The following is a 137976-nucleotide window of genomic DNA, read 5'->3' on the forward strand; positions in this document are numbered from 1 at the left end:
CATTACATCTGTTAAATAAAAAAGGATGGGTGGTGCTGTGTGAGAGAGTTATCATTAGTGCAAGATGGGTATTATCTTCTGATTCTTATACCATTTCACACACAGAATTGCACAGTACCTGGCAACCAGCTTACTCCAGGAATATTATGCTGGGGCTTCAGCTGAATAAAGAGGCCCCCAAGCTTCAGAGAGGTTACGATGAGAACCGAAAAAGAGGGGCCATAAGAGAATACAACAGTTAGAAAATACATCACCTAGTAAAGATATATGCAGGCATTGCAGGTTCACCTTATCTGTAAAATCACTGCAGACAGCTTTTTAAAAAATATAGTTTGGCCCACAAAAAAGCTTTGTTTCTTTCATAGGATCAACCAAAGACAGGTCACAGCAAATATATTCATCCTTCTCTCCAGAAAGTTAGATGCAATCAAAAATAATAATATATATTAAAAAAAACCATAGTGTAGGTTGTAAAGAAAATTTCTAAGAACTGCCATGTTTTAACCTAATTTATTTATGTGGTTGTTAGTCATAAGTTAGACTATCTACCATCCCACCAGTGATCTTTATTCAGCCCGAAACACTCCAAAGCCTCCAGGAATACACAGTTGGGTTTTTATATTTAGTTTTTAATCTATTATTTAAGCTGTGAGGTGGTTGTGAAAACAGAGAAGTTACATTTCTACTTACAGGTACAAATTGCTTAAACATGTTGCAACACTTTCAGTACATTCATAACTGCTCCCAGGTATACATGATTTAGAAGTGATGTGAAGTTCATTCTCTCACTTCCCTTCAAAAAAATTGAGGAAAAAATGTGAGAAAAAATACTGTACCTCAATGGATGATTGGTGAGTGGTTCACTAAGGGTCGTTGTAGTTAAATTGCAAAAGATCAGACTTAACTCAAATTCAAACACTATAATTGAGAAAGTAAACAATATTGATTTTAGCTCAGTATCTTCTTTCCATCAAGGACAGAGAAAAGTGAGACTTGAAACGTTCTGACCAAATCAATTTTATGTAATTAGCCTTGAAACATTTCTTTGCCATCGTGATTGTATCATGACAGTGGGAAAATAAGACTGCAAACACAAAAGCATATCATAGAAAAAGATGGGCATGCAATACAGGTATTTCCACCACAAATAGATACAGCACTCGTGCACACACTTTTTAACAGCCTCATGGGTATCTTATCAACCTGTCAGGCTTCTCCGGAAGTGTTTTACAAATACCTTTGGAAATAGTACAAAAATATCTACAGAAAACGCTTCCAAAAATTGATGCCTCACCTGTCAAATTTGCCGAGTCTCAGAAATAAATACCTTTATATATATATACATAAATATATGTTATTTATATATATATATGTATATATTTATATACATATATATATATACACATATATATATATATAAAAAAGACAATATTTTGTCATTAAATATATTTAAGACAATAATGTATGTTCCCTCATTCTGACCTTGGGGGAAAGCTGCTAGTGTGACAGAGCATTATTTGTATGGCAATTAAGCCTTAAATAAATGTGTGTAAGCAACTTTCTTGGTGAGCAAGTTTTTTTCTTTTTTTTTAAAAAGGAAAAAACCAGAACACTAAAGTTGAACTTCTCAGAGAAAGTCGAAACAAAATCTCCCCTGATCATGCCAAAATTTTTGTCTAAATAAAATACTTCGCTAATCCACATAAAGTGTGAAGAAAATGAATAAACAACTTCTGAGTTCTCCACCATGTAACAAAATATACAAGAGTGATGTTTCTGAAGGTGACATGGAGAAGAATTTATTTGGAGTTTCTGAAAGCTTTTGATAATGATCATCACAGAAGCTTTACTTGGAAAAGTCAGTCAGTCAAGCCTCCTCTCATTAGCTCACAATATGGAACAAAAGTAGGAGAGTAACAGAAACCAAACAGATAAACAGCCAACTTTTTAAACTTGAGCAAAGTCAACAGCAAGGCACGCCAGGATGGCTGCAGGAACAAGAGGTAATTTATATACTTACTAGTCAATCACAAAGAACATCAAATTAAGTTTTTGGATGACATCAATGTTTTCTAGTTGTTAAACACTGTAAGAAGCTTTGGAAAAAAACATATTGCATAACAGAACTGAGCAGAAGAGTGGCAGAAAAAATTGCTTTTTTTATACATGTATAGTAATTAGAGCACTAGCAAAGAACAAGCACTCTTCTCAGACATATTAACACACTTGGAATTTTCTGACAATCTTCAAGACATGACTGTGATGGCAGTGGTAGGTAATAAGAACTTTTCAGTGAGAAATGTGTACAACTTTGCAGCAGCAGATGAACACAAAGCAATTGGGACACTTAAGTTGGATAAGTGCACAATCAATGCAGTATCAGAAACAGTGACATGAGCAAGGAAAGAAATATCACAAAACATGTTCCTAGGGTTTGTAAGAGCCAACCCTCACTAGAATAGCGAGATAAAACATGTGAGTAAATAGCAAAGGTGATCAAGTACCATTTTTATTAACACTTCTAAATTTACTGGATTAGAACTTGTTCATACCTAGATGATACACACAGCGGAGGGGCAATGAATAAACAAAGGAAAGAAGTCTTATGAAGTCTGTCTGCAGAAAAAGAAGCCTCTGACTGAGCACAGTACAGGTCTGAACAGCAGGAACAGTGCTTGCATTGGGAACTGCTGTTCAACAGGAAATAAGAACATCTGTGTGGTGAGAAACATATTAGGGCTCTCCAAACATTCAAGACAAAAGAGATAGGCGAGAGAAAAGCAAGTCACTATAATTTGGAGTCCCATGAGCTGCCACCAACTCAAGTAAGTAATACTGAGCACAACTTGCAGAGGAAACAGCAGTTATAAAAATAAGCCAGATAACTAGGGTACCCTGTAAAGGTGTCATCAAAAAGGGACATACCTGGAGAATCAGGTGACAACCCAAATGAAAGATAAAGGGCTCTAAGACTCAAAAAGTTCTCAAACAAGCAACAGCCAGACCTTGTGAACTTGTAAACAAAGAGAAGCATTGTTGTTGCAGGAAAGCCTAACTGATCCATGGAAAAGCATATGAGCCATATACAGATTGAAATATGCTGATTAATTTAAGGACTCCTCATTATAATTCCTGTATTTTATTAATTGCGATGTTGCTTGTAAATTCTCATTATTATCACTGTTTGCCTGGGAAAGGAAGACGCGCAGAACTGTGCTTGAAGATGCTCTATGTAGTCAACTGGAAGCAGCCATTATGTTACGCATATTCCCCCTAGATACAGATCAAACATGAAGGCAAGGGTAGACTGCATGGCATATTTACAAATATACAGAGAGGAAGCTCATCACCTAACACTGGTGCCTAAATTATCCAGGTCCCTTTATTCACTGTTATACATGTACAGGGCATTTCCACAGTGTTCTACCAAAAACAGAGGGAGTTTTCGACACCACGAGGGATAGAAGTCTGGCTACTTCTACACTTGTGAAAAAATTACAACCAATACTCATTCCATTTTCCTACTCACTCCTGTATTCCTTTTAATCTGTAGGCCATTAAGCACTCCACAGCAATAAATTTGCTGATGGAAAAAAAACAAACAACAAAAACCCAAACCTTGCACATGAAATTGTTATACCAGCATCACCACCTAGCAAAGCAACGGCAGAAATGGAAATTAAATTCAAGTTGAAGGAATCTTAGTGAACCAACACAGTAGACACAAAGATGTATGCCACCCTGCCAACTTTAAGTTCTTCAAAACATCATTAAGTTAATATAGGATGGTTTTACATTCCTTATGCCACAAAGCTGGATTCAGTTAATAACTGCCATTATCTAGGTTCTCTAGGTCACTTTCAAGCATACTTTCAAACCTTATCTTTTTTGTTTTCAGCTGCTGATGTTTTAAAAAGCAAAGCAAAGCAAAGCAAAGCAAACCAATCAACCAAACAAAAAAAACAAACCAAACCAAAACCAACAACCACTGTGACACAACAATCACAATAATGGGTAACAATGCCTGCCTTAGGAATGGAAGAAATGCAATTGCTTGAGCTGGGTCTTTCCTTATTGACCGTTTTTTTCTTTTTTTTTTTTACCTTAGATCTGTTACATTCTACTTCCACGACTATCTCTATTTCTGTCAACTCTATTACAGAGATATTGTACATACCAGATTTTTTTTACTATAAGGTCACAAACTCAATCTGCTTCTGAGACCTCAAAAGAGCAGTTCCACAAACCCTCAAAGGCCTCGCCCATTCCAAGCTACTGTTGCCTTTGAAAAGGTGTATCAAATGTCAGCTGGTAGCATTTCCCGAGGCACACAAGTCTACCTGTTGTGCAGAAGTGGAAAAATGAGGCACTGATCACTCTGTTGCGGATACAATCCTGCAGGCAAGGACTAACCCAAACTCATACCTCCTCCCCTTCTCCCTCCCCCATCAGCACCTCTTATATATTCTGATTCATGGGATACAGTAGTTATTACGTGGTTCTACACCACTTTCCCTCCCCTTCTGTTTCCAGCAGTGGCATAGCTGCATCCAGCCCTCTATACTTATTAAAATGCACTTGAATATTGTATTTGGTACTACAACACAAAGAGATATCACAATTTATGACAATTTTTTGCTTGGGGCTCAATATTGGTTCCAGAAAACTTCACAGCGCCAAGCATTCTTGATGGTCCTAACTCCTCCAGCCTGTAACAGAAAAAAAATATTCCTCTACCATATAAAACAGAGAATTGCAAAAGGTGGATTCTTTTATTCTTTTCAGCAAGGTACTGGTCAGTTTATGCTGTTGCCAGAGATATGAGGCAGCTGCTCCCCTAATAAGACTGGCATATACAACTACCCTAGGCACATCCTGTAAACTATTCATGATTAGCACTTATTTGAAGTTTGTTGATATTTATTCTTTCTCTCCCTCTTTAAAACATGCGAAGTATTTAACATGTCAATCTTCCCCTTTTCTCCTCCCTCCCCCCTGGAAAATTCAGGAACCTGGAAGTTTAGAGGTTCACCACACTGAAACTTGCTGTACACAAAACCTGGATTTCACTTTACTCAAAGAACATCTGTATGTCACATATGTCTTTAAAAAAAAAAAAGAACTTTTTATGCTGAAGGATATAAATATCCTACAAACTTTGCCTCTGTTCTTCAGCTCTAAGGATAACTAAAAAATGGTCTGGTATTATGAAATACATCCCTTTTCCGTTTTCCACCCCTAAATCCTTTATTTGTCTCTTGCTCTGTATCTACCTCCTCCTTACCAATCTCCACACCTGTTTCACTCCTCCTATCTGTCTAACTTGCTGAAAATAATCACGTACAGTGATTATCTCCCCTGCCACTGCTGCTACATCACTTCACTCCTTGAACTCCCTTATCAAAGTGCTTTTGCAACTTTCCCGGCCTTAATTACTCATACAAGGCTCTCCAGTTACACCATAAGTATACGAAAACTCATCTTCCAGAAAGCATTCACATTTTACTCACCCCCTTCAGTCTCCCCTGATGCACCCTCGGGTAGCGCTCTCAAGGCTTCAGTTCACCTACCCTCAAATCCTACGTACTCAGACTCTTTTAAATCATCTTGATCTGAACAGGGGCCATCACAACACCTGGCGGACCAATAGGTTTGGAGTGCAAAGCAAAGGGGGGAGGAAAAAAAAATGCAAACAGAAAAGCCCACGTTCAGCCCACTGAGTAACAGCCAAGGAACAACACTTGAAAGGAGGTGAACTAAAGAAATGCTTCCTCCTGAGTTTACTTCTGTCTCTGCTTTCAGTGACACTGTCCTCACCCTCCACAAATACATCATTGCCTTGTTCCAGCTGCACAAAACAGACTGAAGAGGCCTCAGGGATGGTGCTCATCTTGCATCTGAAAAATGTCAAGCAGATCTAGACTGCAGTAGAAGGTGAGAGGTGACAGAAAAGGTTGCATTTTTATTTAGCTCTAATTTAAGTATCTGAAGACCAAATTAACACACAAGTTCAAATACATATGCATGATAAGCTGAGAAGTCACTCTTCTTCATAAGAAAACCTGTCACCAATCACTTGGTTTTCCTTCCCCTTGCTAATACCTCTCTCAGCACGCATTTCAAACGTGCTTGCCATCCCAGTATGCCAGCATAAATGCAGCATGCAAAGAACATCATCCCGGTGGTTGACGTGGCAGAAGCTGGGCTGCTGAAAAAGTCAGTCTGAAGCCTAGGTAAGGTCTGTCCATAATGATTCCTATTTTTTGCCACACATCTTCAGAGCAGCAGCAGACCAGGTCTTCAGACTTGAGGGTCTGGGGGTGCTGGAAGAACCTGGCACACAGCTCCTGCCATTGGGCATCTTACTCTCTTGCAGAGCTGCGCTCTGACTCAGTGCCCTCAAAGCCCCTTCTCACAGTGGCAGAGCCCTTCTGAGAAACAGACATTACAGCCTTGTGTCTGTACACGGGCTAACATGCTCTGCCCATTTCTCCCAGCTGAGCTCATGAAGCTGAATTTGCAATCACACGCGAACAGCAGCAGCCTTTCTCCTGTCAAGGGCAGGATCACCCTGATGACAGCAGCGCTTGCAGACCCCAGGGGAAGTGCTCAAACCCTTCAGATGCTGCAGCATAAAAAAATCAGAAACACAATTGATCACAGAGGTTGCTGTTTAGTTAAATATTCTCTTTCTTCACATTCACTGGACTGCAAAATCACTTCCCCTTGCCTTGAGCTCCTTTATCAAGTGTTTCCCTAAGGAAATATTTCTTATTACCCAAATCAATATCCACTGAAGTGGATTTAAGAATTTTAAAGGCCTTGATGTTTGCTATTAACGTCAGCTTGGGTAGCTACTCTGTTAAACACACGTGCTTTCAGTGGTGATTCATTTGCAAGAGCCTGTGTGCCCTGGCTAGTGAATTTATTTACCATCAGAGTATTCTGTACCAGCTTCTAGAAGGCAGCCCTGGATTGTCACTGTTTGTGGCAGAGAATTGCCACAATTAGAGAATTGCCACAATTAGAGAATTGCCACAATTAGAGAATTGCCACAATTGCCATTAGTAACTAGAGTGTTTGCCTGAAAGCATTAGGCTTCTTCCACCTATCCTACCTACACCATCACCCTGAGACTCCTACCTACTTTTGAGATGTTGGCATGAACGAATCATCCACACTGCCTATTGGATCATCATGAAGCATTCAGAAGAGAGAACAGTCACAAACACTTTGCAGAATGTAAGCATCACATTTTTCCAGATTTATGAAAATGTACAATTATTTTCGTTGTAAGCTTTTGTTTACCTAACAAACTGGATTTGTGCCTACATTTTCTCAAAAACTAAACAAAGTTTTGTAAGAAGTTAGAGTGCCTCTGCTCCCCAAACTAGTATGTCTATTAACTACGCATACTTATGTTAATAATACACAATATGACTAATACCTAGCTCTTAAATACTTTCACATCATATGCATGCTGTGTTCACATATTTGTGCATTTTTCTTCGTCAGTGAAGAGACCTAGCCACAGAAGGCTTGACCTCCTGAATGCCAGACACTCCTGGCTGCTACTGAACTTCCACATTTGCAGGTGCTCAACGTGTCACAGAACTGAGATCTACAGCTGTATAAAAGGTTTCAACAAAAATAAATGCACACGCAACAAGGCATCAAAGACTAACTATATACAGGCAAACACACACTGAGGCCACTCGATAGCTACAAAAACTGCATGAAGCTGTACACATGAATACATACAATACTAAAACTAAAAGTATACCTTAAGAGGTTTTTTTTTCATTTCTTGTGACTCTACTGAACCCTTTCTCCTACGGTCCAAGGCAAAGCAGCAGGCTGGATGAGAGGGCAGCCTGTTGGTTACAAAAGGGCCGCCACGCTGCATTCAGCTCACAGCCTTCTGCATCACGTACCCCAGGCAGAGATATTTCTGCAGCAAGCGGCTCGTGACTGAACCAAGGTGCAACCCAGCCTAATTCAAGAATGTACAAGCAGCTGGTCACCGGAGCTAGATTCTTCTCAAGACATCTTAAAATTTTCGTTCTTAAGGTTCGTTTTACCAGGGAGAGACCCCATCTCAGCTGTTATTTACAAAAGTCTGAAGGGGGAAAAGTGGTTAACTATGCAAAAAAAAAGCAAAGCCTGTTCCTTATGACAATTAGTTAGGCCCAGATTGTCAAAATACACATGCAGACTTAACTTACACTTGCAGACTCTCAGAAGTGTGGAGAGGCTTGCTGTGTTTCTCTCTCTGTTTCTTAAACCTACTAGCTTTAATTGATTCCAAAGAAAATCTTACCAAAACCAAATCTCATTTCCCCCTCATATATACCTCCTCCTTCACAATGTATAGAAAAATCAAAGCTTAAAGACAGCATAAATGCAATTAACCTAAATTCACCTATCTATTCTGGGCAACAGAAGTTCTCGTTTATCGAGCTGAACATATTTAAATTGATGGACTCCTACGCGGTTTTAAACTTTTAAAACTTCCTAAGTTATTCTTAAATGGTAAATGAATTATTTACTTCAATCTTTATACAAATTCCTGTCTGACAAGTACTCATGTAGAAGAAACTGCAGTTTTAAAATTAAGGAATCTGATAATCCATTCCATATGAATCATTCCAGCTGTGGAATGTGTTCACTGTGTATCACTGATGCTGCCACAACAGAGTTTCTAACTCAGATAAAATTTGCAGAATTTTACATCCTTAAGTTTTATGGTGGAGGTTTTTCTGGCTTTTTGGTTGGCTGGGTTTTTTTGATTTTTTTTTTACATTATCGCTTAAGTTACTTAGATCTTTCAAATTCTTCTTGTGTATTTCCTTATTTAAGTTTTACTGAACATTTTAAAATCGAATATGAAATAGTAATTGCATTATACCTAGTTAGGCAAAATGCACCAACATATTTTACACTAAGAGAAAAAAAATTCTTTAAATAAGAAAATAGATCTTGTGTATTTACACAGCCTCAATTATACTTTGCACTTGTGTAAAAAAAATCTCTAAAGGAAGTTTAACTCTTCATGAAAGACATACTGAACAGCGACTTGGTTGTTTTCCACAGCACCTCATAAAAAATCCGTGCAAACCATTCACAAAAGTGTAGCATGAAATATTTTGGGATATTGTTTTTTCTCCCTACTGTACTGCTTTTACACAATTTTTCAGGCAGAGCAAGAGGGAAGCCGAGAAAAGTCCATTTGTGTGCCTTCATGGATTCAGAACCACAGTTTGCTAGCTATATTTTCCTCATGAACTAGGTTCACCTTAAGAAATCCATGCCAGCTTCATCTCCCATGCTCCACAAGCTTTTGACTGGAACATACTGCAGACTGTGTTTACACAGCAGCTCACCAGCACTGAACCTCTTTGCATTATGCAGTAATTACAATTGTCATCACTAACCAAAAACTCCTTTAATTCATCGATTGCACCTTGAATTCCTCCCTCTCCTTTAAACTGAAAGCTGCTGACCCTCATTTTAAAAGGAAGGGAATTTTAAATTTCTGCTCTGACACAATGCTGGTAAATTACTGCGAACGGATCACTTAAATCACAGCTAGATGACAGGCAGCTTTGGACCAATAGTTTATACTAATGGAAATCAAGTCAGCTGAGGGAAGACGAAAGACATTTGAGAGATACACATGTAATAAATGTTTTGAAAATTTACAGCAGGGGGGAAACAAAAAACACAAAAAAGAATAAATTAGGGGAATTTGTACCATTTTTCCTTTTTTACTAGTTCCATTATATAATCTCTAGTGAAGGAATATTTGTAACTTACTCATATAATTCTCAAAACTAAAATCTTCACATAGAAAATGTCAACACAAATTTCATTATCTAGGTGCAACTTCAGTAACTTAAAATTAGGAACAAATCAGTCTTCTTCAAATGCATCGATCTACTCCTTCACTTCAAAACCTGTTCTAAATGAAGAGTCAGATATTCAGTAAATAGATTAAGACAAAATAACAAAGACCCTGCTTGCAAAAACACAGTTTCTTATATCAAAAGCAAAGCTCTCAAGGAAGGAGAAAAAAATTCTGGAGTGATTGTGGGTGATTCCCCACCACAGAGAAACAGCAGCACTGAAGTACCTTTTGGTTGACGTTTCGTCAGGCAGCGTTTAACTCGGTTAGTTCCACAACAACAAACTGTATTCTTATACTCTAAAAATCTAAGCTCTTCATTACACTGATTCAGAGGGATGATTACAAATAACCAGTTGTATGCACTGGCTGCATTCACCAAAATGGAAAAAAATTGCAGATGTTTGATAAACACACAGATGTAATTATCACTTCAGATTTTTCAGCTAAAGCTGAAGAAATTCTTTACTCTGCAATGCAGGCACAAATACACAATAGCTATGACATTCCTTGGACACTGCCCTCCAGCTGTTTGCTCATCCAATACAAAAAATTACTTTAATTATTATTTTGGATAAACACACTTGATATTTAAAAAAAGCTTTTCTTATTTATTTCACTGCAAGGACTGCAAAAAATCGTCTGATCCATGTTGTCCTCAGATCTCTTGCAGTGGCATAACAAGGCAAGAAGAAACTAAGACAAATTAACGTCTCATTCAATCGGGTTCCACTTTCTCCTGCATCTCAGAACAGCCCTTTGCTGAAGTACAAGCTGAACTGTATCTTTTCTGAAAGCATTACTGAGGCCTCAAGATTATCACACACAAAGGATATATGTCAGCAGCTCCAAGTCAGCTCTCACGGGCCATACCACACATTTTCTAAATAACAGCATTTAGACTCCATGGGCAGCGTTGCAAACAGTATTTAGAAAATGCAGAATTTTTAAAATTTTACACTTTTATAATCTAGCTATTAAGAAGTAAATCCAGTGGTTTCTTAACTTTTCCCCTTTATTCCTGTTAAAACAGAAATTATAATGCAAAGTTACAGCATAAACTATTTATTTCTGTGCTTCGCTACACATGCAAAATGTATTTTTCTCCTATTTTTTCCAGAGGTGACACCTTAGGGCTCAGACACACAACCAAGTTACCTTGGGCCCTATGAGCACTAAAAATAGCCGACGGGCATGCTGTAATACCAGAAAAAAATGCAAAGTAAGGCAACTGTCCTGGTTTCAGCTGGGATAGAGTTAATTTTCCTTCTAGTGGCTGCTGTGTTTCAGATTTGGTATGAAAGGAATATCAGTAATGCATATTGTTTTAGTCATTTCCAGGTGATGTTTATATTAGTCAAAGACTTCGCATAGAAGCTGAGAGGAAGCACAGCCAGGACAAGCTGGCCAATGGAATATTCCATGCCGTAGATGTCATGCTCAGTATATAAATGGGGGTTGGCCGTGGGGCAGGGATGCACAGTCACTTCTCTGGATGGGCTGGGCAACCAATTCACCGGGTGCTGAGAGTGACTCGTGTTGTATTACTTCATGTTGTATATTCTATCATTATTATTATTATTATCATCATTATCATTATTATTTTCCTTTTCCATTATTGTTCTATTAAACTGTCTTCATCTCAGCCCATGAGTTTTTTTTTCCCTTTCCCCTCTTTTCCAGCTGCCAGCTGGGATTAAACCACAACTGCAACTCTGCTGAAACACTTTATTAAATCAACTTCCCTTGCATTTGCCCTGGGCTAAGAGCACACACGGAACGGTGACATGCAGAAATGTCGTAACTCGGTCCCATGCCTGAACGAACGCTTGGCCTTGACAGTGTGACTATCAGACGACTCCACGTTAACTGGAGTCAGAGACTGAAGAAAAAGGCAAATATCTATCCCTGGCTTCCACCTAAACCCCAGTCATCAAACAGGCTAGGGTCTCTGTAGCTACAGCATTTCTCTACTGCTCAAATTAACTGTTAGACACAATAGCAGAAATCTGTACCCTGCCTCTAAAACAGAGACGCACCACACTCCCTACCTGCACAAGAACTTCTCCCCTACCACTAGGCTCAAGCATAAGCTAAGACTCTGCTCAGGGTTAGGAAAACTAATGGGTGAAGAACACTCCTCCTTCCTTGTCTCAGGTGGATCTTTCTTGAAGGATACATATAACCGTGCAGTCAATGTTGTCTTTTATATCTCCTTGTTATAAATCCAACTAAATCACATTTAGACATGTACCATCTTGCTCTGCCTTGTTTTCCTCATAGGGCCATCTATAGCCTCTGGATTTCTAACTTGTCTTCCTTCGGATGCAGCTAAGCTCTCCAAAGGTAACTGGATAGTACACTGTCAAAATGAAGCTCTCCTATACAATTTCAAAAACACGTACCAAGCAGTTCATGTCTTCTTTCGTTTGCCTCTCTTCCTTTCGTTTGGCCAATGACAAGACAGACAGTATAAAACAGAGCAGTAAAAAGTTACAGCAACACCTGAAAATCCAGTGAAAACTCTAAGTACCCTTTCTTTGACAGACTTAAGAATGAAACTGGAAGCAGTGTCACATTTTCTATGAAAAATGTACGGCTTAGGGTAGAAATACTCAGCTGCCAAGGGAATATACGTGTCTATATGAAAAGTTGCATAAGAGTTGACTGAACAGCTGCCAGCTCCATTATGTATGTGAAAGCCATAGTTCAGATTTTAAAAAATATTTTTATTAAGACAAGAAATAAAAAAAAATGATTCAAATGCATGCCAGCATTATCTGTTAAATGCTAAAGCTTTCAAGTGACCTTTACTTTCAGATGTTAATTATGCATCAGACAACATAGTCTTCCAAGTTCCTGCTAAGACAAAGCAAATCAATATAGATACTTTCCCCACGAAATAACAGCTGTAATTTAGAACAGCGTAAATCTGTTGACAGCACTGCATACTAAAGTCTGAAATAATCCACTGGAAGTAGCAGTTTCTCCAATACTGTTGGCTTAAGAGTTAACCAGTAATTGCCCCTGATGAGTACAGGATACTTGACTGTTCCCAGGAGGAAACTATTTGCTGCTGCTGAAGATCATGAGATTATTATTATTTATCGAGTGTCAATGAGATAAAACTGTAATATATGCATATACAACACATATCTCCCAAGGTATTTACAGTACATACTAGAAAGATAATACAGTTTATCACACCACAGCAAGTAATTAGATAAACTCACTTCAAATGAGGATGTTTTCCTTGGGAGTCACTGTTTGTTCTAACGATGCTAAGAGACCAGTTTTGCAAACCACACTTCTCCTCAACCAAAGGAACTACCTTTATTTTCTAAGGTCACTGCCGAGTCCCTATTTTACAAAAGCTTTTGGATTAAAGAAGTATATTCAATATGTAGTAGATTTGGAAATTCCTAGCTTGGTAAACTACTACAACAAACAGTATTTTCAAATACTTTTTTTTCCAAATCATCTGTTTGTAAGCTAAGGGTAGGATTGATAACAATGCCTTTATGCAAAAATACTTACATTTACAAAGTCGAAAGCTTATTTGATACTTTTCTGATTTAGTGTCCTTTTGCTTCCAAGATGATGTTGGTTTCCCTGGCAGCACTGTTCTTTTGAGGAGAAAAATATATCACAACTGCAAACTAAGGCAGGCTTTGATTAACATTATCAGAAAGCGATAATATTGACTAGCAGTAAGGACCCTGAGTGTTAAACACAAGCCTTAAGAAAATTCTTATAACATCACTTGTATCTGTTTTTACTTACTGAAGTCTGTGCATATTTCTCAAATACACCTTTCTACAACCAATCATATTACACTATTTTATATCAATCATTGCACTAATCATATGCTGTGCCTACAACCTTTGCTTACAAGTAACTCCACATAACATACATAACTATTCAAACTAAATTTCTAAATTTTTTTTAACAGTTTGCCTAAATACTTATTTCAGCTACTATTCCAGACTGGTCTGAGAAGGAAGGTAGTCTTGATTGAATTTATTGCTTCTTAATAGGCAGGTATTCCTCCTTATAATTCATGACATTCTAGACCAGCATATTTTAACTCTTTCTTTACTTGACCACACAGTATTAGTCTGGGTCAAAAGTATCAAGGTGGAATAAAGAAAGCGTAGAGTCTTGAAATTTCCTTCTTTCTTCAGACTCTGCTTTAGACTGTTGTTTAAGCATGAAGCTGTATGGAGAGCATCTCTCCCATGGTCAACAGCCACTATAGCAATAGACAGCAGAACTGCCTGGGGCTGGCATTGATACTGTTCCCTGAGCTTATGGGAACATTCCCCTAATGGAGCCATCATAAGGGCACACAAAGTACCCTGAAGATCAACAGACCCAGAATAATCCCTTGGATCTTCCTTATCAGAAAGGACTTTTCAGAGCAGAATCAATGAGAGCTTTGACTTTCTGCTTCACGAAACAAGCAGTCTATTAAGAAACATTCTTCCCCATCTTTTGTCTGTTGTTGAAGATAAGACAAAATTTATATTTTAATCTGGTGCGCCCCACAACTTGCCAGCAGTACGTTTTTCTCTGCTGGACTTCTTCAGTTATTCTCAATGATCCTCTGAACTTGGGATAAATTTTGCATAGGTAAAACTCCTCTTAGAAGCTTCTTAACTGACTTTTTTTCCCCACAGAAATGTGACAATTCCATCAAACATTTCAGATAACTGGTGAGGAATATTCAAGTGATAATTATGGGTTCAACACAAATATTTCTTCAATATTCAGCTTGGGAAAAAAAAAATTCTGAAACTTGGTCAATGACAGATGAAAGCAACTCTAAATTTAGTTTTTAGGAAAAACAGTTTTAGTTTGCCATTTCTGGTGGGGGAATTTTGCGTTTTCATTTTGAGCTGTTTTCCTATGGCTTCACTTGCTGTTTTAATTAAAACTTTATTTTGAAACATCAAAATTCTTTGCGAGATGATCATATTTTCTAAAGAACTGCAGCTCCTAGAGAGAACATGGTCAGCAGCACAGCTCAAAGAGCAACATCATAACCTGCTAAACATGAAGGTCTTGACAAGTTTCTATTACGTAAGCTGTGAAGCAGATGTTCATGAGGAATTTCATTTTCAACTGTTCAGTCTCACTCTGCTGTAAGAAGGTTTACTCTTCCATGAAAACAGATCTACTGCTGAAAATGGAGTATACTGCACTGCCAATGCTATGCTGTATTTGCTTTTTGGAGAAATGGCTAATATTTGAAGAGCAGCATCTGCTTTTCATGTAGTTCTAACCCATTCAGGAACCTACTAAGCAGATGTTCTGGAAATGGAAAGTTAAATGGACAACTGCTACAGAATTCACAATCGTACCCTCAGGATTTTTTCTTCCATTCTCCTCCAACACAGACAGACATACTCTGAGCACTACCTACTGGACATTCATGGCAATGATGCATTTTACATGCATTTTCAATGATGCTTAACGAACCTTGCTTGGCAGCATTGTGGCAACACTCTTTGGATTAGGACCAAAAACTTGGGACCTTCTGAACCTTGACTGGATGGTTGTGCACAAAATGTTGAGTTAACGGCTCGATGCACAAGTGGCAAGCAGTGATGAGTGGTATTCCTCAGAGGTTGGTACTGGAACCAGTGCTGTTTAACATCTTTGTTGGCAATGTGGACAGCAGGATCGAGTGCATCCTCAGCAAGTTTGCAAATGACACCAAGCTGTGTGGTGCAGTCAGCACACCTGAGGGATAGGATGCCATCCAGAGGGACCTGGACAGGCTTGAGAGGTGGGGCCGTGCAAACTTCATGAAAGCCAAGTGCAAGGTGCTGCACATGGGTTGCAGAATTCCCAAGCACAAATGCAGGTTGGACAGAGATTGAGAGCAGCCCTGAAGAGAAGGACTTGGGGGTATAGGTGGATGAGAAGCTCAACATGAGCCGGCAATGTGAGCTCGCAGCCCAGAACGCCAACTGTATCCTGGGCTGCATCAAAAACAGCGTGGCCAGCATGTCAAGGGAAGTGATTCTGCCCCTCTACTCTGCTCTCGTGAGACGCCACCTGGAGTACTGCATCCAGCTCTGGAGTCCCCAACATAAGAAGGACATGGACCTGTTGGAGTGAGTCCAGAGGAGGGCCACAAAGATGATCAGAGGGCTGGAGCACCCCTCCTATGAGGACAGGCTGAGAGAGCTGGGGGTGTTCAGCCTGGAGAAGAGAAGGCTCCAGGGAGACCTTATAGCAGCCTTCAAGTATCTGAAGGGGGCCCTACAGGAAAGATGGGGAGGGACTCTTTATCAGGGATTGTAGTGGTAGGACAAGGGGTAACGATGTTAAACTAAGAGAGGGGAGATTTAGATTAGATATGACAAAGAAATTCTTTACTGTTAAGATGGTGAGACACTGGAACAGCAGAAGTTGTGGATGCCCCATCCCTGGAAATGTTCAAGGCCAGTCTGGATGGGGCTTTGAGCAACCTGGTCTAGTGGGAGGTTGGAACAAGATGATCTTTGAGGTACCTTCCAGTTCTAACCATTCTTTGATTCTATGATTCTCCTAAAAGCACTTTTCCGATGCAGACCGGCAGGGAATAATTCTTTTCTTATAAAGCAGACAAAACAAAGCGGGTTGCATCCGGCCCCTTTTTACCCAACTGTTTGAACATTTGCTTAGGAGGGTTCGATACTCTTTTCTGCCTAAAGAAACTAAAACACTACTCTTTCCTCCTCACTGTTTCCTTCATCTAGAGCTGGGAAGGCAGTTTCCTTTCTCAGCTAAAGCTGAATATTTAAATAGCAATTAAATCAGAGTGAGCAGCAGCCTCTACCCAAGGTATAAAAATAAGTTCACTTATTTCATATGAAGCCGCTACCAGCACAGCAGCAAGGAATCAGGATCCTCTTCCACACAATCTGCTCTCAGTAAGAAGAGTAAGCTGAACTTGCATCCCCAATGAATATTTAAGTCACCAGGCTAATTTACAAGGGGAAAAAGAATCCCATATATAATGCTGATATTGGCTATGCTTTACAATACAGTGTCACTCACTTCTCTGTTGGGCCGACAGCCCAAATTCAGACATGCAGAGTAGGTCTACTGAGAGCACGTGCACTTCACAGAAGCAGAGGAACAACACCCAGCTACAGTTTCGGGAGAGCTCAGGTCCAGGTCTGTTGCTGAGCTGCTCAGCTCTGCCGAGCCAACGGGCTTCTAGGCTCATCCAAGAACAGATTTTGACGAACGCAGTAATAAAAACAGTAATCCTACAAACTTTATCTGCCTTAGGGATTAAAATGAACTCAGTAGTTCATCATAGCAATTGTGGTACTGGGCATATAAATCCCAGTTCCCTTTCCAGATCTGACCATTCTGCGTCTCTGTGTGAATGTGTACCGACATACGCTGTTATGTACACTGTAACAGCTTCCCTTGCTTGTCAGTGTCTTATACTTGTTGGCAAACAAAAGCATAGGGTTGGCTGTAAGAAAAAGGGGAAGGAAACCCCAAAGATAATTAACACCACCCGTGGCCAGATTGAGAGCCCAAACCTTCAAATGTGTGACAAAGCCTGAGGAAACCCTGATGCAGCAACACTGCCAGAACCATCAGCAGAGCCATGATTACCTTTTAGCCTTGCAGTGGGGAAAAGGCAGCTGTAAATGCAATCTGCAGTGGTCAACAAAGGCTATTCAGTAGTTTAGAACTGCTGTGAACATTAAGTAAGCCCACAGAAGTTATGAGGGTGCCCGATGGGCCACAAGGTGAATCCAGACCAGATCCAGGAGGGGGGACGTCCACTTCCCACCAGCTGCTCCCATTCGACGAGGCCACAGGGAAACGCGATGTCCCGGGGACGCTGGGCAACCCACACGCACGCCAGATCCCCCTTCCCTCAGCCCCTGCCCGAGGCACGGCCCCACGCAACATGAACGTCTCAGGCCCCACGCAACCCCACAGCGGCCGGTTGTGGGTTTACACAAACCTCAAAAGGCTTTAATCAACAGAATCTAACTGAGAGCTAATTAGAAAATTAACTAGCCAATTAGTTCAGGCAGCGGAAGCAGCCGGGAGGGCGCTGAGGCCTGACCCCACCCCCAGTCTGAGCAGAGGGGCCTGGCTGGTGAGGGAGGCCCTGGGCACTGCCCTGCCATGGGGAGGCCCAGTCAGCCACCTCCACCTCCACCCCTGGCCCAAGGAGGGGAGGAGAAGCGCGTCTCCTGGCACACACCTCAGGGAGGCAGCAAGCACCATTTTGGGACTCGGGAGGTGGCATGGGGTGAGACGGGAGAGTTTCAGGAGGCTTCACATCCAGTTACACCTAAGGACCCCTTCGGGCCCTGTAACACATCTATCCAAATCGCTCGGCTTCATCTACGCAAATCCACATTATCTGCTGGAGAGGTAACGTTCCAAACTCTGTTTCAGATGAAGCAGCTTTGATGGTAGCAGGTAGGCATATACGTAACAAACACACGGTGTATCCTGTATACAGGTAGAGAGCATTGGAAAACAAAATCCCTGATCCTTCTACTACTGTGCCACTGGCTTCCTCCATCTTCAAAGCAAACCACGCAGGGTGGGATGTTTTCACAGTCACTCAGTGCTTTGGTTCAACTCCGGTGCCACTGAAGTATCTGATTAAACTCCCACTGTTTGTAGTGAAAGCACAGTTATACCAACACTGTTTATCCCACCCTGAATTTCCCACTACCTCATTTTATCTGTGAATAATAAACAATTATAAACAGTCTCCCACTTCTCAGTAGGCTGAGATGTGCTGTTAACAAGTTACCCAAACATCCTCGCCTGGAAAGAAATAAAAGAAAAAGAACTTTCTGGCGGTAGGAATATTCATCGTTTTCCACAAAGGACTCTTTGCATCGGCAAAAATGTTCCTTTTTTATTATTATTATTTTATAAAATACTTGGATTATGAGGGAAAAAATGGTTTTAAAGATAAAAATCAGTCATGAGCAAACAGTACATGAAAAGAGTCAGTCTCTACAGAAATAGCACCAATGCTTCGGTATCACTTAACCATGATAAAAAGGCTGCAGCCAGCACCAGTTTACCCAGTTCCTCTTCTGAACTGGAGTTCATGGGGAGAAAAAAAAAGGCAACAAAAACCCAGTCAATGCCAGTGTGACTTTCTACACTTTTATCAACTCAACATCATTCTTGTGCACCCTACAGCACTATGGAATAGATTGCTCCTTCACTAAAGAGCAATTAGTACTTTGAGGAGAGGTGGACACTACATGTCATTCCAGAAAACTTCGTGACTCTGGAATAAAATGAAGAAGTGCCTAAGCAAGCCAGAAAACTTGACAGAATTTTCCAGCACCACAAGCAACAAATGTTACTGTTAAGAGAGATCAAGGCAAGGCATCATTTTTTTAAAAAAGAAGACAAAAAAAGCAGAATGTTTTTTCACTCAACATCACAGATCTTTATTTGGAAAACATAAAAGTCAACAAGCTAACATCAAAGTAAAACCACACAGAACTGAAAAATTTATCTGGCTTCAGCATGACTCGAACCTATTTCCACTCCTGAATCCCCACTAAAATGCCTTTTTGCAACCACCCTTTTTCTGTTACAATAAAAAGATGCATTAAAGGACAAAGATCAGTAGAACGCAAGGAACTATCATGAAATTTCAGGTGCTGATCTCTCGGCTGCCAAGACGGCAGGCCTTGCTTATCTTTGCAACAACTGCAGATGCTTTAAGTACATCAGGGGATTTAACTGAATGAAACATTCCCTGTTTTAAGCATTCACAGAATTTTGCGAAAAAGGGATTGTTCTAGCCCCTGTTTTCCTATGGCCTCTGTTGTGTAGGATGGATTTTTTCATTCAGAAACTCATTTGTCCTAGACAGTGTAATGAGTGATTTTAAATCCTCAAGGATGATTAATACCTTCATCAGTGAGAATTTTCCATTGGTTAATTAGTGTTAAAATATGTGCCTTAAGTCTAGTCCAAATTTGTTTAGAATCAACTTCCAGCCATCTGATACTGACGTTTTTTCCTACTTGAAAGGAGGACACTCTGATTTTTAAATTTGCTCTTCCTTAGAGTTTGATCAATTCACTGTCAATAACCCTTTTCTTAGCTAAACTCCAAAGGTGGAGTTTCTTTAATCTCTCATTAAAAGGAAAATTTGTCACGCCTGAATCACCCTTTTTTCTTTTTTCAGAACTTTTTCTACTATCCAACATGCTGTTCAATGCACGAACCTCATGACTAGCCCAATTATTTTCTGAGTTCTCCCATTAATGTCATAGACGTATACCTGGTGCTATCATTTTACACCTCCAAGGATCATACTTGTTTTAACCATCATCCAACACCACAAATTTTCATCCTGTGAGAGATCTAAGATGAACCATAAACACTTTAAGGATGCATTGGCTTCCAAAATAAAATCCTCACAACAGATGTATAATTCCAAACGCATCACCTTGCATTTGGACCATTAACATATATATTGTTCAAATGAGACCAGTTTGACAAGTGACCAAGATTTCTCAGAAGAAATTTCTACCCATCATTGCAAACGCTGAGATTTATTACATTTAACCTTCTAATAATAACAATTTTTCTTCCTATCTCAATATACATCAAGAATATTGCGATAGACCAGTAACAGTTTTTCACAGGAACCTACAATGCTTTCTAGAACAAGTATTCTCATTCATGCTTTCTACAGTCACTTGACTAGTGTATAATCCATCTAGTTTTCATGTGTGGTACCAATTTTTTAATCTTGATGCTATTTTGAAATCATGTTTGTCAGCTCTCACAGGAGTCTACCAGGTCAACAAAATTCTTCATGGTCAATCAAAGTGAAAGTATTTCCTTAGACAAGACCTGCCGTGTGCATGACTGCCCAGAAGACAGGAATCCCCTTAACCAAAGGATCATTTCAGTTTAGCCAAAGAATTCTTTTTTCATGTTTTATTTAATTCATACAAATATTTAGAGCACTTCTACTTTGAAAGATGGGACATAACTGTAGAAATAAGCTGCTGTATCTAGGAAGAAGTGTCTTTGCTCTGTGGCTGTGGATATAGTGGATTTTTCCCAGCTGGCAGAACTTAACCTCAGAATCATTTTCTTCAAATATTCATTCCTGAGAGACAGAGTAATGACATTTGGAAGTGCACAGGCAAATCAGATGTTCTCCTACAGGTACTGAGAAATTTTCATTTAGCTACTTGGTAACTACCAGTGCAAGGTAGTTCATTCTGACCAGAAAATGAAATATATTGAAGTTTTTGTCACCTCAGGACATTGATTTGCTCTCATAAGAGAGCAGAAGTGCTCCAAAGGCAAGCTTTTTAGTGCTTGTAAACCAGTGGTAATGGCAAGCAGAGAGTTCAAATTAATTGCCAGCTCCGTAGTTATATTAGGAACACATAGGCATAAGGTTGACACTTTCTTAGATAAATATAGCTAGGAAAAAATATAGGACTTCATTGATTTGCAATAATTGGCAATACTCGAAAGAGAAAATCAAATTTACTTCATCCTTGAGGCAAAAAAAATCTTTAGTTTTGATCTCTCCAGGGAAATTGGCTTTACAGCGTACAGGCAGCTTATGGTTTGTCAGGATGTATCGAAAAATGGGAGGAGACTAAGCACTGCTAGAACAATTGTAATAGTACAGCAGTGACAGTCTACCTACAACTATCCACTAGCTGTATTCCATTAAACAAATAACTTATTACATGTCAGTTACAGACCACTGAGAAGCAGACAAGTTTCCAGTAAGCAAGCTTCTGAATTCCCCTGCCGGTGTCTCAGTTCTTGAAGGACTACATTAAAACCAGCATTTGATGAAAGCCAGCAGCCTTGCTCTTCACAGAACAGAATGTCTTTGAAAAATTCGGTAGATTATTAACTTAAAGAAAAAAAAAATCTAAAGAAAATCTGCCATTGCTGCCTCCTGATGGGGTTATATACTGGTTATAGGCTTTTACTCAGACATCTGAAGAGGAAGCTGTGATTTTTTTACCTTGGTTGAATTGAAATGAGTAGAACTGAACTGTCTTGACCAAGAAAAAGTTCCGTAACACCACGGGGAAACATGATTTTTTTTCTTTGACAGGGATCTAAGCAACTACTTCCTTTGATAACAATCAGATCTAGATTCCCTTTCTGACTTGTACAGACTGTTTTTTTGAAACGCATCACATTTAAGCAAAAATCTTATAACAGAAGCCCATACCACATAGTCCTCTTGGAGCATTGTACTGTTCTCCCTGCAAGACCAATATCCCCATTGTCACAAAACGCTGCAGCAAACGTCCAACCAGAAAACATAAAACAATTAAGTTACCCTTTAATTATCAATCAGTGTCATTCAACAATTTTGTCCTGGTTTTGAGGATCCAGAGACTTGTAACCTGCATGTGGGCACTGTTCGGGAACTGCTATGCATTAACACCTATCTTGACATTTAGCTTATAAAGCCTCCCTGTCATCAGTCCAATGCTAATATCCCTGGGACGGTTCTGGCTGGCACGGCTGCCGTCTCCTAACTTTGACATCATTAATTTGAGTTCTAATGCTACTGAGGGCAAGTCTTTTCTTGAAAATCCCCCTAGTTCAATAAAACTACCTGGATATAGTCTCCCTTAAGTAGTACTTACAAACATACACATCGTTACAACTCATTGACTGTGGCATCTTAGAAAAGATTAATTATTTAAACTGCAGCAGGTAATCATCTTTGTTGGTAAAACACAGATAGAAGAAAATTATACGGAAATACTTCTTTGCCACAATACTTTTTGTTAATTTGGCAATCATTAACCTGTTTGTATCATTAGTTACTCATTAATTTCCAAATCTCCATATCAAATGCTCTTAGCCTTTCAATCCATAGTCCCAGACTGGGGGCAGCAATTTAACTCACTAGCATAAGGGTGTATGCCTCCAGAAACTGCTGAAGTTCAAACAAGCCCAAATTACCAAAGTATGTCTTTTCTAAACAACCCCAATTACATTCACAGACCTGACAATGAAGAGAATTTTATTTCTTTGGAAAACTGAGAAACACAAAGATGCAAAGCTTGCAACCTACAGTGCTTCGAGCAAGCACAGTGTGGAGTCAGCAACAGCAGCGCTGTAAAAAGGATGTGCTCAGTAGGGTCATACGAAGGTTTTCAATTAAACTTTTTTTCCCTCACGTAAATAAAAAACCAAGAAGGCGTTAAGTCAGGCCAGCCAAGATTATGTGAGAGTTTCTCTAAAACTTGTCAGACAACTTCAGCTGAAAGATACTTATCAACAAATTATGAAAGCACCAAAAGGTTCTTACAGCTTTTATCACAATGGTCTTTGCTCTGCTGTTCATCTTCTTGAGTAAACAAAAGCAGGTGTTAGCCCGAGATAATTTTGTTTTTATTTTTTATTAATAAAAAAGATTAGATTCTGGTAAGAAAGGCAAAATCGAAGCAAAGAGCCTGTTTTAGTTATCTAAGGAATAAGGATTTGATTCCACCTCTGAACCAAGAATGCAAGTATGTGCAGTGTTCTAGATCTACAAGAAAAAAAAAAAACACACACAAAAACCCCACAAAACCCACCCCACGGAGCTCAGACCCCAGCTTTCACCTTTATGTATTGCAAATGGCTTCAGTGTTTAAAACTAAGTGATACCGAAGGGAAAAGGAACTAGCTGAGGGAATGGATGGAGTTTTTTTATAGCTATTACTACAACACAAAGAATCTTGTAGAAACTGGTGAAAAGTCCAGTGTGTGTCATTTTGGTTGTGCATTGCACAGGGGACAGATGCAGAATTCCTGCCAGGCAGACCATCAGCTCCGTTGCATGTGGTCACAAACACGAATTTTGGATGGGGTGACAGCGAGGGCAATGTCTCCATAAGGAGTTTCCAATAATTGTTGCTGCTTCCAGGCATTTCCAGATACACAGCCTGATCTTGGGGCTGCTCCTGGATTCTTAGCTCCCTGCTGCACCTTGGTACTGTGCTCCTATCCTACACACCTGTGCTCAAGCTTATTCTAGTCTGAGCACTGGGGAACACAGCACAGATTAACAGAAAATAAGGAGCTTAAGAGATCTGTAAGGGAGTTTGGGAAACAAATACAAAAGATATCCTTCCTTTGCTTCATGGCTCCCACCCTCTCTTTTTCTGCTCTTCTGTGCTCCAAGGCAGCAGAAACTGATGCAACACATTATCAGACAGAGCTCTGAAGGACCTAGAACCATTGGGGTTTTGTTTGCTTAAGACGGAGAGTTTCAGCCCTACACGAGGCTGTGCACTCCACTGCAGCCAACAAATCAGTAACGCTTGCAGCAGGCTGTAACTTTCAGAAATACACCCCTCTCTTAGTTGAGCAGAGCTGTGAATTAGCTGTTTCCTACCACTGCACACCTGCTAAATGCATTTCTTGTGTCTTTCTTAAACTGTCTTGCACCCACCAACTTGACCAAAACCACTTGTGAGCGTGCATGCTCAGAACTTCAGGGAAGTGGAACTGGATCTTCAAAGAAGTTGTCATGGTCCATCACAGCACAAATAACGGCAGCATTACTCTAATTTCAAAGATTACCTCATATAAAGGAAAAAAAAAAAAGACAAACTACTTGCCATGATGTGAAACATGAATGTCCTTGTGAAAAGTAATTAGCATGGAGTAGATTCTGATTTGAAATAGAAGAAAGCTATTAATTGTTTGATACAAAGCTATGTCAAAGGATGTAAACATCCTTCAGTCAAAGGTAAGAATAAACTTAATGTTTCATATGGAAGCTCAATTCTTTTTACATTGGATACGTTAGGATTACATTTATATTTCAGTTGCAGCATGCAATTTTATATGGCACCGTGAGATACCATCTCGGTGTTTTTCTGAACTGCTTTCATTCTTCATACTGTTTTCTTTGTTATCATTCATTGTATCTTTGGATTTATGTCAACTAGATGCATTTGAATGTCTACGGTATTTTTTTCTCAAAACGCCAGTTGCTATTTTTGAGTGGTAAAGCCAAAAGACTGCAATTGCCTTGTGAACAAGGGACTTCAATGTTCATGAGATTAAAATAATAATGATAATAATAAAACCCCCCACCTTACTATTAGTTTTCAGTGTGGTTTAATTAAAAAGCAAAACTTAAGTGTATCCCTACAGTCTTCTGAAGCAGTAAGAATAAAACCAGTTGAAAGGAATCTTTGGAAATCAGTGAAAGTTTCAATCTGATTTTTTCAAATGGAAAGCATTGGCTGTGTCTATTCACTGTCTAGCAAAAGATACTCCAATCTTACAAAACAAACACCTTCACAGCTAATTGTCCAGACCTGACGCTTCGTAAAACTGTCTCTATATTCAATATACTCAAAATAAATGCACCTGAACTATATGCTTTGATTGTACGTACACATACCTGTCCATGGACATACAACATAGTGCATTTTGACACAGGCAAGACGTGGCATTTAGTTCAGCAGTTGGTTGCTTTGGCCTCACTAAAAAGGGAGAGGAAATTCATGCGTCACTGCTCATCCTGAAAAAGTTTCAAAAACAGATTAGAAACCAACCTAAGATAACATTTTGTTCCAATTTATAACACAGGCAACAATTATTATTTCAGAACAAATGAAAAAATGCAATATATGGTAAAGGCTACTCTCCCGGTTTTAGTTAACACCGGTCCCAAAACCCATCAGATTTATTTTGCAAGTAGCAGCCAGCTACTTGCCATAATTTTTTCTCACATTTTAATTAATTACTAACAGCTGAAACCATCTGATGGAGGGGCTTTTAATACCGCTTCCCCAGCAGTTAATTTTTAACCTTAAATAAACTGCAACAAGCAGAACTGAGGAAGGAATGGAGAAGGTGTAAGGCCTCCAGAGGATTGCATATATTCAGTGCTTGCCCCCCTCAAAAGCAACAGAGCCATTCTAACAAACATAGCAGTTCTAAGTAGGCAAAACTGACTGTTCTGAGGTTAAAATATAGGTTTGGTTTTTTTTTTTTTCTTAAAAAAAAAAAAAAAAAAGGGTCATCAGTATGAGAGAGAAATTCATCTCTAAGGAAATCGACTACAGTGTAAACTACTGTATCAAAAAAGCTTTGCTTAGATTAACAAGCCAATTGAATTGTCCAAAGAATAAATTTGTAGTTTGGAAGTGATGATGACTTCTTAAAATGAAACCATTATCTTTTAAATTGTATCTCTAGTCAAGCTCAAAATACATCAGTAACCTATTTCTTTCAGCGCATTTTTTGCCTATGTATCTGTCTGATAACTCCTTCATATTCTCTGCCCTTGCACCCCCAATATTTTAATTAACTACCTTGGACGTAATTAACTACTTTGAAGGAACAACTGAGACTGACCAAATCAACTGCTTCACTGATCCTATATTATTATAAAGCTTTATCTGCTATGGGTGTTGAACAGACCTACCTGTTTTAATAAAAACAAACACTGTATCTGCACATTAAAACCACTAAAAAAAAAAACCCAAATGAGAGCTGAGGAGTTCTCACAGAAGTGCACGTGCTTTGGGCTGCCCGATTACAGATGCACCGGTCTTGGTTCCAACTTAAAAAAAAAATTCTGAGCATCTTGGAAGACTTGCCCCAATTAAAAAAAAAATATAATAATCATAATTACGTTAGTAGCATCAGTTGCTAACCCACCACCACCACCATCCCCTTGTATGCTCTAAACTAAACAAGCTTTTGATCCCTTCAGAGAATGGCAGAGGTATTAGCCAAAATCGACTGTGCTATATGAATTACTTCAAAGCAATGAGTCTGGTCACAGAACAGTGAGAGGGATGCGAAGTGGAACACCAGCCATATCTCTTTTGAAAAGGTGTGAGCAGTCGTGCAGGGAGGATTTGATCACTTTTGCTTTATAGTCAACAGAATGATCTAAAATTATGCTTAGACACTAAACAACCATTTCTATTTCAGAGAGAAAGCCATAGCAGAACTAACTTGAATTACCTACAGCTGCTGAACGTAAGCTTTGGTAGGGTCGGACGCGTGGTTGTGTCACTGCAGGCAGCATAGCAAGCTGCCAGATGTCAGCTGAACCGCAGTTACTGTTGAGGCACATGTCCTTCCTTACCCCGCGGAAAAAGTGAAGGAAAAAAAAGAAAAGTACAGCTTCTATCAGTGAAATTAAGTTATGCTCAGGGGCTGCAGATCCACTGCCATTTTTGTACTTTGTCTTCAGCAAACCTGTTATTTCACCAGATTAACTGCCGCCTTTGTGGCTCATCCCAAAGATCCCATCACTCAAATCAAACAGTTTTCTTTACATTAACAGCATTTTATTTCAAAATATATTAACTGTTCTGTGCTTACAAAGGACTGCAGTGTGAATACAATATTAAGTCAAAAGCTTCTTAAACCTGCTACAAAAAACTTTTTTATTAGGAAGAGGACTGGTGCATACAATCAAAATTATTTCAATACCTCTGCAGTCTACACGAGTAATTCTCAATCTTAACTCACACATTTTATTCTGCCACAGATGGACACAGGGGTTATATTTTTAATATTATACATGCAAAACCAGGTACTGTACCAAAACCAATTATGGTAACATTAGTTTTGAACATAGTTCCAAGTCTGAAGATGTATCACACGTACAGTTACAGAAAAAATTTGTGTCGGCAACAGAAGTTATTGCTCCAAAGCCCCACAGGTTCTGGGTAGGGATGCATGCTTTAGAACAACCCGTGCTCTGTAACGTACAAGATCTGCTGTTAGGTTTGAGTAGGGTCTAGCCAGTCTTAGTACCTGACATCAAAAGTTTCTTTGGATTTGGTTTGGTGAAATTTATCAAAGGGAAAAAAAAACAACTTCCCTAGTCTTCCAACCAAAACATCGAACACTAGTTAACGTACATATATATATATATATGTAAAATATATAAATATATAAAATATATGCATATATTCTATACATACATATAATATATATTATATATTTTATATATATATATATGTATAGGTAAACACCAAACTGTTAGCATAAAGAGTTAGTTTCCAACCATCACTGAAGCATAGAAAATTTGTTTTTAAGGGTAACAATCTGAACAAATTGTATGCTTGTAGAATATACCAGTGATGACACAGGAAACTGCAAACATTGGTTTACGTAGCCAGTAAGTTAAAAGCAACACAGAAATATTTTTTACTGATACTTCTTGAAAAAGCTTCAGTTTGGGGCTGAGACTGGCAGAAAGGAGGCCAAAAATTTGGGTTTTGTTTTTCTAAGCTTATGGCCTCGATGTCAGTTCTTAAGCTGAATGAACTTTTGGTCTGTGGCTACTTTCTAGCTTTGTGATGCCTCTTACATTCAAATCTACACCAATACCATGAAAAGTTACTTTGCCTTTAGGTCCTCATTGAATCATTGTATAGAATAGTCAAGTGGCAAAAAGTGAGGCTAGGAAAAGAAATCAACATTTTTGCTTTGAAACCATCATGCTGAAATTTCTTCAGATATATACATGGATGCTAGAGCACTCACTCCGCCTTTCTTAGCTTGCAAATGCATCCTGATGCAAGTAAACATGCCCTACTTCCAACTGAAACCTAGATTTGGTATTGCTACATAGTGCTACAGTCAAAGAATAATCTCTAATTCAATGTAACATAAATTATGTTTGTCCAAGTCTATCCATACGCAGAGCACATCAAGGATGCATTTACCTGCCAATTAGCAATTCCTTCCTGAATTGGACATACTTTTTCAGTATGGACATTCAAAGCACGCCCTTCAGGTCTTGGAATCGATCCCAAAAGAGGATGAAACAAGGTACCAGATGAGGTATCGAAGAGGTTAAGAGATGGGGGAACTGAAGACGTATTTCATGACCTATTAATTTTGGCAGCTCTTTAGTGGATGTGTGCAAATACTTCCAGGAACAGCAATCTCTTAGCAATGGATTACTACTACACGGAAGAACAGTTTTTCCCAATTTTATATTAACTACAACAAAACAGTTCCAGTCACCCTATCAGTATCTGCTTGGCTCTTCCTCAACGTTTATCAAGTAAACACTAATTCTAGAAAATGTTGCTTATTTTCACTATATACAGGTACTATTTTGCTCTCAAATATCTTTAAAAAAAAGATAGGAAAAAAATTTCAGTTAAAGTCTGAATAGGACAGACACTGCTCATATTTATATAATACTGCATATTCTTATATATATTTACAAACCCAGTGTAGAATCCCTGAATATGCTCGTCGCTTCTGGCACTGCTTCTGGTTTCAAAATACTGAGTTCATTTTCCACATTGCAATTATTTTTTTTTTAAATTTCCAATTTTAGCACTTAAAAGCAATTTTGAAGAATTTTACTATAAAGCATTAAGGTATTTTCCTAAAAGTGAAAAATAAACAGTATCAGGTTAAAGATCACACCTCCCTAAGATTTATTAAGAGTTTTAGGCAATTCTAGTTCTGTGGAAATAGAAATAAGAAGGGAATTGCCGAAGTACGCTTCACAAAAAAGCGTAAGAAATAGTAATAAGATGAAACGTTTTGAAATACAAGCCAAGATAGAGTTTATAAAGATGATGCATCCATGGATTTAAGAGATGCCAGCTGTCACTCAATAAAGATTATTTAATCGCGAAACCAATTCTCTCTTGTAAAATTGCAAACTTCAAGGCAAACAACTGCATCTCTAGAAGAATGGTACCTCCATTATTAAATACAATGAATGCTAACTCCAATCCCAACAGCTTTCAGCACCTTCTGAAAGAAGTCGTAGCTATTTCCTGATGTAGTGTCTATAAACGTGGTACTATCTGCAGTGACAAACTTGAGCCAGCATTACAAGCTTGGGGAAGGGTGGCTGGAGAGCTGCCTGGCAGAAAAGGACCTGAGGGTGTTGGTTGACAGCCGGCTGAATATGAGCCAGCAGTGTGCCCAGGTGGCCAAGAAGGCCAACAGCATCCTGGCTTGTATCAGGAACAGGGTGGTGAGTAGGACTAGGGAAGTGATTGTCCCCCTGTACTCAGCACTGGTAAAGCCCCACCTCGAGTCCTGTGTTAACAGGCCTCTTATCAAGGCCCCTCACTACAAGAAAGACATTGAGGTGCTGGAGTGGGTCCCGAGAAGGGCAACGAAACTGGTGAGGGGTCTAGAGAACAAGCCTTATGAGGAGGGTCTGAGGGAGCTGGGCTTGTTTAGCCTGGAGAAAAGGAGGCTGAGGGGAGACCTTATCGCTCTCTACAACTACCTGAAAGGAGGCTGTAGAGAAGTAGGCATCGGTCTCTTCTCCCAAGTAACAGGCAATAGGACAAGAGGAAACAGCCTCAAGTTGCACCAGGGGAGGTTTAGCTTGGATATTAGGAAAAATTTTTACAGTGAAAGGGTTATTAAGCATTGGAACAGGCTGCCCAGGGAAGTGTTTGAGTCACCATCCCTGGAGGTATTTAAAAGACAGGTAGACGTAGTGCTTAGTGATATGGTTTAGTGATGGTTTTGTCAGAGTTAGGTTGATGGTTGGACAAGATGATCTGAAAGGTCCCTTCCAACCAAGGCAATTCTATGATTGTATGATTCTGTTAGGAACACAGTGTTTGAATAAAGACAATTTGTGGGAGCATCTTCTAAGACTCTCAGTAGAATAATGGTATTTTGCCATCCTTAGTATATCAGGTCCATAGGAAAGGCAGCACTCTGCATAATGTGTCAGCAGTACTAGGGATTGGCAGCACAGTAGTTCTGCTGCTGCTTTTACTGAGGACCAATTTTATTCGGATTTGTATTTTCAGGCTTGCTGAAAAACGATGTTTAACATGGCAGCCACACACCTATTTCAGAAGTTACACTGATATCCACAATATATGATACTGGAGACAGCATCCAATTTTCCCTACACAATGCTTTTTTTCTTACTTTATTTAAGTAAACACGGATAAAATATACAAAAGTATATCTTCCTCACCAAAGTCTTGAAGAGAAGCCACATAGTCCTTGAGATCAGACAAACCTAGATGTGCCCCGAATGAGCCGCAAATACAAAACATTGCACATGGAAATATCGGACTGCTGTTTCTATTATTAGATACTTGTGTATCAACTTAATTTCTGAAAAATGCCTATTGTATATATGACTATAATGTTAAAGTTTGGGGTTTTTTTTTTAGGAAAAAAAAAAGCGTCTTTTCGAAATAAGTCATTACTGCCCCCAGGTGAAGCTGTAGTGGTGCATCTGTGCTGCAAGTCACCATATTATAGTAAGGCTGACAAAATTAACGTGTGCCAGATTCTCGCCCAGCGCAGTTTGTTTCTTCATGTATTCAATTATGTCAGTATCTACAGCGACCCGAAGTCAACATGCTGGGCTGTAAACTGGCACACATTCACTTCTCCTAGCTCTGCTACAGCACAGGAAGGGCAGGAAGGGCAAACTCAGACTCAGTGCAAGAAACAGTTACCGCTAGCCCTACAGCACTACACTTACTTGCAGCAAGCCTGATTTGCTTGAAAAGAATGATAAAAACCAGCACAGTTGTAATTTACAATACCATGAGACCACATTGTCTTGGTTTACTACAAGCATTCCCTTATGAATTCTAAACTGTTTTTTTTCAAACTGATTACTAAGTGTACTAAATACAAGAAAATACCTGCTCCTGGAATGACTGTTTACAGTAAAGCTAAAGACCATCAACTTCTTGCCTATAAGCATTATTAAAAAGATGGTCTCTCCTAAGAAAACTATAGTTTAATGTCACTACAGAAAAGGGTGTGTGAGGAGTTTTGCCTTCCCACTCCTTTTTTTTTGGAAACATAGAAGCCATTTAAAAGCTTATCCCGCAGAGCTGCTGCTTGCTTTTGCAGATGAGGCAATATAATGAGGAACTGGTATGTTACAATGACCAGAAGTCAAAATGACTGGTTTGATTATTTTCACATTAATGTGAGATTGATCTAAATTAAACTGTTCTTAAAAAGGCTGAGTCTCTTCAGAAAAGAATATGGATTGTTAAATATGCAAGGGCAAGTTTTTCTATTTCTACTGGTAACTGTATTCTAACAACAAACCGTAAATAATCAGTATGCTTTTTCATAAGGTGCTGTTTTGGCCTTTTTTTTTTTTTCTCCTAAACATGGCAAAATTCAGTGAACATTTCATATTCTAAGAAGGTATTACTGGAGGTTTTGTTTCTTTTTTTTCTTTTCTTTTTGGCAGTATACTGTTACTGTACCACCACTGAACCATACACTTGACTCCTCCATCTGGCATGGCACGTAGCATGAGCTCTTTAAGCTACATTTACTGAGAAAGACCATACTACTGATGGTTCTTCGAGGCAAGTCTTAGCTGAATTTGAAACAGGAAGCATCAATATGAAGCCTCATTTAAAAGAAGGGCCAACTAACAAGACTACATCAGATATGAATTCTGTACACTAAACAATTTCTCTTCACATAGGGAAAGGAATGTTAGAAAATAACAATGTATCTTCTCAGCTTATTTTACTGATTTGCCATTATTAAAGATAATTGTGTCTGAAATACCATTTTAATCTTCACAGCAGAGACCCTTCTTTGATCTCAGGAGGTTGGATGAAGGGGAGGAGAGGGGGGAGAAAAGGAAAAATTAAAAACAAACAAAAGAATGCTTTATAATGACTCTTTAAAATGACTATGTTGAGTACCATAGGAATCTGAAAGATTGTCTCAGAAATAACTGGTACAGCAAATGTGGACAATAGAATGTCTTGACCAGTGAGTAAAGAGGAGCAATGGAAAACCAGAAATACATTAAAGGTGCATATTTCTTGCTAGTAATCTTCTTTAAATGCTAGAACGAGAACACAACATTTCAGTGCAAAATTCTGTATTAAAAAACAAACGTAAGAAAGAAGTTTCCCAAGTATCACAGCAGTCTTATTCAAGCTGGTTAGAATGCTGCAGGAATACGGAGGGACAGCCTCAGGTTCTTTGTCATCCTCCATCCTAGCCAGCAACAACTATAAAAATGTGTTTCATTGAAGATTTTATGTGATCCACAAAACCAAGGAAATTAAAACACTGGTCAGTTACTCAATTCAAGCAATATACCTTCCTATTCAGTTAGTTGGAACTGATGTGTAGGTCTTTCAGAATTTAAAATATTAAATGGGATGTTTCCATATTTCAATGAACTTGATTCAAACCACTAAATTAGTTCTCCAAACACATACCTGCAAGTTTGCAAGTGCAAAACCAGCATGCTTGAAACCCCCCATTTAAGCAGAAAATTTCATCAGTAAAATTGCAGCAGATAATTTTGAGAATCTGAGGAGCAGGCTATTTGTGTCTTAACAGGCAGCCTGTTTACTGCAAACCTATACCAGGACTTAGTATCAGAGTACTTTCCAATCACTTTCTATGGCAATGTACTTTTAGAAACAATGTAAAACTACATGCAATCTCATGAAAATATGAGCCTTCCGAATCTATCAGCACTTCTGCAACTCAAGCAAAACAAACATCTAAGTTACGAGCTGTTTGTACACAAATCTTAGATATTCTTATCCCTAGACAAAAACATATTTTTCTTCAACAGTTGCATTACCGTCAACAATAAATGCAAAGCATGCCTGTGTTTTGTATAACTCATTATCGGTCAAACTCTGAAACCAATTCAAGAGAAGTTACTGAAAGGTGGTTCTTTGGTTAAGCATGTGCATCTGCTACTTCGTACCTAGGGCCTCAATGTATTTGTGGAAAAGCTGTTCAAGTATGAAATTTCTACCAAAAAAAACCAATTCTATTTATAAAAAGGATCCATTTGTAAAGATCCGTTGTGTCAAAATATTTCAACAATCAATACAAAAGGCCTTAACTGTCACAAAAAACTGCAATTTAAGCAAAACTACATATGGAAGAAAAGCACAGGAGTAGTTTGATGCTGTGATCTAGGCAACACACCATTTCAGGAATTTAAGAACTCTGTTTATTATTAAGATACATCTTTTATCTTAGTAAGATATTTGGCCGGAAGCTTACAGGGGGAAGAAACAAACTAAACTAAACCAAAATCCATCCTCTCTCCCCTTCCTCTTTGGAAATAAACTTAGATTTGTTTGAAAAGTTAACTGAACTCAGCAACGGCACTTGAAAACCAACATTTAACAATCCCCTTCAACTTCTTCCTATTACTGGAAGTAGACAAGACAATCGTACATTACCTTTGCCTGAAAACACTTGAGGTCTTCGATTAAATTTAGTTGACAAGATGGCGCTACTGGGATGGTGGGTAAACAGCAAAATACTATCAGATTTCACTGCAAATAAGGGCAAGATTAAACTATGTAAACAAGTCCTCCCATTTCAATATGAGGAAACCCACATTTAACAATTTACATGTCTAGCAATTTCAGGAAGATATTAGAAACACCAGTCTCCAACAACATTACATTTCAGTGTTTTCAGTATAAGAAAATAATATTTAGGTGCTATTGCAAGTTATAGATGATGGTCAAAGCCTCTAAAGAAATACTTTGAGAAGCAGCAAACAATTATATTCTACTTTCATTTAACAATGAGTGGTTTACACCTTTTTTGCCACCAGATTAACTGAGAATAAATATTTTGGAATTAGCTTTCTTTAAAGCTACTAAATAACCCAATAAATTAAAGCCAAGTTAGTCATTTCAGCAGATAAGATGTCTCCAGTGGATATACCTGTCCTCTTAACCATTCTTTTTATGAAGACAGAAGGTCTTCAAGGTCTTCAGCAAGGCAGTTGAACTGTGTGTTATTATGTATAGCCATGGGAAGTAGACATTCTCTCCTGAAGAGGCAAAGTGCACAATAATGTAAGGCCAGCAGATGTTCGAGAAGTGGTTTCTCCTAAAACCCAAGCTATGCTTCCCTGTGAGCTGCCCCTAGGCACGGCTGGAAAAGGACAGAAGGCCATGGCTGTTGTGAACTCAAGACAGAAGACAGCGATTCTCTCATGTTGAATATGTGCAGCACAGCACCTTCATCACTCTGCAGCCATTTTGATCTCCTCAGGACTCTCTCTAGAAGACCTGGGGGGAAAGGGGGGAGGGGGGGGAAATTAAGACTCAAATCTGTTGAGTGATTACAAGTATCTAGTTTCCTACAAATGAAACGGGAAACAAATACACATGCGAATTTTTGTGTGTACTGTGGGAAGCTCTACCTACGGCATACATAGAAAGTCTTGGAACATAACTTCTACAAGTCAGAGACTACAGACAGGTCCAATTAGTGGTTTTTCTCCTAAGTACCCATATGAAAGATGACAACATTATTCATGTGAATGAAGTAAAGGATTATTTCTGACAAGCACAGAATTCTCTTTAAGATATATGTATAATGAGCTAACCTATGTAATTGAACAAGACAGTAGAGACATTAAAATGGCTACTGTCATTAATAACTTCACAATATGATTTCCAACTCTAATTAAGTATTCAATTAGGAGTTTATTCATCCCATTCCTTAAAGGTACAGTTTAAAGATACATTTCTATATTCCATGTTCAGTAACTTCAATAAACAGATTAATCAAGATCATACTTTTAATGGAATAATGGGATATAATGTTTTATCATCTTTTAAATTCAAGTATGTTTATTTATATTTTGCAGTACTGTACAGGAACACATAAAAATGCAGCATTTGCAGTCAGGCCTCTTATTAAGGGCAATGAACACTGACTATTAGATGTCCATGAATAATAGTTTTACACAGAAAAAAAAAAGATGTTCAATCACGTCCTAGCACAATGGCAACATACAAATTATAGGATAACAAAGGAACTATCAGTGAATTTTCTAAAAGAGCCTTCTGTAAGAAGCTGAGAGACATTAAACAAACACTTCAAGTTTACAAGTTCCAGGGAGTATTTTACTTTGCCATAATTTTTATTTCTAGAATATAGGATAGCTGAATCCTCTCCAAATACTTCAATATGCATGTAGGTGTGTATGCACACTCTTATATAAAACTCACGCACGCATTCTCTATACCTATGCGTACGTACACTGATTCATGTAAAAACATAATGCACATGTGTATATCTTACCGGTAAATCTGTAACGGCCATGCTGCTTGTGATGGAGTGGGCACTGAATTTGTTGGACTCACCAACATGGCACTATATATGTTTGAAGCTACCACAAGTATACAAAGCAGAATTGGTCCTATGATGGCTCCTTCCAGTCCCAGGTAATACGCTCCACCAGCTACCGCAAGACCTGTCAGGTAAGGATGACCACCTCTGGAATTATAGCACAATCAGAATAAAATTAAATTAATAACAACAACAATACTATCAATTATGAAACATGCATTAATCATAAAGTTTTATTAAGCTTAGAAAATAACATAGGTAACTATAGATACCCCTATTCACACTATAAACTGCTGTTTGAATGCCTGCACAAATATTCCAAGCTGTATTCTGCGCTATATTTGCACAACAGATCAAACAATGTTTTATTGCATATAACACTGTTAATATCCACAATGGAGTAGCTACTTTATAGACACCTGAAGAATCTCTGGAGGAGTCAATGGCAAAAACACTTCCATTTTGAAAATGGAAAGATGATTGATTGCAAAGAATGTTTGTGCTTTATGGTCAAAAATTGTTAAACTTTAAGACAACTAGCAGCATGTACTATGAGCGCCCCTGGGCAAAGACATTAATTTACACGATGACAGCAACTTGCATTGCATCTTTCAAAGAATAATTAGCATATATTCTTTAAATAAACAGTCATGCCCTCTCATTTTGTCACAAAACAACCTCTCAGATTGAGTGTTCGTTACCATTATCTTTTAATGTTTTCAGATGAAAAACAAAACCAAATTTTTATGAACATATTACTATTTACTGGAAAGTTGGGGCCAACGGAGCTTTTGAAAAGCTCCATTTTTGATATTATAGCAGCAAGTGATCCATTCCATTTTTCTTTTCCATGTTTCAATTCAGATGCACAACAGAAATCCCATCAGCAACATTTACACGAAACCTGCTCATCCTGCTTAATCTTTATAGCTAAAATAATGATGGCAATACAGAATTATATGAGGAAAGCTACAGTTGAAACTTAGCACCCAATTTTCAGGAAGTAGTTCTAAATTCTGAATGTAATGGAGTGAAAATACCAGCTAGTCGGTTTAGAGCTCTGCCAGTTTCTGCCTATTTCATCATCTGACGAAACAGGACTACAATATAAATTTAATGCATTCGGAAAACCCTGCATAACCTAATTATAGCTATTTCAAATAGATTTAATCTAATCTGCAAGACAGCATGATCCTTACTGTACTATTTAATGGGGAGAATACAATTTTGCTCCACCATCAGAAAATCTCTTCCCGCCATCTATATTTTCTGGACAGTAAACAGAGCCTGCATCCCCTACAGCCAGAAAATGTACTCTAATAAGCAGAAGAATTATTGGCTCATTAAATAGCTACTAGCCTTAAATTTATCCACAATTTCTTGTTGAAAAAAGATCATAATTTGATTATACTTCACTTGTTAGCTTTAATTCATGCAAAATAACTAGTGCCACAGTCTATGAAAATTACTATTAATATTGTGCGTATTACCATTACGTTCTCCCTGTTCAGTGTAATCATATTTGGTGAACAAAAATATTAATTTCTAACTTAACACTGAACTGAAACACTAAATATCCTTATTCTACATTAACTCCACTATAACAAAAATCAGCACAAATGAGGGACTAGTAGCAACCAGCACGTAACTAAGTCTGGACCATGAAGTTCCCAATTCAAACAATTTACTAGGATTGTTTCTGATGGTCAAGACTGAAGCAGTGACTAGAGGAATACAACTTTATATCTGTTTTGTACACAGTTGTGAACATGTCTTGCACATAAGAAACTTGCCAGTTCATATCTTTGCCAGCTCTGTTAAACAGCACTGCTTTATCTTCTAATCTGAATTGCATAAAGGGATTCACTAGATATTTCAGTAGCAGAAAATGTCAGTGGACATTTCAGTTGCACTCCAGATATAACCGCAGACGTTGACTTTGTCTCCATAGTCTGGAGTTTGTTTTCTCTGTGTACAAACTCAAAGATGAAACGAGGAGACATTTCAAGTCAATAGAGGCAGACAAACACCTAGCAAAGTTTTTCAATAAATCTGTGCCAATCTCCCACAACAGGAAAACGGCGCTGGCTACTGTCTCAGTAAGAGCCTATCTTCAGTTTCACCATTTCATCTGTCTCAGCACATTTAAAGATCATTCCACAATCAGTAGATTTTTGCACTAGGGTATGGTGACACAAGACAAAGGCTGGCTTCAAAAAAATCCTCAGAATTCTCACAATCCATTCTGAAAAATTAAAATATTTTTTTCAGGTCCCTAGCTAGCTCATGGATCTTGTTTGGTCTGCAACATCATCTGGCATTAGGTGATGTAAAGGAAAATGCTACACATCTTTAGTCAACAATTAGATAAATAGCAAAGGTATTCTTAGAATTACTTTAGCGACCAAAACGGTTGATTTTGCTGACTTTGAGAATGAGTTTAAGACCTCTGAAGTGACAAAGTTCACAGACGAGAAGCCTGGGAAAGTAAAGGCCAGTAAGACTTCTTACTATGAGGTGGTATCACTACACCTATTCCTGTGCTTGAAGATACTCTTCTGCATGCTTCAGAAAAGTAAGTTTAATTACAGGCATCGACAATCATTAAGCATTTTTAAAACGCTAACTTTAAGAAGTCTTCAATGTACTTACCCTGATATATCTGAATAAATTGCTGTGTCTACAAAATAGGTTGGCAAAAGGTGAAAAACCAAGAGCAAAATGGCTTTGCATCCCTGTCCTTGCACAAGCCACAAATCTAGGACTGCAGGGATGGCTGCCCAGTACGTCCCCAGAAACGGCACTGCTCCAAGGATTGCTGCTAATGCTAAAGTGCACAGAAGCAGAGGTGAGAAAAAGACCAGAGAAACATATTTCACAAATATATTTACAGTTAAATTCTGACACTTTTGCCACACCGGTAGTCCCACTTCTATCAACGGTTGTAAAGAAGACACTGAAGAACTGCCACGTAAGGCTATTGGTGTTTTATTGCTGTGATTTAGGAAAAAAAGAAAATTACACTATTCCCCATACAGAAAAGCTTCGCCAACTGTCACTCATAAGGAGTTACTTCCAAAAGAGGCACCAATTCAGAAAAATTTAAAGTTATACCAATCATGCATATTTCAAACTTCTACATAACTACAAGTCAGCAACTGTGTGCAAGGAAGTATACAAGCAGAAGTCTCATTGTAACTTACCAGATCTCCTTCAGTCAACCATAATAAGGTATGTAGTACTGTGAGAAACCAGGCAAATATAAAATCCATGATTTATGTATTTCTGTGTGCACACGTGTACACATAGGCGCACACCTTTCTGATTATACAAATACCCCTTGTAATCTAAAGCAATGTAGTACGGCTGTCATTCTAATTTAATGCAACAAAACTGAACATAATACAAAAAATAATTAATTTTTTCCCCCTTTTTGGTCTCATTAACCAGAAAGCAAAAACTTTTTAAGATTTTGCATGTAGCTGAAAGAAAAAGAATGATTATCTTCTAAGTCGGTCTAATGACAACCAATGCCTTTAAGGTAATTACATTTTATAATACAGCCATTTCCAATTATATTGGGTTTTGCTGCTTTATAGCTTCCCCTTCTGTTCCCTCAAACATGAAGGTACAACATTTGTTTTAATTACTATTATTATTTTTAGGGCAAGAGAGGCAAAAGAGGAACAGGGGAGAAGATTTTTCCGTGAAAACTGTTCAGTCATTTCCAAAGCTAAGATTAAAGAATAACAGAAAGCCAGAGGCTAGTAGTCAGGCAACAGTACTGAGAAAAAGAAGTATGGCTCTATCATACATTTTCGTGACACCACATCTTCCTGCAGTTAGGCATCTTGAGAAACCGGCACCTGTCAACTATGGAACAAACAAAAGCCAGGGCAGGTAGAATCAAGTTAAAACCTAGAAAGACTTGGGCTGAATAGAAGGGATAAAGAATTGCACCCAGCAAAAGAAACAGACAGGAGAAGTAAAATAGCTGTCAGGGGATGTGTTGGGAAAACAGAAAAAGGCAAGGCTCAGAGGTAAGAGAGCAATTGGGGACTTCTCTCCACCCTACTCATGGCAGTCCTGAAACATCCCTGGGCTAAGTTTTCAGCAGCACTACATACATTCACAGTTGGAACTAAGTATTTTGAAATTAAGAGTTATGATAAGTTATACAGTCTTCATAGAATAATTAGATTTATGATTGTTTAAATTAAACTTGGAAGAATCAATCGATACTAAGAAGTTCTTTGGAACTACAATGTGTATCACAAAAGTATTAAACTTTTCATAGGTCTTTCATAGTGGGGTTTGAACAATAAACAGGAAATAAAGATGAGATTATAGATTGAACGGGAAATAAAGAAAAAAATTCTGAATAGCTAGCTACTCATTAAATTCATACCATATTAAGGTTCCCTATAACAACTCTAATTCTGATAGCTGCCAGCTTCTGACTTAATGTTCTCTAAAAATAACTTTGATTAATCTTAACAACATTTAATCCTACTTGTATCTTGTACAATAAATAATTACATAATATTATCTATAAATAAGATTACAATTGTTCAAATTCTTACCAGATGGTATGAAGACTATGTTAATCCCAAATATAGTGTGAGTCAGCCAAGTGTAGAGTCCATAGAACCCAGCCATTTTGAGAGAAGCATCAAATACACCTCTAAAACAACCAAAGAAATTCTGTTAAGTCTTATTGGCAACAGGATTCTGGGAACTATAAAGCTGCTTTGAAAAACTGCAAAGCCATTAGTGCCACAAATACACAACTCAAAACGTAACACTAAACCCTTTATGCATTTGTTCCTTATGAAAAGAACAAGCATCCATCACATCTGTCACTTAAGGCATTTAGACACAAAAATCCCAGACTGTTCTTTACTGTACAATGGGTTCCAGGGATAAACTCCTTGAAAGAAACTGCTCAAGCATCAGACCACATCCTCTGTCAAAAATAACCTTTTACCTATGAGAAGCAGTACCATTCTATGTACAAACTACTTTTTCTTTGCCCTTTTCCACTTTCACATTTTCTTTACCTGCTTACATTTCTATACCTACTCATTCTCACTGGATTAAAACCACTAGTCTGTGAAGTGAAATAGGCTGCTCAAACTCTTACTTCCCTACGTACTTAGATGGCTTTCCAGATGAAAATAACAGTACCTCATATTCATTACTGGATTTCAGCCTCAGTATCTTTATATTTCTAGCTTTTAGGTTGCTTACTAGCTTACATTACTAAAAACCAAATAGCAAGTCTGATAATCTAATTCAATCCTGCTAAATCTTTGTCCACCCTGCTGGCCACAAAACAAAGTTCTCTCTTAGCTGCCTGTTTGCTGTCTCAGGAAGCTGTAGTCACAGTTTTACAGCACTAGCACACTTACACATGTGGAGTATCCCATAATTGAACTGAAAACCTGTGCCTTCGGACTACTATCACAAAAATTATACTCTAAAACTGGTATATCTCATCATTGTATTATGACAGTTTTTCACCCTTATTTGAGAAAGGCTTGAACCTTCCTGAAACCACTATTCTAGCTTGGATCTAAACTAAACCAGGGATCAAACTATCCCTGAGTTCCTCTCTCCAGAACAGTCCTAACAGTTACATCATTGCAGAAGTGGTGGCACGCACACCCTCCTTGCAAAGATAAATGCAAAGTTCGCTGATGTTAACTTCCCATTTTACATTTCACGCATTTTAGTTACACTGCTCGTGTCTTTGCAGTTTTGGGAACTCTGACAGGAGGGTAGAGAGGACAGGAAGACATGCAACAGAAATCACGGAGTCAGATGGTTAGTGGAAAGGTCACTGCAATTTGAAAAGTAACACGGTCTGCACAGAAAATGACCCTTTCTGGAACTAAAGCCTCTAAGATCAAAGTTTTTTTTTCCTCTGGTGAGTCGATAAAGCTTTCTAGAAAAGATACCTTCTCTACTATTAAACTACTAAGTAGAATTTTCTCTTCTGAAGTACCAGTAAGAACTGCAAGACTCCCAAATTTTTGCTTCTTTGGACGCTATCCTCTTTATTATTTCCATGGGCAGTTTGCATATTTTTGCCCTCCTTTACCACCTAAAGACACGCATAGATTCCCAAATGACTGCTGAATCAAAATTATCTTATTTAAAATTCACCCATTGGAAGTTATGACTGCGTAACAAACCTCACACACAAACGCTGGTGTTCAAAATGTGAGATTAATTTAACAGATGAACTAGGAACAGCTGTTGTCAACCATTTTCCCCCAAAAAAGAGGGAAAGGGAGAATGTGGAAAGAGCAAGCTTTAAAGAACAACCTGAAATAACAAATCAAACCTTTGACAGACAAATACTATGCGGTGCATGAAGAAGAGGAAAGAGTATTTACAAATATGTGTTGGCCTCATTGAAAAGCCCCTGAATACTTTGCAGTTTAGATAAACTTCTAAAATAATACAGTGGGAAATCACAGAATAAAATATATAGAATCTACAGATTTTGAAGAGTGAAATACTCGCCTGTGTTTTAGTTATAGGGAAAGTAAGCTTCTGACATAAAAAAATTTGGCAAGGAGAAGACCCCAAAAACCAAAGCCACAGTAAAATTGATAATGTGAGTTTGCATTAAAAACTCAGTATGTTTTCATAGTTCAGCTACTCAAAAGTCTTAATTTTCTGCATTTTCTGTGACATTTAATTCATGCCTGCTTTGTCTGAGGATATCAAATGAGCATAATATTTTTGTAACAAGAACCTGTTTATTAATTGAAATGGGTTCTGTCAACCATCAAGTATAAACATCACATAAAAAAGGGTGGAAAAAAAATCAATCTATCAACATTTTATTTAAGGATACCTTACAGAGGGCTAAATACCACTTTAATCCAAACATGCAAGTAATCTGTGGTTGGATTTTAAGAATTTAGAACATAAACAATTACAACAGGGTCTTTGGCGATGGAAGCCTCCAGGCAGCTGGGGAAATGAAGTGCTATCTGTACTGCAATGATCACGAGGGTGCAGCAAAAAAACCCCACCACTTCTCCTGGTTGCACTAAAGATACGCTTGTTCAAACTAAACCCTTGTGCTTTTGTCAAGCCAACTTCCTCAGCCTTGTTGGTCTCTTAAATCTTAGACCTGTCCCACAGAAATCCCTCTGCACTATAAAGAAGGTAACTCACAGTTTCTGAAACTCTTAATTGGTGACACAAAGTTTTCAACTTTTTTTTAAATGCAATTTGCCAGGTCCTTCCAAAACAAAACCAAAGAGAAAGAAAACCCAACATATCCAGAAGAATTTGTTAGAAGGAGGCATTTTACTATGAGAATCCAGATTTCAGCTTGCTATAATTAAATCTTCAAGTAAATCTTTTTCCTATAAATCAAACAGGAACTGTGGCACAAATGCATCTCACTTGTCAAAAATATTATAAAATTGTCCTTGAAGTATCTCCTTATTTTTCCTATACAGATGTTTTCTGTACTATAGTAAAATTAACAAGGTGTCGTGGTTTAACCCCAGCCAGCAACTAGGACCACGCAGCAGCTTGCTCCCTCCCGCCCCCCACAGGGTAGGGGGAAAAGGAAAAAAACAGGGGCAGGGGGAAGCAAACAATAAAACCCCTCATGGGTTGAGATAAGGACAGTTAAATAGAAGAGTAACGGAAGAGGAAAGAAACAATAATGGCAAAAGAATATACAAGATGAAGTAATACAACACAAGTCACTCTTACCACCTGGTGAATTCGTTGCCCAGACCAACCCTAGCAGTGATTGAGGATTCCTGCCCCTTGGCCAATCCCCATTTATATACTGAGCATGATGTCTATGGTATGGAATATTCCTTTGGCCAACTTGTCCTGTCTGTGCTCCCTCTCAGCTTCTATGGGAAGCTGAAAAAAGACCCTGACTAATATAGACATCACTTAGCAACAACTAAAACAATATGTGTTATTCTCATACTAAATCCAAAATACAGCAGCTACTAGAAAGAAAATTAACTCCATCTCAACTGAAACCAGGACACAAGGTCTTAACGACTTCTGTTAGTATGCCCCAAAACTACATTTCAGTATACAGGAGACGAGGCGGGCCTCTGGCTTGAGGCAGGTATCTGAAGTATCAACTTCACTTGAAATTAAAATATCCATCTACAACTACAGGAAAGACTTACTTTTTAAACAAGCAATCATTTTAGATTTTCCCAGAGAGACTACAAAAGAAGGGAAGACATCTTATTATGGTACCCAAAAGACAAACAACAATCCACAAAAATGATTCCACCAGCCAGAATTAACTGCTGTGAATTTGACTACATTAGGGAGTAACTGCAAAACTGCTTCTCATTCATAAGAAAGGATCCAAAACTGCCATTCTAATTTACACAGTTTTCACATTTCAGTTCAGACAAGCAAAATTTTTTATCCTCAGATTAATTATATGCAAATTTGAATTCAACTTTAATGTTTTCGCTTACGTAGTCATGCAGCTTACAAGAAAATTTTACACTGTTAAGTCCATTACTCATTACAGATGCGCTAGCAGGATAACAGGAAAGTTAATCATGGACCAACAGGTATGTCCTGGTCTGATGTCATTCTGCAAGTTGCTACATAATTTATTTCAATAGCAAAATAGCATATACCACTAGAAGACTGTACAACACCTCTCTAGGTCCTTGCATCTAGCACACACAACAAATAAGCTGAAAGGAGAAGGCAACACACAGTCCTGAGGAAGCTGTGAGGTGCCAGTGGTCAAGCAGGAAGCAATACAAAGCTACATCTAATTTTATTCTCCTCCTCTCCTTCACTTTTCTTTGTGTCTGCCTCAACTAGTCAGAAAAAAATCGCAGGGGATCCTACTTTGTGTCAAGTGTGGCCCAGGAGATCTCTAAAGTCTCTGAAGACTCATCTTTGTTACTTCTCTCAGAAAAACTAAGAATCATACCTTAAAGTCTCTAGAAAATCATATCCATTTGACTTCATGGTTACAGCAGCTAAAAAAATAATGCTGAAAACACTAACCAGAATCTTCACCTTCAGCTACTCTGCATCTGCAATACCAGATCTTAAAGATGATGTGGTATGCTAGCTCAAACGCTGAATGAATTTATCACCATCTGTAAAATGCAGACCTTCCTGGTGAAATTATGACAGTAAATTAATTTCATCTCTTAATACATTATTGGCATACATACAGCTTCCTTTTATATACAAGAGTAATTGCATGTTTCAGAAATCAGAAAACCCAATTGCTACTTATGTCTCACTTTGGCACTGTATCTGGATGAACCACTTTACCTGCAAGAGCTGTCATCTGCAAATGCGTAATTTATGAGCACTTCATGGCAATTTGTTGTAAGGCATACTTAGACACATATATTCCATTTTACTGAGCTTTGAAAAGCATGTAAGATTTAAAAAAAAAAATAAAAATCAAAGAATATGGGTTATACTTCACATTTTTCCAATTAAAAATGAAGAAACTTCCATCAAATTGTCAGATGTTTCTGCATAGATGGCTTAATTTTTTTTTTTATTTTTTTTTTTGGTAAAATTCCTTCTACTTCACTGAAAAACTAGGGAATTTGCTTATGGATTTCAGAAGGGTAAGTGCCACCTTTTCATTTTATGAATTTTGTGGGATTTAGTAGATTTCTTTTTTTTCCCCTCTTTACTGAGTCTACAGCTTCCCCTTTGCTTCTACTGAAGTTTACATTAAACGTATGCCCACCTGAATTCAGGTTCACTTCACAGAGCCTGCAGGTAAGATCTGTTCACCACTAGCAACATGGTGAAATTTCAAAAATTTCAAGCTAACACTGCAACAACCCCATCTGAAAGGAAAGAGGCAGAAAAGTGAAGACTCCCATACACGTATGGTACCGTATCTTTGTTGCAAAATGTTCCTGTATACACAACTGACTAATTCAAAACGATACTTTTAGAAACTCCAACTACTCAATTTCTTTTGAGAATACAACCTTTACATCTTAAAAGTAGAGTTAGAAAAGTGAATGCAATGCATTCCAAACTTCACAGCACAGCTTCATAATTTATTTCAAATCAGGTTAACTCAGAACTGCCACAAGAAAAGAGCGCTCCCATTCCCCTGTTCTCCAGCATTCACTTCTGCCCCAGACCACCCTTCCTCTATCTACCTGCCAGCAGTCTCTTTTATGTGTCACAACGGTTTTTACAATGAATTCAGCTCAGAATTATTTTTTGCTGGGTTAGTTTTAACTAACTAGCTCGGTCCTCTACTCCCCATCCAGCTCATAGAGCAGTGGCATAAATAGCTGCGTTCACACCAGGAAAGAAGCCAGCATGCTCATGGCTGGGGGGCTGGAACTTTTCTTTGCACAGTAGTGATGTCTTATCCCAGCTGAAATGAACAGCCGCTGTCACCATAACTTCAAAAACCAAATAACTCATTTTCTTCCTTCAGACACCACCAAGACCCCTTGCAAAAGACGAGCTGCCAGTGATGATCAAAGGACAGCCATTGTCTTAAAAAAAGACCAAAGTATTCTTCTTCTACAATGATCCCCCAAATTTCAAGTGATCACCAGAACAGTGAAGAATGAAATGACTCAACAAAGTCCCTTTGCAAAAAAAACTCCTAAGCTGTTCTTTGACTCCCTCTAAGGGTTCTGTTCTTTTAGCTATAAAAGAGACTCTTATTTTTCAGTTTTAAATTACATATGAAAATAAGGCAAGAGAGCCAAGATATACTCCAGCTATGGATAAAGCAGAAGTGGCAGCGTTTTTACTAACAGAGTAAGATCATCTAAGGAGCAATATAAATATGCAGATGATTTTCAGAGATGACTCCATGACAAGATTTCAACAGTTCTGCTATGAAATTAATTTCTGCATAGGAATGGTACAACTGAACAAAGAGAGGTAACAGCTCTAACAAATGGAAGCAGTAATGACACTAGTGAGATAAAGCGATACAGCCTTGAACAAAGCATAGGTCCTTGAGATGGTGCAACTGATGCAAATATTACACCTCTCAAGGCAGGACAGGGCTCCAGTGACTCTACCAAAACTTCACACTTTTAAACGGTGGGAAGTAGCTGGAAGGACACAGCAGTGAACAGGCTTTCTTCTCTAACAGAGAAACTTCTACATTCTCTGAAAGAGAATGATTAACGTGTAGTCCAACTTATAAGAAATTCTACATGTGATTATTTCTTTGTAATACTTTGAATGTTTTTAAATGACTGTTTGGGCTTGGTCATATTTACTACATCAACTTACAATGATTCTTCTGAGAAGGACATTTGAAATTGTTATTTCTGAATCAACTGTTTTTAACACTTCCAGCTTTTTAAAGGATAGTTTCTCATTTCCTATGGTGTTTGTAACTTGCTGTTCAGCTATGTAGTCAGTCTTCCCTTTCACCTTAACTCAAGCCTTTCTTAGCAGTTGGTGTGCACTGGCACTGTACGTCGAACATTTATTATTCTCCACACTGCTTGTAAGGATATAATACTTTTAGATGCCCATTTTAGCTTCAAAAATTCATGAATGAGAGCAGCAGCTAGCTGGCTTCAATAAAGCTTGAGATCCATTGCAGTCTTATATTAAGAAACTCCCAGTCTGTTCATATCATTACTATTATAAAATTATGAATCACAAGCATAAAGTGTTTATTTTGATTACTTATGCTGGTAGAGAGCATAAATAATGGGTTGAACTTACAATTCGACCTAAGATGACAAAAAAAGCAAAAAGCTAAGTCTGTGATGTTAAATCTTCAAAATGCCAGGAAATCCTGAAGTTTTCTATCAGCTTTCATGCTGCCTTCTTACATTACAATAAATCAGTATTTTAAATAGCAGAAATCTAAACAAGGTTATAGTAATATATTCTGCAGCCTTAAATACACACATAAAGAATTATTAGATATGCAAGCATAGAATCCTGCAATATTATACTAAAAATAATTCTCCTACTATCCCTTTATTCTTAGAAATGCCCAATAGAAGATCTCTTTTCTATATATTTAATAATTCTTTCAGCAACCCTTGTCTTTCCATCCCTCCAGGTTAGCTACTAGGCCTGCCTTAGAAGCAAAGAGAAAAAACTAACTGGCTGAGCCAAATTCCAGATGCAAGCGTCACTGGTTTTACTGATACAGTCTATGTCACATACCAACTAAACTTTCATTCAAATAAAGATTGTAAGTTCTGACATACAAATAACTGTTTAAAAAAGTTGGTGTTGTAGAAAAAGCAGCATATATACATAATTGCATAAGTGCAACAAGTAATTAAAGGATTGGTATCCAAGATGCAATGTAGTTACATTATTCTTAAAGACTGCGTGCAAATCTGCTTCTGTGTTTAAACATGCGCAGACACACACACAATAACCCACATCCTCTACATGTTTACAGATACCTTCAGTCTTAAACAAACTGGACAGTCACAGAATTACAAATGACAAAACCACAATAAGAGAAATCACTGTTACAACATACAGAATGTGCCATCTGGAATACGAAAGAAGCAAACGGTAGAATATCGGCACAGCCTGATATAAAACAAGGAAGCCCTCAATAACCCGTCAACGTGTTTGAAAATACACTGTACCAATCTGCAGGGCGTAGAGAGAACTGTTTGTTTCAGCATCAGATTATGCACTTACGTAACCTTGAGAATTAGGGGTAGCAAACTGTAAAATTCCTACAGACTTTGTGACATGCTTGACCCAAACTGTGTGTGTACAATAATGAGTATTTTTTCATAGTTTCAGGTAAATTTGGAAAAAGAGTAAAGGTTAAGCATGAGCCAATCAATTATTTTCTGAAATTTTCTTTGAATTATTCTTTGAATATTTTTTTAAACATGTATATGTAAAGCAATATACAGACAGCTGTGTTTAATAAGAACAAGTAATTTTGATATAAAAGAAAAAGGAAAGAGAAGTAAAGACAAATCCTTTTTTTTTTTTTTTTGCATATGGGAGAATATTTAAGACCAAAATAGTGGTATGAGCAAATCATGTGGTTATTGCTACTAAAACAATCAACCAATAAACACTACTATCTATATAGTAAATAATCAGGTTACAGCTACTCTCAGTTTGGTTCTGCAAACGCACTGAAACATTGCGACATCTCTTCTAGATTTGTAGACTACATTCTATTTATTATTTTTTTTTTCAGTAACTCAACTGAAGCTTTTCCTTTCTTCCATGTAATTAAAAAGAAGTTATCTGTTATTCACAGTTTTAGACTAGGAAATTATTTCATTAAGACAGAATAATTTTCAATTCTATTCCCACCTCATAACATAAACCATAAGTAGAGCTTATAAAATTTCAGTAAGGTCCTGTTAAATGCATTCCTGTGACAAAAGAGATTTCTGCAAGGGATACTCTTGCTACTAAAGAACATACATTGCATGCAAAAATTCAGTCAAAACATAATCAGTTAACAGTTGTCTTTGAAAAACTATTCTGAAAGTAAAATAAACAAGATCACAAATTTTGCTTTTTCTAAGCATTAGCTTAACATGCTGGAAGATTATTGTTTTCTGTGGGAATTGTATCACCATCTCATTTTCTCCATCATTACTGCCGGGATAGCACAGCAAACCAGGTAGATGCTTAAACAGCCGAGATTGTTTTGTTTATTTGTTTGCATGTAGATCATTTCAGATCTCTTTAAATGTTAATAAATAAAATTTGAAAAACCATTAAGAACCTATTTCAGCCATCAAGGCACTATAGGTTTTCTTCATATCAAATCTCTCTGACTTCTGGCATATTTCAATTAAGGATATGATTACTATTTCCTCTTTAGAAACGCCTAATATTTTAAGTAACTTTTATATAGCCAATGAAAAATCTGATCAAATTTGAGGTATACATGGCAAATGAAGAAAATGAAGCAAATAATGATAACCCTTCTCAAATTGAAAACAAACAGTACTCATCTTCCTGGCATTACAGAACAAACTTCCACTAACACATGTTTCAAAGCATCACTCAAAATACTGATCTGGGTCTAAGACCATTTCACAGTGTAATTAGGCCCCACCAAAATTGAAAGCTGCAGTAACTTTAAGCCACAGCCATACCCGTGTGCATGCACTCATGTGAAAGTATCGCACACACTAAATTGCACTGAGGCCGTGACAACATGCAACTTAGTAATGTGCAATATCTCCACCAGAGCAAGCAGAATGGGAGCTTCGGGGAAGAAGGGTATGGTGCATTCAGGAAGAGAACGACATGCTGCTCAGGGAAAGGAAAATGGTTCAGGCAAAGGTGTGCATGCTACTACTTTGGAGACCTGTGAACTGGAGAATTCCTGCTTCATCCATTCAGGGAAAAAAAAAAAATAATAAATCCAGACAAGAGCACCACCTCCCTATTTCAGCGATACAGGACATAATTCTCCTACTTATGCAGTGAGGTAGGCGACTTATGAACTAACTTGATTTTACAGAACCTTTTTGAACAAAGCAAGTCTCTCACTGATATGGGCAGATAACAATGTCCCCCCCCCCAACCCTCAAAATACTACATTAGCAAGATAATTATAATTACAATGAAAAATTTCACTAAATAGTATTGAGAACTAAAATTATCTAAATCTGGTAAGCCTATCCAAGTGGTTCTCACGTTTCTGAAGTAACTAATCTTCCTAACTCTCACAGAGCACTGCCAAAATAATTCCTGCAGCTCGACCTACTCTGGCATATCCCTTTTGCCACAGTTCCCAGTCCCCTCCCTATTCCCATTTCTCCACTGGTTCCTGTAGCTAACTTTTAGTAGTTTCAGTGAAAGAAAATCATGTATTTACTATATTCACAGGGTACTAAACACCACTGCCAGTCAAAGAAAACTCTTACACATGATGAAGGTGCAACACTACCTTCATAATTCATCACATTTTTGTGCTGATAATCACTTACGAAATATGGAAAACTGGAAAAAAAATTAAAGAAAAGAACAGAATGGTAGGAGGGATGAAAGGCAATGTGCAAATGGAGCATTTATCAAGAAGAATAAATAGTAACTAAGTGTGGCCACGCCAAGAAAGTTAAAATTGGAGTGAGAAAGACCTGAGATTGATTGCAAACCAAAGAAAAAGAGAAACAGATAAACCAACTGGGCATGAAAGAGCAAAACTATTAGAGAACAGAAGCTATTTTGCTACTGAGGTATTAGCAGTATTCAGTATTATTACCATTTTCCTCAATTTTTATTTCCCACCCCATTTCCAGGCAATGGCCTATGAAATTCCAGCACGGAATTTGGCATTGTGAATTATGAATGAGTTCCTTGATTTGAAGTAGCACCAGTACTTCATACATCAGCCAGAAAACCCTGCAGTCACACGTGGCTTTGCTAGTGATCTTCCTCCCAGGCTTTTTACTGTTTTTTACAGAATCGTCATACAAATACTGATCTTCCTTCTCCCTCCTCCCAGATTAAATGCTGCCTTCCCCAAGATGCAACCAATCAGATGGAGCAAAGGCAGTATATGGCAACAAAGCATACACAAGTGCTTACTCTAAAATGATCAGAGCGTTTTCATCATGAAAGTTACTCAAAACTGGGAAAACTGCTTTATGAACAGTTTGCAAAACCATATTTGTTCTGTAGTCTAAAGACCGTTGGTCCCGTTCTGGAAGATTACTTGGAGGCTGGCAGGACTTACCTGTGAGAACTGGGACAACTCCAGAAAAGAAGGTATCTGGGGCAAAGGCAAATGCTGAGCTTACAAACAGAATCACATTCACAAGATGGGGAAAGACCAAACCGGCAGCAGGCCATCCTTTGCGTTTCCCTTTGCTTCCTTATCCTGGGAGAAGCCTAGAAAGACTAAATTATGCTTCCAAGATGAGAAGTTCCATCCTGAGCAAAGGCGTCTTGCATCCCTCCCTCTCCTCTGGGTGTCTAAAGTCTTAGAAGAGCAAGAGCTTCTTGAAGCCAGACACTCCGTGTCAGTGCACAAAGAGCAGCAACAGATCAAGCAAGGACATTAGAAAGACAGCTGCTGCTTTGGAAAAGCAGAACACTACAGTTGTGCCAGAAGGAAGTGCTAGACTTTACCCTTAAGGTCCCTTCTAGCTGTTTCATTACGAGTTCTTTTCAAGAGTGGGCCATGAACCATTAAAAAAAACCCCAGACAATAAAACAACAACATTAAAAAAAAAACCCCACAGTAGAAATGAGGCATTTCTCTCATTTGGCACCTTCATCTGGACTTTCCTGTCCCCTCCTGGTCTCCATAGCCCAGGAAAAGACTTGTAATCCCAGCCCAAGTCTTCAAAGTCTCCCCTTCAAAGTCTCAGCCTTTGAAATGGTGAAGGGCACACCAGGGGCAGGCATAGGGAACTGCCTCTGGTCTGCATCAAGAGAAGGCTCGGGGTGGACCTGACTGGTGACTACCACTAAATGAGTGGCACTAGGCCCAGAAGGCATCTCAGCTAGACAAAAGGAGAAGATTATCACCATGAGGCTACTCCACCACAGCACAGGGGGACAGAGGGGCCGTGAAGCCTCTGTCCTTGAGGGTACCCAAAAATGACTAAAGAAACTCCCAAGCAACAGGATCCAAATGGGGCTGCTCTGAGCAGAAGCTTGGACTGGAGACCTCCAAGCGTGTCTACCAGCCTCTGTGCTTCTGTGGTTCTTTGAACGTGAGCTGTCCTGCCTTCCCCAGATGGGAAGGGCCAGCCACAGTCCTGTGGAAGGCGGCCTGTCCCACCACCACCCAGGCCCTTACTTCAGACGCACAGCCACTATCTAGCATGGGGGCTGTGCCACTTTGCGGGGCACCGTGTCGGTGAGGGATCACTGAGGACCCCCAACCCTCCTGGAACACTGTTGCTACCATCTTGTCAAGAGGACGCCAGGCACGGGATGAGGAGGCGGCTGGAGCCCAGGGGTCATGAGGGGAGCTGGAGGGTGGGCCCTGTCTCCAAGGGACAGCCTTTCTCTGGGGCAAGCAACATGGCAGACCAAAGCGAGCCCCAGGAAAGGGGCCCTCAGCCCCATCGACCCTCGTCCTTCTCCCAACGTTTGGGCACGTTTCAGGTCACAGGCCCCCCATACCCAAACCTGACATATTTGGCCACAGGCATCAGCCACAGTCACAATCCACATCACAGTGGCCTCCTGGTGTCACCAGCCACCTCACTGCCCATTACTCAGGACCTATAAAAGCAGGGGCCTATGCAGCTGGCCCACAGTTTGCCGAGCTTCCCGGCCCTCCAATGCCAAGCACGGCTGGCAGGACGAGAAGCCGGAGTAGCAAGGCAGATGGCTGCCCACCTTGGCGTGGGCCGCCCCAGAGCTGCTCCCTGCAACTGCGGAGGAGGAAGGCACCTCCCAGGACTAGAAAGCACAATCAGCAGCAACAGGAGGAGGAGGAACATTATCCCTCATGGCACGAGCACCAGTGTCCTCACTTCTGCCATCAACCGCACGCAGTGCCTGGCTGGAGGCCCACCAGGGAACGGTGTGCAGCCCAAGCGCATCTGCCTGCCGGGGAATGGTGTGAGACCCCCAGGCGTTGGCATTGAAGAACAATGCGCAGGCCACGTGTGCCAACCCACCAAGGCATGGCGTGTGGCCAACAGCTGCCATTACACCAGGCAGCAGCGTGGAGCCCATGAAAGCGGCCCCACCTCAAGACCAAGAGGAACCAATGGAAGCACGGCTACCTCAGGACCAAGAAGAACCCATGGAAGTGGATCCACCTGCACGGGGATGACCTGGCACTACACCAGCACACCCTGGCTCCTTCTGTGAGATCGCACCACCGGCCTCGCAGGAGCCACCTGGCCAGATCCCTGTGGGCAGCCCAGCCTCTGCACCCAACATTAGCTGGGAGAAGAAAAACTCTGTGGACATCCTGCAGGCTCACCTGCAACATCTCCCACCAATAAACACTTCTGTTGTTGATTGTCAATGGTTGCATGGGCCCTTCTTTCCCATCCCCCCACCACCACCCCTTGTGAAGAGGTGCCACCTCTTCTGCATCGAGCCCCAGAGGAGAGGAGAGAAGAGGGCCTGGCTTCCATCAAGCTGCTGCCTTCCCAGATGGCAAGGGACACCCAAAACCTTGCGGAAGGTGGCCTGCCCCACTACCACACAGGCCCTCACTTCAGGCCAGCATCAGCATCAGCCCCACCGCTGACCTCAGGCACACCACTACGAGCAGCTGTCCCGCGGGTGGGATTTGTCCTGCTCAGCACAAGGCAGTGGTCCTCCCACCGTGTAGTCCCCTGCTCCTGTCCATGCTTCACCCATCTGGATACCGTGGGAGGCTACCGTGGGAGGCCGTGTCATGGGCCTCGCTGAAGTCAAAGGCAGTGGCTGCTCTGCCCTTGTCCTGGTAGGACAGTCACCTCCTCAAAGCAAGGCTCATCTTGGTCCCGGCACAACTTGACCTTGCTGAAGCTGTCCTGGGTGTTCCCTGATGTCACCTTGTCCCTCATGTGCCTCCAAGTCATCTGCTGTCATTCACTGCTCTGCCCTTGTACCACCACTAGGCTAGCCAAGTCAAGCATGGCATCACTTGCCCTTGGAGAATCCCTGCTGGTTTCCACCACCCGACACACGCTGTTGGCATTTTGCCTCCCTTCTGTCCTGGACAAGCAGATTTCCTGTCAAAGGCCAGGAGGGCATTTCATCCCATGACTTGTAGGAGGATTCCCTTCAACTTCTTTAAAACTCCTGCAGGGTCACCACAGCTGCATCTTTGTTTCCTCCCACTACTCAAGTGGAAACTTAACACTGTCAGTATTGGGTCAGAAACTCATCACCAAGGGAGTTAAAAAGATATTTATAAAATCTATAGCTATTTATAGTCTGGACAAAAAAAAAAAAAAAAAAAATCACAACACAGCTCTAATAAGAGTAACTGCAATGAGAAAAGGTCTTTGTTTGATTAGGTGCTTGCTGGATAACAGCTTCAAGTTAAGGGATTTCTTGAGCTATAGAAACCTTTTGCTGATTGCCGCCTTCTTTCCCCCTTACTCTTCTCCTCACAAATAAATGGCAAAGGACACAAAGGAACAGACTTCCTCGATTGTATCCAAGTTCCCCAGTGCTTTACATGAATGCATTTCAAGCAAATGAGCAACAGAAGTGAATGACAACATTGAAGAAGAGTGTTTTCATGTCACGTGGTCCATGAGCAACAGAGATGTAACTGCGTCTCTTGCCAGGAGGAACCCTGCCCTCCGGATAGGACTAGCTAGATACACTCTTAGTTTTGTGCACGTGCTATGTCCTGATGAAGAGTGATGGGAGTTGGTGACTTTCAAGATTTATAAACTGATCTTTCTATACTTTTGGTTCACTTGAATGCATATTTTGAGGCTGAATTCATGTTGTGTAATGCTGTCAGTCTATTGTGGAAAGTGGCTACAGAAGTTTAATTATTTGATAATTCATAATACAAATGGAGCCTCTTGCTCCCATCCTACCACCAAGCATTAATATCCATTTTGCACGCCTTTTATAGATGAGGTGAACAAGCCATTTTTAGGTTCCTATCCCTCCAGCAACATCTTCATCTACATCTTCAAAAACAAAGGATAGCTGCTGCTTCGCGACAACAGAAATGACTTGCACTGTCAATTGTTTTTCATGTGGCAACAAATTAGGCATGCATAAACTCATGGGAATTTGTTACTATACTCTTCATATTTACATACTGAAGATCACAATAAGTATTGAGTGGAATGCAAGCTAATCTGTAAGCATGATAAATCCTTAGGTACAACTGAGCAAGAGAGAGGAACTTCTGAACATCTCAGAAGAAGAATTCCAAAGAATTCAAATAAGACACCGAGTACATGCTAGTCCAAAAAATATGAACGACTGATTCAGGTTACCTTAGTGAACACACAGACTAAGTATGACAAGCAGCTTCACATTCCGCATTCTCTGGACGCTGGCTTTTTCTCATTGTATTTGCAGTTACTGATGCATGCTGGCTCTTTCCTACGTGTTTTCCTGTGGCTTCTCTAACATTATTTTCTTTCTTTCCACCACTCTAAACTCTGACAAATATCCTGGGTCACCTGTGTCACAGACCTATAAACTTAAAATTGCACTTAATACAATCCTCCTTGCAGAGTATCCACGCTCAGAGAAGCCGCACCTTATTTTTTGACACTGTTCCCCTCTACCAAGGGCTAGAGAGAACAATTTGTGAGACAAGTTTCAGTTTCTAAATCTGCCTGCATTTGTCAGAAGAGATAAAACTGAGATATTAACCATGTGATCAATGAAAACACAGTGGCAGTCACTCAAGAGAAGGGCTATTAACTTTTTGGCAGAATTCCAAATTTGCTGCTTTCTACCTGGATTGCCCCTTTATTTCCAACGATGATAGCAGGTATCATCACTGTCAAGATCTTACATAGCATGATATAACCTTCTCATTGTAAAAATGTACACAGAAACAACTTAATTACAGTAATAGATAACAACGCTCACTTGTAAAGTACACCTAAGAACAATGGCAAACATTTGGCAATGAATTCGGAAAGCAGTATTAACACATTGCCGGTTTAAAGTCTATTCATGTTTCGTATGTGTGTCCAAGATGACACAGAAAGCCGTGTTGTAACAGACAATGGCTGTATAGAATTTGGCCTGGAGTCTGTTGACTTTGTTCAGTCCACCAACTTTTTCAAAAAAGTGAGCTATGACTTAAATACCTTATTTAAAATCCATTTATTACGTTATCAACATGTCAGCGTTTCAAGCTGCTAACAGGTGATAGCTGACAGTTTCATTCACCTGTGATGAATGAAATACATTACTGTACCACCCCAAAAATGGCTTTATTGTGAAATCTCAGTGAATCATACTTAAAAAAAATAAAAAAATCCTCCTTCAGTTACTGTAGTAGTTTACAGGTGAAACATAAGAATGGTAATTAAGCACGAAACACTGTGGATACACTCTGGAGATGCAGTACAGTAGTGATTTAAGTGGGATAAGGAGAGCGCTCCCCTGTTGTTCCCTTTGGTGTAATTTGGATCATGGATATTATGAACTAGATTTCTCTCAGATAAAACTGAACTGGAAAATGCATTCTAGGAGCATATCTAATACACTCCAGCAGCAAATGGGTACTTAGTCCCCAAGATTAGCCTAAAAATAGTTCAAACTAAGTAACTCTGAAATGTGTACAGCACAGGTGTCAGGTACTCCATTTCAACTGTTTTGCTGTATGAATCTGCTCCTAATGAGCTGCTCTAGCCATTAATGTCAGCATAGCTGCAAACACGCTGCTTCCTCATGGGTTAGGGTTGTCACGAGTGTTATCAATTTTATAAAATACTGGTCTTCGCTACAGCACAGATCTTTGATTTTTTTTTTTTTTAGGCAAGTCCAGTCAAATTGCTCTCTTAACAATCAAGGGGGAAAAATCATCAGTGCTAGGTTCTGGAAAATCTTTGAGATTTGCAACTCGTCTTTGAAACATGAGCTGTTGCAATTGCTAAGTATTTTTTGCTGAACATCAAATTTTAAAAAGAATTTTCCAGAAAGGGCAAGAAATCAACAACATACCTTATTGCTTCCTCCACAGATTGGCCAACTATATTTGAGGAGGGACCTGGCTGAGACAAAGGTGTCAGGCTTATCACCCACTTTACTGGCTTGTAGTACTCATCACTGGAACTCAATAGGTAGAACAACGTGGTCAGAAAAATCACCTGCAAAAAAAATTGGAGTTTTAAATTAAAAGGCAATAAATACTTTCCAGCTGTGCTCCAGGTACTGAACTTGATTGGAAAGGACAAAAATACTATTCCACAAGCTTGGATTTAGAGAAACACACAGAGCTAGAAGAATAATATTCTCCCCTGCTCCACAAAGGACTTAACAGTTACAACTAAACGTTATGAAACTTTTAACCCTGTTCAGCCTCTTCCCAAAGTCACATATTCCAGTTGGGCGGGGGTTTTTTGTGTTTGGTTGGTTTTTTTGTTGTGTCCCCCCCCCCCTGCAATGTTCAACAGATCAAAGAGTTGATGATTAGTAACATCTATTCTTTAAAAAAAAAAACAAACAACAAAAACCCAAAACAAATCAAAACCCAAAACAAACCAAAACCCACCACATAAATCTGAGTTGTCTCAAGAGTCATTATGCAGCTAGGTATCAGAGATGAATAAAACAAAACCACACAAACAGAAAATTTATAATGTTTATTAGGCTGGCAATTCTGAATGAATACTCCTGTGAGTCTGAAGATGAGTCTCAGAGTCTCAGTAGAAGTGATGGCAGTTTCATTTTTTCAGTTTAAAGACCCAAAAAATAAAATCAGATGTATTAGCTTCCTGTATGTTTTAGTCTACTATGTCTTCCTTATTTTCCTGTTAGTGGGCTCAGCATACATTACAGAAATGTGTCCAGCTTGAAACAAAATACCTCTAACAAGGAAAATATTTGGATTATACCTGCTTCATCTGCAAGCCTTCGATCTTTATTCTTTCTTCCCAAGATTACAAAGAATTCTTTCACTTTCCTTATTTCCAATTTACTCGTATTGCTAGAATAAACCACATTTTAATCTTTCAATAAGCCAAACAGCCTGACCTCCGTAAGTCTCTTACTTTCAAGCATTTTATCCAGTTTCCGGACACCTCATGCCCTTTTCCCGCATTTCCTCTGAACACGCTTAGAAAAAAAAAAACGCAGACAGCACAACATGCAGTATTCCATTACCAGTCTCAAGAATGTCATCCATTTGTCTCTCTCTCTAATTCCTTTCTACCCAGTAAAATGTCACTGCTGCTTCACCCCCACCCTCCCAGCCTTTAACTTGGAAGTCACACTCAGCTGTTAACCTATTGTGACCCCTTTTCAAAACGTCATATAGAGGTGTAGGCTGTATTCCATCTTCCCAGGTGTGTAACTTCTGCCTTGGGCGATAAATCAATTTATCTATTAAAAAAAGTGATTACATCAGCACAGTTAACATTCATTTTGAGATCATAAAAAAAACCCCTGAATTAGGTCTTGGTTTAATGGCAAATAATCCAGTACCAGTAGCAATATCAGCTATGTTTTCTTACAATTTCAAATGAGAAAATCTTAACACTTGACTAGGATTTTAGCATCCTCTGTAATGCTGCAAGTATGGTTATTTCCTCCTTGATAGGGCCTGCCATTTCTCCTAAGCTACTGCAGTATTTCCTGATTTTGCTACAAATCTCCCTATACCGAAGCAGGCATCCGGGTGACGTTTTGTCTTCCTTCCACTGGGATCCGGCTACAGATCCTTCTTGCAGTGCAGCTTTCAACACAGAAGGCTGCATAGAGCTTTAAGTACAATATCCACTCATTCTGACACTCAAGAAAGGCAAAGTGAAAAACAGTTCCACTGGATCTCGTTTTATTAGGACAGCCTAAGCTAACTTCTGAAGATGTTGCCTTTTGAAAAGAATACGGCAGCCAGGGAACAAGCAAATTAACTGCAGCCCACAGGCAAAGCTTGATTCCCTGTGGTATGAAAAACATACAGGGCTGACTTGAGGCAGGCGGTGAGTAAGAGCTGGGGATTAGTTCAAATGGCAACAACGCACAGCACCTGTACTGACTGGAAAAGCTGTTCTTCCCCAGTATTTACAGAAGAAACTTGCTTTCTTAGGGAGTACCAGCACACCAACACACACATACCCACCTCAACTGTAAAAGCCAAAGGGACAGCTGGGGATGAACAGCAATGGAATAAAATGGTGTTAAACTGAACTACAAGCTAGGAAAACATACACACCTAGCTCAATTTCTGTTAAGGCAAGATGCCTGTAACAACAGCACCATACAAAATCAACTGAATTTTACATTATCTGCAATTTAGAAACTAACAAATTTGCTTTAGCTCAATAGGTACAGAAATACAAAAAGAAGCAGTAGTCACAGAATATAGTAATCTGTCATCAAGTGGCTTGCTGACTCTTCAAACAGGTATAATACCCTCAATAGCATATTCAGCAGCAAAAAAAAAGGTATGTCCTACCCAATATCAACTGGAGTCTGAAAGTTTTCAGACCGCTTTTACAGGATATCCAAGATTTCAAACATTACCTAAATTGTTTCCTAAGCAATCATTCAAGATCCTGCTGATGGCTATGAGGAGAATTCACCGAAGAGAAAATAATAAGATCTTTCCATTGTTAAAAAATTGATGGATTACTATTTCTTGCTGTAGAATTTGTTCTGTAGCCTGAAACGTTAATAGTCTAATTTGAGGAGGTGGATAGACTGAATTAAAGGAGAAAGCTATGGGTAAAAACACTGTACTAAAATGGTAATTCGTCATTTCCACATATGTCGGGAAACTCATGGCTTAATTGCTTGTGTAGCAGGTCCATAGACTTGGGAAATATTTTCCTACCTGCCTTTCATACTCAATTTTCTGACCAAAAGCTTTGTTCTTGGCTTTTTTATTTTTTTTAATCACAGCACCAAAAATTTGCCTATTTGCCACAGGACTGTAGATGCCCATCAGCCAAATGGAGCTCTTCTCCTCTGATCTTTGTAACAGAGTACGAGCAGAGTATCTGTGCACGCGCGTGCATGTATGCATATCTATACACACACACACAGACATATATATACATCCATGTGCATGTCTGTGCGGGTAAGAACTCATATTCAGAAGTGAAATAGAAGTGGCACTCTTGTCACTAATGATCAGATTTCAAACGTCTGTTGAGGATCTGAATACAGTCTTACTGGATAATGGATGGATATGCTACACAGGTTACCCCCTACTGAATGTTTTGATGGAAGATCTATTTTCAAAACAGAGGTTCTGAACAAAGGGTCCATTATTTCCACGCTTTAAAGCTCGATTTTATGAACAATTTATCAAAATAAAATTCACTATTTTAATTTTTATTCAAAAAACGGACTGAAATGTAATCAGCTGAAAAGCTAACCACTTCAGGAATTATCTTGTTGGAAAAATTAAATTAGTTTGTGCCACTTCAAACTAGTAATAACCCTTCTGTAGCAGCTAAGAATTCTGTAAAATGAAAAAAATAAGAGTACAGTTAAAGGTGGAGTAGAGTTTTCTTTTAAACACAGCTCTACCTAGACATAATTTAAAATAATTCCTTCTGTTTCACATTTAGAAAAAAACCTTCCCTCAGTAGCCCATTAAATACATCTTTTGTCAAAACACAGACATAGCATTTTCAAGAGAGTGAGCTTTTTCAGCTTACACTGCTGGCTGGACCATAGAGACACACAAAATATGGTCGAATGCCGACTACCTAGGCTTTAGGGTTCGGTCCATTCAAAATGTAAGAATTCCATTCCAAAACTGCATTTTTTAAAAAGGGGACATGGGGAAAGGATGCAGCAACTAAACTAGAACAATCAAAGAACTCTGAAACCATTTGCCTTCACATTCAAAATGAACTCTATACAAAAGCTCCTTCTCCTTACTGGAGAACAGAGAGAGTTTTCCCAGGAAACCACGAACTTCGTAATTCCAGACTTTCCAAAAGACAGAAGAAAACAGCTCATGCTGAAATCTCAGCCTAAAGGAAAAAATAAATTCTGAAAGCTATCAACCCTTGGAAAGAAAGCTATTGAAAAAAAAAAAATAAATCTCGCAACAGCAAAAGATGTAAGTATGCCTTGAGATCCCAGAAGAAAAAGAACTGTTAAGTTTACTTCTGGTCTTCTCCTCCTTACTTGGAGGGTTTCTTTCTTCAGCTCTGAAGGAAGGAATGTGAATAGCAGGTAAATCTAACAATGACATAATACCAAATGGGATTCAGTAAGAATGCACATCACAAAATTTAAGGAAGCTGCAGTGATTTATCCTAGGGTCACATCTGGATTTTCTTTGCTTATCGCATTGAGCTGTTGCAGCAGAAGGGGAAAAAAAAAAAACCACACATGAGGAAAAATTACGAAGCAGTTATATTATTTCTATATGGACTCCAGGACAGCTCAGTTAAATTATCCTAAAAAGTACTTCAAGGCTCAACTAAATTCTTGCAACAACTAGCATTTTCATTTACTTATTGCCCCGAGTAATGGCCTGTATTAATCTTTATTTAGTGAATGCTATTTACTGAACATCCTAAAATTTAAGTCCTTTCTCTTTCAGTTATAAGCTGTTAACAGGCCCACGACAAACACTATTAAAACAAGTTCCATTAAGTTACCTTTTTGTGTTTTAAGAAAAACTGTTCGGTTTCTGTAGCAAGAACCTTTGCAAAAGACTTTCATGAAGAGGAGAAACCATACCTCCGAATAGACAGAACGGCTTATGAAATGTACAGCGCAAACAAGACTAAGTTATAGCACTCTCCCACAGCATTAATAACCACTCTTCAGGTGGGCATGCAAATTTTAAATGCCTTCAACAGAGGCAGCTCATACAGTTACAAGAACACCAATACTTATACATGACATTTTCTGTGCACAGAAATGGAGGCAAGCATAACCCTTTACCCTGGCATATTTGAAGTACAGTTAACAGGACAAAGTTGTTCAGTGACTTTTTGCCTTATTTCTTAAAAGTTTAAGTATTTCTAATTTATCAGTTCTGCTGTTTGCATTTCAAAGACTACCATTATCAAGCATCTACAGAACGAACATATACATGTATTAAAACAAATCTTTCCTATATATGTAAGATCACCAGGACTGCAAAGGGGAAGGCTCATGGTCAAATCCAAGAAACCAAGAGTGCAGAACTGATGTGTTTTGGTGGGGAAAGCTTTACATGACCATTTTTAAGTAACGTGTTCAACCTACAACAGAACTGGAGGAAACAGAGTAGCCTTTAGGGCATCTAATTGTTAAAGGAATTCCAAAACAGCAGTATCCCAACTAGGTGTGCTAAACCAGCTGACTGCAAGTGGCAGGACCCTGCTGACACACAAAAAGGGAGAATAATACAAGAGGATGTGATGAACTTGGTATAAGCCATTAGGTATCTAGAGCTAAATTTTCCATCTGAGCAATGAGTGCATTGAAATCATCTGCAATTATTACCCAAATTTTGTCATTTTTAAGTAACTTCTAAGACACTGTTTTCAATGTGTCATCACAGGTGAAGTTGTGGACTACAGAAAAAAAGAAATGAAATATTCCCTTACAGTTTTCACCAACTGAAAGACAACTAGAGAACAACAAAATTAAGCAGCAGTGATTTTTTTCAGTTCAAGACAACCATTCCATTAAGTCTTATTGGGAGCTGTTCTTTCTTGAATTCTGAAGAGAACCCACATGGCTGCCTTGAAATGCTGTTTAACATTATTTCAGTTTTGCGGCTTTGTCTACAAGGATCTCCCTCCTGAGCAAGCATCAATGAAGGCACTGAAGTTAAACTGGCAAAACATTTTGCTTTCTAACCAATGTTTTTGAATCATGAACCAAAATCCAGCACATGGATTTTTGGTCAAGCTTCCAAGAACAGTATTTGTTTAGTTAAGACAGGGAAAAAGTCCCAGTCTGAGATCAAGGTGATCGCAAGCTTTCAGCTCTGTTTCAACTATTACAGGTTGTTTTAGGAGATTTTTATTTCAAGGAACACCTGTCACAGCAAATGAGAAGAAAGAAGATATCTCTACTTTTATAAATTACTCCACACAGCTGTGGCATTTAGAAAGAGAAGAAACTATAAACATCCAGCTCCAGCTCACACAATACACTGAAAATTAATACATCCTTTAAAGAAAACCCCTCTAATAAAAAGGTTTCAGAGACTACTACTTAGTGTGGGCAACAACATTAATATGAATTAACTTTGTGTAGGAAGCATTCTGCAATTAAGAGCTCACAGAGGTTAAATAAAAACACAATAAGCCCCTCACAAACATCTGCTGAAAACTCTTCATTAAAAAAAGGGAATATAAGGTAATCCTTGTGAAATAAATACTTTTGCTGACATTTCTCTGCAACAATTTTTCCTCTCTTCTGAGAGCATTGGCTTGTTTAAGGATATGCTTATAAGGACATACCATCAGATTTCGGTAGTTACATAGGATATCACAAGTTACAGCTCAGTGTCTTCAAGGCTAGAAACAAGAACTTTCCACGAACAGAATGACAGGAAGACTGCCAGCTCCTTAATGTGGAAGTTACACAAATCTTGCCCTTTTTCCTAGAATGCCCCCCCAAATAACAGATCTGAATGTTGCAAAATCTTAAAGAATTTTGGTATTAGATAAGGTTAGACGATGTTTTCAATGCTTTAGGTGTGGTTTTTCATTGCTACAACAGGTGCAATTAGGTTCCTTCAGTAAAATGGACCATGTAAACCGATGACATACTACTTACCACTGAAAGCACAAAATTGAGAAGAGCTGTCCCACTATGGAAGAGGATTGTCACTAATGTTGTAACTGTAGTAAATAAGAGGCTCACGTTGCGACTCATCACTATCCACAGAGACTCCAGGATCTGGAAAAGGAGCGGGAAGCAAAGACAAAGTCAGGCACCAGATGGTATTAGCTAGGACAGAGAACTGCTTACAGAGTGATTCACCTCCATCAAGCCATACAAATAAAACATTTTAAAAAAAAAAAAAATAAATCTTCCTTCACTCCTAAATTACAGCTGATAATATCCAGTGAAAACGTCTCCTTTACTAAAGACAAGTTTCTAGGTAGACGGTTACAAGGTTTTAGAATTTTTCTCCCAATGCTCAAAGCTATTTCATTATGTAAAACTGCTAAAAAATCTAGATGCAGTGGCACCTGTTTTTGTGATTAACATCACCAACAACTGAAAGCAGATCTTGTCTTGGGAGAGAAAAAACATCTTTTCAAAAGCAGAAATGCTTAAACTTGAAAACCATGGAATAACATTACAAGGTAGAAATAAATCTGAAGACAGCTTCAAATCCAATAATAGAATTACTGCTTTAATAAATTTGCTTTAAAAACATTTCATGTTTATGAGATGTGTAATTTTTATAATGTCTACAGACAACTACCCAAGCTGTGATTTTGAGTAGGGATGGATGCATCAGTTAGTCAAGCAACTATGGAAAATAAATCAAACAATTCTAGACGATCTATTAAATGTTGTACTGGCTTGGGGAACTGATTGCTTATTAGTTACAGATAATAAAAGAGTAGTTTTGAGACATGCCTTTAAACATAGAATACCCACTACACTACAGCCGACTTAGTTTATGTGTGGATGCAGCCACATCTATCCGAATAGGGCAGCAACTTCATGAGACAGTAAGGACATAGTGGCATGGCACATAGAGGCATCCTAAATGCAATGCACAGTAGTTTCATAACAAATATTTCATTCAGAAGTAATACAGTAAGGATGTATCAGCCGAAGTGATTCAAATATATAAAAGAAGCAAGGTTACAAACAAAAAGCCATACCTTCTTTCATACTAACTAATATAACCGGATAAGCTGTAAAAGCTGACACAAAAACCTTTCTCCAGATTCAAAGCTGTAAGTGAAGACTTTAAAACAGTTACTCTTGGTTTAATTAATATCTTAATCAATTAGACTGAATTAAAAACAAACAAAAAAATCCCAAAACAAACAAAAAAACCCAGTAGCTGGCATTTGTAGAGCAGACAAAGCAGTGTGAGCCATGAGATCACCTCTCCTTTAGAACTGAGTGAAACATATAGAAGATAATTTATTAAGCATAAACTTGGGAAGGAGTAAGTGCTGGAAGAAGTGACAGGGAATTTAACACATAGTAAAACCAGAAAGATCTACTTAGTCCATGCTTCTTACTACTTAATGGGAATTATGAATTTTAAGGCTCAACTTTTCAATAGATTTTATTAGTCTCTGTTGAGAATTCAAGTGAGGTTAGAAGTGAAGAGGACATCCTGCTGAAAAATGTTCTCCCACTGGTACTTGTCCCCTTCTTTCTACAAATTAAGAATTCATTCTGCGGGTACAGCAGCATAAATTCATGCAGCTGCCAGGTAAGTTTATTAAATGTACATTACACAATGAGGATTGTAAACACAGAAGAAAGCTTTTTTTTCACAGGAATAGTCTGTAGTAAAGCAGAGGCCTTTCAGTTGGTATTCAGTAAGAATAGTACTGCCATTGCTATAAACAGGCTGTAAATTGTATGCTAACTGTGCAAGGCTCCAGTCCCAGATGTTTAAGGCTGTTACTAGAACTTGGAATGTGAACAGGTGCTTGGTGCCACAGGTCTCCTGCTATGATGTGAAGTTCAATAACAGAACAGCAGCAAAGGCCTTGAAAATAGGGACACAGGTTGAAAACAAAAGCCCCTGAAAGACAAGCAGTTCATTGAGGAAGAAGGTATTGAAGACACGCAATCGTAAGAGCTAGGAAAAGACTGCTTTTGCATTAAGAAAAAGCAGTAGCAACTAAGGAAGGGGGCGGGGGTGGGAGGGAATCAAAATCAAACAGGCAAGTAGCAGGATAAGGCACCTATCATGACCTGGAAAAGTAATGCCTCTCCAGGTATCACACAACATGTAATCCAGGGCAGAGGTCAAGGAGTGTGTGTTGTCCAGAAACAAAAATACACTTTATGAAAGGATAAACTCCTTAATCTGAGAGGAAAAAGATGTCCATTTCAGTTCCACCCTTCTGTATTTAAGAGCTCTTGAGCCTGGTCACTTTGACTTCTGTGACTCAGATCATCAAGGATAGTGGCTATCAGCATCACCACGTGATGGTATTCTAACCTCACAGCTCACGTAGGCTATGACTGTTAAGGACTGACCACTTTGAATACATAACAATAACAAGTAGTAGACTGGAAAACAAACCATTAGCATGAAGCGTGTTGTTAATGAAAGTTGGTCTAGTAAACTTTCAGTTTAAAGATTAAAACCAGCTTGATTTATCAGTCTTCTAAGTCCTAGCCACAGCAATTGTTATTTCCCTCGCTCGCACACTGTCATCACTGTCAACACAGCAGCTGAGCTGATATTGGTGAGCAGTTCACAAGGAGAGGGACTCATTCCAGCTGCTACAAGGGAGCATACATCTGGTGGGGGCTGGGAAAATTTCCTTCAAAATAGTATGTTCCTCCAGTACAGGCTGTATTTGTTTAACACTTTCCCTAGAAGTTTTAGCCTAAGGAGCTGATGACCTGGAATATACAACTGCTGTTAGTTTGAATGCAGTTATCAGGTAGTTCAATCAATATCGGGAATGGTTCTCCTAGAAGAACATCCTTGTTAGGTAGAGTCATTGATCAGAACTGTTGAACTAGTTATCACTAGCATTTGCTTTAGAATAAGTGTGGATATTGCCTTCCATTCAGCTTCGGTATGTCTTATGAAAGCAAGTGCATCTTTTAGGATGCGTCTCCAGCTACAGAGGAAGTTCCTCTTTATGCATATGTACCATTAAAATTTCAAGACACATGCTTCTCATCGCTAGGATGAGCAGACAGACATAGCAGACATTAATCGTTACTGGATACAGTATCACGAAGCGCTCAAATACTTCACTAACAGTCACAAAATCAATATACGTGTATCTGCACCTAAGAGTTCATAATGCCATTTGATTCCCAGAACATACTGCAGTTGAGTTAATGAGCTCAGTTACTACGCATAAACAACTTCTAATACCTTGTCAGCTGAGACCAGTTCTCCAAAACACTACTAAGTGTGAATATTTATGCAATAATAATACTTTTAACATTACTGTTATTAAAGAACTGGAAACCACACCTCTTTCCCCAAAACACCGCTTTGTAAGTAGCAGCGTTTAGAAGAGCTACAGAGTTGTAAAGAACTCAAGACTCCCTTATGCATCACACTGTGATATGCGTGCCTTTCTAATCTGTAACAGGCAAGAAATCAAAATTGCATTTAATGCTCCTAGCCATCTAAGGTGCCCTACTGGCCACTTAAAACTGGGCAATACCAGAAAGCAAGGTTTAAAAGGCACTTGACGAAAACAAGTTATTTGCTGAGGACTTCAAGTCAAAAAACTTCTCTAAGCCATGTAAATTCACGTACCTAATTTGATTACAGAGATCATTAACAGATTTATAAAGGGAATAAAACCGGACTTAAAGAGTTATTATGAAAAATACTTGACCTTCTCTACACTAAAATTTTTTTCTGTTCATGAAGATGTATCATCCTGACAACTCAAAAATGACAACAACAGAATAAGTCAATAAACCTTTAAGGTATAAGACAAGCAATGGACTTTGTGAAGAATAATACAGTATGCACAAGATCAAAGGCTTCCTGCTGCAATTAAAAGCCGATTTACAAATAAATGTTTACCCGTAAAGATCGGGGCTAGCCCTTCAGGGCTCAACATCTCATTTTTGAAAAAAACATCGTTCGTTGCTTGACCTTTACATGAAACAGAGACAAAACTGCAACAGAAAAGGACTATCCTCCAGCATCATGTCTTTGACTTTCTGATTGTAAAGAAATCAACTCTTTTTCTAAAAATATGAATCAGGTTGAATTTCCCCTATGCCAAAAAAAGCACCACCTATTATGAAGAAGAGAACGCCAAACCTCTGAACTCTTACCTTACCAGCAAAAAAAAAAAAAAAAAAAGGCATGGTAGTTGAATTATTACTGAGAATAGACTTTATTAGCTATAAACTTAGATTACTTGAAAAAACTGTCAGGGGCAGAGGAAACATTAGGATATATGATAACTCAGTGAAATATTTCAGAATCTGACTTGATTTGGAACACGCAGATCAGCCATGCTAAAGGCACAGATAGAGAAACCTAACTGAGCTGAAGCTTGCTGTGTCAGTCTTAATGGAAGGTCTTCTGTCTTCCTGTCTGGGAAATCTCTGAATGAGATACCGGCTGTTGGTGGAATGATGAATATTCTTGTGCAAGAAGCAAAAAGATCAATTTAAGGAGACATTAGGAGACATCACATACCACCAGGGGAATTCTGAGTGATCATTCACAGATTTAGGCAGCAGTAATTTACTTTTTCAAGGTTTCAAGCCTTCAAGAAACAGAGGAAAAGGGTATGAATGGAAAAGCAGGTGAGTGGGGAAGGAATGAGGCTTTTTTTATGTTTCAGAAATTAAATCTTAATAGCCCAGCCATGTATTGCATATTTCATTCACCTGAAAAACTACCTTAGAATAGAGCATGGGGTGCAAAATTCAAGGCATTAATGAGGATGCACCCTCGATCTCTCCCCAAATTAAGAAAAGGATGAAATAAACCCCACTTTGAAAACACACCACTGGATGAACTGCTTTATAACACTACTGCTTTTAAAGAATTCTTTGACGAAGCCGAAGCTGAAAGGCAGCAGTACTGCTAACAACAAAACTTTTAGAAAAAAGCAAACTGATGATTTGGAAAAGCTTATCTTCATATTAAATCTTCAGGCTATTTACGTGTTTATAGAGTGAATAATTAAGGCCTGTCTACACCAAACTAGAGCTAAGCATACTGCTATAATGAACAGCTCATTTTGAAGGGGGTACAGAAGTCTTCTGTGCTTTATCTGATACTCATAGTTAGAGTACTGAATCAATGCATATTGTTACAAACTAAATGAATGCCAGTAATTCCCCAGCACAGCTATACCAGTGATTTAATTATATGCTTTCAACTCTAATATGAAAGTTTCTCCCACTATGGGAAAAGCCTGAAGTGAAACACTTGCATGTGTCTTCCTTTAACATTTTTCTTACAACAAATGCTCCTTCTCTTACTACTGAGGATGAACACTTCCCGATGATTTCCATCAATGGAAGAGAGCTTCTCTCTCATGATTGCAATATGACACTGTCAAATAGCTGTATTTTCAGTGTACAGAGAGTCACCTGCACTACTCTGAAATATTTCAGAAAGCCAAGGGGCTAGTAAGACAGTTATTCTACAGTAAACTCTAGCCCCAATCTATGCAGAAGTATTTATTATGTACAAGTAGTGTAATCTTAGTTTATTCTTTTCCAAAGGTGGAGGAAATCTCACTATAGCTGCATATACACAGACAGTTCTTTACAGTTATCTCACTGTCTTCAAATAGTTTGTGTTTTAAAAAACTGTCAAAGCAGGTTTGGGACTGTACTGTGTCTTGTTATATTCTTAAAAATTGCAGGTTAGCATTGATTTCAAGTGTCCAAATGTATAAAATCATAGAGTAGTTTGGCTTGGAAGGGACCTTTAAAGGTCATCTAGTCCAACCCCCCTGCAATGTGCAGGGACATCTTCAACTAGATCCACTAGACACTGGCACAGGTTGCCCAGGGAAGCTGTGGATGCCCCATCCCTGGAAGTGTTCAAGGCCAGGCTGGATGGGGCTTTGAGCAGCCTGGTCTAGTGAGAGGTGTCCCTGCCCATAGCAGGGGGGTTGGAACTAGATGATCTTTAAGGTCCCTTCCAACCCAAACCATTCTATGATTCTATGTTCTACCATCTCTCTGGGTAACCTCTTCCAGTGTTTCACCACCCTCATTGCAAAATATTTCTTCCTTATATCTAGTCTAAACCTATCCTCTCTTAGTTTAAAGCCATTACCCCTTGTCCTATTGCAACAGGCCCTGCTAAAAAGTTTGTCCCCATCTTTCCCACAAACCCCCTTTAAATACTGCAAGATGCAATAAAGGTCTCCCTGGAGCCTTCTCTTCTCCAGGCTGAACACCCCCAGCTCTCTCAGCCTGTTCTCAAAGGAGAGGTGCTCCAGCCCTCTGATCATCTTCGTGGCCCTCCTCTGGACTCGCTCCAACAGGTCCATGTCCTTCTTATGTTGGGGGCTCCAGAGCTGGATACAGTACTCCAGGTGAGGTCTCACCAGAGTGGAGTAGAGGGGCAGAATCACCTCACTAGACCTGCTGGCCACGCTGTTTTTGATGCAGCCCAGGATACAGTTGGCCTTCTGGGCTGCAAGTGCACATTGCCAGCTCATGTCCAGCCTTTCATCCACCCAAGAAGGACCCCCAAGTCCTTCTCCTCAGGGCTACTCTCAATCCTTTCATTCCCCAACCTGTATTGATACCAAGCGTTGCCCCTACTCAGGTGCAGGACCCTGCACTTGGCCTTGGTGAACCTCATGAGGTTCACAAGGGCCCACTTCTCCAGCTTGTTCAAGTCCCTTTGGATGGCATCCCTTCCCTCCAATATGTCAACCGCACTACTCAGCTTGGTGTTGTCTGTAAACTTGCTGAGGGTGCACTTGATCCCACTGCCTATGTCATTGATGAAGATACTGAGAAGTACTGGTCCCAATACAGACTCCTGAGGGAGACCACTTGTCACCAATCTCCATCTGGACATTGAACCATTGACCACTACCCTCTGGATGCGACCATCCAACCAATTCCTCATCCAACAAACAGTTCACCCATCAAATTCATATCTCTCCAATTCAAAAACAAGGACATTCTGGGGGGACCAACTCAAAGACAGAAGTCCAGATAAACGACATCCATAGCTCTTCCCTTGCCCACCGATGCAACCACTCCATTGTAGAAAGCCACAAGGTTGGTCAGGCAGGACTTGTCCTTGGTGAAGCCACGCTGGCTGTCTGAAATCACCTCCCTGTCCTCCATGTGCCTTAGTATAGCTTCTAGGAGGATCTGTTCCATGATTTTCCCAGGCGCAGAAGTGAGGCTGACAGGGTGGTAGTTCCCAGGATCCTCCTTTTTTAAAATGGGTGCAATACTTCCCTTTTTCCAGTCACCAGGGACTTCATCTGACTGCCATGACTTTTCAAATATCATGCAGAGTGGCTTGGCACTACATTAGCCAATTCCCTCAGTACTCTGTGATGCGTCTCATCAGGTCCCATAGAATTCTGTATGTTCAGGTTCCTCCAGTGGTCACAAACCTGATCTTCTCTTACAGTGGGAGCAACTACACTCCCCCAGTCCCTTCTAATGCCTCCTGTTTGTTGCCCGTGCTGTGTGCATTGGTATAGAGGCACTTCAGATGGGTCGTTGGCCATGTCACCTTCTTAGATGAATACCTCTTAATTCCTTTGAGGTTGTATTTCACTGGCATTTCCCTGTTGGCTACTGTTACCTCAGGAGCCCGTGACTCATCTCCATAAAACTGCAAGCATGCTGCAGCGTAGCCACCATGCAACAGGCTGAGGGCCCTCACTTAGCATGCCGTCCTTCTAACCTTGGTGTGTCATCCCACAGCCTCCCATAGGCAAGCCTGGTATTATTCCCCTCCCCCTTCAAGCCTAGTTTAAACTTCTGTCAATGAGCCCCACTAGCTCCAGAGCAAAGATTCTCTTGCCCCTTTGAGAAAGATGAACCCCATCTGACACCAGCAAGCCTGGTGCTGTGTAGGCCATTCCATTATCGAAAAAGTCAAAATTGTGTTGGTGATGGGCGTTAATAGACTGGGCCCATCTGTTTCTTCCAATGTCAGTGCCCACAACTGGAAGGAGAGAGGAAAAAATAACCTGTGCTCCAGATTCCCTTACTAACCATCCCAAGATCCTGAAGTCTCTTTTGACCCGCCTTGGACTATGCATTGCAGCTTCATCGCCACTCACATGGAAGAGCAACAGTGGGTAATAGTCTGAGTGCTGTACCAGGCTAGAAAGTTTCCTAGTGATGTCCTTAACCTGGGCCCCTGGGAGGCAGCAAACTTCCCTAAAAAGAGGGTGTGTCCAGCATATTGGACCCCCTCTTCCCCTCAGAAGGGAGTCGCCTACAACTATAACCCATCTTTTCTTCCACAAGAAGGTGGTCATGATAGATGGGGTAGGCTTTCTGACCTTGGCAACACCTCTAGTATAGATGGACCGTCATTCACATCATCACCTACTGCCTGGCCTTCCACGTCTGGAGCCTCGTACATGTTGTACAGGGGCACCTGGGAAGGCAGGGTGGGCAAGGAGGGGGTTCGTCTGCCACACCAAGTGTGAACATGTCTCCATTCACTCCTTTCCTTTAAGCTACTTCCTTCAGCCTGGCAGGGGGAAGATACAGGATTCCCTTATCTTGGGTTTATGCTGGTGGCTGTTCCTGCTTGTCTCAGGGAGGGCAGCGTGGTTCCACCAGTCTATCTCTTTCTCAGACTCCCTGATGCTCCTTAACTTTTCTGCTTCCTCCTGTAGCTCTGCCACCAGGCTGAGCAGATGGCCTACCTGGTCACATCGCACACAGCTGTTCTAACTACTGCCCTCTGTTACCAGCTAAAGGCTCTGGTGCTCCCTGCAGCCCAAGGCATGGATCGCTGTGTGTTTTTGTGGGAGCTGTGTTCTGACGAGTGCAGAGGACATATCTTGCTACCAGGTGGATACTATAGCTAAGCTCCTTCCAAGAGAATGATGACTACCAACTGAACTCACCCCTTGAGCTGGTAGGGTGGCTATGTCATTCTTGCACGCCCTTTCATGCAAATTGCTGTGCCAGGCCCTGGCTGATGCCCCACTCTGATGGCAGTGCTCCTGGTCGCTCGTGCTCCCCAGGCTACTTTTTATAGGCGTGGGGTGTGTCGTGGTTGCTCTGGCAATGCCCAGGCCTCATCAGCATCTCCCACAAGAGCTGCTGGCTCCTGGCAGGTCTCTCCACTACCCTGGTGTTTCCCTTCCTCAGGAAAAACCCCTGTGTGCCAAGCCCCCAAATCTCCCCTTAATCCCCACCATACACAACACACTCAACCAAAGAAACACCCACCCAGAGTCCCACAAAACAGCAAACAAAAAAAATCTAGAAAACCCCCAAACCAAATACAAAAGTAACCCACCGAAAAAAGAAACCCCCAAAACCAACATCCCACAAAAGCACCCACATAATTTAAAATACTGATCCTTCCCAATCCAGTACTCCATTCTAATAACTCATTATTCCTCTTCAAAATACCAAGAGAAAGATTTTATGCTCTGATAAAAACATAAATCCCAAATACAGTTACCTTCCATTTTATCCTAGGATAGGTAAGCAACTTGCTCAGAAATACCATACTTAAGTCAAAACTATTCTATTTTCATCATCTCCAATTTTTAATAGCCTAAACAAGCACAGAAATCGATTTTCATCCATTTTAATTTGAAATACCAGTGTGAGTAATATTTATGCAATGCATTGTGGATGAGCAAGCCAGCAAAGAAAACGCTGCCCAGTAAGGATGTGAAATCAGGATATAGAGCTATACACCATGCTGGCTGGTTTACAGTCTGTTTTTACGGACATGAGTGTATGGAGAAAAAGGACAGGTGTTTCCCCACAGCTGATGAGTAATGAGTTCATGGAAATAAACAGGAAAGCAAGTCAACTGCTGGCACTTTTTTCCCTGAACGTCTAAACCAGATTTTCGAAGTAAAGCAAAGCATGCTAGCTAGATGAAAATTTTAATATTAGTGTATTTCAGCCTAAGATATTTATTCTCTTTACACTATTACCCGCATTATTCTAGCCTATTTAGATTATCGAAGCAGACTTATCATGGTTTCTGAACACTGTGCTCCAATGCTGTAAATGACATGGCTAGCACTTACCATGTAGTTTCTCCTCCTCTCCCTCTTGCCTAGAAGGAAACTCCATATTGATTTTAAATAATGATGGTTGTGCATTTTTATAACTCTCCTCACTCATGGGTCAACTTTGAGAAAGTATTAAGCAAATTTTACTACCAACTGGAAAAAGGTTCACTGCAATAAAAAGTTTCTCTCAACTTTTCATGACTCACATGATCTTCTATGATAGAAACTGTAACCATTTAAGCAGCAGTTGAGGGGGAGACAGAAAAAGCACACATGCCCATCAGTCTAAACCAAGAACTGCCTCACAGCAAATACTAGCTTTAATTGCACCCACGGAAACATTACATTGCAAGTTAAGTATAAATAATATTCTTCCAAAATGGATAAATAGTAACCTGAAGATACTTCTAGTTTATGAAAAAAGCTCAAGTCAAAGATGAACTATATCAGGGATTAACTATGTGTATTAAGCATTTCAGACTTAACCTAATTTTTTAGAGAAATAGATTTGCTTCAGTTTGGATTGCTTTCAATGCTTTTTCCTTTTTCTCCTCATGAGGTGAAAGGTCCAGTGCATTAATTCAGGAATTCACATAGTGTAAAATATTAATTTCATTCTCCACAGAACTTTCATAAAAGAAAAGAGAAATAAGCTGCTTTCAACACAATGAATAATAATTTGAGGGGGGAGGGAAAGTAAGACTACCAAAAAAAAATATTGTTTTCACAACCTCTTGGCCAATAGTTTCCTCAATTATAACCGAGACAAATTTGTCTCTTTTTTAAAAAGAAAGGGCTACAATAACATAAAGCATTTAAAACCAGCTTGCAGGTGACATAGGTAATGTTACAGTAAGAAAGAAGTTTGGGAAGCTAGTATTAATGAAGATGCTGGCATTAGGAGGGCATCTTCATCATGACCAGTTCTGCTTGTAGTATGGTTATAGGTTATATCCTATGTAGGCTTACAATAATGGCTTAGGTAATTGTAAGTAACACCAACAGTGTTTCCATATTTTCCATGTACTTGAATCCATAACCTTAGTGGTAGTCCAAGGAGGAATCGTTACCAGTTAAAAATGAGACCAATTTGGTAATAAGGGCAAAAATACATACCGAAAGAAATGTTTCAATGTTATCATGAACAAATGATGCAACATCTTGCCAGTCCAGAATATCACCAAGCCAGCTGTTTTGGCGGTTTATGTGCCATTTGTGTCCTTTGTGTCTTCCAGAATGTGTTACATTCTTAAAAAGAGAGATAAAGATGTAAAGAAAACAGACATTTGAATAACTTTGAGATATGAGAAAGCCAAAGGCTAATGTTTTCTTAATGAGGAATAGATTCAACATGCATCTAAATACTTAAAAGCTGCCTGAATTGGCATCTTCAAAAATACCTGCAAGTACTCTGCACATTGAGAAAAATTAAAATCTGACAGAAAACCAGTCACTTATTCCATAGAATTACAGTTTTGTATATTGAACTGATTGACCTCAGTTAAACATTAGCTTTATTGCTTGACTGATACAATGGTATCTATCTTGCTCTTTATGAAAGCACACAAGAAAGAGGTAATGATTTCAGTTACTGCCTACATAATTTACTGTTTGCAATGTACAACTTTTCCCAGTACAACTCACAAAGGAAAATACAAGCAGAAGCCAAAACAACTAGTTTCCTCACAATTAGTGTCTACTTCTCCACTGGCAATGTTCAGTCACACAAAAGCTAAAAGCTGAACTGGACGCATGGAGGATTTCTTCCGACTACATGTTTGTAACTCCACCACAGCAAGGCAACAGGAAATGGCTGTAACCACAATAGCTGATTCCTTAAGTGGCTTCACCTAATTATGAAGTTGCCTATTGATCAACTGAATCATGCCTGATTACCGTCTAGCATGAGACTATTTGGCTCAATCTGGGACTGCAACAAGTGTTTCAGAGAAGGATGCCAAATTCCTACTGTAAGCAAGTCTAAGCAAACCCATTGACTACAACAGATCTCATCCTAATCTTTGATAGCAAGAGACTTTTCAAGTTCTCAACGCTGATATTTATATAAGCGTCCCACTACTTCTGTTAGAATTTTCCAAAAACTTTTAACCTTACCAGCCTGCGTTCAAAATGACATATGCCAGTTATCTTTTTTGGCATACATGGCAAGTAGTATTCCAAGAAGTCCCTGCACTGATTTATCTTAAGAGCATTACATTTTCTGCTTATTACAATTCTCCCTAGATGCATTGTTACACTTGATGATACACAATTAGCAACGCTCTTTAACAATCCACAGCAACACAGAGGTCTTTCTTCTGAGCTGGCAGTTTATTTACAGCAGAAAAATATGAGTAGTCAAAAACCTTGCTCCAACAGGCCTTCTGCATTTGTAAACTGTATCAAGAACCTATTTTCTGTTCATCTAGTTCTACTTTCAAAGACAGCTCTTGCCATTAACTAGCAGAATTAGGTATCATTTACAAATTTTGTAACATTGTTATTAATACGCATCTCAAGTTCATTGTTATCCAGCAGCCATACTGCTGTAGCACCTAAGGCCTTGGGTGTTGATAAATAAGGGATTCCAAGAAACCGTCAACTGGTTCATCTTCAACAAATTCACTAGATCTTAAAAAACAAAACCCCACACCTCAGCGGACAAGAAAGAGGAGATACTTATCCTTGAAAAGAACATCTTGATTGTAGGCTTATGCTATCATCTTCCAAGTCGTTTATTACTCTGTTACTATTTTACTTCATTGGGTACATAAATGCAATGGTAATGACCTATCACATCTCTAGAACCTTTTAAAATACACACCATTTTCTATCTACTGATCTTCTCAGAAAGCAGTAGTTAATGGTTGAAATCCACATTTTGTAAGCAACTCTTCGTCAAATCTACAGCTTTCATGGAGGAGTATCACCTGAGTCTGGGTTCTTCAGTCACCTACAGACCACAGCAACACTATGCAGGCCTCAAAATGAAGTGTAATTATTGTGCTTATACAACTGAGATAGGGAGCTTGAAAGCCGTACTGAGAGTTAGATATGGTACAGATGTCCTCCACACTGTGCCATCATCTAGTTTACCAGTTTTCAGATATACTGAAGGACCGTGCGAGGCTATAATGACAAATTACAGAAGGAAATAGCCAGGTGGAAAGCAGTCAGACGAGACATTTATGTGGATATGGAGTGAGACAGAAGGGGCAAGATTAGAAATAGACTTTGAAGGAGATACCTGCAGCCCACAGATAACCGGTTGCAGCCCAGAATGCCAATGGTAATGTAAGGTCTCTAGTAATGCAAACAGCAGCCAGAGGAACAGACTTCAAGACTGTAGGCAGCGAACACCAGTGTGTTGCTGCAGCTCTTTCTGCCGTTTTGATTGCTAGGAAAGCTGTTTCTTACCCTACCAGAAGAGCATCTACAAGAAAGAGGCCTCACAGTATTCCCTCAAATAACAGCTGCAGGAAAGAAATCACATAAGGCACTGAACAGAGACACCACCTGTGCTGCATGCTGCAGCAACAAAAGTACTCCTACAGCACAGGTAGTGACACAGACCCCTAACGAATGATACAGTGCCACCGACCATCTGACACACAGGTTACATTAGTAAAAGCAACAGGTTTATCAGTAGAACTGTATCTAAAGCAGGCACTTTTCTCGGTCAAGCATTTACCACTGAATACTCCCAAGTGCCTAAGGCCAGCAAAATCTATTGTAGACACAGCTTTAACTTCTCCTCAGTTATCCTATATTGCTCAACAACATCATGTTATCTCTCCACATGCTCTTCTACAGCGTTATCTTGTCAGAAAAAGAAACTGATTCTTTCCCCTGCTATTTTGATTACTACACTGAAACTCTTACCTCTTTTAATACAGAGATCTTCTTGGAATTTTAGAGGTACTTTAAAAACGACTATACAAAGAAAAGTGATAATATACTATAATTGCAATTATTTAAATATACAGAACTATTTCAGAGGTACGATTTCTGGATTTTGATATTTCCTTTGCACCATGGCTAATGGATTGCTTGCTTTTTCCGTTAAAAGGCGAACAGCATTGGCAGCATGAAAATGATTTAACTGTTATGACCTTTTCAAGATTCAGTGTGCAGAGCCCATTATAGGAAGGCCAGTACAGTTGGCAAAACTGCATTGTAAGAATCTTAGTGAAGGAATAATTTCTTTCGGAAAATTTCAAATTAATAGAAGTTATACAAACCATGCAGCATACCAGTATCCTTTTCCTAACCCCTCAAGATGATGAAAATTCAGCAGAAAACTCTAAACTATGAATTACTAAAGATAAAAAATGAGCAAAGCATAAATTAAATGGCATACATAAAAACACACGTAATTACTTAAGTGAAGGACATACTTCTGGCTGTACTCAAACTGTGACTGCAGAATGATCTGTCTTATACACTTGAAATTTTTACCAACATTTTATTATTATGACCTTTACTCGGCTTTCCAACTTTTTGATAATCTCTTTCTCAGAAATGCATACTTGGTAGAATTACCTCTAAGCAATAAGTGACAGTCTATAGAACTACCACCTAAGTTACTCACCTTCACAAACCACGAGTGATAAAGCCTGTCCCAGAGCTCTAGCACTTGCTTTTCAATCACAGCGGTGTTATTCACTTTTTCTCCTAAAATCTTATGGAGCTAAAACATAGAAATCTTTTATTATACAGGACAGGATCTACCGAAAAACTCCAACCCAGATGAATCACATAAGATATAAAGGCATGGCTCAAACCTAAATTACTAGAAAAGATGAGTATCAATATGGAATACACACTTCAGACCACATAGTTCACAACATGAAGATTTTGTCTGTAAAAAACATTCTGCTGCACTGAGCTGAGGACTTCCTTCTGCACTGGAAAACCAATGCCGTCTCTAAAATGCTTGATCCAAAATCCTTGATCATCTTTAGACTAAATATTTCAAACAATTTGAGGTGCGTGCTAGATATCAAAACATTTAAATAAGAATCTTAGCAAGTTCTCCTGAAGAAAGTTAACTTAAATAAATAAATTCAAATTTTAAAAAAATCCAATCTACCACACCAGCCCACATAGAAATTAGAATACTGATGGGGGGGAAGTCCACATTGCCTACAATTGGACAGCTAAACCTAGACGAAAAAAATTACTTATCTTTATTTGATGCATTTTCACTGGCAATCTTATTAAAATGATGACAGATTTTTCAACTTTTAAAAATAAATATTCCTCTGAGCAGAGAAGACTACTGAAATCCCTCCCACCCTTCCTTCAACTCACAAATTAGAGAGCGGAAAGAATAGATCTCTCAACAAAATGGTTAACAACACAGAAAAGAATCAAAACAAAAACCTTTTTATTTCTTTTTACTTCTATGAAATACAAGAAATGAAAACATTAAAAAAAGGTGGGGAAGTTCACTCTTACCTTATGTGTAATCCATTCTCGGCCATATTGGTATACGTTATTAGCTGCTGAATTGAGTGCCTTCTGAATAACTTGGGCTTCTGGGAGCCAGCTAGTATTTTTTAAAGAAGGAAAACAAAGTTAACTGCTACATACTTTACCCATTTCATTACACATGAAACGCATTACAAATTAACATTTTGAAACAACAATAAACAGTTAAGGTTAAATATATATAAACTTACTACAACTACAATATTTCTTTCTACGTATCATGGAACAGACCTTCTCATAAGCAAAGCACAATTAAACCTAGGGCACGTCATTGCATTTGGAATTCTCCAAGGGTCCTAAAACCTTAGTTAAATTGTCATCTCAACTTTTTCAAAAGAGATCTGCTCTTCGATCTCTATACGTGCTATTTGCATTACCTGCTTAGAAATTTTCCTAGTGTTCTAGCTTTCTGAAAACACTATATGAAGCAGCCTCGTCTAGCTGCAAAGACAACCTTCTGAATTACAAACTGAATGTAAATTGTTAATGTAGTTTCCCTGAAAAAGCAACCAGATGAAGCAACACGTTTGGGGCACTAGTTATTTCTAAGTCCCCACCAAAATACTTGCTCATGACTTTCTTCAGGGATTCACGTTGCTTTCAAGCAATGGACCTACTGAGTTGCCAGCATTCCAACACTTGTGAATACAGGGCACACATTCTCTGCTTACTCTTTCTACATCTTGATTCAATGGCACACATTGGAGCCCTTCCAAAACAAGTAAGCATTCCAGAAATAAAGCTGCTGCATTTGTTCACCTGGCTGAGATCAACATGGAAAGTTTTCTATCTGTATAACCCTTCAGAAATGTTCTGCATCATAATTCCAAGACATTTCAATCAGTCATCTCTAAACATAATGTGCACATCAAGCTCTGAAAGCTAGGCAAGCTTGATGGATTTAACAAGAGGTAAACTTACTCCTAATGACGTGAAAGATAGTGTTTTGGATGCTTCAAATTTGGATGCAAACACTGGAAGTTAAAATTTTTAGCTAAAATTACTCAACTAGTATTCCAGTATTTTCATTATGTGAATAAGCTTCTGACAGTCAAATTTACATTTTCATTAGTCCTACTTATTTCCATCTTAGGGCAAAATTGAAAGGCCAAACAACAAAAGAGATGCCATGAAGGAATAAAACACATTTTTAAGTACTTTCTGTTCTCTTGGTTGTTATCACTTCAGTATTGCTAAAGCACATGTTGCTATAGCATTTATTAACTGTATCATTTTAGCTCTGTTTTTGAGATTTTCTCTTGCTCTTATAATACAGCATGCACTTTCTTTCAATCCTACTAAGCCATCATCGCTTTTGTTTAGAAAGTGCCCATGAAAAAAGTCAACCACTCTCGTTCAGGAGACAGTTCTTTTTTCCTGGTAAGTGCCTGGACTCACCTTTACTCAAGGTTAAGCTGCCTGTTAAACTGAACTAGAACAAACGCAAACTGAAACAACCCCCCTCAAAAACAAACAAACAAACAAAAAAAATCACACTCCTCAGTCTTACCTATTCCCCCTCTGCTGTTCATGCAATCACTTCTTTGCTCACCAGTGTGACACTGTTTTTCTCTGTATACATTTCTCTCAAAATCTTCTGTTTCCCTTAATATTTGCCTTGGTGTTTGCTTTAATCATTACACAGACGACATCTTATAAACTTCCCACTGTGTAAACTATACACATCTACTCTGAATAGGAGCAGCCTTTACAACTGATTCATACCAAACTCTCCCCATCCACCATTCTTTCCATTCTCAAACTCTTTTTCAGTTCATTCCAAAAACATTTCCTTCAACTCCTGTTCCTTCAAAGGCATTCTGCAGCTGGCTCTCCACATTGAACAAAAAAAAAAATAAAAATAAAATTTTCAGCTCTCATCTCGCAACCCTCTACAGAGAGCATTCTTTGCCATTACTTTTCTTTTCAGGTAAAAGGGAAAAGAATATCGACCTCTTTATTCTCTGCACTATGCGAGTTTTTCTCCCAAACTGTAACTAGAGAAGTTTAAACAGCCGTCCTTCTCCACTGAAGTCCAACCAGTTCTCAATTAAGATACCACGTTGACAGTCCTCCAGAGTAACATATAACCACTACTGTTGCCTGAGAGTTTAGCTTTTACACCTGCCTGCAACAGTCACTCCCATTTCTGTCCACCTAGGGGATTTTTCAAATTAAAAACTATGCATAAGAGCACCTGGAAGCTTATTCATCCACCATATACTATTTGCTTAACTTCAGCTTTCTTACTTTGCCCATTCTGGGTGACTGGCTACTGTCTCATTGATCAAGCTGCTTGTGACTTGAATCATGTGAACACTCTCTTGATGTACCTAAATTAAATATAGAGAGGAGAAATGTTATGTAATGGAAACTAAAGAGATGCTTTTTGGGTTGTTGGTGTTTTTTGTTTTTTGTTTTTTTTTTGGGGGGGGGTGGGTGGGGGGGGCGGGATGGACAGTTTGTACAGTTAAAGAATAATTCTTCCAATGCAGACAACCCATTACGAAGAATGAAGTGCCATTAATCCAAAAAAACCCAGTCAATACAATAATCATCAGTCTGACAGTTTTGGTCATACACTCTGTGACTAGAAACAGCAAATGGAAGTTTAAACCTTATCTCATCAGTGGAAAAAATTCTAACAATACAGCAGAGCTGTCAAGGGAAGTACTAAAATACAAAGAACAGTTTCAGATATATCTTTTTTAAGCCATGGATCAAAGAAGTGTAAAAATTAATGAATGCTCAGCTCTAACATGACCAACCATGCTACAAAGTGCCTCACCAAATTAATTCTTCAGTAAGAATGATAAAAGACACCTTTTATAAATATCTTTATGATCCTTTTATCAATATAAGGAAGCTTTAGGCAGGAACATTTGCACAACTTTTAAAGCTTTCAATTGTAAGTACTCAACATTATGTAAGCCTACATTTTGGAAAAAGGAGATTGACATCAGAACCCACTGATTTTCGTTCCGTAACCGTATTCAAGTCAAACATTCAATCTCCATTGACTGTTTCAAGTATGAACACAGCTCCAGTTTAAAAAAAGAAAAGGGGGAGGGAAAAAAAGGGACGTGAGTGACCTCTTCTGGTGAGAAAAAAAACACACACCCGAACCACAAACCAAAAATCCATTTCAGAGAACACGTGATCATGAATCTCAGCACATTTAAACTCAGAACAGGATAGCATGAGGTTATTACAGGCAATTACCCAAACAAATTGACAAGCATTTTTCAAGTATCTTTCTGATGTAAGGTAAATTAGAAAGAAAAAATTCTAAGTGGCTCTGCCATCGACCAGAAAAGCGTAGCAGGATGCAAACCAAATCTGTTTCTGTAATATGTAAGCTAGTAGTTATTTTACTAGAATAAATATTGTATTTCCAAATATCTCTATATTAGTTTTGTTACATATGTAAATAAACATATAAATACAAATAAATATATAGATTTTTATACATAAGAAGTCTTGGAACGGCAACAAGTACAACTACAGTGCATTCAGCTGATAAATTTTTCAAAGAATTATTTAAGCTACAGAATTTTGGATATATAACAATAACTTTCATTCAGTATTTAAAATGAGCTCTATGATTACATTCTTTAGCGCACTGTACCTTTGCAGTAAGGAGCAGGGCTAGCAGAAGGGTTCCTATCACTAGCAAAAATATTATGAAAATGCTGATTATTTTATCTAGCATTTTCTCCAACCACACGATGATCTGTGCAGAAAAAAGAAAAAACATCATAGCATACAAATCAATCTTAAATGAAAGCAATGCTATATGCTATATGACAATATTGTTATCTTTATTTACAATCTGAGTGCAAAATCAGGCTCTAATCAAACAGCATTTATGCCCAAGCTCGGAGATGAACAATTAACAAGCGATGTTAGCATGATTAAAATCATGGTATGACATGTGATTTTACAAACAACATTTACACATTACCACAAGACACAGCAAGCTCTCTGCAAAGCAAGCAATAATTCAACATTTACTTACTAGACCTAAAGAAGCTAGCATTCATGTCAGCTATGAACCTAGGTATTTGGCTCTGTTTCCTGTCCTTCAGCAATTTGGAAACTTAGAGATACTATCTGCACAGGACTTGGAAGCTCTCAAGGTATACTGTAAAGTAAAACCATGGCTTTCAAATCTGTATAGCTAATAGCCACCTGAACAACAAATGAGATATTTCTGCAAGTAGCCAATTTTTTAAAGCTGCTCATCACCTTCTGAACTGAAAAGCGGCTGGAAGTTTTCTACATTATTCAGCACTGACTATTTCTATCCACTTTCAATCTTGAAAGGATGCTCAGCATTAAACATGCATCAGGTAAACCTACTGATAGAGGAAACATGCGTGTATGTTGTCCTGACAGTTTAAGGAAAGGCCCATTCTATACATGTCCACAAACAAATAACAATACCACTTAAGATTAGAGAAATTCTGATAGTGTCAGTCAAAACAATAAAACTGCTCAGCCATGTGACTATGCGGAGTGCTCTAGAACACTGCAAGCTGAGCGTCGTCTCATACACAAATTGACTATTTACATAAAAAGCTGTGAAAGCCCATGCAGGTATGATCAAATAAATTTTTCTAGCTTCTATGGTTCAAATACCAAGGCTATTTCTACTCCATCTGGTATTACTGCAGGAAAAAGCAGAAGTACAGCCGTTAAATTTGTGCTTTAAGAGAACCGAGGTCAAAGCCAATGTCCAGTAGATGACAGTATTTCCAAGCGAGTTACAAGTTATCTATTCAGTGATTAGGCTGGTAACGTTATAGTTAGCGATCTTACAAAACTACTAATATGCTTGCTGATGGTTTACATTAGTTCATTTTTCATTATTTACCCTATCCCTACATGTGAAACTGGCCCTGAGACAAGCAACTTCTACAGTCTGCTGTGTGATGATTGAATTAGTTAACACCGAAGCCTCCTATTTGAAAAAAAGTAAGGGCTTTTTTTTTGGTGCTCATCCTGTAGCATCTGAGCAGTTAATGTACATTAAGCACTTGTTTTTTAACTTCAAGTTCTTTCACAGCCAGCTACTTGTTTGATCTAAATTAACACAATGATTATATTCAGCATTTTAGTATTGTTGTTCAAAATGATGAAAAAAACTGAAGAGCAAAATCCTTTTAAATGAAACAAGTGTTAAGTCAGCAAGTTTTTTTTCAACAAAATTTGTCCTATATTATGACCTGCAGAAAGGAATTCAGAGAATCTGAAGGAATCTGCAAAATTTTTTTTTTAGATATTGTTAAGATTTTTCATCATTGCTGAAATATTTCAGCTACCAGAAATGCCTTGCCAGTGCTAGAGGGAGGTTACCTGCCTGCAGTGGTACTGCAGCTTTCTGAAAAATTCTCAGCAGCCTCTACATGGAGTTGTTACCTCTTTGGAAATAAGACTGAAAACAGGATTTGCTGTGCCCTTCCCAGCCTCAGATACATCTAAGAATTATGCAAGAGAAGCAAGAAATAAGAGTCCCTATTTTAAAGGTCAGAAATCAAAAATATCACTGAAAAAACACTGGATGGCCAGGGGATGGAAATTTTATAGCATAGACTTCAAAATGAGGCTATTAAAAATTAAAGCTGCCCTTGTTATTTCTTAGTTAAAAAAGTTCAAACTAATTGCTGTTTACTTTCTAAGTTAGAGATAAAAGAAGTCCGCTAGTTAGTCTTACATATAGCACCTTAATCAGACTTACTGAATCTAAGAAATTGGAGGTACTGGCAGAGATTTCCAAAAATGCTAGCCTCAGTGATTGTGACAGTGGCATCCAATAGACGAAATCTCAGTGCAGCTGAAGCTGGATGCTTCAGCTGTTTCACCATGGTAACAACTACTAGAAGATCAAGCTCCAAAAGATCAGGATGAGGACTTTCTTTGAACTGGAACATGACCAACAGGGTCATCCTTTCTTAACGCTCCTTACTGTGGTGAGGTGCAGCAGCACACGTAAAGCCTGAATTACCTTTAATGTAGTTAATAAAGTAATGGAAGCACTGATGTTGTACCAGTACAGGCAGCAGCCTCAGCCATGCAAGTCCACCTTGCATTTATTTACTTGGGCAGGTAGCCCAAGCTGATGAAAGCCAACTCTGCTATGCCTACAGGTAGTGAAATTACATCTCTCACTACACTCTTAAACAGATCAAAGTTACACAACTGGTACAGAGAAATCACAGAAGACAACTGAATTAGATTAAGTATTTTAGAGTACTTGTAGAAGTATTGTAGAAGTTGATTGTTGTAGAATAAAATAGAAGAGTATTGTAGAAGTATTGAAGAATTTAATTTGTTTGCTATTAAACCTCCCTTCCTTCTTCTACATTTACCCACAATACTTCCTTAGGAACACTCACCTTTGCACACTCATGCTAAATAACGCGTAGGTGCTATGTTACTGCAGGTAAACTAGACTGTTAAATTCTTCTGTGCTTGTACTTACCGCTGAACCAGGTCCAGACTTTGTTCTTACCCCAACCCTGTCAGACCTCCCTTTACATCCTTCCTGTAAACCATGGGCATGCACACAAAGACAAACGTATGCTGACTAAACACTAGTCATTAGCCAGAGATCATTAAGTTTTAAATTCAGTTCCAAGCTTCTAATCTAAAGGTTAGTCAACAGCAGGAAGCTGATGCTGCCACAACATCCAAAATTACGCAAGGTAAAGGAAGCCAGGCTCCTAAGCTACAGAAGGTCACACTTGTAAAACCAACTGAAACGTTACTGATAGGTGACAGACTGTCCACAAAAAAACTATTCTTTAATTGTCACAGTTTTGAAGGGAAAGGTATTGACCTTTGTTTAATGGTGTTTTTTTTAATTCAGCTCACTGTAGAAAAAAGTTTTTAAGACAAGTTGCATTCTGTTAAAACGTTTCTCAGTAATTTCCAAGTAATCCCTGCTTTCAAACTTCTGGGTGATGATACAAACCATATTACACTGAGCTATAACAGAAATATAGCTCATGCCTAACAACTGGGAATCCTACTATCTAGACAGGTTCTCCATGTTATGCAGTATGATACATCATCTATGAATTCATATTTTTATATGTTTCATACTGCATAGCCATCAGAACACTGTTTTTTCTAATATGTTTTATTGACTGCATTACCCACACAGTGAAGCATACCCGGACATGTACTTCATTTTCAATTAATTCTACATGAAATTAACAAAAATAACATGAAATTAACAAAAATGACTTTTCTTTTCTTTAATCAGCTTCACTATCTGTCACAATTTTTTCCAATACATTTAGACTTGTAGACATTTCCCTTTAGTTCAGTTAACATTTGAGGATATCATCTTATTGTATCATCTGATGAGAATAAGGGGAAGCCTGTCATCAGGACACATCCCAGGATTCCATTAAAATGAGTCAAGATGAGTAGTTAAGTTAGGAAAGATAGAGAACAGTCTATGTGAGGTCTCAAGCATACTCGTACCAGTGTCCCTCCATCAGCAACAGCAGAATTTAGCAATTCTTTCTAAAGACTCCTGCCATAGACAGTGTTATAAAGAACAAATCATGCTAGCCCAACTGAACCTATTCTGCATTTTGGGTTATGTATACCATGTTAAACTATGTGATTATATACTATTCTTGTTTGCCAAAAATTTTGAAGCAGCTCTTTGACAGAAGCTCTTAGAGCAGGAAGAAAAGAACCTAACGCTTATCACTAGCGGCCAAAATCAACCATCATTTCAAACTCTGCCATCTTTAGGTGGTGTATTTTTAGTTTCTTGGTGGATTATGAGAAATTTATCTTGGTGCTCTCATGAGTACTTCCCTTCAAAGACGAGCAAAAAGGAGAAAAGTGCAAAGGAAACAACCTTTTAACTGCATCCAGTGCTCTGTATTACCGATCTCCTTTCATTGCCTCTAATTACATTTTTTAAAAAAGTAATCATACTCTACTATTCCAAAAAAAAAAAAAAAAAAAAAAAAGAAAAAAAAGCCAACAAAAAGAACCTGCAAGAACCCGATACAGTTTGCACAGTGGTTTTTTGCCTTTTTTTTCCAGCTTGATTATAATATTACTACTTGTTCATCACGCACAGCAGTCAGCACTGCACGTAACACTAAAGGACTTTCATGATATCTTCGTCTGAAACTGTGAAGTAAAATGGGAGTTTTTCCAAAATAGCTGCTAGGAACTAAAAAAACCTCTGCTAAGAAACTATATCCACAGGGTTTTGCCCAATAGTTGCAACCTATTCACATTAAGGGAAAAATTGATCTACACATGGATTTTCAAACAAGCAAACAACTAACTCCGAGCCAGAAAAAAAGTAGTTGGGACTAAACTTTGACCTGTGGCTCACTGAACTCAACTCTTCACCTGATCTGTCCTAACAAACCAATACCTAATCAAAACAATTTTATGAAGGGTTATGATTGCACATATTTACTAATCATAAGTCACTCACATAACACAAGCATTTCAAATTCAGGAAATAAAAATGTGATTTTAAACCAACCAAACTATACTAAAGGGCAAAAGAACATTTGCCCTCTTAGTGGACAATTATAACTGAATCATAAAGCAAGCAACTCTACCCACTTGTTCAGGAACACAGAAAGCCCCTCATCATATAACCCTGAGCTCATGGAGTAAATACTGAAGATGAAACATTCTAAAATCATTATAGCTGCTCAACCTGGACGCTACATGCAGCATTATTCACCAGTTGCCATTCACAGCAGATAACCAGCTGTGCAGCTCCATTTCATGGTTTACAAGAACCTTTTAGAGAGTTGTGCCAGTGTCCCCACGGCCTGCACGCTCTACTCTGCCCGGCTTGTTCTCAACAGCATTCAGAACAACAGTGTTTCAGGTGTCTTTCACAACACGCAAAGCAGATCTATGGTTTCTATTGTAATTGCTACTGAATGAAAAGGATGGGTTGCTGTTTATAAAACCTTAGTAACCATTCTAACTCTCCCGCTAATACTGAAGTAAGAATAAAAGTTGCTGCTGGAAGCACAACCCATTTCCAGATATGGTGGTTGGTGTTTTTTGTCTTTCCTTTAATCACTCGGTTTTCATATATTTTATCACATACTAGATTCTTTAAAACTCTCAGGTCCTGCTGATGTACACAGGCTACAGGCATCCCTCTCCAGCCCTGTGCTTGTCTGAAGCAATGACACCGCCCAAGTCCCAGCAAGCTATCACTGCATTGAGGAGTTGTCCAGATTTGTCACACATGAGACCAAACATGGACTGAATCAGTTTTAACTTCTTTGGAATGACCGTTCCACAAAGAACAACAGTTAACCCTAGTGGACTAAGATGAACCATGGGAACTGAGGAGTACATTCCTTATACAACACATCACACGTTTTTAAAAGCCACTCAAAGCAAAATTATTTTAGCTATACCAACTGCTTTAATTATATTGAATTTTTTTACTAGCCCTCACTTCCCTTAAGACTGTTGTTAGCGTCAGCAGTTCTGAGACCACGAGTATTCTCATTTCACTCCTGCTACACTGAATGCCACTGAGCATACAGGCCAGGTTGAGGCTTCAAAAGTAAAAGATTAACAGCACTGGCTAAAGCCAGTCAATGCATTATTTGCAAGCACTTACGTTCCTAGGTCTACAACTGTGCTTCACCCTCACCACTCCCCTGTTAGGTCAGCTGACTGATGCTTCCTCCAAGCAGAGAATAGCTCTCCTGTCTGCGAGAGAACTGGTTTTGTTACGCATGCAAGTGGGGACCAGCAGAGATCAACTGTTCTTAAAGAAAAAGCAACACTAAATCAAACTACTGCTAGGAAGGCTAATGCAATATTCTGCTGTACAAAACATGTAACTATGTGCATTCATTTAGTAGAAGACAAGAGATCAGGTAGAATTATATGACCTTCAGTAGCTTATACCAAGAGCTGGAAGAGACACTTGTGAGAGAAAACTAAGAAGCAAAGCATGTTAAGGAGTGTTCATGCTGAAAAAAAAAAACAAACCAAAACAAACAAAAAAAAAACACTCCCCAAAACCACAGAATCCATTAGTTGGAATCACGATTTTTCTGTTTATTTACCTTCTTATTAAGCCAGTGCCACAGCTTGTCAGTGGCAGGGGGAGATGGGAGAAAAGGGGAAAAAAAGACAAGAACACAGTGGAAAATTATTGAAAAATGCAGTAATAGAGAGGGGGGAAAAAAAAGCAACGACAGGCAGGCAAAGTCATCCACAGAATGAAAATGAAATTGTTCCAGACACAAAAGGTAAACTGCAATACTAAGAAAAGATCATAACAACTTCTAATGCAAGAATCTAGATTTTACTATTAACATGCACTTTTTGAAACAAAGAGGGATATAACAAATAAGAACAACTTCAGTGATATTAACAGAGCTATCAGCATAATCTGGGCAATTTCAGTTTAATTATACTGAGAGCTAACATTTCAGATTTCAGAGCAGGACTTGTAAAAGTACTCTGAGAAGGGCACTTTACTGAAACACCAAAACTTCACACAAGATACTTGTTCGTTACATTAATACTCCCATTCAGGCAGTTTCCTATGTATTTCAAAACACTTCCATGATGTCAACTACTGTTAAACACGTTATGTTTTTTCATTACCATACTCATGTTACAACATTCACATTCAATGGCACAACTTCAAATATGTAATCAAATCTGATATACACACACAACAGCAAATTGTAGATCAAATAAACATATGGATTTCATATAATTTTATTGGTTGTGCAGAAGGCTCTTTGCACTTTTCAACAGTCACGTTTCTCCTTTTGTACTACAGTTATCTTTCCTTACTAATTCTCACCCATACTTCTCAAGTACACCCATTTTAGGACCTAGTTTACATAGGACCATATTCTTAATTCTAGTCATTAGTAATCAGCAGCATAATCGCAACAGTGAAAACTATAATGTTGTTATTCATCTGTGTTAAAGGTTAAGTTCAAGTAAATGAAGTTTGTTTCTCCCTGAAAACAAGATCAGTGAATGCTCAACAAATGTAGTATTTTCACCAGTTGCCAGAAATTATCTTGGCTCCCAATGAACACAAAATAAGAACATTTTAAATTAAAAATATCTCAGAATGTTAAGTTAGCAGAAGCAAGATGCAGATTTACAAAGAAACATGAACATCAGGAAACATGAAAATAAAATATGTCACAAAGCACCCAGTTTTACTAGCTTATACTACCCATGGAAAGAATCACAGTAATGGAAAGCACTGACAAAACTTCAAAGCCTCAAATTGACACTGTAGGATTTGTTTCTATTTTACCTCTTCACCTATGCAATAATTTATCTGTGAAAAAAGGTAAAGTTGTGTACTGATTCAACAACATACTTTTGCCTTTAACTTTACTTCTGCATATTAAAACCCACTATACATTAGGTTCATTTTGGAAAAAATGTAGGTCTCATGGCTGTATTTCTCTACTTTGCAAATCCAATACAACAAAAACTAGAGCTCTATTTTTAGGATGACATCTTAGCAGAATGTAAAAGGAAGTCTTTTGTATTTTTCTATAATTCCAGCCTCCTGGAATAGGATGATAAGTACAGTAACTAAGAAATAACATTATATGTCAAAAATAACAATTTTTTTTATTAATGTTTAAGACAATATCTGGGAGGCTTTACCTGCCTACTGTCTTACCAACACTGATGTTTAAGTAGTTCTACAAATGTAATCAATCTACATTTAAAAATAGGCTACAGCTTAATTCTAATCTTCAAGTCATCCAAAATTAATAAGGCTTTCCCAATATTTTATTGGAAAATTATTTATATAAGATCTTACATGTCTGTAGAAGTATGTCCTAGAATAATATATGCACTGGTAGAGATTTTGCCTGGTTTTTGTTCTTGCTTTAACTACGTGCTAAACTTGGTACCAGAAGAACCAAACCTTGACTTTACCCAAATACCAAACTATCTATTACAGTCCTCCAGATATAAAATTCTAGTATGCTACACTTAGAAAAAGCATATAATAACTACATGATTCATTGAGGTCTACCAGAAAGCATGCACACAAAATACTACCACATTCTAATTAATAAAAATGTAGTGCATGCAGTTGAGCAACTGCCTACAATGCTGAACTCCCTCGCAAACTCTAATCAAAATAAAACTACGGTCACCATATTAAAAGACAACAGTCTTATTTAAAAAAAAAAAAATTATCACTGAAGCAAATTACTAGTTCTTGGTTGCTGATAAGAACATGCATGATACCGTATCTACTAAGTTTTAAGATGACTTGATGGATGGCAACAGAAACCTCCCTACTCTTTCCTCCAGGAAGTCTCTACATCTGAACTGCTGTGTTTTTTGGCAAACCCACAACGAGGGACTAAAGAATACAGTAAGGACATTCTACTTCCACAGCCAATATTTAAAGTAGGCCTGCACATACAGGCACAGTTTGATCTCCTGTTTATAAAGAAAATGAAAAGCAATGCCCTACTTACTTTCCTCTTGATCAGAACTTTTCCTCAGTTCAAATTTGTCTGCATTTCCAAGATAAGCATAGGTTGATGAGCAGGGGGAAAGAAGAAGAGCAGTTCTTTTCTTACTACTTTTACTTAAGAAACAGACATAATCAGTAAAGCTCAAAGATTTGCATGCATGAGCAGTACTCTCTGATATTTCTCACAATGGGTTATTTTCCAGACCACTTACACAAGCCTCCTGAACTTCATTTGGGAGAAAAAGAGATGCCACTCTAAGATGGATTTCTCATCCTCACTACCTTTGACTCAAACCTGGAACTATTTCCTAATCAGGCATATGGCTTTAGAAAGACCAAGTAGTACCACTAGATACTTGTGTGAAACAGACCTTGTCAATGGCTTGTTGTACTTAGCTAAGGGCCCCAATACATCCTGATGCTGAGATTCAGCCTCCACTATACAAAACCCAAAATAAACAAACAAACAAAAAGATCACTAAGGAGCTTCAGCTCCCAGGAAAAGAAAGTACAAATAAAGTATTAAAAAAATTAAACATCTAATTGCAAAGCAAATGTCCTTTAATCTTGTTTTATCTCTCACACACAAAAGGTAAGCTGTAACAATTTACTCCACGAATTTCTATTTTGTGTTTTCATATTTTCACTTCCTCTTCAAGAGTGCCTACTAAAGCCAAAACATCTGGTAATCCAACTTAAATGCAGCTCATCCATCCTTTCTAACAAAAAAATTGCAAGGATGTCATTTTCATTATTCTCCTTCCCCTGAACCCACAAAAAAAATCACAATTGCCAACATCCTATGGCATTGCTTCCCAAATTCTCAGAGATAAGACGCATCCATGACCCTACAATGCACAGAATAAGCATATCCAGTAGAACTTAAAAGATATGAAAGCATTAGTGTGACAAGCATTGGAAGACCACATATAATTCCGGCCACCCATGATAAGGCCAGGTGAACTCTAATTAGAACAGGCACAAACAAGGACAACGGTCATGCAGAGTATCTACTGTCTTTCTTATAAAGGCTGGAAGAGCTTGAATTGCTTTAATACACACAGCACAGACTCAGAAGGAATATGACTATGACCTAAAAAATGGGGGGAGAGGGGAGATGGAGAAATGAGTTATGCCAACGCTGTTCTTTTGCTTAGACAAGAACATGAATATAAACTGACCTTAAATACATTTAAGCTGAGGAGTGGGAAGTTCTGCTGCACAATACGACAAAAGCCCTACCTTCTTTAAGGAGAAAAGACTTAACGGAATTAGGAAGGATACCGTGTCATATAGTTATGCAATACAAGGATACTAAACTTGACAACTCATGAAATACAATACATACAATATTGTGTCTATAGTTGTCTTACTAACAAAACAAAAGCTTTTAACAAAAAGCTTTGTATAATGTAAGCTTTTATCCTAACATGTTAATATTTCCCACTGCCTTTGGAAACTCCCTTTATCTTGTTCATAGCTGTATTCTGAAAGGCTTTTCCTTTTTCAAATTCTTCCTCTGTGACACTGTTACTTATTTCCTACAGCCACTTTAATGCTTTTGTTGACCTTTTGACATCCGTTTACCCATTAGCTGTGGGCTTAAGCTCTTCCTTTTCCTATAGGAATTCAGAGCTAATAAATTCAGACGGATCTGATCAGGTACAGATGCTCTGACAAATGTACTTACAGGGTTCAGCTCTTCAGTTACAGAAGCTCTGAGGTAACGACTTTTTCTAAAGCAGAGAATACTTCAGCAACTCAGTTACAGAAAGCACATTCTTACACACTGGCATAGCTTTTACAAACAAAATAATCTATCAGGTTAAGTCAAAACTTAACAACTCTGAATAGAGAAGCCTTTATAAATTTTATGGAGCTTTACAACTCTGAAATTTGGAATGCAAATGTGGGCACATTTTGAGTGGGGGAGAAAGGAGGGAAGCTCAGAAGCCTAATTCTATGGCACTTCCCAAGTACCTTATCTCACATAATTCTTCTCTGACAGAGAAGAATTCTTCTGTACCACCATACCATTGTGTTAAACAACTATACTTCCACACAACATAAACAAATGTGTTTGAACTAGCTCAGGCCCTACTTACAGAATAAAATGAGTTTGTTTTGAAATTAAGTTTTCACAACAGAAGTAAGAACATCTCATCCTTCAGATTAAAGCTCATTAAGTTTAACTTCAAAATCTTTGTAATCAGGTAAGATGACTGAACCATGAGAAGTTTGCCTTACTCACATAAAGAATCTTCTAAAGCTAACTCAACATTTAAGTGACTTCCGTCAAGCTTTGCATGCAATCATTTAACAAAGTTTAAATGTGTACTTAAGTGTGAATAGTGACAGAAGAGACATGGTTTAAAATACACCATAAAACAGATATAGTTTTACATGAGAGACGCGTCCATTAGTGACAGACGTTTATTTTAAAATTAAAGCATCTCAGCAAACAGTGAACAGAGAATAAAACAAACTTTCAGGTTGCTTAAGGAAATAAGTAGAAATACCTTACTGTCAAGCTTTAGCATGACTCTTCCGAGCCCTCTGATGGGCCGTGGAGCAAGAGCTTCTTGACGTTCCTTCACAAAATTTTCAACAAGTTGCCACCAACTTTTGCAATGGTTTGCCAGGAAGTTCAAAACTCCGAAATGAACCACAAGTTTTTTAAGTGCCCAAACTGTAACCACAAGAAGGAAATCAAGTATTAGAGATTTCAGAGGAGCACCACAAGACTACGCATCTATTCCGTTCTGAAAGACCTACAAAAAAAGAAAAATATTATTGAGTTTTATCTCCCATCAGAAACCACTTTCAGAATTTTCAAGTTATTTTAGTACTAATATCCTCATTTGCTTTACAGCCATACTTATCCACATGGAATTGAGATGGCAGCAGAAGAAAGATGCCTACGCACTGCCCAATTATGCAGCTAAGACACTTCAGCAAGGCTTGGGATAAGCAGGTGGCATTCCATGATTCTAATACAGTGGAGTTATCACATCTTCACAAATACACCACGCCAGACTACACATAAAATACCAGATTCAGAACTTAACAGTATGTTACATATAAACCCAAGTTTTCAGCCTCGGTTCTTAAGGTTTAGGCCTTCTATACTGTTAAAGTTGTATCTTTCCTTTAAGAACAGACAGCAGATCATGCATAACTTTACAGTAAAGAAGTGTTAATTTAAACCTTCAACTAAAATACAACTACTCATCAGTTTTGCTTTTAAACGTCAAAAACATTATTATCAGCTTTTTATCTCAGCAGGAAGATGATCACACAAAGCTTCAGAAAAATCCATACTGCTGCTCAAAACCAGACAACAGAAGAAATATTTACAACTTTTTTGCCCCCCAAAAAAGCAGCATTTTGCTACCACAAACAGCTTTTCTCCAACACTCTAACATATATCCACTGTAAAATAAAGAGCCTCTTAACAACACTAGAAATGTCTAGCATTACAGTTACAGAAATAAAAGCTCATGTCTGTTTACTCGCCATGAAATAAAGCCCAGAGACTTTTGCATAAGGTTTATGGTTCCTATTCTGCGATGTCACTTCTCTCCCTCATTTACTGAGTACACATGCAAAACTTGTGAATCATCACAATCAGGAATGTAAAAGCAAAAAAGCATGATACATATGAAACCTTCCTTTGAAGCTAACAGACCTTTAGTAAGTAATCTTCCAAAGCTACTATCGAATTTAACATCAGAATAGAGGAGTGAGTTAATTCACATTATAAACACAGATTTCTATTACAAGTGATTTTACTGGAGTATTGATGCACTCTGGAGTGCATTACTCGAGTAATGATGTCACAAAAACATCATTACAAAACACATCGACAGACCAGGTCTCACAACCCAGTCCTGCCGTGAACTACTGATACACCAACCTCTAAACAAAACTATACAGCATCCCCAAATACTGAAAAATATGGTTCTAATGGAAAACAAAGTGAAACTATTAGCAACAGAATCACATAATTCTATTTTCTAATTTTTTTTAAACCAGAATTTAGTAACAGTGAACGTCACATGTAGATCAAAAATTACAGTCAGTGTTAAAAATTCTACTTACACAGTAAAGTAACTTTCTGTGAAAACGACAGCAGCATTCCTCCAATTATATTGTATTTATAGCAACATTTGATACCAAATTCCCCATCATTACATTTAAGTGTCCTTTAATACAGCTTTTCTTTATTAAGAAAGACTATTCTCCAAACTAGATTCATTAGTTACTGCCACACATCAACACCACAATAATTCCCTCGTCCTCAAAAATTCACATCATGCTTGGAGATGTGTAAAATGACATACGTAGCCGAAAGGTTAACTTTTAATATCCACAGGGCATTTATCAAAGTTCCACAAAAGTCTACTATCTGTAAGCCACTTGTAATAATTTACATTCTTGCCCACGGAGAGCTCATTCAACAATTTGCTGACATTTGGTTTACTTACCCTCTGGCACCACCACGTGGCAAATAGGGGATTTATTCTCTTGAAGAAATAGATTAACCTAATAATCAAGATCACGTGGCAAAAATGCAAAAAAGGAGAAAATACAGTGTGAGTGCCAGCACCTAAGTTGCAGGCTGAAGTTTTGTATGATGAAATGAAACTCATGGTAAATACACAAACTGCTGCTCAGCAAACCAGGGCAAGCTTGCATTTTATAAGGTGAACAACATACCTGAAATGGCATTCTAACCTTCTGCTATTATTTTTAAATAAGTGTTTAAATAATATCTTCTAAAATAAGTGAGTGCACTCTCCTTGCAAAGCTGATGCCAGGAGGTGCTACAATCAATCACACAGCTGTAATTATATTAGGTTAAAAAGAGGCAAGAGTGAATAAGCTAAAGGATGGCTGTTATTAGAAAGATGTGAACAAAAGAAGAGAAAGGCTGCATTGTAAGAAATTCCAAACATCTCCACGAAGTAGAAAATAACCTGAAGACAAAAAAAGAACTCAAAAAAGGATGCAACCGAACAAGCAAGGAAGTAAATGAAAGATCTTAAAAAGAGACAGCAACAGGATTCCCAGGCTCACATCACTGAACAAAATGCTACAAGTGTTCTACAACCTAGTTTATTGCTTAGCTTTTGAATTCAAAAGTCATTTTCTTCATCTTTTCATTTTATGGTATAATTACTGTATAATTTTTCCACCCTCTACATTAAGCAATTTTAAAAGAGCATCTCATTCTACCAAAGTACAAATGCATTCAAGGAAAAACATTAATTATACCAATATGCTTCTAATGATCTAAATGCTACTTCACGAAGTCCCGTCTACCAATAATAAACTCTAGTGGAATTAACACCTTTTTATTTAAGGTTTTAAGGGTAGGGTTTTGTTTTGTTTTTATTTTTTCCACATACCAGAAGCATTCTTCTTAAGGTCTCAGATGTGCTTAAGTTATTAGTCTCCTTAAACTTCAGAAGTTGCAAAGAAACTTGCTTTGGAAGTCTTACTATTTTCCACTACTAAATATTTTTAATACCACCTCTCTTTTAACAGTCCTGGTCATCATCATTCACCTTCTGACATCTATTGTGATCCACTGTTCTACATTTGGCTCTGTTCATTATTATACTGCCTTTTCATAATATTTTTGTAGTGATCTAGATATATTCAGTTATATGCCAAGAAAAAGCACTTAATGGCCCAGTGTCACCGCTAAGGCAACAGGTCACAAATATTCTCAAAATTAATTTCTATTTTGGCATGAGTTGATTGTTCAGGTAGCTAATTTAGACCTAATAACTGGCAGCAGGAGTATTCATCCATTTCAGTTACGGATGTGCACCTTCATCTAGATTCGTCTGGCTCAAGCTTAAACCCAGTCATTGCTGTCTGCCTAACTGCAAAACTGTTGCACCCGTTTTTCCTCCCACCCAAGTAGGTATTTTTAAACAGTGGTTAAGTCACTCCTTCACTTTTCTCTTCAATGAATTAAGGCACATAAGCTCTGCTTCTAGTAAGTCTAAAATTGATTTTCTAATCCCTTTATCATTTTCACAATGCGTTTATGAACTACATCCAACCTGCCTTCACCATTTCCCATGATGCCCAGACACCAAAACGGGGCAGTTTCTTCTGTAGCAACTACACGGAAATGAAACAAAGATCAAAGCCCTTTCTCCTCTTAGCCTGTATTTAGCGATTTATATGCCTAAGCATCATATTACCCTTTAGCTCCTACTACAGTGCCACAACCAAATGTGCAGTTGTTCCTTTCCCTATGCCTCTCAGAGTCCAGAGCCCCTCAAACCTGTAAGCGTGGCCCCACGGGAATCATGATTTCTAGATTTCCACAACCAGACAGTTTATAATGGCTTTGTGTGTTGGGTGTAAATTGCAAGGTTTTGGTAGCAGGGTGGCTGCTGAGGTGGCCTCAATGGGGAGCGACCAGGGGCTGCCCTGTGCCAGGCACGGTCAGTTCCAGCTGGCTCCACAATAGACCCAGCAGAGGCAAAAGCTGAGCCCACCAGGCAGAGGTGTGGTGCCTCTGTGAAAATATACTTAAGAAAGGACAGAACACAGTAGAGACGGAGAAGAGGAGGGAACACATAAGAAGTGATGAGAGAAGAATGGGGAACAAAGGGATAAAGAAAGGAAATAAAAAGGCCAGGGGAGTAGAAGTGCTGCATAGTGGAGCAGGCACACCGCTCCGAGAGACCATGGCCTGTGGAGGACCCATTCTGGAACAGGTACACCTCTTGAACAGACCATGGCCTAGGGATGAGGAGACACCTGAGGTGGTACCTCCCCAAAGGGTATGACGGCTCACCATGGATGAGCTCACACCAGAAGCCAGGAAAAGAGATAGTGGCTCTGTGGGTACTTGGCCACCACCTGGGGCCAACCCACCACACTTGGATAAAAGGGAAAATAGCTACATTTAAGTGTTAGATACATTAAAAAATGCTGAAAATTAGTGTTTTAACCGAAGCTTAGAGAAAATCCAAGCAAATTAGGAAACTCACTTTGTTTACAGTAGGGAGATGGGAGGAAATGCCTTCAGATTCATAGTAACTTATGCATATTTCCAGAGTTCCCATCTTCCCTATTAACCCCCCAAAAAAGTGTTCGAAAAAGTGGTACCCAGTTTTAAAATAACCTCCTTAGATAGCTCTCGTAACTACTCCATTCTTGCTTGATATATAAGAGAACAGATGCATGTACATGTGAAACAACAAAACCTAATTAACCCCAGAGCTAATTAGAATAAAATTTATCTTGTGACTTGTCCACAGAGCCTAACAACCCATTTTTAATGGAAATTAAAAGTTAGCATGAGCTGTACTTCAGTACTGAATAACAGCTAAAATATTCTTTATCTACAGGTGCAAAAACATGAAAGACAAGACATCAAGAGGAAGAAAAACAAAGTACTCCAAGCCAAAAGTATTCTTACAATGGCACTAAATTATTTCAGGTAGCTACAATATTCAACAGACAAAGCAATTCTACAGAGTTGTCCGCTACATGATAACAGACAGCACACATCAATCTTGCTATTTGAAGCTACAATTCACCAAAAACATAATAATGTTCAATAACATCATTATGTTCTTGATGTTCTTAACAAAAAATATTGAAAAAGTTTTAATTTAAAACTCATACAAGTCTAAAGCCTTTCCTTCTATTTTATTTAACACAATGCCTAAGGCTACCCAAAGTCATCATTTAACATACATTTCTAGTAATTGGATTATTACCTGCAAAAGGCACTGGCAAAAGCTGCACAATCCAGAAATTTAGCCAGATCTGGACAATGACAATGGCCCACACAAGTGCAACAAAGTAGATATCACTAGTTTTCTTTTTTCTAAGAAAAGACCCTATCTCGGGTCTTTGTCTGCTCCCAGAAGACGATGAAGAGGAGGAGAAAGATGATGAAGCATGTGGAGGCTGATCACCTTCGGTTGTTCCTAAAACAAACAAATGCAAACAAAGAAGTGGAAATTATCATATTAACATTCAACACAGAACCAAATATGCTCCCTAGTCCCAAATTAACCTTTTTTTTGTTGTGAGGGTTTTTTTTGTTTGGTTTCGGTTTTTTGTTAAATTCCCTAAAAGATAGAGACAGCCTTGGCACTGATCTGAATTTTGAAAAGCTAGAACAGGGCTGTGTAAACTCTACCATATCATGCAACACCATGGCAAGCAGTACCAGGAGAAGGAGAGAAGAAAAGATGCCACAGCCTCTAAGAGGCTTCCTGTTACTGCAGATAAATTACAAGCCAAATATATTTTATAAAATAACCATAAAACCCTGAAAAACTCAAAGTGTAATTCACTGCTAGAAGAAATCTATAAAAGAAATCTTTGATTTCTCTCTACTTCAAGTACTTAAAAAGAAATCTTAGATTTGCACAAAGCTCATTTAAACAAAACAAAAAAAATACAGCAGACATTGAAGAGGAAGCTTGTATCTTACAAATTTCCTACTACACATTTTCTTTTCGTGAACACTCACATTACAAACATAACACTCACTGTTTTAGTAACAACAGCAAGCGTAAATTAGTGGGTAACAAATGTCACTCTCATTTGTAAATTCGAAAATATGAAATTGAATTTAAAAAACATCAACTGGTGTGTTAAAGGCACCTATAAACAAAAAGTAAATAGTCATTTCAGGCAAAAATATTGTGTCCAAATTAAAATTCTTGTAGAGAGAACATAGTAAATTATTTATTTAACTTTTTCGCTGGTGCACCTGCCTAGTATCAGACTAGTATGGGTGAGACCAAACCCATCTTCAGTCGCAGTATATAGGATCTATCCCTGAGAACACCAGTATTAACTTTTACTGAGGCCTCATGCTGGTGGTGAAAAGCACACACTTCATAGAATCGTAGAATGTGTTGGGCTGGAAGAGACCTTTAAAGGCCATCTAGTCCAACCCCCCTGCAGTAAGCAGGGACATCTTCAACTAGACCAGGTTGCTCAGAGCCTCATCAAGCCTGGCCTTGAATGTCTCCAGGGATGGGGCCTCCACCACCTCTCTGGGCGACCTGTTCCAGGGTCTCACCACCCTCATTGTAAAGAACTTCTTCCTAATGTCTAATCTAAACCTACCCTGCTCTAGTTTAAAGCCGTTGCCCCTCGTCCTACTGCTACACGCCCTTGCAAACAGCCCCTCCCCAGCTTTCCTGCAGGCCCCCTTCCGGTACCGGAAGGCTGCTATAAGGTCTCCCTGGAGCCTTCTCTTCTCCAGGCTGAACAATCCCAGCTCTCTCAGCCTGTCACACACCTTCCCACACACTTTTACTTGAGCAAAATTTGCAGCCATGGTAGAAGAATGCACACACAAGAAAACCTGAAGTTACTCTATGCTGAAGAATAAAAGGCAATTTGTTATGTTGGTACACACTGTAGCAGGAAAGCAATGAACACAACTCTTTCACTGGACTTGTGTCATATCAACACCAACCACTTTCCTCCCACGAAGAAAAATTACTGTAAAAACTGTATTACAATATACTACATGCATATCAGTCAAACAACTCACATCCCACACATGCGCTTTTAGCTGCCACGTATTACTAAAGCCATTCCTAGCCTAAAGCATGATAGCTAGAATGTACAAAAAGCCAAGACAGATTTGTCATACGTGTACAGTAGTGGTAAGTGACAAATTCTGCAGCTTCATACACTGGATGAACACTCTTCTTTTGGTGTAGAAATCTGCATTGGTGTTCTACAAGTAAGGGGAACTATTTTTAGAGATTCTAAACACTTCTCCACCACACTAATACAGTAAGGTAGATCTACTGATTCTCCCAATTGACCGACACTGGGATGATGACACAAACATCAGCTGGTTGCTGGTAACGTATTTGGTGGAATTTCAGAATATTCCCAAAGGAATTGCAGCACACAGCCTGAAAGAAGGAATTCTGTAAGCAGCTAAATGCAGCAGAAACTTCAGATGGAGTGCTCCTTGGAAAATCAGTTCATATCTCAAAGGGATGAAGGCCAGCCCTATCATATACAAACTACACTTTGGAGAAAAAGACAAGAGTTCGTTTTTCATAAGGGGAGTGAAAATTACCTGTGAACAGAAGCTTTCCTAAAATGACAAAGTGTTTTTGTCAGAAGAAATAGACAGTGTCTTATTCCCCTGTACTTCTCTGTCTATTTTTAATGAAGCAGAAGAGTACTAATAGAAACAAATGGATCCAGCTGAAGACGCGCTAAAGCAACACAAATTTGAAAGAAGTATATCCATAATTGAGAATTCTCCCCAATCAATTCAACTTACACAAAACTTTTATTTTTACTTGTTTGCTCCAAAATTAATATAATAAACAGAAGTAACATGACAACAAGCAGAAACTCAAGTATTTATCAAAGGGAAGGAAATGCTAAAAGCCAAAATAGAAAAAAAACCAAAGGAATTTAATATGCTGGAAGCTATGCCTCAAGACTGAAGTTATCAAACACTTTTTGCCCTTAAAGCCCTTAGTAAAGTCACTTTTATCAAAGAAAAAAGCAATACCCCTTCTTTCAGTAATGAAAAATTGGATCAACATATTTTTGCAATGAAGAAAACCTAAACTAAATAACAGTAATGTTAAGAGTAGTACCAATTGAACTGCCTCATTCGCTTACAGTTTCCCTATTAACTTAAGCAGACTGTACACGGAATGTAAAACACAGATGGGAAAGAGCTAACAGGAAAAAAAAGAAAAGAATTAAAAAAAAAAAAAGAAGAAAAAAAAGACCAAAAACTCCGAGGGGATCCCAAGGCAAGAAAACTTTTTCAGAACGCAGTTCCACAGCACTTTAAGCCAAAGTAAACTGGCACTGCCAATGAGCCAGTATTCTCCCCCGTGACAAACACAGACTCCTTAGTATCAGAATTGCTGTTTAGCTCTGTATCATAACTCAGTTCACAAAGTTGATCCACCCAAAAACCCCACCAAACTTTGCAAACAAAAAAAAGTCACACTTTGTCGGTAATACATGTTAAGCCAGGCATGAGTGCCTTGTAGACACAAATAGGAAAAAAAGGTCTATCAGAATATTGATTTAGAGTAACTTCGGGTTCTGTGAAACCTCATTTAGTGTCCCTTATTATATTTTTAGAGATGAAACCTGAAAACCACCTTTCTGTGTTCAACTAATGAAAGTATGAGAGCCTTTCCCAAATGGGAAAGAATTCTTGCAAAATCAGAATGTACAGTACCTATTTGAATATAATAAAAACAACAAAAAAAGTCAATTCTCCAGGCTGTCTTAAGACACATTCTTTTCTTTACACAATATATTCTCTGTCAAGTTAACTTCTTGTTAGCACAGCATTTTGAATTATTCTCCTGCCCTTCCTTAACTAAAAGGAAAAGGAAGAGCAGCACAAACAGGAAGGCAAGCGTCTGTATCTCTACATGTATCAGAATAAGATCTCCAGAGTTAGATGAAACAGTGATTTTATTATTATTAATGAAAAAATCTCTCAGAACACCAGGATGAAGGTACTCCTTCATGAATAATCACATTTTTCTGTAATTTCAAGGGAAAAATAGTTGTGTGGTTGAGGGGTTTTTTTGTTGGTTTTTTTGGGGTTGGTTTTTTTTTTTTGAGAAAAAGTCGGGGGGGAGAAGAAAGGTAAAAGTCATGACTACAATGAAGGATTTCAGTATCTATGATATTCAAAGCCAACAAGACAATAGAATCTTGCCTACAAGGCCAATAACAAAATACTGCAGTGGTATCTGCTTCTTAAGTTGCAGACTTCACATTTGCTGTATAGTCTGGAAAGACTTGGGACACTAGGAAGGACAACAACTTAGACCACCTTCAACTGGAATAATTAAACTCCTCACCCTCAACACTAAACTCAACAACAAAATAAGGAAAAACATGAGTGTTCAGAAAAACCTATAAAATCAATACAGCTTATTTCCTTTCCTGCTTTTTTCATTAAAAATTTTAGCACAAGGAGAACAGTAGAAATATGAAGCATTGATTGTTCTATAATTGATTAAACATTATTATTGCTACTGACAATTAATCAACCTTGACAACCACTGACATATTTACAAGAGATCTAAGGAAGATCTCCTCTTGAAGTCTGCTGTCCACCTGGCTGAAGGTGTGAAAACTTTCAAAATCTTAAACTTCTCATAAAATAGATGTGTGTGTTACATTACAAGTTCCAAAGCAAGATAACAAAACATCCAAAAATCACTACAGATGAAAACCACAAAGCTGCAGTTTCTTAACCCTGCCAGTTAAACCTTTCACCATTCAAGAACAACGTTTCATCCCCATTCACACAGAAGATCCAAACCAAAGATGACCAAAAGGACACTTAACAATATCACAGAATAGAATGCTAATTTCAAACAGACTGTTATAGAATTATTTGAACTATTGTTAGGAGTAAACAGGAAACTCCATATTCTTTTCCTGCTACGAAGGAAAACAACAACAGAATCTGCAAGACAAAAAACTCATCTGGTTAACTGTCTCAAGAAAATAAGTCAAAAAACATTCACTACAAAGACACATTTGTAGAACTGCCGTAGTTTTCTTTTGGCCAAGAGAGGTCACAACTTGTAAAAAGAAAAAAAAAGTCTTAAAGAAGAGAAAAAAATTAAAACCACAAGCAACAAACAAGAACACAACCACTTACATAGCATATTTATGGGAGACTGTTGCTTGGCAAGATGTTAAAAATTCAGCTAAAAAAAATAATCTCATTTCCAAAATTAAAAATTAGAGACGGCAATATAAGAAAACTGTCACCCTGATGCTTGGTTCTCAAATTTCTGGACATATGCCCATAGGGTTTTACAATTATTTTGATGATACTCACGTAAAATGTAGAAACAAAGATAAGTTGCCTAGAGCTGCCCTTTTTATATTTAAAAATTAAGCATATTTGCATGTACAGCTTACATTGACATATTTAAAATTAGGAAGCTTGTTTACATTTCATCAGAAGATTTCTGAAGAGCTTGTTCTACACCGTTTCACCTGGTGGCCAATGTAACTTTTTAGTTTCAGGAACTAAAACTTCTGCCTTTAGACAGAAGTTTTTAATGCCGCATGCTCAAAGCATTCTCTCCTCCACAATCGCTGTTTCCTCCTCTGGAGCACAATTTACGCACTACAGACAATATTAAGAACGTACTGTCTTGAAGCAGATGACTCTTAGACACGGCTGATTTCAAATTCAAGTTTTGGAAGTTCACATTCTGTGCAACGGAATGACCTATTTTCTCTACTTGCAGAAAATGGATGAAACCTTTTAATTTCCAGAGATCTCCATAACAGCTTATTTTTCAAGTATTGCATTCCATCAAAGGCCTACCCAGAAAAATGATGGTAAGGTTCAAAAGCGGTGATCTAAACACCTTTTTTGCAACTCTTTTAAGCCATTTCTTACAGATTTCTGGCTACGTTAATGCAAGTGAAAGTATCGTGATTCAAGCTACAACGTCAAGTAAACTGACTGCAGGAAAGACTTTGAGCATGCCATAGTTAAACAGACCAAAGGTTTTTTTGTCACTGTGATGCACACAAGAATCATTCCAGTCTGTCTGTACCTGGTCCAGAAATCCAGTGCGTATACAAACATGCCCTCACTCTGAAAAAAAACCCATGAATTCTTCTGGTCAGGCCTTCTAAATGTGAAGACAGCCATATAAACTATTCATTTGAAAGACAGGTTTTATATTATTGTCGCCTTAACATTTTTAAAAACAGATAAACAAGTTTCACAAGGTAAGTATAAATGTGCTATTCTGTACAGGATGAAGAGGATAGGGACCATTTTGAAATTCGTTCTTAATTCCCTCCAATTTCATGCCCTTAGAGCAAACTCAAATGTTTTCTTACAGAGTATTCAGTCACCTGAGGGTTGTGAGGAACGCTCATTACTGGACTCATCTTCTGTCATTGAAATTGCCATGGCAATTGTTGAAGCAGCAATGGAAATCATCTGACCAGGAAGCTCTGCCCCTGTGAAATATATAAGTGCATGTAAACAATGAAAAGCTTAAGTCTTAAAATATTTTACTTGTTGCTTGGTATCTACCAAAGCTGTAAAGCAACATAAATTACATGGATAGACACTGTTAGTTTTTAACATGTATTATATGTAGTCAATACGATCAAACAGGAATGAGTGCTATTAATTTTAGTATTAGAAAACACCAGTTATTTGCCTGACACTTTCCTTGATAACGAACTGCTACAGACCAAGTCATTTGCAGTTGCTGGCAGTCTGGTTAATCTAAAAAACCTCTAAAAAGGATAATCAATTTTACAAACAAAGATTATGATGACTTTCAAGAAAACTAAAACAGCAAGACAGGAAAAAGTTTCCCCAAATGATCATACAGCTAGTACTAGAAAGGAATGCCTGACATTTGCTTTTGTGCGAAACTAACTCACAACAAGCAAAACCTATTTTTCCTCAAAGCCTAAACATAAACCATACTTTTAAGAAACTGGTATTTTAAAAACAAATGGCTGGATATAAGAAGCTTGTTCGATGGAGTTGTCTCAGTTTCTCTCATACTCAATATTATAGGAGCTACTAAACCCATATTGCTCCTTTCTTTCAAAATTAGCCTCCGATTTCAAATTTCCTGGGCTTGTAACTACATGCAGGATTCTGTAAACTTAAGCAATCAGGCTTGATAACGAGAGTCGCTACTTTGCTATGGAAAACAAACCCCAGTCCACTGCAAAGATTTTCTGTAAAGAATCGAAGATTGACTTCAGCATGCGTAACCCGATTTGAAACAAACATACTAAAAATCTTGTAATGCATATGATACTGAATTTACAGGAATATGGTCCAGATTCTTCCACTTGACTTTATAGAACTTTCGCCTCCAACAATAAAAGAAATAGTGACTCATTGCTTACCAGAAGACTCCTTTCCATTCTGCTGTTCATGCAACATGCCTACCGTCATCAGAACAACTATAACCAGAAACACAGGAATCCTCCAGGAGCCTGCCACAGAAGCTGGAAGATACAGGGTTGTGTTGTTTGGTTTGTTGTTTGGTTTTTTGTTTGTTGTGTTTTTTTTTTTTAAACAAGAAAGATTACGCCATTAATTAACTCTACATTTAGCAAAACCAAGAAAGGCACCACAACAACAAAGAACAATCTGGGCAGAAACTAACAAGTGTCATAAAGCAAACAATTTTCTATAATCACAGAAAGGAAGAATAGAAAAAACAAGTGAAAAGTTTCTCAATGAATAAACCAAGTTGTTACTGTTCCTAACTTCAGTGACTTTATGCCGATATACTTTGGAGAACAATTTTAAAAACAACATGAAAGATTATACAAAAATACAGACAAAATAAAGCCATTTTCAATATCAGAGACAAATCAAGTCTCTCCCCCAACATCTCTATGTTAGATCTCCACAGAGTGGCATCAAGCAGTGCCTTCTTGGCTTTTGGCTTTTCAGTTAGTACTTCCAGCAAATAAAAGACTGTCAAAATGTAAGCAAATGCAAAGTCATTATGCACAGCTTAAAACCTCAGGGAAGTGTCCTCGCACGGTCAGAACAACCCTTGAAACCTGCTGCTAAAGCAAACTAAATCATGAAGTACGCTGTGAAACTTTCCATCAGGATTGTCTTCTATGATCTGCATAACACTTCCATCATAAACTCTCATAATACAATCTGGTAATCTTTTATATTAAATATGTAAAATAAATCTAGTACTAATAGATTACTATACTCTTACATTTGTATTAACAGATCATATAAATTACCTGCAAATTTATTTTATATTGTTGATATCGTATTGACATGCTCGTTGACTACTGGTTGTTGTTTTTGTTTGCTTCTATTACTACTATTAAATGCATTTTACAGCTTCAGCCTTGGCCAATGGCAGGCTCTCAAGAAAATAATAAAATTAAAAATCATCACAAGTGAAAGTATAAATCCCACCCACATGTGGCCCCAGCCCTTCCCTACTGCCAGGGAGCCTGTACCAGGCTTGCGACTGCAAGAACTAAATAAGGGAAAACCATGGGAAACACAAACTGGGCAGGAGAAGCGGGAGACACACGTTGCTCAGCATCTTCTTGCCTTTCCATTCCAAACTCCAACACTCCTGCTGGCCACATGCAGCCAGAATTTCTGAGCAGAGAAAACAGCCTGCATCTCAGCTAAGACTCCGTTATAAAGATTTAGCAGAAGAGCAAGTGAGCAGCTTTGTTTGCAAGAAAACAGAATCCCAGGGGACTCTTTAGCATAATAACTTCTTGTTACTTACCTAAGTGAAATAGCAGCATAATCCAGACAGGGACAGAGACTGCTTTTAAGTAACGTTCAGTGCTTATATTCCACTTGAATGAAACCATCAGCAGGTAACCAACTACCAACGTCCATATCTTTAAGAAAGAGATACACAGGTATGTATACATACTCAAATACAATACAGAGATATTCTGATATATGTGCATGCACACACATGCACGCACCCCCCCAACTGCCATACTGAGAGAACCAAAGTCAGGTTCTTAATTCTTTAAGCAGCCTACATTTCAGAACTGTCAATTAATTACAGGAGTTTTGCTCCATGTAAGAGAAATGTAAAGTCTGTGCGAAGTGTAAGGACAGGCTAGAGCCTCTAGTACGGTTCTAACGTGAGGGGGTATACACGCTTTGCTGGACACAAACCCTGACAGAAGATGTTTTTGCAGCTGAGACCAAACAATTACTCTGGAACTGCTATTGAAAGGTGAGAATCTAAGTGAAACAGGGCCACCAGCAGAGGCCACAGGAAGGCAAAGCCAGCAGAGCATCACTTATTCCAGCACAGAGCAGCGTGCCCCCTCCTCCGTTCCAGTCCAAAGACACAAAGGGGGTTTTAAGCCAAAGGCAGTCATTAAGAGTCACAACAAAAACTGCTGCTTCTCAGCAGTCTTGGTCCACAAAACAGTCGTGCCTTTAAATGACGTGTGACATGTAATTTTATCAAATATTTAACTAAAAACACTGAAGAGACAGAAAAATGTCTGTGACAACATATCGAGAGGCAGATGTGGTCATTTTGGTTATGCTGTTTCTAACAGCATTCTGCAACTCTGCTCATTGGGTAAATCACAATAGAGAATTCTAATTAAGAATCTTGCAATGAAGAATTTGAGCTGGAAAATGCTGAAAAGAAGAAAACAGAAACCAGAACAGGTAAGAGGAGGCAAAAGGCTGCTACTTAGCAGATGTGAAATAAAAGAGGTATGAAAACCTGTAAAAATAAAAATTCAGTATTGCATTTTTTTTAAAAAAGTATAATAAAAAAAAACCAAACCACAAAAATTCCTGACACTTCTGGCCCAAAGTCAACAAACATTCCCTATCCATAACCAGTTAACGACACCTTCAAACTTACCCTTACAAATCCATAAATGCCAATAAAGTGTAAACAGAACTTCTATTAGCAGCATTTGCTGAATCACATGTCACTGTAATAAGTAAGAACGCGCTGGCAGAGACACAAAACAGGCAATTAGACAGAAGACACTGAAAGAGGTTTCACCTCTTTACTCTGCACTATATGACTCTCACTGAAGAAGCAACAGTCCTTGTGAAAGCAGGTTTACGTGACTACTCCCACGTCCCTGATCGGCATAGAGGAAATGTTAATTGTACTGAATTCAGCAGACAAGCAGTGATGAACCCCCTTAACTTCAGAGGGAGTGCTCGTAACACACAAGGTAATTTAAAATCGCTTAAGAAATGTAAACAAATGTATATACCCTTTTCATACTAATCTCTCTCATCAAAGCTGATCAGTCCAGCTTTTCACTGCTATCTATCTCTAGTTTTGCATCAACAGAGCTGCATAATGCTTATAGACCAATGTGGACTCAAGACAAATGTCTAAAACTAACACAACTCTTAGACATTAAGACTAAAATCTTAAAGAAAAAAACGCAAAATTTTGATCTGAAACACAATGCAGCACTCTAACAGCAGAGGTTTGAAACAAACTCGTTCACAAGGCATATTACAGCATAATTGTAATTGCAAGAGATAACTCGGCATGAAGATGCTATCCTACTCCCTAACATCAGCCACAAAGCGTCTTTTTATGATAAATATTCCAGCATCAAGTCAATTTTTCTCTTTAGCTTTTAAATGTAATGATAAATTACAAATAGGAGACTCAGGAAGTTCAATAAATTAAACTTTCTGATTACAAATATGCCAAAAGTAGGAGGCTAACAGGCCTATGTTTAACAACCAACAAAGCAAAACAATGTGTTGACTTTAGCCATGCATGTAGCTGAACTAGAAGCTAGCATTTCAAGTTTAGGATTCAATTATTTTTTTGTGTTGTAAGTTACAACAATTCACCAATTCTCATTTCTAAAAGCTTAGCAAATGATCCAAGTAGAAGTATTTCTTATTTCTATTCAACAGAGAAAAGTAGCTTATTTTAAAGTAAACAAGACATCTTGTTTTGGAGAGCAAACAATAACAATTCTGAAAAAAATGTTAAATTGTAAAAAAAAAAAAAAAAATGTAGTCAATTCACTGGTGCAAGATGTTTAATTTCAGTGACACCATGGAGTAATCAGTTCCTTACTGGTTGATGTTATAGCCAAGCACTTCCCCATGCTGCAAGAAATACACTGCATGGGAACTAGGGTAGCCTACTTCTCTAACTTGGGTAGCCTACTTCCAACAATTCATAGCTGAAAGCAACTGCCAAAGCAAATTAACTTAAATTGACATGGACTAGGATTTCATCCCATATTAACTTGGCATCAGCCTACCTTTTTTTTTTCCCCCCTTAACCATTTAAATGCATGTTATATAACCTTTCACACTTTTTTTCTGAACCATCTCCAAAGGTTTTGGCTACAAGCGCATGAGAATATTAATAGCCTCTTTACTATTATATGTCCATCTCAAAACTGACACCATGGAAATGAAGAATAAAAGACACTGGCTACTTTCATTAAAATTAAGCTACTGTAATTATTGCACTGAAACTAGAATGGATACAAATTCCACGCTAAACCAAAACACCTATAAATTTGATTTATAGGAGCATACAGCTAACCAGGTAATTAATACACACATTTCACATAATGCACAATTAATATTTACAGACATGCACAACTCCCATTATCAGAATTTTAGGATGGCTTAATCCTGTAAGCTTTCCTTCTGCTTCCTTCCCTCACTCATCTTCGTTGTCCGAGCAGACAGCAAAGACCTCACTTCTCACACCCCCTTTGCATTTTGTAGCACCCCTCCCAAATTGAACAAAATGTTGTTTTGCCTTTAGACATAAAAAGTAAGACTGCCTGCTTCCCTGAGCAAATAGCTGTAAGATTACAGTGCAACTTGTTGGTCTTCAGTATCCACTTTTGGGTTACAGAGGTAAATTTACAAGGCCAGATTTAGAGCCATCTAGGCAAGTCTGAAGGGCTTCAGGTCTCTTTAAACTGCCAATTCGTGGCAAAACTCCACCACAGACAGATGCAGCTTTTATGTTAAACTCAAGCATTTGCTTCAGTGTTTTGATTTTTCTTTCAAATTTCAGTGTTGGAGAGTCTAGGATTTATCAGCATGACCATACCACCAATGTTACTGAAAGTCTGTTTCCAGTTACAATTAAAGTTGAGACAGTTTGAAAACCTGAGACACTCTTGGCCTTGGTGTGATTTTTTCATGAGAACAAACTCTTTCTTACTACTCAACTCTTGACAACATTTAGATTGATATATATTGAAGAGTAAAATTCTTTATTTACACAGTTCACTCCCTTTTTTTCCTATCAGCAAGTTGATCTCTAAGGGAGAGGTTTTACAGATGAGCTCATGTAATAGCTCACTGCTATTGAAAGCGGCACCTCATTCTCTGCCACTGCCAGTCAGGCACTCCCACCTCTTCCACACACTGGCTTCAATGTTCATCCACCTGGCACAAGCTCCCTAAACTGATCAAAAACCACCCAGAAAAAACCCTAAGAGTTTATAATCTAATTCAGTCGTAGCTAAACAGGCTCACAGAGATAACAACAGGGCAACTGAAACATATTCCTGTAGTGGAATAAACAAAAGCAGCTCCTCACTGGCCAAAGCTGTCATTCCTTCCTTGGAATGTTGCCTCAACAATGCAACAACCCGCAGCGAACACACTTCTTACCCGCTTCACGTAAACCACTCCATGCTAAAAGCAAGAGGGAAGACTAAGCAGACTAACCAACAGTTACTTCTTTTGATATGTGCCCTGCCAACCTTCCAAAAGTTTCCAGTTTTTAACAAGTCAGGACTTACCAAATGGCATGTTTCAACCCTTTCATTTTCTAGTTGTAGCTCTACCCTCTCCCTTTGCCATTTCAAAGTGTTGGGTTTTTCCAGGCTGCTCTTTTTCACTTGGAAATACACGAAGTTTTTTAGGGTTTGTTTTGGTTTGGGATTTTTTAATTGAAATATTTAAAGCTGTTCGATGAAACTATGGATCCAATTCAAGCAATGTCCCATTTTCCATTTTGTTTCAGGGTCGTGACCAAACAAAAGAGTCCTAACTATGTCACCACTTCCCTTTAACACTTAAAAATAAATTATTCATTTGGAAAGAGAGATTTTTATTAGTTTTTCTTAAAATAGGAAATCCTCAAAAACATTAACCAAACATTCACATGATACTTTTGCAAACTTTAAAACAGTGCTGCACTGAGTGAAGCTGGTTGAAGAAAGGATCTTTTAAAAGCAGTTCATTATTTCTACCTCTTCCTCCTCAGTGGTGCTGCAGATCAGTGAAGGAAAATGAACCTACCACAAAAGCTGAGCTGAACAGTGTTGGACTTGAAAAATGAAGTGATACAAGGCATTAAATACATTGCCAAAAGCCCAATTTTTTGACACTACGAACATCACAGTGTTTATCTGTCTGTTCATTTGAAAACGCTTTTCTAAACAATAAAAAAAGATAATAAGGAGGCAGATGAGGAATTATGAAAATGTCACTTTGATTCCAACTTTCAGAATCAAAATTAATTCCATGTGGCTCCACTGTATATTCCACAGTACACAAAAGGAAATATCCCACAATGTGCAGCATTCGGCAGAATGAAGAAAGTTCAACTGCCCTTCATTTAGCATGGAGACAGTCTTTGTCAAACAGATACAAAACCAAAAAAAAAACCCAAAATCAACTAATCACACTAACACTACTATTGCCCACCTCAAAGCAAACTCAACCACCTCTTCCCTTCACTAAGGAAGCAGTCATTTACCTAAGCAGGTAAAGGACATCCTGATTTTTTTTTTTCCTAAGTGAACACAAGTAAGCATAAACCTAGCAGACTGGGTTATTCCTTGTCCTAAGCCCAAAGGACTAGAACAGCTTACCAGTTCTGTTTCTTCTTGAATCCCCAATTGTGACATATATCCATGTTTGGCATTAACACACACAGATTGCTAAACCACCTGAAACAGAAGCCTGGTGTTCAGCAAGACTACCCCTTTTTGAAGGGACAAAAGTATGAAGTTGTAACTGGAACCTTGGGGCAGGGGGGAACTGACCGTCAAAATCAACACCGCCCCACACGGGTTAAAAGTATTTTCAGTGTGTCCCACAACATCTCCTACACTGTGAATTTAAGGAAATCCATTACATCCAAGATATCCAGAAGACTGCAGCTATGGACGTTGAAAATGCTCCTCCTTTAGTTCACTTTTCCTGTCTTAATAAAAAAAAGTTATTTAGGAGAAACTCCGTTAAGAAAAACACTACTCAGAAGTCAAACTTTTCGAAATTCACTTGTGAAAAGGTGTTTTTCAGAGCATATCGAATTCTCTCCCTGCAGACAGAGCACTACTCCTCTGACATGCTTCATGATGACACTTTCACAAGAGACGGCTCCTCAACATACACAACTTCTTCACCTTCTTCCTTTATTAGAGAGAGCACAGTTAAAACTGCTGGACAGTTCCACGACAAGCATTCCTGTCAGAGGTGTTAGAAAAAGAAGTATCATTGTGTTCAAATAACACACATAAATACCAAAAAAACCCCTAACTTTATGTAGTATATATCATTAGGTTCAAGGCTACTGTCCGCTTAGTTGCCTGGGGCTGCAGTTCATACATATAAATCTAAGAAAGCTCACGAGCCTTTTGAAGAAAGGTACCTCACAGCAGGTTCTCCCAAAACTGAGGATGGGTGTGGAAGGGAAACACAAAGGTGGAAAAGAAAACACTATCAACATCTCAGTCTGCCCCTCCTCATCCTGTTTTTAAATAGGCTACATTGTGGTCTCTACACAGTTGGTCTCTACCAAGTTGTGAAAACAAACCAAAACCTGTGGTTTTGGTAAGATAAGCTGTATAATTTATAAGCCATAATACCAAATAATGAAAGATTATAAACAGCAGAAAAAAATACTTAAGGGCTTTTTCAGGTGTGGGGTTTTTTTCTTATGCTGGACACGTTTTAGAAACCTGCGGTTTTGGTAAAATAAGCTGTATAATTTATAAGCCATAATACCAAATAATGAAAGATTATAAACAGCAGAAAAAAATACTTAAGGGCTTTTTCAGGTGTGGGGTTTTTTTCTTATGCTGGACACGTTTTAGAAACCTGCAACCCTGCTCTAAGAAGAAAGGGAAGAAAAAAGAAACAAACACCCCAAAACCCAAACCCTATCTGAAATATTAAAAAAATAGGAATTATATGTAACTCAAAAATCAGAACTGTGTTTTTCTCTTTTATAGTTATTCCAACATTATAGTCAAACTTAACCCTTTCCTTTGCCAGAAGAGAAACTGCCCCAAAGTGAACTTGACAAAATGTAGATGCTTTTTTGCCTCCAGAGGTAGCATTCAGTAGCACTGTGGAAGCCAGCCATCTTGGAACCTGTGTCCCAAAACGTTTGCCAAGCAGCATGTTTGAGAATTTCAGTCTGCAAGGGTTACTTTAGGGACTGCTGACATCTGGTGCCAACACAAATGGAGGTTTCCCTGGTGAACTTTTGACAGCTTCCCTGACAGGGAGCAGACAGTCGACCGACCAAAACAGACACCACCTACTTTGACAATATTCCAATACAATGGTCATGGCAAATGGTATTTCCAGATTTGCCCAGCACTGTAGTGAGGAAAGGGTTGATTAGGTCCTTTAAATACATGCTAGCCACTACAACCAAACGAGTTGTACCTAGTACAGTCAGAAAGATAAAAATACACTGACATACACACGAGTACACAGTTCTGACCCTGACCAATAACTTGTGACAAACGAAGGAAGAAAAACTGGTCATGGGAGAATGATTCTGACAGCTCTGTAACCAAGTTCACTGCAGAGAATTCTGCCAATTATGATTATATCAGATTTAATTTACTAAGATGAATTTGAGAGTCAATGTAGAGTAGCTGTATAATTCACATAATCTGCTGGAATCTACAAACTTAACTATTTTCTAAATAAATATGAGCATGTGAACCCTGCTGAAAAAAAAAAAAAATACAACCAATAGCCGCCCTTTCCTGTACATTACCATAAGTGTAAGATGTCAGGCTGTCCTGATTTGAGGTAAAACAGAACCAATTTTCTTTTCAGTATTTTTTCAGTTAAGTCTCTTCTAACTCTCTGAGATTAATGGCGTAATTTTCATACAGTGTCCGCTTCTAGCGGAGCTAAAGCCTGATATTTATAGTGAATACCAAGGAATGGTATGCAGAGAGGCTCCTGCTTATGTTTATTGCTATAACAACCAAGATCAGCTAATCAAGATGCACCAACTTGGAGGATCAGAAACAGAAAAGCTTAGAGGGGTCACACCTGTGGGGAGGAGCAGAGAGGACAGGCGACCCAAAACTGGCCAACAGGATATTCCATCCCATCTGCCCATGCTCAGTATAAAAGCTGAGAGATCAAAGGGGTCAGCCTCTTTCTTCAATGGCCAGCGTCCGAGAAGGACTCTGTTCATCTGCCTTTGATCCCGATCCATGTGTTCCTGAATCCAGATACTGAGTCCAGTCAGGGACTTTTGCTGTGTCCACTAGTGACGTGATCGTCCCCATGGGAGCTTGATACAGTTTTGTATATATTGTATACAATTCATTATTTTCTTATTAATATTCTTATCTTTCCTTTTATTATTAATATTTCATTGAAGTAGTTTAGTTTCTTTTCAACTCATTCTTCTCTGACTTAGGAGAGAAGTTAGAGAGTATCCATCATTCATTTAGAGGCCAGCCCAGCCCAAACCATGATGCACACTAAAGTAGGCTAAAGAGCTCTTGCCACAAAGCAGAAGACTTTCCCATACCTTAGATAAAGTGCTGGACACAAGCATACTTCCCACAAAACTAGGACTAGAGGGCAGTCCAAGATTAGTCCTCAGAAGGTATGCTAACTGCAAGGGTAACCATGCTGAAACTGCCACAGCCTATAAACACGTAAGGGTATATTCAGTCTGCTATGGAACAAACTCCCCTCCTTTTTATGAAAAAAGGATACATAAAAATATTCTCCTTCCCGATGTAACTGAAGTTCATGCAGAGTGCATGTCCTCTGCATAAGACTTCGGCAACAACCCATAGAGAAGGCTGGAGTCAGAGCAAGGAACTCATCTGGAATTTATAACCAGCTCCTACCTTTAAGACCCAGCAGCCAACTACATTGCTTGAGCAAGCAATGCCTGAGATGATGCAGGAACTGGAAAGCACGAAGGGAAAGAAAAGGAGAAGGTGGGAACAAGATGCTTGTAGACTAGCCTGCGATCTTGGACTTGTTCTTCAAATGCAGTGTTTTGCAATCCCCTATCAAACAGGCCTACCATGGAGGTTATCTAGGATTCCTAATTCCTAAATTGCAGGTGTGACTTAAGAACTGCAGACAGGCATACAGCCATTTGCAAATCTTCACTCATTAACACCATTTCCCAAGTTTGAGGACAAGAGTGACAACAGTACAAGAAAGCTCTGTAACATACTGGTGCCAAGATACAGTTTACTATGTCATTATCACATGCAATTGCTGCATTTGGAGAACTTTTTTTTTTTTTTTTCCTGAAACTGTAGAGAATTTCTGTCTCTGTATCACGGCCTAGTAGATACCACAAAAATACCTTCAGTTAGAGAACACCAAATTGGTATCCCAAAATCCCATCATTGTTCTCAGTCAAATTCTAATCAGAGGCATCGTCTCACTTCTCCCTTTCTGATTCCCTCTGTTGTGCTGGAGAAGATAACCATGCATGTTCTTCTTCTCTGTAAGCACCAGGGCCGTGCAGGTGGGGCAAAGCTCCAAATAAGAAAAAATACAGTGTATGTCTTTGCAGCCCAAAGCAGACTCATTGGTAGCCGAAGCACAGATATTCATAGTTCACAAGATGAAAATTACCATAAACAAATGTACTATGCTAGTCAGATACTGGTCTCACACTTAAAACAAGCCATGCTTCCTCATCTCTTTTATGCTTCTAGTAAATGATTTATGTACCATATTCTTGGCAAGAAAGTATTCCTTGATGTCCAAGGGAAAAATGTACTAATTTTATGTTACTTAAGTTACTCCATATCAGAATATTTCAAAACACAGAAATCTAGATTAGTGTGCTGCTAAGCAGCAGACCGCACACATGGCGGAGTCCTGTAACATAACATGGCAATGAAACAGCTTTAAAATGCTTAACTGAAGTTAAAGCAGATACTATTAACTGATCCAGCTCAAGGGTCTTCAGCAGCACAGACAAAATTAAGCTATCCTGCTACAGCTCTGGGATAATACAAATCAGGTAACAGCAAAATTCAAAAAACTGGACTAGGAAAATACTGTGAAGTGTATAGATGATGCCAGGCTGAGTTGAGGTTATTTACGAAGGAAAGCTCACAGCTTCTTTCTCGTACAGGGCCCTAGAGAGAGACACAGGCAGCTTGTTTAGAAAGCTACTGCAACTGGTTTGCTTAAGGAAGTCCACGGTCAGTTATTTTGACATCTACTTTCTATCTTTTGCCCAGTTAAAGTCTTAGGGCACTTCAATGAACACAAGTGTCATATCAGAAACAGCAGTGCAAACCAGAAATATCAGACACTGATAAACAAAATTGCCCTAAGCATGCACAGACGTCCAGCAGTGCATTACAACCATAGCTGTGAGGTTAAATCGGTGCAAATTCCTTTAGTACCCTTATACTTACCCAGTGTAAGTACAGTTTAATTAACAAAGTTTGAATAAAGGACTGGACTTAGCCAAGTTGGTTAGTATAGCAATATCATGGATTTGTTAAAAATAAAACAGGCAGGCCAATGCTTATCAAGTAAATTGTGTGGCAACTAATCAAAACTTTCCATCAGTGCCAAACCGTGCTTACATTCTTCCACCACTCAGCTGAAGGTAAAGATGATTCTATCTTGCCTCTTTATAAAGAGAGCGTGTCTATCTTTTCAGTCTTAATTATACTTCTGAAGACAAAACAGACCAGAAGCACACCTCCTCTGACATTTTCCAGTGTCAGAATAGAAAGCCAAGAAAATCCCTTCTTCCAGTGTTTACCTTCAAGAGACAAAGCACGTTCTCCGGTCCATCCTATTCACACTAGTAATAGCTCAAAATATACTTCATCAGTACATTCAGAAGAACTATTACTTTTTTGTTTCTGGTATACACCTCTAAAGTTGTGTTTGGGATATCAGCATGCACCGGCTCCACCAAAGGAATAAAACTAGTATTCAAAGAACATGTGTAAACATGTGTAACCCAAAATGGGAAGCCTGGACAAGCTTGCTACTGTTATTTTTTTCTTGACAGTTTATCTCTCTTGCCATGTAAGAAGATCAGGTTTAGACAGTTCTTCAGTTTTATCTCCACATATATCCCCATTAAACCAACTGTGTATGTCATTTTCCACCTAAGCAGGGGGAATGTTGTTTTGTTTGTTTGTTTAAAAAACTAGAGCAGCTGAAAAAAAAAAAGTCTTTGACACTAAGCAATCTGAGCATGCCAATCACGCATCAGCATTTAATAAAAGTAAAACTTACTGATCTTCCGTGCTTTCACGTATCCATTTACTTCAGATACGTAGTTTTTTGGGTTTTTTGCATTTTCAACTGTAATTAACAAAGTGAAAATGCCAAAGGTTTTAACGACTCTTTGCTGAAGACAAGACAGGGAAAAGTAGTCTCCCAGAATCTTTTGTTACCATAAGTAACACCTGTAGGTTAAACAAACAGCTATACTTTTTAACGTCCAAAGTGAGTTTGCACCGTTTGATACTTTAAGAAGAAAAAAAAAAAGAAATCAGTACACTGAGAAACCAGCCTTAACGCCGCGTTTCCCTCCCTCAAGTCACCTAGGGAGCTGAGCTGCAATTTCACAACTCCTACCATCCACCTCGCAGCCCAGCAGAGCCCACGTTTGCCCAAGACCTCACCTGAATTACCTGTGACTTACACAGCATCTCGGAACCGGAGCACCACCGCACCACCGACACGAAATACCGCCAGAGAAAACGCCTTTGCCCCCGCTGCACCCACTCGATTGTTACACAGCACCCCTCCGCTCCGTGGCTTGTAACTCGGAAGCTTTTTTTAAATGCTATTTCACGGCGGGTTTTTACGGTGAAGGCGAGGTTTGCCCTGCCCTGCCCCGCCGCCACGGCGGGCGGTTGGCCCCGGCACCCCCCGCCCCGCCGCTGCGGCCCGAGCCTCCTTCACCACGCACCTTCAGCGTAAAAAGAAAGAAGAAAAAGAAAAAGAGGGGGCAAAAAAAGAACGCCTACATCAAACAGGCCACTTCAAACAGGCGCCTCACGATTTTCAACGCCCGCAAACCCCTTCCCGCCGCCGCGCAACAAGTGAGATGGCGGCCGGCGCCGCGCCCGGCAACCGCCCCCCCCGGGGTGGGCAGCCCGACAGCGGGAGGGAGACGAGGGCCGGAGGGTCTACAGCCCTCCTCTGCTGAGGCCCGGAAGAGGCAACTACCGCCCGCCTTCCCCCCCTCCGCCTCCCGGGGGAACCCGGCCACCCCCGGAGCCCCCTCCCGCCCCAGGCGGGCACTCACCCACTGGCTGCTGAAGTAGTCCAGCCCCTGGCAGATGAGGCGGGCGGCCTGGGCCAGCAGTACCTGCACGCCCAAGGAGCTGCCCAGGCAGTACAGCCCGTAGAGGATCGGCCCCCCAGCGCCCAGCAGCAGCAGGAGCCGCCGGCGCCGCAGCACCTGCTCGCCCAGCGCCTCCACCCCGTAGTTGGCGAAGCAGATGGGGAGGAGGAGGGCGGCCAGCAGGACCGGGGTGCGGGAGCGGTGCAGGCGGCCCAGCCAGCGGCGGCCCAGCGCCGTCAGGGAGCTCTTGAAGGGGTGGAGGAAGGTGCCGCAGAGCACGGCCCAGAGCAGCGGCCGCAGGAAGGCCTCCAGGATGAAGTAGACCAGGACGGCGGCGCCGCAGCACAGCCCCGCGAACAGCAGCGCCCCGGTGTTGTAGAAGGCCTGCTTGATCGGCTTCTCCAGCCGCGGCAGCGACATCCCCGCCGCCCCGCCCGGGACGCCCAGCGGCAGCCGCGGCATGGCCGCCGCCGCCGCCTCCGCGCCCTCCGCCCCGCCGGCAGCCGCCCTGGGGGAGCCGCCCGGCCGCCGCCTCTGAGCCGGCGAACCCGGAGGAGCCGCGGCCGGGGCCGCCGGAGTCTCTCCACTGTCAGCCATGGCTCCCGCCCCCTTCCCGCGCAACGCCGGGCACGGCCGCGGCTCCGGCCGCCGCTGCCGCCGGCAGAGGCGAGGGCGCGGAGAAGCGTCCGGGACTGCCGGGGGCTGTAGTGCCGCCGTGCGGCTCTGGGCACGGGCCTGCGCCCAGCCCGGCCCGGCCCAGCCCAGCCCGGCGGGGAAGGGGAGTTGCCGGCGGGGGAAGGGTGCTGGGAAATGTAGTTCCGCTCCGGGAGAGCCGGCGGCCGTGCTCGCCCCACGGGCAGAGCCTGCCGGGGGGGCCCGGGGGTCCTTCAGCCCTGTCCGTCCCGCTTCGGCTCCCGCCGAGTGCGGGCCGAGGTTGCCCGGCACCTTCTTTTGCTGAAGAAGGGTGCCGAGGGCTAGGGCTTGAAAGAGCCCAGCAGCTTCCTTCAGGTCCTCACCCCCATCCCAGCATTGCAGCCCCGTGTGACACTCTCCCGTCCCCACTGCTACTGGAGTCCCTGGGAGCTGGACTGAGAGCAGCCCTGAAGAAATGGACTTGGGGGTGTTTGTGGATCAGAAGCTCAACATGAGCCATCAATGTCCGTTTGCAGCCCAGAAAGCCAACCGTGTCCTGGGCTGCACCAAAAGAAGCATGGCCAGCAGGTCAAGGGAGGTGTTTCTGCACCTCAACCTGTTGGAGCAGGTCCAGAGGAGGGCCACGAAGATGATCAGAGGGCTGGAGCACCTCTCTTATGAAGACAGGCTGAGAGAGTTGGGGTTGTTCAGCCTGGAGAAGAGAAGGCTCCAGGGAGACCTTATAGCAGCTTTCCAATATCTGAAGGGTGCCTGCAAGAAAGCTGTAGAGGGACTTTTTGCAATGCCATGTAGTGATAGGGTGAGGGGTGATGGCTTCAAACTGGAAAAGGGTAGATTTAGATTAGACGTGAGGAAGAAATTTTTCTCTATGAGGGTGGTGAGACACTGGAACAGGTTGCCCAGAGAAGTTGTGGATGCCCCATCCCTGGAAGTGTCCAAGGCCAGGCTGGATGGGGCTTTGAGCAGCCTGGTCTAGCGGGAGGTGTCCCTGCCCATGGCAGGGGGGTCGGAACTAGATGATCTTTAAGGTCCCTTTCAACCCAAACCATTCTATGATTTGGGAATTTGCAGTGTCATCTCAAGGTGGAGAGCGAGACTGGTTAGACCAGCCAGAGAATTTTGCCTTGTCTGAACATGTTCTGGAATTAAACTATTTAACAAGGAACAATCTGCTCTTTTACTCGGAATTGGGCCCAATGCTAAAGAAGTGGTTGTTCTGTCTGGTTTTTTTAGACCTGACCTTTGTGACATTATGTTGCATCAAATATCTTTTTGCAAATAATCTAGGGAGGAGCTAATTTCCTGCTTCTGGTGTACACCAGCCCTCTGTCCATACATAAGGGTGACAGCTAACGTTTTACAGGCGGTCTAAATGCCTCTATAATAAATATGCTTGGTCTGGGCAAGTTTTATCAGGGCAGGAATCCACAACATTTGAACTGCCAGCACTGTGCTGCTCAAAGTTTTCCTTTTACAGCTTAACAGCCTTTCAGCAGGTACTAAAGCTGTTGGTAACGCTGCCATAACCCCCCCCTCAGAGGAATCTTCCTCTTTCTTCTGAATGAAAAATGCAGCATATCCTTGATACTGTATTACAGAGGTTGTATACCTCTGAACATGTAAAAATCTGGTTCCCCCCCCCCCCTTTTTCATGGTACATTTAGGTCCACCAGGACTTCGGTGGAGTGTTTTTTGCATGATGCAGGTGTCTAAAAGCTGAAATTAATCTGAGCACAATTGCCTTTAACTTGGACAATGGGACTATAACTGTTCATAGCCCAGCTTTTAAAGGCAGAGCAATATAGAGACAACAGGCTGTAGCTGAGACATACCCCTGCCATCATCCCACGGAGGAAAAGGTAGAGGTTTTCTCACACACTTTCTATAACCGTATTGCATCCTACAACTGTAGGTGCGGCTGGGCCCAGCCAGTTTCCTTGAGCTTTTGCTCTGCAGTCCCAACTTTTCTATGCAGCCCCAACTTCTCCATGCTGCAAAGCCTTTCTTGCTGGCTACGCACATGTTCATGCTTATAAAGGTCCCTCTTGGCTCCTGCAGCTCCTTGGTTTCCATTGCTGAACAGATCACACGTGGGTTTGACAAAGTGCTTTAATTTCACGCAGTGGAGGCATTTATAGACCTACAGGTACCTCATTTGATCCTGATGGTGATGAAGCATTACAAGCAGTTGTCCATATGAGAAGCTTTTATTGCACCTTAAAACGATACTGCCACGCACTGCTCTTTGATCAGATAGATCTGCCTCCTGGCAGGGTGTTGAAATAGGTAACAAGCACGCATCGCTACCTGAACCTTTTCTCTTCAGTTCCTGCGGAGCGGAGGAAGCATGCCAAAAAGAGACTCTAATGGCTCATTATAATACATTTATTGCATTGAAGTTCAATTAGCAAGTGTCAATTAAGATTTAAATGAGGGGGAGGGGGGAGTCGAGAGTACAAATCCTTCTGTTAGATAAACAGAGATGTCAGCAAATCAAATCTTCATAGGCACATCCTTATTCCTTTGATTTTTCGTAACAGACTCAGGCAGTCATATTCTTCAGGAATAGAAATTAATTTCACCTCTTTGACTTGAATGAAGCTATAAATATTGATTTACATAAGCTAAGGATTTGGTTCCAACTGTAGAAAACCTTTCCAATACTGTCTTTCACTATTCATTATAAACAGCTAAACAGATCAGAATTAAAATTAAAACAAAAAAACCACACACGAACACAAAAAAAAAGTCACCCTAAAAAACAACAAACCCACAATGCAATTGAAATAAAGATTTCTGGCTCATGTGTTACAACACGAACACTTAAGAACACAGACATGACCATAAAGGTGGTGAGGCACTGGAACAGGTTTCCAAGAGAAGCTGTGGATGCCCCATCCCTGGAAGTGTTCAAGGCCAGGCTGGATGGGGCTTTGAGCAGCCTGGTCTAGTGGGAGGTGTCCCTGCCCATGGCAGGCAGTTGGAACTAAAGGATCTTTAAGGTCCCTTCCAACCCAAACCATTCTGTGATTCTATGATAAACATCAGAAAACAGTCTCCGAGGTGACAGCTGAGGGACAATGCATGATCTTCACAAGACACACCTCAGGCTCTGAACACTTAATTCCAGAACAGATTTCAACAGCAACTGCAGCCTTAACAGCTGGGTTTATTTAAGATTTGAAGCATTATGCGATTTCAGATTAGATGCCAATTTACATTGTGATACGTTGTGGTTTAGGCATTTTTATGGCCATAGATAAGTAGTGCACCTCAGGGTGCTTTACTGCTAGAAATTCCCCAACAGTTCCTTTGGATGTATTTTTACTATTAGTAATTCTTCAAGGGTGAAGAGGGCAGCAAAGGAATGCTTTTGTGTCAATGTAGAAAACAGGCATGTGCCTAAAAGTATGCATGTGGTAATTATTGATAGTCCTTGGTGCTCTCTTACGGAGAGGTAAATATAAAACAGCAAGTTAATCATGATTTATACCTGAAATAACCACATGAAACTATGAAATAGCTCAGTAACGAAGCCACAAGGTGTCAGCACTGGCCTGCGTATTTAGAAAAGAACTCTATCCTTGCTTGAGAGACTTTTTGTTTGTTTATTTTAACCCATGTTACTGAACATTTGTGAACATTCAGTTGAGGTTAATCTCATGAGTTCACCTCAGTTTAATGACAAAGTAATATCCTCTTCAGATGAATGAAAAATACTCAACATAAACTACCATAGTTTCAATAATAGTAGGACCAAAGAAAAAAAAATAGGTAATCAAGTTCATCATTAAGATGTAAGCTTTCGGTCATTGGCATGTGCCTTTGTATTTTGGGCTAAAGAAGAAATCTTTTATGGAGATCAGCTGCTAAAATGAGATGACTCCAAATTAAACATCATTAACAAAATAGTGGTAAAAAGAAAATTAAAACCAGCTCTTGAGAACACTGTCTCTGATTGTACCCAGCGATTAGAGCAGCGACTGACTTCATTGCAGAAACAGCTATGTTCAATATCTCGGTTAAAGTATGTGGTAGTATCAGCAGTGCTATACTTGATCGATTATGTGTCAGTGATGTACTTGAATGAGTCACGTAGAAGTCTGAATCTTGTTCAGTTAACAAGGGGGATGAAATCTATGGTCGTATGGCAGAGCAGTCAATAGCACCAGCGCAAAGATGTTCACTCAGTGGGCCAGCATGCAAAACGCAGCACCAGTAAGACCTTGGGATGCACAAAATCCAGAGCACTGTCTTGCAGGCTTAGCCCACATGGTAGCTGCATGCATGGTACAAGACTTGGATACAAAGATCTGAGTAACAGAAGAATATTTGATCTCATCAGGTTTGTGACAAAATGCCTTACCATTCTGTCAAATGTTATGTAGCACAAACAGAATATAATTTAAGACCGTCTATTGAGTATTTTTAAGGCCTCTGTTGATCATCATCACTTGGATAGTGCACAAATAGCTGACACACACCATCCATCCTTTCTCGCAGCCCGCAGCTACAGGGTAGCAGTACCACAAACACAAGAAACAGGACACAGTGTAAAAGCAACACATTTCTTGGTGCCTTGAGTCAACTCTTCTTTTCAGTCCATCAGCAAGGAGCTAAGATACCAGCTCAAACCTGAGAGATCACAGAAATTGAAGCACCCCTGTTGGAGATACTTCTGCCGCTGCTTTTGCTTGCTGAATATCACGAGAGTTCCTCTGCTCTGTTCCCAATCTCTAATGTAATTGCATCATCTTCTTTTCTGCAAAAGCCTGTTCTGACTGCTTCAGGAGCTGCTCTGTCTGGCCAAGCAATGGGGTAGTGATGATAGTAGATACAGAACACCCAAATTTGTAATATTGGCAACTTGATTATAGTTGCATCGAATAGGTTAAAAAAAACCCAGAGCTTAGATGTCACCACAGGGATCTCTACCTTCTACTTACTTATAGTAAGTGACAATTGGGTTAATACTTTGTTAAAATACAGATAATTACATTTATTTACAGCTTCACTCTGATGATGAAAGAGAAAAAAAAAAGTGTAGTCCCCCCACATCTGTTAATTTGCTACTGTGAGCAGGCTCACTGACTTTAATGGAATTACTCAGGGTAATAAATTCAAGCCCATAGCACAGGAAGGAATTGTTAACACAAGGCAGCAGCAGAGACTTCTTTAGCCTCACAGAGACTTCCCCCCCACCCTTCTTATAAATGCCATACCACACATTTTCTTAGACTAAAAAGGCATTTATTATAACAGGTTTATAAATATTGTTCTCTATCACCATCAGATAGCTAACAAGGCTCACTTGAACACCAACATTTAGTATAAAACAGATGTTACAAAGCAATATTTTAGGGCATGCACTGATTGTAAAGTAGTCCCACAGGTCACCATAATTCCGTTGTGTATTCATTCAGTGTTATTTTTCTGAAAAGACTAGTGCATAAATACAAAGAAGTTTGATGATTACTTCTGGACTACAAAACCCCAGTTCTGCACTCCTACCTGACCAAATGCTCATTGACTTCACGTGGATGCTGGGTATTGGCATACGGAACGGAGCCTAGCATAAAGAATGCAGAACACCACTTAGCACTATAGTTACCAGTTGCTTATTTATATGTTTTACCTATGTACAAGTCTTGAGAACGCTGAACAAAGCCAAAAAGTAGAGATGATGTTTCAGGTTCAGCCATTACACTTCGTGTAATACAAAATAAAGTGGCAAGAGTCAACACAGTTGTGACAGCCTGCTTACTTGCAATGAGGTTAAAGCAAACCAGACCTCAAGATATATTAATCAGAAATACCAAGGCATACCAGGCATCTGTTTTAACCTAAACAGAACTCATGATGCTTCAAATATGTTACAAAATATATCTGCCTAAATAAAGGCTGGGGACATCCCACACAAATATCAGGGTCCCACCATTTCATTTTTCTAATTAATTAATAGGTTTGGAATTTCACCTTTGACTATCCGTGTCAAGATTTACATGATACTTCCAGCTGTAGAGAAAATCTGTTGTGGCAATTTTTTCTATTTCAATTTTTATCATTGGTTTCATATCACCAACTGTAAAAAAAAACCCACAACTGAAAAAGAAATCATTGCTTTATATGTGAGCAGTCCAATATTGCAGAAGCAGGTATCATATTTTGTACTGAAATAAGATATTTTCCTCCTAGATTCAAATGTATCATCTGTACTTCCTTTCTGATTATCCTAATACTCTATACAACAATGTTTTCTTGTCTTATTGAACTTATCCTCGTTTCATCTGATCTGGAAAAAACTGTAATACTATAAAAACATTAATGTGGGGCTAATTAAGTGCACCTAAGAGGTGACAAAAGGTTAATATATAAAAACTGCAAACATAATACCCTAGAAGGTAACATCTCAGGTTTCTATATATTCTTCTGAATTACTCTGCCCCCCAAAAAAATCAGCTAGGAGTTGGGGAACATGTAGGGTTCTGTGTTTTCTCTTCTTTTATCTCCAAAGCAGAGTCTACCCTTTTGTTTTTAAACTCTCTTGTATAATTATCAGACTTACACACACAAAAATACCTTCAGCCAATTTCCATTGCCTCTGGGCAAATATTAACTCTGGGAAGAATATTTTTTGTTAATCTAAACTTTGCAGATCACTGTTGTGAAAAATCAGCAAGAATATTTTTATCCCTTGGCACACAATCTTAACGCATTGTTCCTTTACTTAGTCTTCTACTAATAGCATCTTATGAAATTGAACTGGATGATGTCAAGCTTGAGAGAGATGTGAAACTAAATTAGGGAACACATTGCAATCGTTAGTTGCCATAAAGTGTTCACTGCCCTGAGTAGGCATTGGAGCCATAAAAGATTTGCAGCTGCTCGGCACTTTTGGAAAATCCAATTACTTCTTTAAAAATGTAAACATGAATTTGAGTAAGTATCATTTAGAAACAGCTCAGAAAATTACTGCTACCAGGTAATTCTGTAACGCTCTAATCTATAAAGAGCACAACACCTTTCAGAAAGTTTCTTAAGAGCATCATATAAAAGTTCGCTTTGTATGGACATTCCTAAATAGCCTCTAATTGCAGATCAAAACTAGCTTATATGGAACAGTGTCTGTTCTAAAACATGGGCTGTGAAGTCCTGCACGTATTCCAACCTCCCATCGGTTTGAAAGAAGATAAGATACTTAGATAAGAAAAACAGAAGTAGGGCAAAAGCAACAGTTGTGAACGACTATGAAGCTGCGCCAGGGGAAGTTCAGGATGGACATTAGGAAAAGATTCTTCACTGAGAGAGTGGTTGGTCACTGGAACAGGCTCCCCAGGGAAGTGCTCAGGGCACCAAGCCTGTCAGAGTTCAAGGAGCACCTGGATGATGCCCTTAGTCATATGGTCCTGAGAGGAGCGGGGAGCTGGACTCCATGATCCTTACGGGTCCCTTTCCAACCTGAGATATTCTATGAGTGCAATTCAAACTACTTAGCAATCCAAAAAAAAAAAAAAACAAACCCCCCAAACCCGCCCCTTTCCTTACGGCAGGTTTATTGCTATTGCCAATTCAAATCACAGATTTTAAAAGGAAGTAATGTCTTTTCAGTCTGCTTTTTCACACCTGTCAGCTCCACAAGCTGCACACATCCTCCTTGACATTTCAAAATTACACTGTTTTTGCCTCAGTATCTAAATTAGATAAGTTAAATAACGAAGTTCAAGCATACATAATTTTACCAAACTTACTGTAAAAATAAAAAAAAAGGAAGTTACCCAAGTGATTATTTTATACTAATAAAACAGGTTTAGAAAAGGAAGGTTTACCTAGATCTCACTCTTTATCTGCAAAAGTCAGACACCTCACCTCAACATATATATTGCACAGAAATAGCTAGATACAAAGAAAAGATGTGGTGAAAAGTTAACGTATGGTCAATAAATATAAATTATTTTTTTTTTTGATTAATTTTTGTACTCAGGAAATTGAGATTTTCTTTAAAACCTTCCAGTTAGATCCATATCTGTGCTGGGCAGGCTGTGGGATAGCTGCATTAGGCCCTAACACACTGCTACAAGAAATACTGACAGTGGAATTTTAGTTAGGGAATAGATGATGTGCAATAAAAGCTGTTAAGAAAAGATCTAGAGCCTCCATCTTTTGATACCTGACCTGCTGCAGCAGTAGTCTGTAAAATGTCCAGGTATATACGCAGCAGCCAACGGTCACTACTGTCTACAGGGTCTTGACAGGTTATCATACCCCTGAAGGCAAGATGGAGCCTCCAGCTTGATGGAGTTTCACAGGACCACACATCTGGAGGCACAATCCGACCTTGGGCCCACATCAGCCTTTACACAGCTAGGGCCTGCAGAAAAGCTAAATTCTCTTTAAAGTCAGACTCTGCCCCTTCTATTCAAATCAAGTAATATTTGCTTATGATTAAAAGCGCCGGATGTGCTCTGCCACATGTAAGCTCACACAAAAATAGGGAGTATGCCAGAACCATTAGCCCTTCCTTGTCATTCAGCCTTCCGCTCCTCTCTACTCTTCTGCCCCAAACTGTTTGAGGTCTCACTGTATGGCACACAAGCAGACTGCTTCGCCCATTCCTGACATGCTGCGGAGTCAGGGTTGAAGCAGGGGATGCCAATTCACGCAGGTTACGCACATACGCGGCTCCACGAAGCACCAAAACAACTGCAATATTTAAATGTGTTTCTACTTCTACCACAAACCTAAGGCTCTATACAAAGTTATACTTTGTATAAAATGCTAGCACTCTCACAATAGATATCTCTGAAAATAAGTAATATTAGACCTTTTGTAATTCTGTGAAATACACGTTTCCTTCTCCTAAAGCTATTATTAAATACTTTTCTTTGGGGAAAATATTTGGAGGTGTTAAAAAAGCTGTGGGAGGTGGGGGGGGAGGGGAGTACACCTGCTACAACTCAGTGCGTCAAACCAAGGAGTCACAAAATGCAATTTAAATGCTGATAAAAGTGATGAAGTTTGTATGTAAGCTTTAATTCTGTCTCTAGAGTACGGCCTGGTGCAAACTTACAGTGGACCCAGACGCGATCAGAAAGACCAGACAGAGGAGAACAATTTGCTTCTTTATAAATGGATCACTAACTCCTCTTCACAGCTGGGCTAAGATTTCTCAAGATCATCTCAATAAATAGCATAAGGCATCTGTGGAAGGCAGGGCAGGACATAAGCTGGTGATAAGGAGCACAGTACTTTTTGGAGGAAGACTAGACATTAACACTCACAGTAAGAACACCATCCACAGCCTGGCAAAAGAAGATACACATATTTAAGGGGATTTGGTGTAGGATGGGTCGTGCTGCTTGCTATTTCCATTTTGCAATGGTCACCGAGTACATGGAGGCAGTTGCAGGGCTCTTCTTGGTTCAGACCCAGGATATGGTGCCCCAAGTGACCTTCAAAACTTCTGCCTGGGTTTGCTGATGTACACCACGCTCCAGTCATTCTCTAATCCCTGTGTTGCAAGTCTAATCCAAGTATTGCAAAACCAATCAAATAGGACAAGAAGGCCACAGAGGGATTTCAAACTTTTCTCATTAATATGTTCTCTTTCAAAACCAAAGTAATTCCCTTATAATAATAGAATTTTGGAGAAAGCATCATCCAGTATCTAATGACATTATCAAATCAGCTAGGCTTTTTGTGGAGGGGGATCAATTAGCATCTAGGATTATCTCACCTATGCATAAAAATATACATAGTTATTTGATTCCAGTGAAATAAAAAATGACTTTCCGAAAGTCTGTCCTCTTTGCTTATTTTTCCTCTCTTTCCCATCCTACTTATTACTAATGTAATTTCAGGCCTAGCTTATTATTTGTAGTGGGGTACCAGTCAGACGCTACAGCCAAAAAACAAGGTCCCTTTATGACAGGCAATGCCACAAATATAAGCAGCTGATTTCTCTTCCAACTGACTTACAAACTTTAAGTAAAAAACATTCTAGATGAGATGGACAGAGTGAGCAAAGGGTAGTAATATGGTTAACGTAACAAGCAATAGTCACAACTGAATTTTGTTCTGCATGGAAAGAACGTATTCAAGGACATTAATTAATGCCTTACGGTCTTTGCCAGTACTATCTTTCTAATTAAGAATCAAAGTTAAATTTCCAAAGGACACTATATATGCACTTTCTAAACTCTATGCCTATGTATTAGGTCATCCTACAGCAAGTAATTCTCAAAATAAAAGCACTTTGGAAATGTGTTTTTTCACAGCTGCTTGCTAGTAGTCACCGTGAGGGAAATAAAAATTATTTGATTTTCCAGATCAAAGGGAGGAAATGCCTTTTCAAAGGGAGACCTTTTCCTCTAGTTTGTGTTGGTACCTTGCCCTGGTTTCAGCTGGGATAGAGTTCATTTTCATCCTAGTAGCTGCTGTGTTTTGAATTTCGTATGATAATAACACATATTGTTTTAGTTGTTCCTAAGTGATGTTTATATTAGTCAAGGACTTTTTCAGCTTCCCATAGAAGCTGAGGGGGAGCACAGACAGGACAAGCTGGCCAAAGGAATATTCCATACCATAGACATCATGCTCAGTATATAAATGGGGGTTGGCCAGGGATCCTCAGTCACTGCTCAGACAGGCCGGGCAACCGATCATTGGGTGGTGAGAATAAATTTGTGTTGCATCACTTTATTTTGTATATTCTTTTTACCATTAGTATAATTATTATTTTTTCCTTTTCATTACTGTTCTATTAAACAATATCTCAACCCACGAGTTGTTGGTTTTTGGTTTTTTTTTTTTCCTCTTCCCCTTTTTCGCCCTTCCTTTTTCTCTGTATCCTAGTGGGGGGTCACGGTGTGAGCAACTGGCTGTGTGGTCCTAGTTACTGGCTGGGGTTAAACCACAACATACCCATTAATTAGAGAAATCCAAAGAACTATTTGAAATGCCTTAATCACTTCAAAATTACTTTGAAGAAAGTTACTTTGTAGTATCTTTGTATAACAGGGATCGATCCTACTTTTCAATATTAAAAGGGAAAAAAAAAAACACAAAACCCAAAATACCTTCCATGACAAGTCACCGCACCCACTCAAACGTTACGATTTACCCAGTATCATACACAAGTAAGTACCATTGAATTAAAGCCTTTACATTTCTCTTATGGCCTTTTTCTTCTCATACTTCTTCCCAACTACTAGCCTCTAAGCACTCGCACCTTCTTTGTCAACTTGAGTCTCCTATTCCTGCTTTTCCCACTCTGAAGAGCAACTCTCATACAAAATGCCACAAGACAGCAAACTCCTTTCACTAAAAGAAAGTTACCCCAACTCCTCCGTCTAGTCTGCCACAGTTATTTTCAGCTCTCCTTAAGCTTTCTTGTATTTTACCTCTGCTATCTGCAAAGTGTTTAGAGCAGGAATTATAGCTTTACTATCTGGGAAGTAGTATGCAAAATTTTGGAAGAGTTTACTAGCTACTAGCTGAACTCAACATCAGTTGAAATGCCAAAGAATAGATTGGTTTGCTGCTTGATGTGGACTTTTATTCCTCCCATTTGATTAGAAATACTTAATTAGTTTTAATTAAGTACTTTGAAGTGCACATTTCTGCTAATACTTCAACAAGAGAAAAATATGACAACAAAACCACCAAGCCAGCATACTTAACAAGTAACCTGAAAGAGGCAAGAAACTGTATTTTTACCTTACCTGAGAAGAGCTGAAGACTGAAGCAGTTTATACTTTGCAGTGGATGTACCCTGGCTACCACAAAGAGCAGCTCTGCCTCTGCTCTGAGTTTGCTGTTGCTTTAGAGCCTGAAATTTAAACACGGCTGATTCCATGTAAGTGGAAAGCAGCTCTATGGGTGTTGCGTGTTTACCTCATTATTACCATTATCCTCTTTAACGCACCTGTCCAGCCAGGCTATCCTAAACCCAGCACTATATTAAAGAAGAGAAGCGGAGCCAAAATGGGCTTCTACCCTACTTTAGTACCTTTCAATTATTAGGTTAGCCCTTTATTGAGTAATCAGGTAAGTACCTGAAACTAAAACAGTAAATACAAGGCCATAAACTAAAGCAACCCTGGGGCTACTTTAAGTAGCTGCGATCTCTGAGAAGCAACGGCAATATCTCAGCTCTCTCAGCTGCCTACAAATTAGCACAAGGGAAAAAGAATTTGCCCTAATGATTTCTTCACTTCACCTGGTTGCTGAATATAAAACTCGTTATCCAAGGCTTCAGCTCTTTGCTTCAGCCAATTTTAAAGCTCAGTTTTACAGCTATGATGGACCAAAGCCAACCTTCCTTATTCAGTGATCTCCACTATGTATTTCATCAGACGATGAGTAGCCTATCCAACCTGAGAGAAGTAATTTACACTAAATCAAGCTACTATATGCACTTTTAAAGTTGACTTCATTCTGAATTTCTCTTCCCCTTCCTGAACTCTAGTCCAGCAATTTTAAGTGAACAAATTCTTAAAGACATCAATGAAAGTATATATTACTAAGCAATCTTCTTTTTGAAAAGGGGATAAAGTGTTTGTGATGGAGATAAATTCCTCCTCAAACCTATTTCATATACTTTAAGCATAGATTTGGAGAAGGCTGAGCCTAAAAAAAATTAATCTACAAACTTCAGTCTGTGAATAATGATGCAAACCCAGCAAAGCTAGTTAATCTTTTTACTCTATTCAGCAATGAGGAAAATAGAAATGTGGTTCATCGCATACTTTACCAGATCCTATGTTACAGAGTCCTCAAGCATGCCACATTAGATAGAACTTTGGCACAATTCAAATTTTAATTCTATTTAAATAGAATTTTAATGCAAGTTGGGAACTGAATGAGCAACCTTATCTATATGCACGTTTGACTACTACGTGTATACATGTCATACACTTCCTACTACGTGAAGAACAGAAATTCTCCACAAGAAATCAAAGTTTTTCATAATATCCCGTGGCTCATAAATACCTCTTGACACTTTAAATTTCGGTAATACTCATCACTCATCTTTGTAATATTTATTGGTGATAAAAAAACCATAATGTATTTCCTCTTTAGCTCATCTTTTTCCACAGTAACTACATTTTAGCATTGGTTGATGAAACTAAAGATACCGTTCTTCTTATTAATCCCTACTTTTCCTAACAAATAATCTTCATTATATTTCCATTTCTTTGTAAGTTAACACCAGCTGCCCATATTCATCTTTAACATGAACGGGATATACAGGCATACGACACAGAAAACCAGATTACTTCATACTACTACACAACTGCTTAAAAACATATTTACATGTCAGCAATATTACTGTTTTTTCACAAAAAGAGAAAAAATGGTTTAATCTATTGGGAGGACGACTTATGGCTTGTTGGGAACTTCTATATTCTCTATGTTTTACATCTGGTTTTCCTATGTACGGAGAATTTACATTCCTGTATTCTTCCTTCCCTTTGTTTAAACAACTTTATATCCCACTCATAAAAGAAGCAGCCATTTCTTTCAAGAAGGCTGTTGAAACACTATTGTTATAAAGACATTCACCACCTCTTTTCCATTGAAAAAAATCATGTTAATGCTTGATTATGCAAGTTTAGTTTTGGAAAGTACCAGAGCAAGTAAACCTTGATAAATATAAAAACATCTGGGAGAACTGTCCATTACTGAAGGGCAGGTTTTATACTGCTATGTCGGTATCCTGATCTTAAGTTCAGAAACCACACTTGGACTTGTGCTGTCTGCACCAAAACTACCAAACAGCTTTATAATGTTTTCCCAAATTTGCTTTTTGGGAGCAATTTGGAAGGCAATTTTGTTATTTGATAAGATGTCCATCGCTAAATTCACCTAAACACACATACAGACACCCCTTCCAAACACACATACACACGCACGCATGCACGCATACTGATTTTACAAAAGTCTCCTTTTCTTTAAGCAAGTAGTCACAACACTGAAAATATTCTCCTATGTGTTCACTGATTATTCTTAAATGATTTGCCACCACTCTGCCACTCAAAGGAGATGGTTATTTCATTCTTCTGAGAAGCTAACTATGTTCAAAAGCAGCTAGATGATGATGGCGGTGTGATATAAATTCCCATAGAAAAATGCATCGTCCATCCGTATAGCAGTCCATCCTGAGAAACTTCCACTGCCAAATTCTTGCTATTTTCCGTCGCTCATGGGGTTCCCATCAATAAATAGAAGGTCAGTGCAACAATGAGGAGCAAGCAGAATGGAGAAGAGAAGGTCTGATAGGCAGCTGATGGCATGAAAATATCTTCATACTTGTAAATACTGACAACACGCTCTGATACGGGTGGTGAGTCTATATCATGACGAGTTATAGAACCTTTAACAGGTAAGGGCAGAAAGAAATAACGTCAGATGCATTTTTTCTGTAACTCTACCACAGAAACACATAGACAGCCAAGGAATTTTCAAACCTACAGGAGCATGCAATATTACGCTGTCAGCGAGTAGGATTATTTCTCTGCTTCCTGGAATTAAACTTCTCAATAAAACAAATGAATTTCAAATAAACAATAAACATCCTTCAAAGGAATTCCCAACTTCTGGTTATGAAGTTCTTCTAAATTTAGCTTTGGGAAGTGGGGGTAGTAACGATATAGCCAAGAAAACACAACATGTAGGACTCTGTTATTTACCTTGTCTTTCTTTTTATCTGTTTTTAAGCCTCATGCTGTCAGAATTTTAGTTTATTGGAAAAAAAAGCCATCTAGTAAGAATATTGTAATTGAAAGACACTTATCGATTTTGACACCCCAGTTCTGTCAGAAGCACGGAAATCAACTCACCCTGAATTGCTGGACCCCAAGCAAACAGGTAGTACCAGCTCAAGTGCAGATCTACGATGGTTTCCTCTCGGGGAACGTATACCGGACGCTTGAATCGACATGTTACGCGATTGTTTTCAAAAACCCCTTCTTCATCTCTAGCAGGATTTCTCTGGATTTCTTTAGCCCACTGACCGACATTATAGAAGTGCTGTATTCGGACTCTTCCGTTATCATCATGAACACAAGCCATGACATCATCTCCTCCCTGCACGGCAAAGACATACGGGTAGAAGGAAACCAAAAGTGTCACAAAGCATTTCCTCATTTATGTATATAGTTTTAATTATTAAAAACTACTAACTAAACCCGGTGCTCTCGTTCCTTCTTTCAAAGCTATATATACACAAATATGGGTTTCCCTAACCACGTGTCTTCAATCAGATTGAAAAGCACGAAGTAGATAGGAATATATACTTACCCTTACTATCCCTGAATTCTCTTTTGTGTCTTTCTAAGAGTTATTTTACCTAACATATATAACATATTTGTAAGACATTATATCACCCTGACATCACATCAGTAATTGAACAGTGGGAGGCTGCTTTCTTTTGTTATTTATGAAGTTCTGGGATCCTGCTTCATAAAAACTGGCGATCTTGAATCCTTGAAGTGTACAAAATCCACTGCATCAAATCACGGACAGAAAACCAATATAATTTATTAAAATAGCAGAGATAAATTTCCTAAATATGTGAAAATAATAGGACAAATTATGGTCTGTCTTTAATCTCTTCTCATGTTCACTTAACGGAATATCACTTCTTGTATCTCTTAAGAGAAAATGAAAATGTTCAGCATGTAGTAACAGGATTCCATAAGATACAAGAAAAAAAGTAATCAATATGTGCTTCTTCACATAGCATAAACAGCCACCAAGCATTACAGTCAAGCAAAGAAACAACGGACAGAAGGCAGTGCAAGGCAACTGTTTGTAAAGGTCATTCGTAGAAATATTAAACCAGTTGCTAGAACAGTCACTGCCAAAGGGGTAGAGCACTGTGTCACTCAGGGATTAGGATTCATTTTAGGAGCAGAAAGCCTTAGTATCATAGAAGCCTTGTATCTAGAACCATTAAAACACTGTGCAAGTTGGACGAATGCCATTTTACTGAACACCACTGCCACAGGTTATCAGTGCCATATTAAATACGGCCCTACTTCTCCAATACTAATCTTTCTAATATGTCATGCTGAGGATAGAAATGATGCTTGCTAGCGTGACCATCTTTCGGTTCTTTGTTAAGAGGCAAAGGAGAGGAAAAGGGTGCATTTAATCTCTCTGTGAATATTGCTACGTGGATTTGTAAAAGATCTGCCAAAAGTGAGGGGGAAAGGGGAAAACAAGGTAAAACACATGCTTGAACAGTTTCTGTTCCTCGGTGCTGTTACAGGCAACCTTTCTAGCTTCTGTCTTGAGCCTATCCTTGCTCTCCATAACTTATTTTCCAAGATTAATTTTTATACATCTGAGCACAAATCCCTCAGACTTAAGTACAGAGGCAAAAATAAAGCTGTTGTCACATAGAAAAAAAAATTAAGGAAATAAAAAAGCATTCTGAATCTCAACTAATAGAATGACATTACAAAATCCTGCCTAGGCACCAAAGCCTGCAAGTGGAAAAGCATAATGTTATTTGAGACAAAGAAACAGGTCACAGGCCTTAAAAAAAAAAAAAATTCTATTGAGGTCACAAAATAGGTTTTTTTCCTGAACTTCTGTAGTGATTCAGGCCACACCGTTTTGATTAGGGCCTCCAAGGCACAGCCCGCTTCTCACAGCCAAGCTGTTTTAACCCACAGTCATTTTACCATTACAGCCTCCGTATCCCAGGACACCAAAACATCCTGGAAGTTACGAAAAAGGATGAAGCCAGCAGGAGAACGAGAGACGAAG

At 39.1% G+C, this 137976-nt stretch overlaps 2 protein-coding genes across 3 annotated transcripts in view; both read right to left on the bottom strand.

The window, feature by feature from the left end:
- Positions 1–32031: 32031 nt before the first annotated feature.
- TMEM245 (transmembrane protein 245) lies at positions 32032–121291 on the bottom strand. Of its 2 annotated transcripts, XM_074576341.1 has the most exons (18): positions 120508–121291; positions 108754–108871; positions 107378–107479; positions 106355–106462; positions 100201–100413; positions 94966–95135; positions 90030–90053; positions 83561–83665; positions 82183–82265; positions 79900–79990; positions 79031–79129; positions 75556–75687; positions 64349–64471; positions 57605–57750; positions 40609–40709; positions 38678–38852; positions 35978–36172; positions 32032–34956 (listed from the first exon to the last, which is right to left on the bottom strand). In XM_074576341.1, exons 1-18 carry the CDS (start codon positions 121141–121143, stop codon positions 34911–34913), a joined length of 2667 nt encoding a protein of 888 aa, XP_074432442.1. In that variant the 5' UTR covers positions 121144–121291; the 3' UTR covers positions 32032–34910. The 2 variants fall into 2 exon arrangements, with proteins under 2 accessions (XP_074432442.1, XP_074432441.1); XM_074576340.1 differs by lacking the exon at positions 90030–90053 and having other exon boundaries at positions 120508–121279.
- Positions 121292–133884: 12593 nt separating this feature from the next.
- FRRS1L (ferric chelate reductase 1 like) overlaps positions 133885–137976 on the bottom strand; it is an 8375-nt gene continuing 4283 nt past the window's right edge. The window contains exons 4-5 of the mRNA XM_074576343.1: positions 136041–136287; positions 133885–135574 (exon numbers count right to left, since the gene is read on the bottom strand). Of these exons, the coding sequence (XP_074432444.1) occupies positions 135402–135574; positions 136041–136287 (420 nt within the window). The 3' untranslated portion in view covers positions 133885–135401. The remainder of the gene's footprint in view (positions 135575–136040; positions 136288–137976) is intronic.

The sequence above is a fragment of the Larus michahellis genome, chromosome 2 (assembly GCF_964199755.1).
Source record: "Larus michahellis chromosome 2, bLarMic1.1, whole genome shotgun sequence".
Lineage (NCBI taxonomy): Eukaryota > Metazoa > Chordata > Aves > Charadriiformes > Laridae > Larus > Larus michahellis.

What these genes read in the sequence shown, in the direction of transcription:
- TMEM245 (XM_074576341.1), bottom strand. Translation starts at nt 121,143, where the DNA reads ATGGCTGACAGTGGAGAGACTCCGGCGGCCCCGGCCGCGGCTCCTCCG. An exon ending in TGCTAAAGCTTGACAGTAAG is followed by an intron (nt 90,054 to 94,965) that starts GTATTTCTACTT and finishes GCCACTGACAAG; the next exon opens with CTGTGGCACTGGCTTAATAA. An exon ending in GAGAATGGATTACACATAAG is followed by an intron (nt 79,130 to 79,899) that starts GTAAGAGTGAAC and finishes TCTATGTTTTAG; the next exon opens with CTCCATAAGATTTTAGGAGA.